Source organism: Triturus cristatus, chromosome 9 (assembly GCF_964204655.1).
Source record: "Triturus cristatus chromosome 9, aTriCri1.1, whole genome shotgun sequence".
Lineage (NCBI taxonomy): Eukaryota > Metazoa > Chordata > Amphibia > Caudata > Salamandridae > Triturus > Triturus cristatus.
The window spans coordinates 1,142,460,584-1,142,604,762 of record NC_140592.1 but is presented as its reverse complement, the minus strand read 5'-3'; positions in this window follow the sequence as shown (position 1 = coordinate 1,142,604,762).

Below are 144,179 nucleotides of genomic sequence, written 5' to 3'. Positions count from 1 at the left end.
GCAAAATCCTCCTTATCCCATTAAGCCAAAGTGGTTCCGACAAGTAAACGTTATTCTAGCCCGCTTTCTTTGGGGGGGGCCGTGTGTCATGAGCAGCCCTGAGGATCTGCTTCCAATCTACATATTCCTGCGGAGTGGCCACCCCAGACATCCAGGCGTACTACATGGTCGCACACCTTCTCGTCCTCAACGACTGGTGGTACTGCGACCGCAGAGACCCGGCGTATGCCGTGGAGCCTTGGCTGCTGGGATACAATGACCTGCACACTGTTCTCTATTCGGTGGCGCTGCTTAGAGGGCTGCCGCCCACTACCGCTACGATCTTCAAGATCTGGAAGTCTGCGCTTCGTCTGATGGGTTGGTGGGGGGGGGGCTTACCAGGGAAACTCCGCTGTGGAATAACGGGCAGCCACCACAACTGGCGCGATTGTCCGGCTTTCGGGGCTGGGAAGCTATTGGGATAGACACAGTGGGGGCAGTTGTACTTGGCTGCACCCACAACTTCTTTGTCGAAATTCAAACGGAGTACGATATTTCCCGCACACAATTCTACCGATATCTTCAATTTAGACATGCCTTCACTCCATACCTATCACACCTAAGAGAGATACCTGAATTTAACCCCGTTGAGGCAAAGGTCTTTATGGGCAAGTTGGGAGACCATAAAATACCCAAAATTTACTGTACACTTATTAACAACATGCCTACCACATTACATAAAACTAGAGAGGCATGGCAGCAGGACCTGGGTCCCTTAGAGGAAGATGACTGGCAGAGGCTCTGGAATCCCCACGTAGTGCAGAGATAGGGCCCGTCTGCGCCCTATCCAGTTTAAATATCTACATAGAGCCTACTACACCAGGCACAGACTGTGGCGTGCTGGCTTAATTGCATCCCCGCATTGTTTACGATGTGGGTCAATGGAGGGTACCTTCCTGCATACTGTGTGGTCCTGCCCTACACTGTTGAGGTTCTGGAGGGGGGTGTTTACATGTTTATCTGAGGTCCTGGGATGGGACATACTATCCTCTCCGAAATTAGCCATGCTACATATTACGGAGGGTCTGGGTGGCAACAGGTACAAGCGTCACCTGTTGTTTCTTGGCCTCACGTTGGCAAAGAGACATTGCCCAGGCCTGAAAGGATGAATTCCCACCTCTGATTGGGGTATGGAATAAGGGCTTAGACTTTTTTATGGGCCTAGAAATCCGGGTCTTTGAAGCAAGAGGATGCCCTCAGAAACATTTCAAAATTTAGAAAAGGTGGGCAGATTATAGGAGGCTATATCTGGAGCCTCCTTCCCCCCCCCCATCTACTACTGAAGAACAATTGATATGAATATACTAGACTGGAACATACATAGTACACATGCTGGATGTGGTTATGGGTAGCTAAAACTCTCCCTATATATGAGACGCTTTTACTTTAAAAACAGATGTAATGTGGCACCGTTGCTTGTTTTATCTTTAAAGTTTTCCCTCGCAACTTATTCTTTGTATGAATGACATCATATTATTGTTGAAAATGTTGATATTAGTATATGTCACCTTCTATGCTTATTGCTGATGCCCAGTGAGGCATCACCTTTGTCTTGGCTGTCAACAATAAAATTATGTTGAGTGAAAAAAAAAAGAAGGCAGTCTGGGCCTACTTGCCTTGCACCCAGTACCCCAGACGTGACTCCAGGGGTCAGTTGGTTGATCACATGTTTGAGCTGCAGGGACACAACAAGCTACCAGCTGACCACTACCAATTGGACCTGGCTAGGTCCTCTCTGATGGCCTCTGTGGAAGTGAGCTGTCCTCAAGGTTCTAGACCCTTGGCTGGAGTCAAAGTGTACTTCTTCCTGCTTCACTCAAGGTTTCACCAGATCAGACGCAGGGCGGCACAGAGAGAGGAATGACCTCCCATAGAGGCACTGTGCATCTCCTGATCAGTGGCTTCACCAGATCATACATTGAGCGATGCAGAGACTCTCTTCCTCTTACAACCTTTTTTATTCATTTGTCAAACTCTCCATTCCTGTGCCTTTTATTCTCCACCCTATTTTCCTCTCCTCCTTGTTTTTACAATATTATCTGATTTCCACTGACCCAGCCTTTTCTCTTCTCCTCCTTTCTTACTATTGTTCTCTTCTTTGCTTTTGTTCCTCTATAATCCCTTTTCACTCTCACCAACTACGCTTTCTTCCTCCAAGATTTTTTTTCTCATTGCCTGTTTTGTACAGTCTTCTCTTAATTTACCTTCTCTTACTCACCATTGTTTCTCATTTTTCCATTTTCCCTCTTTTATGAACTACCTTCTCTTGTCTCTGCCCTCCTCATGTCCTCCCCCCTATTCTCCCTTTCTTACTTCACATACTGTTTCTCTCATTGCTTTGTCATCCCACAAACAAATAACAATCGAACTCCAATACTTAAGAAAGTATGCATGAAGCTGGAGACCATGAACCATCTGAAAGTAATGAGAAGCTTCGAAATGGACACTTTGGATAGTCCGAAGCCAGCAGGAATAAATAATTCTGAAATATAGGCAAGGGCAAACCTTGCGACCACATGGGGTCAGTGAATACAAATTCAGTAGTAAATGGCTAGACTGGATAGGGACAGTGGTCATCACCTGCTTTCGTGTTCCTGCGGGACACATTAAGATCCCCCTCCTTGGGTGATGTCCTCTGTATCAAAGTCTTTTCTTGTGATCTGATGCAGGTCACATGTATTGTGAGGTAATTTCCTGTGGTGCCGTGGTCAGGTTAAATGTCATGTGATGTTCTTTCCTATTAGATCATCATTATGCAAATTAGCATATTTGAAACCCGAGAAATCCTATCTGTTTTTTATCAGAGATTGTTGGCAGTATACTGAGCAGGGTAAATTGATATGGAATAGGTTGAGGTAAGGGACACTTCAGAGCATGGCGTAGAGTGTGGCAGGAATAGGGAAGATGATGGTGGCAGGTAAGACATCACAAATTTCCGGGAAGTGGGCATGGAAATACAAGGATAATTCGGGGAGCAAAGCAAAGGCAGTGATGACACAGGTTCATCTTGACTGGGGCAGGGATAGGACAGGCATATCGACTAGCCATAAGGTATGGTGCAAACAGAAAATGGGTTTGATAAGGTGTGGGACATGGAAGATGTGCCATAAAAAACATTAAAAATGTAGGGGAGCCCCAGGTGATGCTAGCTGAGTTGTAGCATTTTTACTGTAGGGATTGTTCAAGTGTCATTCAGGCGATTCCAAGACAGATTGATCCCCCTTATATATCTATAAATATGTATATATATATAGCGGGCACTGTAGAAAGCCGCAAGGCTGAAACGCGTCTGCCCATGCGTTTCGCTTTTCCAGCATTATGGGAGCCCCCATTGCAATAAATTCACCTTTGGCCACCGAGCATGTGTCGGACCCGTTCCTTTGGAGTGGGGCTGGTTCTTATATATATATATATATATATATATATATATATATATATATATATATATATATATATATATATATATATATATATTCAATGAAAAAAACAACGGTTAAAGCTTAATTATAGTTAGGAAAGCTTATTTTTCCTATTCAAACCAAGTTTAAACTACATAAACTTTAAACATTCAAAAGTTATAGTTATAACTTTCATTTACAATTCATCCACTACGTTCAAATTATTATAAGTAGTGGACCTCGATACACACTCTTTTCAGCTCGTTAACCAGACAACATGAACTATAACTCGCCACTCTACCATGCACTATGTTGTGACAATTAATGTAATTTGAGAAGTTATAAGTGTTGTTATAAATGCTATTATTTCACATGCTATAAGTGATGTAGTATGCGAGGGTATAAACAGTGCATGTAAAAGGCATGAGTTATAGTTAATGTAGTGAGGCGTGTGAGGTGACAAGACTGTGTTCGGACTTGTGCGACATAGGTATATGAAGGCGGTGCCTAAATTATAAATGTAAGTTATAATTATGACATTACATTTTTTAATGTTTGTGTATTTTAAGTTGGGTTTGTATAGAAGGAATACATAAAGTATTTCTAACTATAAGGTAACCTTAACCTTTTTTTCATTGTATGTAAATGGTTTTAATTTTTTAATAAAAATGTGATTCAGATTGCAGTGTGGAGTGTCACTGATTGGAGTGTTGTAAAGTGAGTGCAGTACAGTGCAATGAAGAAGAGTGTTGTAGTGTCTAGTGTCATAGAGTGAGTTTTCATAGAGTATAACAGAGTGGAGCCGAGTGGAGTGACGTAGCGTACAATGGAGTAAAGTGTTATACAGTGGAGTGGCGCAGTTTGTCATAGCGTGGAGTATCGCAGAGTGGAGCGGTGTGTTGTACAGTGCAGTGGTATGTCAAACAGTAGAGCTGAGTATTATACAGTGGAGTGTCATCAACTGGAGTATCATGAAATGAGTATGGTGGAGTAAATGTCATCAAGTAGAGTATCATAGAGTGGCACAACGTGTAGCAGAGTGTGATAGAGTGTAGTGGCATAGAGTGGAGTTTAGTGGAGTAGATTGTTGTTTAGTTCAGTGTTGTTGAGTGTAGTGTTGTGCAATACAGTAGCAGAAAGTCTTGTACACTGTAGTGTTGTACAGTGGAGTATCATTATTTCTGAGAACATAGTGCTTGGTAGATTGGCAAGTTATAGTTAGTTTGTTCTGGTTAGTAAACTGAAAGGAGTGTGTAACAAAGTCCCCTACTTATAATAATTTGAAGGTGGAAGATAAATTGTAAATACAAATTAGGACTATAACTTAAGAATTTAGTTTAAACTTGGTTTGTGTAGGGAAAATAAGTGTAGTTTTTCTAACTATAACTTTGTTTTTTCCATTGAATTTCAATGTTTTTTCAAAACTTTTAATAAAATGTGCTTAAAATAGTAGACTTCAGTGTCGCAAGTGGAGAGTTGTTATGTGGAGTGTTGTACAGTACAGTGGAAGAGAGTGTTGTAAAGTCTATTGTCATACGGTGGAGTATTGTAGATTGGAATAAAGTGGAGTAGAGTAGATTGTAGTAGCGTTTTGTACAATGTAGTAAAGTGTTATATACTGTAGTGGCATGGAGTCAAGTATCGTAGACTGGAGAAGCGAGCTGTACAGTGGAATGGCATATCGAACAGTAGAGCAGGGTGTCGTAGACTGTCATAGAGTGGAGTAGAGTGTTTTAGAGTGGAGTCGGGTGAAGTACAGTATCATAGAGTGGAGTATCGTCAAGTGGAGTGTTATAGAGTACAGTGGAGGAGAGTGTCATAGAGTGGAGTGCCGTGTCATATAGTGGAGTGGCGTATCATAGAGAGAAGGTGAGTGGTGTGTCCTCAAGTGTCTTAATGCAGCACACATCGAAAAAGAGGAAAAAATGTGGAGAGATAAAGATATTTCTCCTAATTACGTCTCACCTGGGGGGGGGAGGCATAACATTTTGACGCATTCTCAGGTTTACCAGTGTTAGTAAATCGTAAATATGGGAATGCGCCAAAATCCATGGGTGGATGTGTGGGAACACCCAAGCTCCACCCATGGAATGCTTTCCTGGGAGTAACGCTATGCAGTGATTTGCGCTACTTAGCATTACTCCAGATTTATCAAGCCTTGCAGGGCCACGTAAGGTGGCCTTGCGTGGCTTGTTAAATCATACTGAGTAGTTGTTATGCCCTTGCGCCCCATTGTGTGGACAATACCACATTGTATCAAGACCTCCAGAACGTGCTTTTCAAGACAAGAGACTTGTGGAATTTCTGATTGTTGATGTTGTGTTTACAGTAGTGATTTAAGCTGGCACAGGTAGTGTGCATAATCCCTATTAAGTCATGTTTAGTGTGGGTGTTTCTAATGTTTTTGAATTGCAGAATCTGTATAGCACTTTGATTCCCCTAAAGAGGCCAGAAAACTCTGTTCTGATGGTTGAGTAAGTAGCTGCTCTGTTTGTTGTGGTAGAGTGTGGGTTTGCAGTGTGTGGTCTATGTTTTGGATGATTAGTGTTGCACATTAAGTTCCCATTCATGTTTCAACTGGCTTGTTACTGCTTGTTTTCATTCTCTAGTTAGAGGCGCTGCAATATGCATTGATGAGAGTTTTTATTTGAGGATCATTTCTCATATCTTTTTATAGAAAATACAAAACTTTTATTTGCAATGGCAATACCCTTTGGGTCAGATTTATCAAGGTTTTGCCTTGCCCTTGAGATCACAAAGTGAGATTTATCAAGCCACCTTGTGTGGCCCTGCATGGCTTGATGAATCTGGAATAACGCAAGGTAGCACAAATCGCTGAGTAGCGTTACTCTGCCCCAGGGAGGCGTTCCATGGGTGAAGCGTGAGTGTTCCCAGGCATCCATCCATGGTTTCTGGTGCATTCCGAGGTTTACCCGTAGTGGTATCCCTTCCTGCACAAAAACAACCCTGCCTACAACGCAGGCACTCATGCACCAGAAAACAAGGGTGCCTGCATTGGCGCTAGGCAGCCAAAAGTGTACCAGCACTAGGAAAGGACAGGAATGTGCCATATAATGTTAAATACGGCTCATTCGTACCCTTTCCTTTTTACGCAGCGCAGCAGGGTGGCTTGCTGCGTTGCACTGCATGAAAACATGATACATATGTGCCTCTGTTTTTCATAGAAATGTTAAATATGCTAAAAGTTTCCTGGGCAATGCTAATTTTGATTCACAGGATGAAGCTATCTCCACTGTGGCTCTATTACTCCCAGGCGATAGACTCTCTTCTGTTGACCTCCTGTGTGTGAGTATCTTGCCACTTATTGACGGGGACAGCAAGTGCCTCTTAAAGTTATTTATGAAAGGCTTGCACCGCTGGTACAATGTATGAATGGTTACAGCGTACGAGCCATACTTTGCCCATGGGGGTACGCATCCTCACCCATTTCCTCCTTAAAATGAAGCTTATATGTATGATGAGTTTAAGCAAGAAAGGGAAGGGGCGGGTGTAGATAAATCCTACAGACTAAAAGTAGAGGAGTGACAAGGGTGGCTTGGGTAGTTCATTCTTTTTGCTGTGAAGATCTCTGTGGCTGTTTCCTTCCCACAGACTGATTGTGTTAGGTGAGTGGGAAAGATGCAGCAGGTAAAGACCCAGACATGAAGACAGTCAGAAGAGTATGAGGATGTGTGTAAGAGTGAAGCAAAACTATTTGTAAAACAACTAGCTTACTTGCTCTGTAAACGATTTTGCTGACTCTCGTGCACTGGAAATAAAAGAACACCATTTTGGTATAGGAATTGGAGGTCCAGGATATAGCCATCTTTGTGAGAAGATGCTAGTTACTAGGCCACAGCATAAATAGCTTATCCAATTAAGGTTTTTCCCTTCGTTTTCTGAAGTTCTGAAGTTGTAATGGTATGAGCAAGGACTATGTAGTCAATGGAGTCGGTGCAAGTATAGACTAAACCACAGCGGTCTCCCGAAGTTGCAGTAATGCAGCAAAGCCAGACTGGCTGTACCGGGCACCGGGTATTTCCTCAGGAGACTGGAAAGGTGGAGAGGAGGGGCGGTTTTGTTACAGGGGGCCGTTTATGTAGCAGTGCAGCAGTTTTGAAAACACCCGCTACAGAGTTCCTTGTATATCCACTAGTTTTCTGGCAACAATCTAAGTGTCAAGACAGCTCTGGTGATTAATGTACCTGCTGGAGAGAGATCGGAGTTTTGTCTAGTGGCAGTTTTGACTCATCTAAGGCAGCTGCCTGCTGCAAAGGATGTGTACCATGCAGATCACAGAACAGTATTTTATGTGCATAGCTTAGTGGGTCACTGATTTTGTCATAGAGATTGTGCCGTTCATAAGTTACAATTATAATCTAGAACAGTGAGCTCCAAGCGTCATCAAAGAGCTGCACGCAAAATGCATGCATGGCACAGGCTAGACGGTTATGTTTTCTTTTCTGAGTCTTTCATTATTCTAATGTAGCTAAAAAGGGATTGTTGGTGTAGAAATATATTCTGAATCCTGGGTTTGTGCTTCTCCAGACCAAGCACTCTTGAAAAATTGCCTACCTGTATGGATGACATGAATCCTTCAACTTAGAGTACCCTTTGTCTTATGTAACATTTTGTATACACTGATTTACACAGGCATGATTCATTGGTACTGTATTTGTTTGCGATGTAAAGTGCTTTGACACCCTACACTGGTATGAAGCGCTATAAAACAAATGAAATACATGTGAAAGAGGGGCTATGCAGAGAGGAGAGGCACTGTTGGAGGGTGATAGTGAGGGAATCATTGAGCCCACACAAAGATTGTCGTATCCCGGTGCACTCTAAGGTCATCATGTACTGTGCTTTAAAAGATAATACAGTTGAATTTATAATGAAAAATGTGTTGTAGAATGCGTCATTTTTCCCCACCTTTTCTTGGGGGGTCCCTCCCAAACCCTCCTTGTAGTTGTAAGGCTCACTATGCACCTCCCTAGGCTGGTCTGACAAAATCCGTCGGAGCTGCTTTGGGTTCCCAGTCCGATCATGAACGCAGCCCTGCCTAGGCTGAGAATAGATGCAGCCCAGGCTGGGCCAAGAGTGGTCACGGCAGTGGTGATTCTAATTAGATCAGAGGTAGGTGCCGGCTTGATTGGGTGTACTTCAATCAAAGCAGTTGTAGCCCCATCCAAGCTTGCACCAATCTTGATTGACAGTTGTAACGCCTATCTGGGCCCAGGGGGATCACAGCAGTCGTAGCCCTTATCCGGGCCTACGGTCATATGGAACTCAAGCAATTGCAGCCACTGTTCCTGCCATGAGCAAGCACTCAGCGGGAGTGGCCTCCTATGATCCCACAGCTGGAGTTCCTACCAGGAATAGGGATGACAGAACAGGGGGTCCTACAGGAGACACGGGTCCACCCTAGCTCACCCTCATGAAATCACCTCTCTCTGCAGGGAAGGACCCACAAACTGGCATCGCCAGCTCTACAGAAACATGTCTTGTTCTGATGACTGAAATCAAAGTCCCTGCTAGCCGTTGATATCTCGGCTTGCAATGCATGCAGATTGACCTGTTTTATGCCTGCATTCTAAGGGGCTCATTATGATAGCGGGCGGACATCAGTCCGCCTGCCATCATAGCGGTGCTGGGACCACTCGCCAGACGTTCAGCGGTCCCCCCAGCCCAATTAGGATGCGCCCGCCAGCATAGCGGGCGCATCCTAGCCTTTTAACATTGCTGACGGTGCTGCTGGCTGCAGCACCGTTCGCAATGTTAAAATGCCCTGATGTGCATTTCCAGGCAAAAAGTGGCAGGCACCACGCGGTGCCTGCCACCTTGTGCATGGAAATGTAGGGGGGTATCATGGGTACACCTACACCCTCCCTTCACACAGAGAGGGCCCGCAACGAGCCTCCAAACCCAAACCCCGCCAGCCTTTCCATGGCGGCATCGCCGCCATGGAAAGGCCTCTACCAGGGCACATCCTAATATGGAGGACGGTGCCCACTGGGCACCGCCACCATATTAGTGGCCCTTTTCCACCCGCAAGGCAATCTGTGCGATTGCCACCAGCGGAAAAACGTCGGACGTAAGTTGCGTCCGCCGCGATACCCACCGCCATCATAATTTGGCAGTGGGTAAATCTCACTGTGATGGCGGGAGGATCGTCACCGCCGGCCCGGCGTCCTCCCACCATCATAATTCCTCAAGCGCTCTGGAGCTAATTTCAGTGATAAACAGTGCTTTACAACAGAAATGGAATAAAACATAGATTTTCTTACCAATATTATAGGTGATATAACTATTCAAGGTAAGATAATTTGGAGCAGAAGGCCGAGGAAGACGACTGGAAGTGTAGAGACCAGAGAGGGATACTAAAATCTGGGGGGAAAGTGCATTTATATACAATAATGATACTTTTAAGTCAATATGTTATAACGATTGTGGTAAATTAATGTGAAACCAGATTTAATCATTATATCACAAATTCTCACTGTACCTACTTTTATTCGTTGAAAATACTAAATGAGTAAGATATGCTTCTTGCTTTTAAAAATGAATGAAAACAATTCTAACAAACATTTCAGGAGATATTTCTTTTACCTTCTCTACTATTTTTACCCCGGCCTGGAGAAGCACCTAGCCATGAATCCTGCTTTGCATAAACAGACTGATTCCCATGCCTTCTTTTCGCCAGAGCTTCCTTGACACCACTTCCAAATGATGGAACATTCCTCACAAGCAGGGCCATGATGTCTTCTCCCTTCAGAGGGGGATGGGGCTGTTTTTCGAAGGATGTCATGTTATGCCTTTTCATGCCAGGCTTACATTTTCATGTGTCGCTGGAAAATCTCTACTTAGTCAGATATCACTTGTCAATGATGCATAGCAAGGCAAAAAAAAACCCTTCATCTTAATGCTGATAATGGGCGGGGTGTAGAGCCCACCTCTGCTTGAAGTAGGGGAAGGAATGTTCACCACACAATCTCTCACCCACAGCCGCCTGCTTCTGAGACTTCCACAGGGCATCAGAAGGGGCGTGTCCAGTAGCCTTGGGGCAGCCAAAATGTGCTGGTTTCGCTGCAGCTATGACAATGAAATCACTGTTCTGCAGATTGTTATCACTGGGGGAAATGTGATAACTCTCCATAGTTCTGCCTGTGCCTTGACAGTCTTGCTGGATTATATGAAGTGTGAACGGAAAGGCAGTAGGATTTCATTTTTTCATGAACAGAACAACATGTAAATACCTATAAGCGAACTGTACACATTCAGCAGCCAGGAAAGCAAAAACGAGCACTTTGTTTTGTAAAAAAAAGTGTGATGGAAACAAAGAATTTACTAGGATCATAACAAATCCAGACACTTTACTTGGTGATGCACAAATAATAAATACTTTACTTGGTGATGCACAAATAATAAATACTTTACTTGGTGATGCACAAATAATAAATATTGAATGAAACTCAATTTCCACACGTTATCTTTTGCGTGCAATATAGTTTTATCTTTAAAACTGTTTGTCTGTGCAAATATAGTGACCATTTCAATGGAAAATGTACTGCCTGTAAATGGCAATGCGCTACCACACCATACTTTAGTGGCATTGAAGAATCACCCGCCTCGTGTCCATTAAAGCTGGGTGGGTCATGATATGTCATACTAAAAAGGCAGTTGTGGTTCTAAAATGTTTAGGAAGCATTAGGGGTGATGTAGAGCGACAGGCAAAACCAGAAAACGATAAGAAAGGCAGTTCATTTCAATAAAGTAATAAGACAGAGAAAAAGGTAATGAGGGGCATGAGGGGTAGAGCAAAAGATGACATTTAGAAAAAAAAAGAGGTGAAGTTGAGAGACAGAGGTGAGGTAGAGAAAGAGTGAATCTGAGGTTAGTACACACGTAGAGCAAACTTGAAGTAGGGAGAGGTGATGTGAGGTTGGTACAGAAGTTGAGGAAAGGTGAGGTAGAGAGGAGATGTGAGGTTGGTACACAAGTAGAGCAAAGGTGAGGTAGAGAGGAGATGTGAGGTTGGTACACAAGTAGAGGAAAGGTGAGGTAGAGAGGAGATGTAAGGTTGGTACACAAGTAGAGCAAAGGTGAGGTAGAGAGGAGATGTGAGGTTGGTACACAAGTAGAGCAAAGGTGAGGTAGAGAGGAGATGTGAGGTTGGTACACAAGTAGAGGAAAGGTGAGGTAGAGAGGAGATGTAAGGTTGGTACACAAGTAGAGCAAAGGTGAGGTAGAGAGGAGATGTGAGGTTGGTACACAAGTAGAGGAAAGGTGAGGTAGAGAGGAGATGTAAGGTTGGTACACAAGTAGAGCAAAGGTGAGGTAGAGAGGAGATGTGAGGTTGGTACACAAGTAGAGCAAACTTGAGGTAGGGAGAGGTGATGTGAGGTTGGTACACAAGTAGAGGAAAGGTGAGGTAGAGAGGAGATGTGAGGTTGGTACACAAGTAGAGCAAAGGTGAGGTAGAGAGAGGAAATGTGAGGTTGGTACACAAGTAGAGCAAACTTGAGGTAGACAGAGGTGATGTGTGGTTGGTACACATGCAGAGCAAAGGCGAGGTAGAGTGAGGTGATGTGAGGTTGGTACAGAAAAAGAGCAAGGGGAGGTAGAGAGATGTACAGATACAGGTGAGGCAGAGAGATGGAGAGAATTTAGTAAAGAGAGAAGTTGAGGTAGAGAAAGAGCTAGACCCGCAGAGGACAGGTACAGATGTGTATGATGAAAGACAAATAGAAAGGGTGAGTTAAAGTAGAAAGGGTGAGTTAAAGTAGTGAGACAGGAAGTAAAGATATGTTGAAAAAGGTAGAAGTACAGAAAGAGAGGCAACAAGAAAGTATGGTATTAAGAGAGGGGATGTAGAGGGAACAGAGGCAGGAAGAGACAGGTGAGCTAAAGAGGCGAGGTAGTCAACGAACAGTACACTAAATTAAGAAGTGAGGCAGTGAGAGAGAGACAAGATAGATGTGAGGAAGGAAAACGAGGCAGCGAGAGTGGTGAATCGAGAGAGAGAGATAAAGAGTTCAGGGAAAGAAGCAGATAAGGTTGAGAAAGAGGTGAAGAAGATAGAGGAGAGATACAGAGACGTGAGATGGAAATAGAACCGTGTGGCACAGGGATAAGGGTGTGTTAGAGACAGATGAAGAAGATGGAGTGGGTAGAGATGTAGAGGTGGGCAGAGGAAGAGAGTTAGAGAGGAAGGTGGTTTAAGGCGAGGTATATCGGTAGAGAGGTGAGGTACAGCGCTGAGATAAAGAGAAAAGAGCTACGGTAATATATGGAGAGAGACAGGAGACAGAAATATTTTTGTTTTATGTTGGACAGGCCACATGAAGGGCTCGCTCCCTCCCCGCATGACACGGCCCAAGCCCCGGACTCCTAGGTGTTACCCACAAGAGCAACCCGCACCCCGTCTCCCGACGGAACTCCTGCCCCCGGACATCCATGTATCATGGGGCCGAACCACTACCGGCTCCCCCGGCCGGATCAGCCGCCATCTTGGACACTGCGCCACGAGGCCGCGTGGCCTCAGCTCGACCCTAACCCTGGTCCTGGCCCGGCCCGGCCCCGACAGCCCGGCACCACCATCCACCCAGGAGGTGAACGGACCACTTGGCAGGTCAATGGGAGAAAGAAGTGTCGATGGCTCTCCCCCGCCAGGTGCCGATCGCCCTCCAGCTCCCCCGGGCGCTGGCTCCACCCCCTGCTGGGTGTCTGGACTCCCTCATCCCGGACCCCCCGACCTCCAAGTGCGAGGGTCCGGACATCAAAGGGCGCCAGACCTATAACTAGGGCAGCTCCAGAGCAGGAAGGCAGTTGTATCCTGGAGTCGAGAGACACCGAGAAGAACTCAGCCTTGACGGACTACCGGCGCTGCCGTAGCCCTGCCTTGTGAATCATCGTCCTGCCTGCTGGCGCTGCCGCGGCCTTCTGCATCCTCCATCCTCGTCGGGACCTGCTGGCGCTGCCGCGGACCGTTGTAACGACCACCTTCGTCGGGACCTGCTGGCGCTGCCGCGGACCGTGTAACGACCACCTTCATCGGGACCTGCTGGCGCTGCCGCGGACCGTGTAACGACCACCTTCACCGGGACCTGCTGGCGCTGCCGCGGCCCGTCCAAGCTAGAACACCGAGCTCGAGGATTGTGAGCTATCCACCATACCATCTCAGCTACCAGATTGGTAACCAGACTGTCCCGCTACCCCCTTTCCCAAACCAAGAGACTAGAATCGAGGGGACCCCTGAGTCCAGACCTCCTTGTACCATTTCATCGTACCTTAAGAAATCGCCTATAAAGAACGTTAAATCCTATCCTTGTGTGGTGTGTATCTGTGGGGGGGAAGTTACTCATCTGTACGATCACTGGAGACGGCTCTCCCCGGAGACCTCTCCCCTTGTCCTCGGCCGACCCTCCCGGTCCGTCTAACATTGGTGGCCAGCGGTGCGATCCGAATCAACGCGTAATCGTACAGAGAGTAGCTCACCCCACGACAAAACCACGATGTCAACCAAAGAGAGCGGATCCACCGAGAAATTCCAGATGGATAAATTGGAAGAGTATAGCCATCGTGAACTGAAACAATTCTGCATGGAACTAGGCATTGCTACCACCGGCCTGAGTACCAAAGACGATTTTAAGCACGCCATTGAGTCATGGGCAGAAACCGGGGTCGCCGGATCCCCAGACCAAAACAGTGCAGCATCGGAGAGGAACGCCACGGCTCCCGAGGAGCGAGGAACGGGCCTCTCGCAGGAAGAGATCCAAGAAAGAGAAAAAAACAGATTACATGAGTTAGAAATGGCACGACTCAAAATGGACGGTGAACTAAAATTAGCCGAGCAAAAACTGAACCTAGAACATCTGCGGCTCCGAGAAGAACGGGAGGAAAAACAGAGGCAGAGAGAGCTCGAAGAAAAAAGACTAACATTCGAACACGAGCGCAAACTGGCAGAAATAGAACTACGGAAGCAGAACAAAGAACCGGAGGTGCCCGAGCGACCGCGCACCCCGGGAGCGACAGAAAAGAAAGTCCACATCCCCAAGGATGTTGTCCGAGAGTATGTCCGAGAGGACGACATACAACAGTGGTTCAAGGCCTACGAGATCGCCATGACCTCCCACCGGATCGATCGAAGTGACTGGGGAGCCGGCCTATGGGGGAGGTTCGTCAACGAAGGCCGCGATGCCCTACTGCAGCTCCCAGACCATCAGATGTCATCCAATGACCACATGAAGGCTGCCCTCCTCACCCGATATGGGCTCACACCCGAAATGTACCGCCAGAGGTTTCGGGACTGCACCCGGATCCCGGGTACAACGTGGGTGGAATATGTCAACTATTTCAGCCGAGCCTTCGAGGGTTGGATCAAGGGAAGCCACGTAACGACCTACGAGCAACTTTTTAATCTCATGGTGTGGGAGCACCTGTTTAACAACTGCTTCGTCGAGCTCAGGCAGCACCTCCTCGACAGTAAATTGACTGACCCACGGCAACTCCCCGCCGAAGCTGACCGGTGGGAAAGCACCCGAGTGGGCCGGAGAGGGCCACACGAGCAGAACCGGAACAACCAAGGTCAGCACCGTCCCCGAGGAGGAGGAGGAGGCCAGGGGCGAGGGAGAGACACCGTCCCGGCCGCTCCCGCTGCCAGCACCCCGCCCCCGGCCAGCCGGGGCAACCCCCCGATGCGCCCGGGGTTCCGAGCCAACGTCACGTGTCACCGATGCCAGCGAGTCGGCCACTACGCCAATGACCCGAACTGTCCACAGAACCAAACTCCAAAACCCCGCCAGGTAGCTGCCGCCGCCCTGGGGGGAGAACAAATCTCCGAAGAACAAGAAGAATACGAGCAGGCACAACAAGAGTGGGAACCGGCCGCCATGGTTCTAGCGTGCCTAGGGGGAAAAGACATGGTCCCGCGGGCCCCCCTGCCCGCCAACACCAGAAAATATAGCCAGTGGGTAAACATTAATGGGCGCCGGGCCGAAGCCCTACGTGACACAGGGGCCAGTGTGACGGCCGTCCGCTGTCACCTGGTAAAACCAGAGCAGATCCTGCCGAACATTCTCTGCCCCGTCCGCTCAGCCGACAATTCCGAGAGTCTATGTCGGATGGCCTGCGTCCCCTTCGAATGGGGAGGGGTCTCCGGCATGTTGAAGGTGACGGTCCGGGATGATGCCCCCGTGGACTGTCTCCTGGGGAATGATCTTGAGAGTTCCCCGTGGGCCGCCGTCGAAAGAAGAGAGCACCTGGGGATGCTGGGCCTCCCGGACTGGGCGTGCGTAACCACCCGGTCCATGGCCGCCCGTGCCATCCCCCGACCAGAAGAACCAGAATGGCCTGCACCTCCTCCCCCGATCGCTCCAGTAGAGGACACCGACCATACCGACCCCCCAGAGCAAACCCCCGAAGGGGTCGCCCAGCCCCAGGACCTTCCCGGCCTGGCTCAGTGGCGTCAAGAAGGGGGGCCCACCCAGGAACAGTTCCGCCAGGAGCAGAAGACCTGTCCCTCCCTCGAGGGACTCCGCCAGCAAGCCATCGCCCAGAGCGCAGGGGACTCCACCGGAGCCCATTGGGTCTATTGGGATAACGACCTGTTATACAGTGAACAGAGAATCGCGGAATTAGGGGCCAGTCGAGTGCTGGTGGTGCCCCTCCGTTTCAGAGACTTCCTGCTAAATTTGGCCCACGATGTCCCTCTGGCGGGACACCTGGGCCAGGACAAAACCTACAGTCGCCTGGTGACCCACTTTTTCTGGCCGAGGATGCGAAACGACGTCCTCAACCACTGCCGGTCCTGCCCCACGTGCCAGGCCAGCGGGAAGAGCGGCCGCAAGCTCAAAGCACCTCTGCAACCCTTCCCAGTTGTCACCACCCCGTTCGAGAGGGTGGGAATAGACATTGTGGGGCCCCTGGACCCCCGCACAGCACAAGGACATCGGTTCATCCTGGTACTAGTGGACCACGCCACCCGCTACCCCGAGGCTGTACCCCTGCGAACTGTAACAGCTCCGGTGGTCGGCCGGGCCTTAATGGGGATCTTCTCCCGGGTGGGCTTCCCCCGAGAAGTCGTCAGCGACCGAGGCACAAACTTTATCTCGAAATATATGAAGTCCCTGTGGCAACAGTGCGGGGTCACCTACCGATTCACGACCCCCTATCATCCTCAAGGAAACGGACTAGTTGAGCGATTCAACCGCACGCTCAAGGGAATGATTGGGGGATTGGAAGAGCCCCTCCGTCGCCAGTGGGATGTACTACTTCCGTGCCTCCTCTTCGCCTATCGAGAAGTTCCCCAGAAGTCCCTCGGTTTTAGCCCCTTCGAACTGTTGTACGGGCACCCTGTGCGAGGGCCCCTCAGCCTAGTCAAAGAAGGTTGGGAGATGGCCCCCCTAAAGACCCCTCCAGACGTCTTCAAGTACCTCCTGGCACTACACAATCAGACCCGGCGATTCAGGGAAATGGCAAAAGCGAATCTTGAGGCCAGTCAGGAGGACATGAAAAAATGGTACGATCAAAATGCCTCCTCCGTCGAATTCGAACCTGGTCAACAAGTGTGGGTGATGTCCCCCACCGAACCATGTGCCTTGCAGGACAAGTGGACGGGGCCCTTCAAAGTGGTCGAACGCAAGAGCCCCGTCACCTATCTCATCGATATGGAGTCTCCCCGGAACCCCCTCCGGGTCCTCCACACCAACAGACTCAAACCCCACTTTGTGCGCTCGGAACTCAGCCTCCTGATGGCTACAGACAGTGGGGCGGAAGAAGACTCCGAGCCTCTCCCTGATCTCCTGAAGACTCAGGAGAAAGACGGTTCCGTGGACGGGGTCCGGCTCTCCGATGCCCTCACCCCAGAGCAACGCCAAGGCTGCCGGGACCTCCTGCTGCAGTTTGCTACCCTGTTTTCCCTCACCCCAGGGGTCACCCCCTGGTGCTTGCACGACGTGGACACAGGGGACAGTCCCCCTATCAGACACCGGGCATACCGCGTACCAGATCGGGTGCGGGCCTGCATCCAAGAGGAAGTGTCCAAGATGCTCACGCTCGGGGTCATCGAGCCCTCGGACAGCCCCTGGGCCAGCCCGGTCGTGCTGGTCCCCAAAGCCGCTGCCCCCGGCACCACTCCTGAACTCCGATTCTGCGTCGACTATCGGGGCTTGAATGCTGTCACCAGGACCGACGCTCATCCCATCCCCCGAGCGGATGAATTGATCGACCGCATGGGGGCTGCCCGCTACCTCAGCATCTTCGACCTGACAGCGGGCTACTGGCAGATCGGTCTCACACCCCGAGCCCAAGAACGGTCCGCCTTTTCTACCCCCGATGGCCACTACCACTTCAAGGTCATGCCCTTCGGCATGAAGAATGCCCCAGCTACTTTTCAGCGCCTAGTGAACCAGGTCTTGGCGGGGCTCGAAGAGTTCAGCGCCGCCTACCTGGACGATATCGCTGTGTACAGCCGCCACTGGTCCGACCACCTCCACCACCTCCGAGAGGTCCTGCAGGCCCTCCAGCGGGCCGGCCTCACAATCAAGGCCGGCAAGTGCCAAATTGGTCAGGGGTCCGTGACCTACCTCGGACACCAGGTGGGAAGCGGTCTGGTGGCCCCTCTGCAACTCAAAATCGCTGCCATCCAGTCCTGGCAACCCCCAGTCACGCAGACCGAGGTCCGAGCCTTCTTGGGACTCACCGGCTACTACCGGCGGTTCGTGAGGGACTATGGCAGCATTGTGGGGCCCCTCACGGGTCTCACGTCCAAAAACCAACCGAAGAAGATTAACTGGACCCCCGACTGTCAAGCGGCCTTCGAGAAGCTGAAAGCCGCCCTGTGCACCGCCCCTGTGCTCCAGGCCCCCGATTACAGTCGGGAATTCATTGTGCAAACGGACGCCTCCGACCACGGCATCGGGGCGGTTCTCTCCCAGCTGAACCCCGAGGGTCTTGACCAGCCGGTGGCCTTCATCAGCAGACGTCTCCTGGCCCGAGAACAGCGCTGGAGCACAATCGAGAGGGAGGCCTTCGCAGTGGTGTGGGCCCTCAAAAAGCTCCGGCCCTATCTCTTCGGTACCCACTTCCGGGTGCAAACCGATCATCGACCCCTGCAGTGGCTAATGCAGATGCGGGGGGAAAACCCAAAACTATTGCGCTGGTCCATCTCCCTGCAGGGGATGGACTTCACTGTGGAACATCGACCGGGCCAAGACCACGCCAACGCAGATGGCCTGTCACGCTTTTTCCGCCTCGACGAGGAGAGTCCCCAAGAGGATGGGTGACTCTCCCCGCCTTCAGCTGGGGGGGACGCATGTTGGACAGGCCACATGAAGGGCTCGCTCCCTCCCCGCATGACACGGCCCAAGCCCCGGACTCCTAGGTGTTACCCACAAGAGCAACCTGCACCCCGTCTCCCGACGGAACTCCTGCCCCCGGACATCCATGTATCATGGGGCCGAACCACTACCGGCTCCCCCGGCCGGATCAGCCGCCATCTTGGACACTGCGCCACGAGGCCGCGTGGCCTCAGCTCGACCCTAACCCTGGGCCTGGCCCGGCCCCGACAGCCCGGCACCACCATCCACCCAGGAGGTGAACGGACCACTTGGCAGGTCAATGGGAGAAAGAAGTGTCGATGGCTCTCCCCCGCCAGGTGCCGATCGCCCTCCAACTCCCCCGGGCGCTGGCTCCACCCCCTGCTGGGTGTCTGGACTCCCTCATCCCGGACCCCCCGACCTCCAAGTGCGAGGGTCCGGACATCAAAGGGCGCCAGACCTATAACTAGGGCAGCTCCAGAGCAGGAAGGCAGTTGTATCCTGGAGTCGAGAGACACCGAGAAGAACTCAGCCTTGACGCACTACCGGCGCTGCCGTAGCCCTGCCTTGTGAATCATCGTCCTGCCTGCTGGCGCTGCCGCGGCCTTCTGCATCCTCCATCCTCGTCGGGACCTGCTGGCGCTGCCGCGGACCGTTGTAACGACCACCTTCGTCGGGACCTGCTGGCGCTGCCGCGGACCGTGTAACGACCACCTTCATCGGGACCTGCTGGCGCTGCCGCGGACCGTGTAACGACCACCTTCACCGGGACCTGCTGGCGCTGCCGCGGCCCGTCCAAGCTAGAACACCGAGCTCGAGGATTGTGAGCTATCCACCATACCATCTCAGCTACCAGATTGGTAACCAGACTGTCCCGCTACCCCCTTTCCCAAACCAAGAGACTAGAATCGAGGGGACCCCTGAGTCCAGACCTCCTTGTACCATTTCATCGTACCTTAAGAAATCGCCTATAAAGAACGTTAAATCTTATCCTTGTGTGGTGTGTATCTGTGGGGGGGAAGTTACTCATCTGTACGATCACTGGAGACGGCTCTCCCCGGAGACCTCTCCCCTTGTCCTCGGCCGACCCTCCCGGTCCGTCTAACATTTTACATTTAGCTGCTTTTTTGTTTTTCTGTGTATTTGCACCCGTCAGACACAATTCAAACCCCTAAGGAAGTGGCCAGAAGTTTGAGGCAAATTTTGTGATTTTTTTTTAACGAATTACTTTAGCTATTTACAGACACATGCATCAATGTAAAAACCGGTCGCAAACGGGGAGATTCTCAGAATCTGCCCCTTTGCGACCGGTATTTTTGCATTTGGGATGCATCATCCCAAATGCAAAAATCGCAATTTAAGGAATCTCTAAATTGCGATTCCTTAAATTGCGATTGCATTTAAGGAATCCCAAATTGAGATTCCTTAAATGCAATGCATGAAAGTGAAAAAATTAGCGATTTCGCTAATAGGGGGAGCAAATTACCATGAAGTTGAACTTCATGGTAATTTGCAAAAACTTTGAAAAATGCACTTTTGTGCATTTTTCAAAGTTTCATGTTGCGCACACACATGCCCTTAGAGCATGTGTGTGTGCAACATATGTTCACAGATCAATTTCAGGGGTGCAATAGGGTGTCATTTTGACACCCTTGAAATTGCATGAGCAATTTGCGAGTACCTACTGGTACTCGCAAATTGCTCATGCAATCTCCAATTCATTCCTATGGGCCTGGAGGCCCATAGGAATGAATGGGACGGCATTCCTTAATTGCGACTCGCAATTAAGGAATTTGTAGGAATCGCTATTTTTATAGCGATTCCTACATGCATAGGCTTTTGCAATTCCTTAATTGCGATTCCTTAAAAATCGCTATTAAGGAATCGCAAAAGTCTTTGTTGATGCATGTGCCAGATAGCGCCTTGGTGTTTATGCCTGTTGTATTTCACTGTTTAGTAATATACTGCAGCCTTACGGTTTTACAATGCAACGAGGGAGCGGTTGCACAATAGAGAACCAAGTGTTGGGTAAACAGCAGGTGTCAAGAGGGTGCATTGCGCAAGTCCAGGTATCTTTGGAACACCACGGGGCAAGCACCTGATACACCATGGGTTACACCAGGTGTGTGTCTACACACCCGCCTTGCGGCAGTCCTGAAATATATTCAGGCTTCACTCCAAGAACTCCCGCAGATTACCATATGAGGAACTTATTAACTACTGTGGTAAGACGGGACCTGTGAGCCAAGGGTGAGGTCAACTCTAAGCATCATTCATTGCACTGATGAGCCCTCAGCCGCCACCTCAGAGTTACAGATGCTGATGACCAGTCCATAGGCCTACTGGTGTGCCCGGGATTTAAATGCACCCCAACCCTACACATCTTCCATTCACCCTTCTGCTGTTATTGATAAATATCATGGCCACGCCCAGGGCTGAATGCTAAATCCAGGGGTCATACCCCCATGCAGTAATAATGGTAACAATCCTTCCATAATGAAGGGGAGGGGTCTTATTGCTGTAGGTGGAGTCCAGGGATAATCAAATGCACTTAAATATGCAGGACAGCTGGTTCTGCAAGCTGTGCCCAGGGGAAATACCGTGAAGCGGTAATAGCGGTAGAAGTCTTATCATAACGAAGAGGTGTGGTATTATTAACCCTAGATCTGGAGTCTGGGGGTGGCAAATGCACTAAAATATGCAGGACAGCTGGTTCCGCATGCTGTGCCCAGGGGTAATACCGTGAAGCGGTAATAGCGGTAGAAGTCTTATCATAACGAAGCGGAGTGGTATTAACCCTAGATCTGGAGTCTGGGGGTGACAAATGCACTAAAATATGCAGGACAGCTGGTCCCGCATGCTGTGCCCAGGGGTAATACCGTGAAGCGGTAATAGCGGTAGAAGTCTTATCATAACGAAGCGGAGTGGTATTAACCCTAGATCTGGAGTCTGGGGGTGACAAATGCACTAAAATATGCAGGACAGTTGGTTCTGCATGCTGTGTCCAGGGGTAATACCGTGAAGCGGTAATAGCGGTAGAAGTCTTATCATAATGAAGCGGAGAGGTATTAACCCTAGATCTGGAGTCTGGGGGTGACAAATGCACTAAAATATGCAGGACAGTTGGTTCTGCATGCTGTGTCCAGGGGTAATACCGTGAAGCGGTAATAGCGGTAGAAGTCTTATCATAATGAAGCGGAGAGGTATTAACCCTAGATCTGGGTTCTGGGGGTGACAAATGCACTTAAATATGCAGGACAGCTGGTTCCGCATGCTGTGCCCAGGGGTAATACCGTGAAGCGGTAATAGTGGTAGAAGTCTTATCATAATGAAGCGGAGAGGTATTAACCCTTGATCTGGAGTCTGGGGGTGACAAATGCACTAAAATATGCAGGACAGTTGGTTCTGCATGCTGTGTCCAGGGGTAATACCGTGAAGCGGTAATAGCGGTAGAAGTTTTATCATAATGAAGCGGAGAGGTATTAACCCTAGATCTGGAGTCTGGGGGTGACAAATGCACTTAAATATGCAGGACAGCTGGTTCCGCATGCTGTGCCCAGGGGTAATACCGTGAAGCGGTAATAGCGGTAGAAGTCTTATCATAACGAAGCGGAGTGGTATTAACCCTAGATCTGGAGTCTGGGGGTGACAAATGAACTAAAATATGCAGGGCAGTTGGTTCTGCATGCTGTGTCCAGGGGTAATACCGTGAAGCGGTAATAGCGGTAGAAGTTTTATCATAATGAAGCGGAGAGGAATTAACCCTAGATCTGGAGTATGGGGGTGACAAATGCACTAAAATATGCAGGACAGCTGGTTCCGCATGCTGTGCCCAGGGGTAATACCGTGAAGCGGTAATAGCAGTAGAAGTCTTATCATAACGAAGCGGAGTGGTATTAACCCTAGATCTGGAGTCTGGGGGTGATAAATGCACTAAAATATGCAGGACAGCTGGTTCTGCAGGTTTTATTGTATTTTTTTTTCTTTTGGTTTCAAGCCTTCTCCAGCATAACCAATCACTGTATTTCTTATATTTAATCTGGTATTCACACATTTCTCAAAAGCCTGTGGAGGTGGTTGAAATGCGGGATGAAAGTTTACGACCTCTTTCCCCCATTACTCTGAGACTCTAAATGAGCCCGCCCACTGTGCGCTCGCTATAATTGTATTGAATTAAGCTTATTGCGTGATTATTTAAAATCATTGTACATACATTTCACACTGATCAACAATACCTAACAAGTGTACAGAATCTATAACAAAATGAATCTTTCAAAGCTTCAATACAGAAAATGTATAAAATGAAGTAAAATACATAAAACAGAGAAAACAGTGCCATAATTGTGTCATTTTATTGAAAGCCACAAAGTGGCTAATTACCCTTGACAAGACTATTGCATTTTCATAATTCAGGCAAAGGCTGATTTTTTTTCTTGGCATATGTATATCCCATATTGAGCAAAAGAGATGTTAAACAAACCTTTTTTTGTTTTTTGTTCTTCCAGCGACTTACACGTGCATACAATCTGTATCCGAGTTTTGTGCCCACCAGAACTTTATCTACACTGCATTTGTTACCTGACATAGACAGGTCTATAACTCTTAAACTGAGTAACGGAAATACTAAGAAGGTAAAACATAACATTCCAAAGCGTGAGTTCAGTTAATTGACTGATATCCTTGCTGCAGCCTAACCTCATAAGAGGATATGATGTAGGCAGCGGGTTTCCTTCTGCTGAATTCTATGTAGCCCAATAGTCTAGAACATTGTGCTACGTTAGTTAAGGTTGACCAACTCTCCTTAAAATTTAGGCGATCAGCGCGGATTCCAGCTAGCCCAGGGTTTCTATATAAAGTGGGTATCGAGTATATTTCCAGAAAAGGTCTCTTAGGGGCCCTACTGTGGCCCACTACTGGTTAAGACTGGATTTTAGATATGCAGCCATGTTTATATGGTCCTGTTTTAAAGGACCAAAATCCACTTTCACCTCTGCTTGACACCAGAACATGGGCTTTTATTGGAATTCTCAAGGGCATATTATCAAGCCCATTATCGCCGCTTTACTGCCGCTAAACCGGCGATAATTTTAACGCCGTTTCTTGATAATATGCCCCCAAGTGTCTAATTGCACAGGAAAGACCTCAAGCCCTTAGGTGAGCGAGAGTATACATTTAGCATTGAAAGCCTTCCTTATTGGAATCACTATGGGGCTCTCCCGCTTTAGATATAATTGGCGTTAGGAGTAAGTTAGTGAAGAACTTTTTGTCATTAGCTTGGCTAGATGATATTGTGAAGATGTAAAGTCTTGGAGCTAAACACCTAAGTAATTTTAAGCAACGTCTGTAGGTCCCATCGCCATGACAATACTCTAACTACCGCAACTGTTACATTTATTTTAAAGGACATGAGCCTTCGATTGACTGCTTTCAGGACAACATGTTAGCCTGTTATAAAAATCTAGAGCATCCAGTGATCTTCTCAGACCAATCCACATCCAATGAAGAGATGGGGTACCATCTGTGTACTGCAGCAACTGAAGATAGTGGCCCGATATCTTTGGTGGGAACATAGAAGCGTTAGCTAGAGATGCACCCATATATGCAGTATAAAGGCTAAAAAGCAAAGCTTTAGGCCATTGTTGGTTAAAATGTGGTCAGACAATCAGGTGCCTTTTCTCACATTTTATTTGTACCCAAGTACCACTGTAAAGGGCCTGAAGGACTCTAAGGTGCATTTCTTAATTCTAAAAGGCCGAATGTGTGGTCCAAAGAAGTCCTATGTCCACGCGACTGAAAGCCAACCAGTAGACATACAGCTTGGATGTGATGGCGTGGACATAGTGGTAAGTAAGTATAGAAATGGCCAATAGATTATCTGTGGTGCTACATTGTTTTGCGAAACAATGTCCAGTAAAATGGCAAAGGTTTTGTGTCAGTGAACCACTTTTTAAAATCTTTCAATAGCAGGTTTAGATAAACCGTAGCCTCTGCATCTAAAAGAACAATGAGATGATAATTGATAGGATCTTTATTGTTGCCTTCCTTAACAGGCATTGGCAAAGCCAATAGGTTGGACATTAGCCGTCAGCCTTTTGGTTCTGTCAAAGCATGTTTTGTTTTGTCATGGCTTTTGCAAAACTTTGTTGGTGGAATTGCTGGGTCCGCACCAATATAAAAAAACCACTGGCAAAGCCAATAGGTCTTGCTTTTGGTAGAACTATTGGCTTTGGCAATGTGCTTTAGCCATGTTGTACACCAGTATGGCTGCTGCTCAGCATGGCTAAAATGTAGTGGGGTGGTTAGGGTGGGATAGATTGGGGTAGATTATAGTGGGCTAGATTGGGGTAGATTGGATTGGGGTATAGTGGGGTAAAATGGGGTAGATTGTGGCAGATTGTAGGGGATAGATTGGGGTAGACTGGAGTGGGCTAGATTGGGGTAGATTGTAGTGGAGTAGAGTGTGGTAGATTGGAGTGGAGTAGAGCGGGGTAGATTGGAGTTGAGTGGAGTGGAGTGGGGTGAGGTGAGGTGGAGTGGGGTAGATAGGAGTGAGGTAGATTAGAGTGGGGTAGATTGGAGTGGGGTGGAGTAGATTTGAGTGGGGTAGATTGGGGAAGAGTAGAGTGGGATGGATTGGGGTAGAATGGAGTGAAGTGGGGCAACTTGGGGTAGAGTGGAGTGGGCTAGATTGGGGTAGATTAGAGTGGAGTAGAGCGGGGTAGATTGGAGTTAAGTTGGGGTAGAGTGGGGTGAGGTGAGGTGGAGTGGGGTAGATTGAAGTGGGGTGGGGTGGGTGGGGTAGATTGGAGTGGGGTATATTGGGGTAGAGTGGAGAAGAGTAGAGTGGGATGGATTGGGGTAGATTCCAGTGAAGTGGGGTAGCTTGGGGTAGAGTGGAGTGAGCTAGATTGAGGTAGATTGAAGTGGAGTGGGTTAAATTGGGGAAGGGAGTAGTTGGATCGATTGGGGTTGAGTGGAGTGGTGATGATCGGAGAGCGGTATATTGTCCATCCCACCCTAGTGGGATGGGGTGGGGAATATTGGAGTGGAGTGGGGTAGATTGTGATAGATTGGAGAGGATTGAGGTAGATTGGAGTGGGATAGGTTGGGGTAGATTGGGGTAGAGTGGAGTGGGGTAGACTAGGGAAGAGTGGAATGAGATGCATTGGTGGTAGATTGGAGTGGAGTGGTGTAGAGTGGACTGGAGTAGAATAGATTGGAGTGGAGTGGGGTAGATTGGAGTTGAGTAGATTAAGGTGGAGTAGAGTAGGGTAGATTGTATTGGAGTGGGATAGCTTCTGTAGATTGGAGTTGGGGTGGATTGGGGCAGTTTGGAGTGGGGGGAATTGGAATATATTAGAGTGAAGTGGGGTAGATTGAGTATAGTGGATTGGTGTAGACTGGAGTGGGATAGATTGGGGTAGATTGAGTGGAGTGAGTTAGATTGGAGTGGAGTGGGGTAGATTGGAATGGAGTTGATTGGAGGGGAATGCAGTAGATTGGAGTGGAGTGTGGTAGATTGGGTAGAGTAGAATTGGGTATATTGGAGTGGAGTAGATTGGGATAGATTGTAGAGAGGTGGGGTAGATTGGAGTTGGGTAGATTGTAGTGGAGTGGGGTAGATTGGGATAAATAGGAGAAGAGTGGGGTAGATTGGAGTGGAGTGGGGTGGATTGAAGTGGGGTGGGATAGATTGGAGTGGAGTGAGGTAAGTGGTGTGAAGTGAAGGGGCATAGAGTAGAGTGGCGTGGAGTGGAATCGAATGGAGTGACGTAGAGTAGAGTAGAGTGGAGTGGCGTAGAGTAGAGTCGAGTGGGGTGGTGTTTCGTAGAGTGTCTTAGAGTGGATGAGCGTAGAGTGGAGTGGCACGACATAGAGTGGAGTGTCATAGACTGGAGCAACGTGGCATACCGTGGAGTAGAGTGCTGTAGAGTGGAGTGGTATGAAGTGGAGTGCCGTAATGTGGAGAATGCATGGTGTGGTATGGCACTGCCATTACAGACAACACATTTTCAATTGAAATGACTATTACATTTGCATAGGCATACAGTTTTACTGTGCACAAAAGATAATGTGTGGAAATGTCATCACCTAGTGATCTCTGATGTGTTTTGATCATATTCAAATATTTGTTTCCACCATACTTCAGAATTGGAAGCAAAAATGTGCTTCATTTGTACATTCCTAATTCTGATATATTCTGAAATATCAGCACAGTTCTTTTTTGTTGCGTGCTAGAATAACTAACATCCTACAGCCTATCCTCTTTGAAGTCAGGGAAAAAAGGAAAAACAAAACTCTCTTGAAGACAGAACCTCACATTTGTCTTTGAATGCACAGAAAATGTGACAAGATAAGAACAAGATTTAAAGCCTGTTTACAGAAAGCGAGTACTCTGAAGGATACAGTAAACATGGATTGCTCCACGGGAGAGACGAATTCAAGCAGGACAGCTTAAAGCAAATAAAGCCAGCAAATAGAAACCAAGCAACTGTGAGTTACAAACTACAAAGCCAAAAGTAAGCAATGGGCAAAATGCAGTCCCATGGAAGCTTTCAGAATGACCACAAGAAGTCATTAGCAAACCCGACAGCTGCGCTGTCTGGTAGCTTTCGACCTAAAAAGGCACATATTGCCATAGTAGAACCTGAACTGGTGGGAACTCCTTGTGAAGAAGCAGAATGCAGTCTCTCACAGTGGTATTACCCAATGGCTGAAGTGGGCTGACCCATTGCCTCATGCTGTATGCTGCAGTGGGCGGAAGAAAAATGTGAACAACAGATCAATGGACGAAAAGGGCTGTTCGAAAGTCCCTATAAGTGAGTATATAATAGCTATATAATTTTGGTAAAAGCAAAAGGCCTTATAACCCCAGGTCTAAAAAAAGCAGAAACAAAAATAGCGCTCATAGTGGCAGTTGGGTGCGATACGCATAACAATGTTGCCTTTGATAAATAGGGAGTTTGTGGAATGTTTGCAAGTGCCACACTCATGGGAGACACAGAGAGCACTGGACTGCCTGATGACATCTCTGTCCGTCCTCTGACATTACTGTGTGAATGAGGCCATCAAATAAGAGACCACCTCTTACTGACCCTGGCAGGCTTCACGGATGCTACTTTGCATTTCAGAGGCTCAGGTCTGTGCTGAACTCTCCTGAGTTCTCTATTTACAATCCTTTGCTGTGTCTGTGCACAATGTTTGGAAGTGGATGGACAACCGAATACTCTGCATTATTAGGAAACACCTTGAACTATCTGGGCGTATCTTCACAGCATCTGCAGCTCATTGGCAATCTTTTCTCCATTGCTAATTTCTGTTTTCTGCGTCCGGTTCGCATTGTGCCAACCCTGCAGGTAATGCATAAGATAACCCTCAGCCAGATCACCTTGATGTCAGCTGTTTTTCCATTAAATCTTGCACTCTCTCCTACTTCTGATCTGGTGCTCTGAAACCACTTTTACAGGTTCCATATACACAATCCGCTGTGGGCTGCCTGGGACACAGTCTATCATCGTGTTTGTCCTTTTATGTCCCTTTTCTCTTTGCAGTTGCTGTGAATTCCTATTTTTGCTGAATATACATACATACAATACCTGCTACTCGTTTGTTGCAGTAAGTTTTAACTTAATCTATCCAAGTCACTGTGTTGGAATGGCAGGATGCTTCAAATGCCCTTTTTAGAGACATTAGATAGTCAAAAGCTGGTACTTCAATTTCATTTTGATTCTTGTTCAAGGAAAAACAGCAAATGTAGTTTAAATGTTTATTTGTTTGCGGGACGCAAACTTATATAACAAAAAATCCACAAAATAAGAGAACCCCACTTCTGAGAACCTAAATATTCAAAAACCCACTTCACGGAAATACAAATTAATAGTTTTGTTTAGTCGACAAGAATAATATTAATTTGCTTAATGAAACAAAAATTACAAAATTGTTCTTGAAATAAAACAATTTGGATCACTTACAAAATACCAGTCGTTTTAATATGAAAAAAAGATGTAAGGAGGCAAAGGTAGAGGGCTACAGGACAGGGAAAGTATCTAAAGGGGGAATTAGTGTACAGAAGGGAGTCTGCTAAAAAACAGGTACAAAAATTGAGGACAATGGGGATAATAAACTAATTATATGGATGAATGCTGGCGACGGGGGTTGTCCCACAAAAAAACACAAGGGGTCTAAGGAGGAAGGGAGCAGCAGCTGGAGAGGGAAAACAACAGAGGAAAGAACAGCAATTCTAAAAGTGAAATGTCATCCAATGTCAGGATATGGGAAGGTGGTGAACTGAAATAGAATATATTTGGCATTAACCCCTTAAAATACAGATGAAATTTGCATAAAACATTCTCGGGCTGGGTTTCTACTAAATTGTAAATGTCATTCATGTTGGAAATTTTAAAATCTTGCGTAAATAGTTTAGGGGGGATGGTTTCTCAGAATTAATATTCTCTGACTTTGTTTTTCTGTGCTATCGCATACAACCATAGTTTAGTGGTTGACTCATTTCATCCAAAGAAGGTGCATTATGCTGTAATTACAGAAAATCCCACTGAATACATGTAGCACTTCGATTGGGTACCCAGCAGTGCCCGAGTTTTACTATGGACCACAGGAACTGAAAACTGTTTTGGTTTCTGCTGGTTGGAAAACAATATTCGCTGCAGGTCTGTTCCTGTTATGGTGTTTGTTTTCCTATACTGTTTGCTTTGGCGTTGGTTGGGTGTTGTGTATCTTTGCAAGTGCAAATACTCAACTAATTACGTAAAGAAATCAGTCAACCAAGTATAGCAAATGATCATATTTATTTATTTTATAGCATGCACCCTGCCATTCCCACAGCTGTTTGGTAAAAACAAAGAAGCAGTTTCAGTCCCACCTCTTGCAGACTTTGGGCAGATGGGGTTCCAAGAAGTCAAAGAAGGACAACGTAGAACTTGTACAGTTTCATATTTCACAAGAGAAAATAATAGAGTTAAACCTTTATAAAACGAGTTCCCCTGGCCCGCACCACATTGGTTGATTTGAGGTTTAGTGCTGTGAAGCGCCTTGGGACCATCGGCGGTAAGGTGGTTTGTACATGTAGTAGTAAAAGTTGTGCTAGCAGTAGAAGTTGTTTTAGTAGTAGTAGAAAGGGCACATGAAAGACATCCTGTTGCATGTTAATAAAAAAGTAAAATAACATGAAAACACACTGGGAACAGGAATCTAAATTAGTCAATTTGGAAATCTGAATGAAGCAAACACTAAAAGTCAAAAACATTAAATGAGAAGTACAAAAAAGTGGGAAATCCAGAGCAGAGACAGACAGCATCCTTGGTGTTGACCAATGGTGATCTTGCACTGGAAGGATGAGCCACTGGAGTGGGTTGTAGTGGAAAGCGTGCCGGGCATCATCACATGAGGCCGTGTGGATGTGGTGTTGCAGTAGCCATCTCTTGAGTATGCCACCTCACATGCAGATCACCCACCCACCATCAGAGAGTCCCAGCTGAGTCACCCTGTTGGGCCCACTTTTAAACATTACATACATATGGACACTGGCAAGGGAACGTATGCAGGACAAACAGGGCTAATGGGAGTGACTGAGCAACAGGCCTGGTGTCTCTGTCTAGGTATTTCTGGAAAGATAGCACTTTGCATGCATGGCTGCCAGGTGTTGTCAACATTAGAGTGCTGGACTAAATCCAGCGTTATAACCCCGGAGTAATAATAGCATTACTGCGGTCTGTGGTGTGCCATTACCATTAGAAGTGTAAGTACAAAAGATGCACTGAACTGTGTGGTACAGTGGGCTCAAAAAACACAACTTCTGCAGTCTAGAATATTTTTGTGCTTTCTTACTAATGGTGACTTCTATGGAGGGATGTGGCAATATCTTACGAGTCTGTCTGCGATAATTGAGGCCACCCAACTACCACACATGTATCCTGCTTCAGCACCACTCTGAACGAAACCAAAGTCCTTGAAATTGATTCTGCTTCTTTTAAAGCCCATATCAATGTGTTGTTTACGCCAAGTCCTTGGTGCTTGTTTATTGCATATACTTCAGACCTGCCAACGTCACCAAAAATATCACTATGTGATGAGGGGGAAGGGACTGTGAGGCGCAAAGCTTCATGCGGGGAACTGCCTGTGAGGCACTTCTGCATCTTCTCCCCACCAACCTCCCCTTCCTCACACAACAAATGTTTGCTGATGCTGCTGCCGATGCCTTGGGTTGTTGTCACAATGTTTAATGGGTATCAGCTGCGTACAGTCTCCAGAGATGAGCTGGAAACCCACTCACTGCAGGGGTTTCCAGCTTCCCTTCCCTGCCACAGTGTGATATCTGCACCTCACCGGGTGACTGTGTGTAGGGAGCCTATATTGTGAGACACGTTGGCACTGTGTGAGCTGGCAGGACTGATACTTAGTGATAGCATTATCCTGCAGCCTGTCCGAGCCAGCGGCAAGTCACAATGTACACAAGTTGTGTTATGACACTTCATACCCTGATAAAAAGTAAAACAAGCATTGGCATAGCCAATAGGTGTCGCCTTTGGGATCTTACAAGAGAGCAATCGCAGGAGACACCCCCGTGAGGATTGTGAGACAGCCTGTGGATTTGGGGTGAGTCAAACCTAGGGTATCAGAAAATGGATGTGGAGTGTAGCTGAAAGCACAAAGACCAAGCGCTACATGCTGGAAAGTGAAAGAGACAGCCTGTTTAAGTGTGGCAGGAGGCTTGTTTTTTTATTATTAAATACGCCGGATAACAGGGCACAGGTGAAAGAGATTAGTTGAGGCGAGCACCCGACATCTGTTCTTTCAAAGTCAATCTGGGTGATAAAGAGCAACTGCCACATCGGTGTAGTTTGATATCGTGTGTTGCGGTGGAGGCACGGCGCAAGGTGTTTGAAGACAAAAGTTACTGTGAATGCGCGAAGCTTGGCAGAGTATGAGAAAAAGGATCTGAGACTTTTTCGGTGCTGATAGATCTTGATGCAATCAGATGCTGGTGAACGCTCATGACTCACGGACGAGTGTAGTCTAGGAGTAACTGTCACTGTGGCGCAGTTAGAAATTTAAGGAACTGCAGCCGCGCAGTGAACGAAGTGTGGAAGTGAAGAGAAAGCTGAAAGCGTTTTGAATTAGTGAAACAATCAGCACTGCGAGGCGCAGGGTAAACGTTTTGGTCACATTTTACGCTGCAGCTTCACAGCAAATGGCAATGTGAGGTTTGCAACGAAGCGTGAACATCTTCGGCAGTTTAACACACAGCGCTAATTGCCCCCAGATTGCAAGCGAAAGCACAGCGCGTTGTGTGTATATAGTAACCTGATCCACGAGGAATGCAGCTGCCACCCTGTGCGCCGCTGCTCGCTCCCGAGAGCAAAACGCTGTGGGAGTGAACATTGCAAAATAGGTGGGACATGCACCTGCCTTTAGCAATTTGCGTGCGTTCATTATTGAAAGACACATGCAAAAGCCAATCCAATGTGTGGGAGGAGTCAGATCCACACGGAGCAGACACAAGAAGCCTCGCAGAGCAGCGCATGCACGCTGCTAGGCTCGACCTAAACAATCTGTTGATGTATTGAACAAAGGCAGTAATGAGGAGGAGCATTCTTTGTTGATTCGTGACCTAGAGGAGTGTGACCCGGAGGTCAAAGTGAGCTTATAAAAATTTACTAGTTTTCTTTCAGAACTAGTGACTCCTAGGAGTGGGGACTCAAGGACAGGGGTGGTGTGTGTTGCTGCTTGTCCTCCAATCAACAAATCTCGAATCTTGGCATGTGCCTTCTAAGGCAAAAACACTTCTTGTTAGAACAAATCTGTCTCTCAGGCTCAAAACATTTTTTTGTGGGGCCTGTCTGTCTGGTTTAGAGTTGAAGAAATCAATGCTTACAATGCCAATGTAAGACTTAAAAGTAACCGGAGACCCAGAAATTCAAGAACTGAAGCCGTGCCGCGTTCTTGTTATGAGTTTCCATCCTCATAGTAAAGACAAGTTGAATTCCTGAAAGATGAAACTGCTTCAGCGGGGAAGTATTACATAGTTCCTCCATTCATCATGCTTTTTTTTGCTACCACTGTGTGGTTAATACCTCGCAGTTTTTGTAAATTGAGTTTCCAGTGATTATGCGAGAGCCTGAAAGAAACCCATGGGATCACAAACTCTTCCGCCATCTTGTTTAATTTATATTTTTGCACGTGCATTTGATGTTCATATGCCAGGGGCCACCCAGAAGGGGCACTCCTTACACTATCACCACAGGTCTCTGCTCTTGAGAGGCCAGAAAAGAGGGAGGGCATTTCAGATCAGTCAGCCAACACACACCCATCAAAAACCTCTTGTGCTCATTTAATAATGCCTCACCTGTGCCACCTGACATCTCACTGAATTAAAAACCCCTGCCATACACACATCTCAGCTCCACACCAAGCTACAGACTCTCAGCCACGCACAACTCTAACGCAGACGAGCGTGCCCTATAAAACTGAGAAACTTTAGTAAGCCAATAGGTTTAACACTGGCAAGTTTGCAATATTTTTAACATTTATTGTGCAAAAGCATGCAATATACAAATTAATAGGCAAATATGTAAAACTACAAAAAGATGTTGCCCAGAGGTCCAGTCACACCAGGCCTAGCATGAAGTGCTCCCTTTTTCAGGCTTCTATGCACACGTGATCATGTAAGATATCATAATTCACACTGCCAGACAGCTAATCAATTAATGGAGTAGGCTGACCCACTGCCCTGTGCTGTACGCTACGGTGAATGACATTTGAACAGGCCAATGGATGAAGAGGGCTGACTGAAAACCCTTGCCTTGTATGTATGTGTATGTATTTTTGTTTTTATTTTTTGGAAAACATGAATCTAGCAAGACAGCTAAAGCTGTCTTTAGTCCAGACCTAAAAACTCAAACCCTCAGCACCCTCGTATAACATGGAAGTGATTGAAAACCAGAGACAGCTGCAGGCAGAGGGGTGGTAGCAAAGAATGGAGGCTTGCACAGGCATCCTACAGCAGAAACGTCTCCTCACTACTCGAAAGGCAGACGTCATCATGGTCAGATCTACCTGCAATTAAAGCATCATTGTACAGGTTACACCCAGGATAGCTCTCTTCAAAGTGGCCAGGTAGTCAAGCAGTGCAATGAATGACTAACTGACCCTCCAATAGCCGACTACGGAGAGAAGTCACCAGTCACCAAACAATGTATGAATCATTACTTGATAAAATCTGCAAAATTCAACCTCACCTCAAACCCAGCAACAACATCCGTGTAGTCATCTCCTAGAGGGTGATGATACCCTATTCATCGACACTGGATTCATCTCTGACTCCCATCAAAGCAATCCTGCATGCATCTGCATGACTTAGAAGAGGTCACTCTAAGTTCAATCACATCCCCCAGCCTTGAATGAATTGCATTGCTACATCACATAAAAGGCTTCTTGGTATAAAGACCAAACTTCTTAGCTGCATAACAGTCCCTGCCAGGCTAGAGGCACAACAAAGTGCACCTGAGATCAGGAAACCTAAGAGACAGAGATGCTGAATCTATGCTACAAAACTGTGGGAAAGCATCCTGCTCCTATTCAGACTTGCCCCTGCTGACTTCCAACCTAGAGGTCAAAAGCCTCTGTTTGAAAGCACCTCTTTTATGACCAGTGCCTGTACATGTGCTGTTTGTGTAACTCATGGGTGGGGACTATGGAGGCTGGTGGTATCCATTTTAGATGCTGTTGCCTTCAGAGGGTCAAATGAAACGCTAGCCCCCCCCTCCCCCCATGCAAGGTACATTGAAGGGGACCCCCACCAACAATCACAATTGCACTTGATATGTTCAAGTACCTCACTCACACACACCAGGATATCACAAGGAGTTTTAGTGTCACATGTGTATATGTGCTGGAGGCACTCTCCCTGTGGAAATATAGGGATCTCAGGGCACGCATTCTTAAGTACAGAAGCATCTTGGAATTCATTGCAGCCATTCAGACAACAACCTCCTGCAGCCTCTCAACTCACTCTCTCCCTTTCCTGCCCTGCCTCTTGCACAGTGTAAATAGGACCAATCATCGAATCCCAAGGGGCACAAGTACTCCTGAAGCCACATCATTCAGACTGACAGTCTCCACTAGCCAATCATCTAGCTCCCTCCTTTTCCTGCCTTCCTACTCAGTGCAATTTGTATCAATTAGTAATTGCTGAGGCCAGAACTTCCCTAGTAGTCACAATGGCTAGTTCTGCACCAATGCAAGTCCCACCCACCTATCAGATCACTGCATCCCTTACCCACCCTCTAAAATGGCCTTTCCCATGGCTTGTCTTTCCTGCACACCATCAGCACTGGGTGTTTGAGGTCAAGGGTGCCACTTGTTGGCCACGTTTGGACCAGGAATAATCTAGGTCCTCACAATGTAAGGGTACTTTTTCTGGATGTAGTATCCCTTGCCTCCAGGTAAAGTACATTCACAATGTACTACAAAAACCATGTCTTTATCCCCACACTCAAAACCAAACCACGCATCCACTCAGATAACACTCCCATGGCTATGTTCCACAGTGATATATGCATCCCTCTCAACAGCATACGTACCCAATCAGCCCAACATAACCACCTTCCATACTCATCAGTGCACATTTAGCAGCTCTCCGCTCCACTACATCATAGACATCACACAACACAACCAACCTAAAGACACTCTTATCACAAAACAATGTGGCTCACACGCCACATCCAAATACACCTTAAACATCCTCATCCACACAGGATGCAACATCCAAAGCACTAATCACTCACATAAGGCAAGTAAGAATGTTACCATCATTCGCAAGTCCACCTACTCCTGCAACTTTAGCAAACAGGAACACTTACACAATTTGAATTCCTCACCTTCCATTTGCCCATCTCTGCATCCAAGAACACAATATTCTTTGTGATCTGCAGATCCACCCGGCACTAATAGGGACTTCACCAAAGACCTCTCAGACCTCATCACCTCTGCCTCTATTCAACACACCCACCACACTTTCCTTAGAGACTTCCCCCTCCACAAAGAATCAAGCACCAAAACAATAAAAAGATCCTTTTAAAAATTGCCTCAACATCCTGAACATTAAGCAGCACATCACTGAATTGACCCCAGCCCAAGGCAGCACCCTCTGCCTCATAAGTACCTCACCATCACACCAATGCAAGCCTTTAACAACCCTGGACTGGACTGACCAGCACGCCATCCCATACTCTATTAATCAAGGTATCCAACTCCCACAAGCCTTCACTAGATGTCAACTTGATCTTTGATCTATAACACACCACCATGAAAAATCACAAAGACTCCAACGCACAAACAGAAACAAGATCTTTCAAACCCAAACCTTCAGCACCATTGTACTGAAGGTCTCAGTGAACAAGCGCTCCATACCCCAACAATAAAGGGAGACAGACCAGTGTTGCCATCAACCTCGCCTAACTCACTTGCCTCCACTGTGTATGCAAATCCATCATCAGTGGAACCAAGGCAACCAACAGAAGCAAAGTACTCTTTAAAGCAATCAAGCACTGTTACAGTCCCCTACTGGACCCATGAATCAGGTTATGTTATGTGTAAAGCACACTATCACATGTGACGATATCTTTACGATGAGCAGGTGTGTGTGTCTAGCCCTGGACATGGTAGGTTAGTTAATTGGCGGGCCTGATCAGCAGACAGGTTTACAGGCTTCCATGCGAGGGAGAGATGCTTTTTCCTCCCGGCAGCCTGACCACCCGCCGGCGCGGTCCCCCTTCAAACTAGGGAGGGTATTGAGAATACGAATAAAACGTTTCTCGGACGCCTAGACGTTTCCCTGACCTAACAATAGGTTTTTGGGGGAAGTATAGGGTGTCTTTCCCTGACTCCTTCTTTTAGCATTTTGCATCCTCTAGGTCCTGATGAAGCGCACAGGGATCCATTAGGGACCCACTGGTTGCGTGAAAAATGTCGATCATCAATCACTCCTGAATATCACAAACTTTTTCACGGGTTGAGAGCAGCGGGAATACACTGGTTTCTCCCTTCATTTGCTTAAGGAAAATCTCCAAACCCAATCAAATTTTAATTTACCTAAAGGACCCCTAATTAAATTCGCTTGGGTACCGAAAGGTAATTTTAACTCACTCCCTCTTTTCCACTTGGCCCACATACCCACATGCACAAGTGCGGCAACTCCTAAAAAGATCTCCACCATAGAGCTCTCTTGTGGGGCCCGTGAGGGACTGCAGCGCCACGCCAACGAGGAGCACAGCCCAATGATGATGCTTAACACTCGCAAGGGTGTATTAGGGCACAAGAACAGATAGGCGATTTACCTCCACAGCAAGCACACTCAACCAGTTTTGGAGACTAACATACTAAGTCACAATCAGAACAGGTTGTAGTACTCTTCTTTTTCTCTTAGGAGCTGATACCACACTGTTATAGTTAATTGAAAAGCCAGGTTTACAGCTTCTTGAGTAATTCAAGAAGAGCGGAGGAGGCTCTGATGTGGAGTGAGAAGTTGTTCCATGCTTTAGGAGTGATATAAGAGAACATGATCTGGTTCTGTGTATGCGTGGGACGTGTGTGAGTAGAAGTCCTGTGGAGCGGAGGTGTCTGAGTGGTTGGTAGAAGGAGATGCCTTGCATGTTTGTGTGAGGAGTCTGAATTGAGCACGTTTGTGTGTCGGGAGCCAGTCTAGTTTCTTGATGTGTGACGTGATGTTAGTTCTGTGTGGGAGGTTGAGGATGAGTCTGGTTGCCGAGTTCCGGATGGTTTGTAGTCTTCTAGCATGTTGCTTGATGATCCTGTCAACAGTCAACAAGTGCAATACCATCAATCACTTTCTCACTGAGAAGATAGCCTCTGAATCCACATAGACCACACCAACCAGACATTCACCTGCTTCCATTCCCCTAATGATCGTCCACAAGGTGGACAGCCTTCAGTCGCCTCTTATACGCTGGATTCAAGGACATCCTTAACACCCTGAAAGCCAATGCCCACAAACATGACATTTTACCAAATATTTTGAACGAGATACCCTCATCCATATCATCAACATCTCCTTCAGGACAGTTCCACCCCTGCTGAAAAAGCTCACCTTGGGTCCGGGTGATCGTGCCAACCACCACCCCATCACCTACCTGCGCCGGCTGACAGCCAATGCAAAATTACTTGCATTCACCCTCCAAACAGACCTCTCCCCTAAAGAACACATGACAATGAAAACAAAGACATCATGGCACCACCCACCCTCCTGAAAGAAATGAGGCATTTCTTGTCTGATACCCGATTCAGAAAAACATTTTAAGCACTACCCCTAGGAAATCATAAAGGAACTTAAGACTTATTTTTTCAGAGAACAATATGAAACAACCACAAACTAAATGTTGTGCCACGTTATAAATGATCATGAATCGATTGTAGAACACTGCTCAGAGCTCTGTTGCTTTGCAGTAGGCCAGCCCTCTACAGATAACCTCATCAACAAAAATAGATGCCTACATACATACAAAGTGGGTAAACGTATGGCTAAGATGGGGGTGAGCAAAAGTCCTTCACTTTTGTTGTTTAACAGTACATTTGTAATGTGTCACAGACCCTTTGTATCTCACCTAATTCTTGCTTTCATCTTTTCAAGTCTAACTCTCAACTCCCTACAAGAAAGGTATGAAGACATTCCTGCTAAACAGGCCGCTCGACTTGGCAAGGAATAATTTCCTAGCAGTAGCTCACTCTAGTTCAATCAAGTAAAAAATGGCATAAACTAGGGCGTGCAGCACTCTTCTCGTAATATAATTGTGAAGTTAACAAAATCTCAGAAGAAGCCTGGTTTTGAAATAATACTATCATATATGGGACCATGTCATCTGTGGCATCTTCAGCCAGTTGTAGGTTTTTACTGTTATTATGCATAGCACAGAAACTATATAAAAGCACTACGATAAACAATGAAAATAAAATGACAAGTAACAATGCAACAGTGATATTTGCTATAAAATATCTCTGATTAGTTTAAGTGCTTCATAAAATGGGTAAACCGGATGCATACCATAACTCCTTAATCCTCAAATGAAATAATTAAGCTTCAATACAGTTAATCACAGAGAGGCATCAGGTGCACTTGGATTACGAACTTTAAAATGAATGTCTGAGTCAGAGAGTGGCACTCTGAGAGCTGCAGATAGTTTTCTGGCCTATCATTAGGGTGTAATAAATGCTTACCTAATTGTTATTTACTTTTATACCTATGAATAAGGTGGTTGTGATACGTTTTTATAGTGTGTTTCAAATGATAGAGAGAAAAAGGGAGAAAGATGGAGATAGAGATAGAGATAGAGAGAGAGAGAGAGAGAGAGAGAGAGAGAGAGAAAGAGAAAGTACAATTTGTATGAAAGTCAGGGGCCTCAGCTTTTGGGGGACTCTGCTACAGCCAGGACCTTAGATGGTCACTGGACTGCCAATGCCTCTCCATGGGTTATGAGAAGGCCGTACAGAGATCATCTGTGGGCCTCAGGTTACCCGTTCCTCTGTAGTCCTCTTGTCAGTGGACCTACACTTTGAAATTAAAGGGGCAGAAGGGTAAAGTACACAGCACACCCTCAGTTCATGGTGGCTACTGGACTCCATGGTCCACCACACCTCAGAAAGGACCTCAGCGTTTCCCCGTAGCCAGGAGTAATTGGGTGCCAAAGACCCCTTCCTCTGTCACCAGCTTCAGCTGCAATGTCAGCAACATTAAAGAAACGTTTGTGTTCTTTTAGTTCCGTGAAAAGCAAAGAGACTTCCACGAGCTGTTATCCATACCAATGCACATGCAGAGGTGGTCGAGGGGCGCCAGTGGTGGTGAAGCCTGAGGGCTCCTGCACCGCGGGGCTTGTGAGGCCCTCTATCATGCCCCTGGCTGCCCTGGCATAGCACAAGAAGGAGCTTGAGGACTGTAGAAGTAGAAGTCTATCCAAACATTGAGATGGTGAGGATGGAGACAGGGCTACCTTTATAATCCCATGAGTCCTTTCGTTAGCAAGGAACTGCCTACTAGTCTTGCTGAGCACTGCCATTGGCAGATGGTAGGTGTGGCACTGGGACTGCAGCCTCTGTTGTCAGAGGTGAGGAAGTTTACAGGTGACCCTTTCGTCTGTCCCTGATGGCTCCTTCATCTGGGCTGATGACAGCAAGCTGCAGAGACCTCACACCTCTTTGTGCCTCTGTTGTGGGTGCTTCAGGTTAGAGACAGTCACAGCCAATGCTTAATTTGGAGTGCCGGTGCCCAAAGCTCTGCTCAGAAGTCCACAGAGAGTGTTGTTAAATGTCAGGGCATTGAATACCAAGGCTGTGCAGTCTTCCATTCACCTCATACCTCTTTAATCCATAATCAGACACCCCTTCCCCTTTATCTCACTTGTGCCGGTTCTTCCTTTCCCCTGTGACTTTTTTCTGACTTTCTCTTTCTCCTTCTTTCCCCTTTGTATATTCTCTCTTTTGCCCCTTGAAATGTCTGATTAGATCAAATAAGCGCCAATCCCCAAAAACGAGTGCTGGTTGCCCCTACCGGCAATCACAGGCTCAAATTAGGCACTGGTCCCAGCACTATCTGCTGTGTGAAGTATCACTCTGCACAAAGGACGTGTTGTGGGACCAGCCTAAAGAGGACACCTCAAAGAGAACCACCTCAAACCAGTTCTACAGTTTGAGACAGCAGATTCTCATCACTGTCTAGAAGGTATGCATAAAAGTGGAGCTCGAGCCAGCAAACTTTGTTTTAGTTCCAAGTCCAATATGTCCAGGGAAGGGAGTCCTCAGCAGAGTACTGAAATGACTCATGTGCAACCATGGATGGTGTCTGCCTAACAGGCAGTCTCCCTGCAGGAGGAAAGACTGTCCGGGAGGACAGCGTGTCTCTAGTGAGTCAGGGACATATTGAGAGCGGTGACTGCATGAGGGTGAGCTAGGGAGGAACCGCAACTGTGTGATTATAGAAGGCCCAGTGGGGCCTGCAATTGAGGGATTGCTAAAGGCAGGAACGGGAATTGCTTGATTTCCGTGTGACCAGACTGGCACTACAAATACTATGATCACCATAGGCCCGGAGAAGGGCTACAACTGCTGTGATCCCAATAGGCCCAGATGGGGGTTACTACTGTCAATATTGGTGTATGCTTGGATGAGGCTAAAACTGTTGTGATCGAAGTAAACCCAATCAAGACAGCACTGATCTCGGGTCCAACTAAGATCACAGCTGCCATGATCACTCTTGGCCCAGGCCAGGCTGCATCTATCCGTAGCCCAGGCAGGCTTGCATTACTGCAACCTCGGGAGACCGCAGTGGTTGGATCTACCTACACCTGACTGAAGCTGGGCTGGTGCGGAGAGAGACGTAGCTTGAAGCTGGCTTCCAACGTAGCCCAGAGGACTTTTACTCATTATGACCTCTTCAGAAGACACAAGGAAGGGCCACCAATTTAATGAAAAGTGAACAGGGACTCAAAGGTTCCACTGACACCCATATCAAGAGGGGGTAAGACTAAAAGACAGTAGCCTGATTCACAAAGGTAACTTACACTTTTGAATACGTTTTTTACTATTTGGTATTCACAAACAGCACTACACAAGGCCAACCACTGCTACAACAACGCCCTCTCATAGAAAAAAATGGAGGTACGGACTTAAACTAAAACACCAAAGTAAATAGTGTTGGATTAAATATTAAATAGTTTAAAATATCAATTAATATTAAAAATAGTACATATTTATTTAATTCTTTAATATTTATAATTAAATAATACATATGCACCATTTTTATATATTGTTTAAAATTAATTTATATTTTTAACTATTTTAAATTACGAAATTTAATTTTACATTATTTCCTATGGGGTTTTATTTTCTACAGGGGGGTGTTGCAATATCAGCCAGGTTGGCCATGTGTAGTGCTCAACTTACTACAGATGTGTAAGTTACTACAAAAGTGCAGTTTGTGAATACTGAAAAGTAGTCAACTTTCCCAAAAGTCTAAACTTACTCAAAAGTGCAATTTGTGAATCAAGCCCGAAATGTGCATTTGACTGCATTTGACATGGCCTGAAAATTGTAACAGTGTTTAATTCACACTATCTCCATACTTCCATACTTCCAAAGGGTGGAAACCCGACCTCGGGGTCCACCTGGGAAAGAGTACTAGAGGGAGCAGGAAGGCTGTAGCATCTTGAAGAAAAGCCGCTCTCAAGGACACTTACTTTTATGACTACTGGATTGTGTAGTAGTCAGTAATATGAGTGATTAAAGTACGTTCTTACTTGAGAAGACAAGCACTGGGTTGCCCTTGAAATTATTGTGTCTGTTGGTTGCTTGTTGAGTGCTATGCTCAGGCCCCTCATACTACATTTCTGAGCAGCCTCTGATTACTTGCCTTCGCTTCCCTGAGAGTTAAGTACAGAAGGAGTTATACTTGATCCAGTTTGCAGAGCCATAGCAGGAAGGGCCAAAGGACATCAGTGGAAAAAACATCTCAACCACCTCATTTGAGACCCAGTAGCCCCTTCCTGCTTCACATGCCCCCGATCGAGGTCTGACAGTCTGCCAGTAAAATATACATTAATTATAACAACTCAGTCCCAAAGTAAACTGACACCAATATAAAATGTGATAGCAAGCCTTACTTAGGGGCATATTATCAAGGACGGCGTTAAAAATTATCGCCGGTTTAGCGGCAGAAAACTGCCGCTAAAGCGGCGATAATGGGCTTGATAATATGCTCTATGGAATTCCCATAGAAGCCCATGTTCTGGTGTGAACATGGGCTTCTATGGGAATTCTCCAGAGCATATTATCAAGCCCATTATCGCCGGTTCTGCCGCTAAACCAGCAATAATGTTAACGCCGTCCTTGATAATATGCCCCTTAATTTGTCGCTAACAGACTACAGCTTGAAAGAGCTTACTGAGTTAAGGACCCTGTTGCAGAGACCTATGTGTACCAGCAAGGCTCAATGTAAAGCACTCTTGAGACAATTCAGGTGTTAGTACACTTGCTGAGGAGATCATTGTCTAACCTTTGTCACTGGTTTGAATCATAAAGACTGCAGTGTGTTAATGTGGTAGAGCAGGGCATTGTGTATAATGTGTATGTCCCCAAAAAGTGGTTCTCAACCTGTGGTTCAGGGACTCCGGGGGAGGAGTGGTCTGTGAAGCCCACACAGGGGGTCCATGAATTCTTAGAACATTTTATAATATTAACAGTTTAATAAAGTGTATATAAATAAAGAAGCTACATTTACTATTGGAAAATTAAAAACATTCTGTACATGTGAAGGAATTTGAAATCGGAGGTTAAAGATTAAGTTAGTATCCTCAGATTGATTCGTGGGAGCAGGGCAAGTGCATCAAACAAAATATGTTATGGATGATGAGCGACCTCAGTTGAATTTAGAGAAGCTCCAACCTTCCCATTGAATTAAGATTTAGATTTTTTTATTTGCTTGTTAATTAAACAAAATATTTTATCATTTGTATATTTTTTTGATGAATGGTTGTTTCTGTTTTTTTATGTATCGATTTACAGTTCAAATTATCAAAAATGCTTGGGCCTTGGCCCTCGACTTCCAGTAAATACTCAGTGGGGGTCCCAGGATTCCATTAATGATTCAGTGAGGTTCCCCAGATTCCAGTAAGGGCCCTCAAAAGTCTAAAGGTTAAGAACCTATGTGCTATATTAAAGATTATGCATAGGTTAAAACAGCTGTTGCAAAGATACTCATATAATACACACATCTAAAGTTACAAACCTGGTTAGGTAGTTCAGTGGGTTATGTTCCTGATGCAAACAACTGCACATAGCCTGTAAGTCAACTCAACTTTTTGTTATTCTGAGATTGGTAAAATGGAATCTGTTGAATATTATTAACACTTATTATTAAGTGCCAAAAGACAGTTCAGTTTGAAAGCCAACAGTCAGATCAAAGCTTACTAGTGAAACATGCAGTGATCTAAAACAAAAAGCAAACTCTGGTAAGCAAAATGTACATGCTGAAATAGCTTTATGAATTGGTCCAAGGAGCAGACATATAGCTACCTGCCTAGCATCAATGGTAAAGTCCTAAAAAATGTAAGCATTCAGGCCCAAATTTACTAACACTTTGCACTGGGTTTGTGTTACTTTTGTACCGTAAACCCGACTCAAAGTATTATGCTGGGATTTACTATCCTCCAAAAATCAGGATTTGTGTTAGATAGTTTTATAAAAGTAGGGCAAAGTTGTGCTATGTGCTGCTTTGCGTCAAGGGGGTGTTGCATGGGTGACACATAGGCGATCCTCTGCAACCTCCCATGGGTTTTGTGCAAACCATATCTACAAACATTTGTCTACAGGAATCTGTGCCTACATCTTATGTCTCCTAGAGGCAGACGTAACATGGAAATATGTTTTAATTTTTTACTTGTTTTTCCTACTTTGACTGCATACTGCATTGTTCAGCACATATATAAAGCAAGAAATGTGTTAAAGGATAGTTTTGTTTATAAGGGAGGTCCATTTACACTGTGTCGCGGCAGATTGTGTTGGCCCATGGAAGTCTAAAATGCTCCAACTCAGGAAGAGAGGAAAACAGTGTCATATATTGGCATATATGGCGCTGTGCTGCTCTCTCCCCTTCACGCAACACAGTGCTGTAACGATGGCAGCGGCACTGAGTTGCATGAATGTTTTGTAAAGTCTGGGCTTCACTCCTCAGCCCCTACTTACCAAGGCAGCCTGCTACAAGGATAGGGTGACTAGACGGCCCGGATTTCCCCGGACAGTCCCGGTTTTCATAGGACTGTCTCAATTTTCAGAGGACTGTCCCAGTGTCCCAACACTTTTGTTAATTTTGAATATATGTCTAGGTTTTTGGGACATAGGTCAGGTCATCCTGTGAAACATAAGTGAAAAGTATGCTCTCCTTTTACAGGCGCCTACAAAGTCTGAAATAATTGAAGCCATGTATCTGTATCTGGCAGGCGGCACAGTCTGCTGCCCGCTCCCAGCAGAGAGACAGATTGAGGAGGAGGGCGGGGACGCAGATTGGAGGTCAATTGGAAACCAATGTTATGTATATGTAGCCTTGTAAATGTGTGTGTGTATATATATATATATATATAAACTTCCCTTCAATAAGAAAAAACTGGGACATCGGAGGTGTGGACAAGTATCCGTTTATGCTGCCAAAAACGTCCGTCTGTCTGTCTGCCTGCCTGCCTGCCTGTCTGTCTGTCTGTCCGTCTATCTATCTTTCTATATGTATATTGATATCTATAGATATATAGACATACACGTATAGGCATCCATTTACAAGGCCACACAAAAAAACCGGGACAGGCCAGATATAAAAGTGAGGCCAAAGGCTTTAGTCTTAGATTTATGTCTGACCTCCTTCTCAAAATATGGTCACCCTTTACTCGGAGTGTTAGCCAAACAGAAGGGATGGTTGTTTACCTCCGGTCTTCGCAATCTCAAGCCTCCTATCTAGGAGAGAAAGGCTCTCTAGCTCTGGTAACCATCCAGCCCTCATTCAAACTCGTTTTCAAGGTACAAATCAAAAGCGTAAGCAGTGCAGCACTTTAAAAGCCTAAAACAGGTGTTCACTCTTTGTACAATTATTAGAGGCGACGATCACTAAGACTTCCGGAATTTAAGCTGCTTCTTGAAAAGCACCCTTGGGCCATACATCACGATACCTGCATCTCTCTAAGGTGACTTTCTTTCAGAGACATACGCCATACGATGTGTACATCAAATTCCCAGACGGCCTACACATTCTCCTGACAAGGGGAGATGAGTCAAGTGATTAAATGGCTCCCTTTGAAATCTGGAAGGCGAGACTCGGCTGTAATCCTGGCATGGAGATGTGTCAAGGCCGGCTTTGGAGCTGTTGGCGCCCTGTGCGACAATCATTTTTGCCCCCTCACACCTCCACCCCGTGACCACCTCCTCGGATTCCCTCACAACCACCAGGCAAGAGTGCCCCTCATCTCTCCATAGCCCCTCTCTCACATACATTGCATTTGTTTTCAAGCGCTGGTCAAGGCTGACTTTGCTAATAAGAATGTATATCTACCCAAACAAACACTTTTCAGCAACATTAGGAACAGATAATGAAAGACTAGGGGGGCATGGGGGGGGGGAACGGAACGTCCTAACCTATTTTATGCAGTTTGCATGCAGCTCCATGAAGACAGTTTGTAACAGTCACTGCTCTATATTAGGGTTGTATCTAATGAACTGTGGTAACAAAAGGATCTCTGTGTCAAAAGCACTAATCCACTCAGTTAGCCACAAAAAATATAGATCTGTGATCTGCACGTTATGCGTTCTTTGCAGCAGGCATATTAACCCTCTGCGCTACTTTATGGCGAGTCAAAACTGCCCCTAGACAAAACTTTGATCTCTCTAGCCGAAACATCAATCCCAAGAGTTATCTTGACATTTTTGATGAGGCCTGAAAAATGGACACACAAGGCACTCTGCTGAAGTTGTTTTTCAATTGTATGAAAAACCGCGCCCCCCACTGAGGTCAGAGGGAGTCCCCTCCCCAGGTCAGACATCGCCCGGTGTGGACGCACTAGTCGTACTGCCATAAAACCGGCTCTGGGTTTTGACTCTAGACAAATCACTTCAACTCCCTGGGGCATATTTACAAGGAAGTGGCAGAGTGAGGCGTTAGCAGTCATGGCTTAACGCCTCACTCTGCCACTTCAGAAATGCAAGGCTGCACCATATTTACGAAGACATGGTGCAGCCTTGCGTTTCCCCCTGCGCTGGCGCTGCACTTAGGAGTGTAGCGTCTGTGTGCAGGAGAGGATTGGTTATGTGTAGGAAGGTGCCCCTTCCTACACATAAACAATCCTGAAATGCCATGTTGTCACCTCTATGTGTGCTGCTTAATGCTGCACACATGGAAGTTACAAAATGTAATTTTTCCAAAGGATTGTTTATGTGCAGGAAAGGTCACCTTTCTGCACATAAACAAGCCAAGGTGTTTTGCTTTTTCCATGAGTGTTGCATAAGGCAGCACACATGGAAAAAGCAAAATCGAGGAGAAATAAAGCATTTCTCCTTGTTTCGCCAAGTTAAGACCAGGTTTTCCCTGGTCTTAATTTTGGCACTGCCTCCTATTTACGCTATGTAAATAGGGGGCAGCGTCAAAATCAATGGGTGTTGCAGTGGAACGCCCAAGCAACAGCTACTGCCCACCCCTCTTACGCTAAGCATAGCGTGAAAGGGGGGCTTATTTACAAGGCAGCGTTAAGCCACATTAAGTGGCTTAAAGCTGCCTTGTAAATAAGTCAAACCCCCTAACGCCACAGAAACATCACAAAGTGACGGTCCCGTGGCGATAGGGGCTTGTGCATATGCCCCCGTGCTTCAATCTGAAAACATCTGCAATGTAATGCATAAAAAAATGTGTGTGTGCTACACTGTACTACCCTGATGACTTATTTCCACCTCCTTCCACCGTAGCATTCTGGTTTTGCAAATTGGGCACCAGCTCAACCCCACACATCAGGCAATAAAAAAAAGTGTTGCCCTGGTGCATTGATCCAAGTCTGCACAGCACTGAATACCACATGATTTTGGTCCCTTCCGCATTGATTCCTAGAGCTCCTTTCCATGTACAGTCATTTCAACAACTTTTTTTATCTTACCACGAAAACACAACGCTTCCCATTGCTTGCAAGCTGGTTGAGGTGCACTGGCTTGCAAGGGTGTCGCGGGTCCCAGTGCAAGGACGGCGAATGGGCTTGGTACTCCTGGCTGGGCTGGCTGGGTAGTAAGACACAGCTATAACTGTGAGGCGGGGGACCTCCAGCACAGATTTTTGCTTTCATGTCAGCTCATGCAGATGTGCATGTTAAACACCTAAACTTCAATCAATCATTTTTATTTTGATTTCATTTTCAAAGTTTCTCTTTAATGCATTATTCCAGATTCATCTTATTCTTTTTTCAAGGTGGTACATTTTTATTGTATACTTTCCGAGAATAAATCGATTAAACCATCTACTTGGTGTGCTACTGTGCCACCTTTATTCCTTGGCCCACCCTTTGCTACTGAAATGGTTCGAATCTGCCAAAGTCTTTATTTTGTTTTGTTCATTTTAAAACAGCTTACTACCTGTCTTAAATAATAAAAAGAACCTTCAAACCTCAGGGATTCGTGTGGCTTTCAATTTTCTGTTAAAGTAGCTAATGCACCTATTACTTACGAGTAAAATTCATTACCTTGAGTAGAGTGATCCTCGCCCCAGTCCTCACACAGAGAGGTGCCCCCCCCAGACAGCCTCTTCACAGGATTAGCCTTTCATCTAGACCTGCTGTGTCTCAATCACCTGTTGGTGGTGTCCTGGGGGTGGGGGTGGGGGGGGGGTAGGCAGGGAGGATAATGGACTGTACTTAAGGTAATTCTTTGTTTTCAAAATTAACTGAATAATCTTTATTTGACTCTAATCTATAAAGGGAAACTAATATAACTGGAGTAGAGCAAGTGGCTAGCCTGCAGATTTCATGCAACAATGCTCCTGCAGATTCTGCCCAAGAAGTTGAACCTGCTCTTGTTGAGCGACCCTGCAAATGTTTTGGAACTTGACACCTGCTGACAGGTATGCCTGTGAAACTGCTTATTTCATCCATCTACTCTGTTTAAATGTAGTTACCTTTTAACCCTTGCTCCCAGAAACATGTTAGACAAATCAAGCATTTGATAACTTGAAATCCTTACTTCTTTCCAAATACCTCGGGTTTCCCCAGTATCCAGCACAAGAGGTGTAGAACTGTCAGACCCATGCTGTACCACTGGAACAGTTCTCTGCTGCACAGAATGGAATTGTGTCTGTATTTTTGGTCTAAATGTAGGATCCCATCTCAATGCCTGGTAATCTGGTAGAATTTTTAAATATGGATAATTTATTAACAAGGATCCTAATTCCACTAGCCTTCTGCCAGAGGTTACTGCCACCACAAATGCCACTTTAGAAGAAACCCTGGCGAAATCCTCTGTATCTAAAGTTTCAAAAGTTGCCAGCTACAACCCGATTAGAACTACTGATAAATCCCAGTTAGATAATGGTGAAGGAATCACTGGTTTTCTTTTAGTCTGTCTTTCTTTTAGTAATGTTGCCACATGATTGTCTAAAAGCCCTAAATGCAGCCCATTGAGCACACAGTGTTGATGGTGCTAAAACCAAGGAAAAACATCCCACAGGAAGTCTAGAGTTTTAAACTGATCAGAAGTTTTAGCCTGAGTCCCCTTTTTGTTTATTCAACTTATCAAAGTGAGTCCAATGTTTTGAATATGTGACAAGTGTAGAAGACTTCCTGTAAGTCTGAGTGTCCATTGCAACCTCCTTACAGCCTATATCTTTCAAGGCCGTGCTCTCAGTCTCCATGCCGTTAGGAGTAGATTCAGTAAATTACTTCTCAGACAAGACTGGCGATTGCAAAAGAAGGGGGGAGGGGTTCAATGGAAGGTGATAACATATTTCCACTGCTAGTTGATTGAGAAGTGTAAGTTATGGCCGTCAAGGCCAAAATAGAGCTGTTTGAATGACTTAATTACTCTCTCTGCCCTGATCTTCTGGGGTACCCTTGGTAAGAGCAGGACTGGAGGAAAGGTATACAATATCTTGTTTGGCAATGGGACCGCTAGTGCATCGACCACCCATGCCTTCTGACACCAAAGTTCCAAGCAAAACCGAAGGAACAGCCCTTTATTTGTACAGGTGAACAGATCCAACCAAGGACCGCCAAATCTCTTCACAATGTCTTGAATTGCTTCATGATTTAGGCGATATGATACAACTTAGAAATCCAAAATCTTGGAAGCTCATGTGAACTCGTCCTTAACTCATTTCCTGGAAGCTAATTCTATACTAGATATCTCTCAGAATGGGTTCCAACCACGATATAGTACCGAATCTGCCCTGCTGACGGTCGTGGAACAACTGCGGACTGCCTTGGATGCCGGCAGAACCTCAGCTCTGGTTCTGTTGGATCTGAGTGCGGCATTCAACACGGTCTCCCATGAAATCCTGCTTCTCCGTCTGGAGGAGATAGGGGTCAGCAACAAAGCCTTATCATGGTTCTAGTCCTTTTTGGTCGATCGGACTTTCCAAGTAATAGCTCCCCCTTTTGCCTCCCGTGTTCACCCACTCCATTGTGGGGTACCACAGGGATCAGCACTGAGCCCCACACTTTTTAATGTCTATATGAGCCCATTGGCGTGGATGGCCAAAGCGCAGGGAATCTCCTTGGTGTCATATGCAGATGACACCCAATTGGTGATCACCCTGTCAAATAATCCTAGCCAGGATAGAGCGAAATTCAAAGAAGATATATCGGCCATTGCAGAGTGGATGACAGCCAACTTTCTGCAGTTGAACTCAGCCAAATCTGAGATTTTTCTGGTTGGCAAAGATTCCCACATCTGGGACAATGAATGGTGGCTGGGAATTATGCTCGATAAAGATCTTGACTTTGAGACGCATGCCAAATCAGTGGCCGGGAAATGTTTCAGGCTACTTTGTGGCCTTAAGCCGATACTTGGCCTGTTTGATGCCCAAACGCGTCAGCTGATCATCCAAGCCTCCATACTGGCCCGATTAGACTATTGCAATGTGCTTCTTCTGGGCTCCAATAAGTCTGTGATGAACCAAACTCCTCCGAGCCCCGATCAGCCACCCACACTCAACCATAGTGTTCTTCTTTTTACATACGTGTCCGTAAGTACGTAGACACGCAGTCCACACACCTTAGCTCGTGTGTAGGTACTAGTTTTACTGTTTTCACTTTTCAAGTGGCACCACATCTTTTGCCACTCACTTATTTCCACGGTCCTGAAGAAAGATAACTATTTCTTTTTTAGTTGCATCACACACAATTTATTAACCATATCCTGAGCCGCCAGTAATAAACATAAAGAGGCAAGGATTCTCGGAGATATTTTTAATTCACACCACATCACATCTCTGCACCACACCAGCTCCGCTGTAATCAGGCGTCGTAGCACAACCGGGGGCATTCGGCCACCCGGTTGGGACCCCATTGATGAAGCATGACACCAACTAGGTTGGTGTGTCAGGGGTCTTTTAACAAACCCAGTGGGTTCCAAACACTGCCTACCAGTGAAAGTGCCACACATAGATAGGGTTCGTCCATCATTGTTTGACATATATTACACAAGGGATACGGACGCACCCCCTCCTTCCCTTGCTCTTCCATTGTTTTCGACATGCAAGTTCTAAACACCTGGCACATACATCGCTCTCAAAGATATAAGATGATTCTCTGCCCAAACAAACTTCTGCATCGTGATTTCCAAAAGGCTTTTATCTGAGTGGCGTAACATAGGCCCTCACAGTCCCAGCAGTGCAGGGGGGCCCGAGCTCCAGGGGGCCCCCACAGCACAGTACTCTTGCCTGAGAGCTCCTGCCTGACTCTGGATGGGAGCCCCTCCATGTGCTTTGCAGGGGGGGCCACTCATGTTTCGTTATGCCACTGCTTGACCCTCGTACCCCTTCGCCAGTTTATCTTGGATTATGTTGTTTGATGGTCTATTTTGATTTAAACTGTTTCCCCTTCTACGTGAGGTGCAAATATTTGTAGACGATATCAGATAGCTTTAAGGGTGTTTAGATAGAATATCAGAAACAAAAATATTGTGGGAAAAAATATTGTGTCAAGAATATCAAAGTCAAAAATATTATGAATATTAGTTTCTATAGGTAGGCATATATAACAATAGCTATATCTTCAAGGTACATCAATGTTGAGTTAAGAATAGTAAATCTATACTTACCTATTTGCACTTACCGTCTCAATATTTTGTTCCTCAATATTTTTACGTGATCTTCTGTCCACACAATATTTTTGTTTCTGATATTCTGTCAGTGATCCACTTTTGGCTCCTACAATTCAATGACTGGACCTTCTCCTTTTCTGGCTACTTTTTTATTTCCATCCTCTCTAATGTGGTCTCCCTCTCATGGGCACTCACATCTATGGTTATCACCATTGAGTTTGAGTATCAGAAATGGAAACCTTTCTGCGTGTTGCTTGGAAGCAGCCAGCACTGTAATTCCTGTCTCACTTTCTCTCTTACAGGAATAAACCTCTCATACTCCTGCTTTGCAGGACACCAGTGGTATAATAGATAGTATATTAGAGGTTTTAGATGATGACAAGCTCAGATTATTATCATAATCATAGCTGACATCACCCCTTGGATGCGTAATCAATGTCTGGTCCGTGCTTGATCCTGGCTCAAAAGCTGTGATAATTGAGTCTGTAAGCTTTGCCTTCTTGTTTTCAGGTGAAACACCTGCCCCTGCTGTGTGTCTAACAGTCCTTCAATGAAAATCCTTTTCTGAGTTGGCTGAAGACTAGATTTCTGATAGTTGATCACAAATCCTAGTGACTCTTGGCCAGAGCAGACTCTGCTCACACTGGAGTCTCCCTTAAAAAGAGAAGAATCAGGAGGGAGCCAATCATCCAGTTATGGGATTATTGGAATTCCTTGTAATGGTAAATGTGCAAGTACTGAGGAGACCACCAGTGGAGCAGGACAACCTCAACACTCCAGGGCAAAGGCAGGAGTAACGAATCCTAGCGCTAGCACCACCTTCATGGGCCAGGAAGCACAGGCCGAGGTGCATTGCACACCGTCAGTTCAGATAAACCCTCAAATGATAATTAAGATCCTTAGGAAGATGAAGAACAACGGGACCCCGGGCCCAATGAGCTACCAGCACCGATCTTCAAAAAGGCCCCCGACTTTTGGGCAACAACATTAACCCCTCTCTACAATTACATTTTCGCGACCACCAAAACCCCTGATTCTTGGAGGGGCTCCATACAGGTCCCTATTTTTAAAAACAGAGTCCACTTGAAGCCATCAAATTATAGGCTCATCGCCCTGTTTGATCTGGAAGCCAAGGCCTATGCCCGCCTCCTATTGAAGGATCTTGAGACTTGGGTGGAGGGAAAAAACATCATCCCCTTCCACCAGACCGGCTGCAGGTCACAACCATTGACCATGGATAATGTACTGGTGCTAGCGCACCTATCAGCCCAGGCAGCAAGGAAGGAACAGCCTCCACTTTTCTGCTGCTTCATCGACTATAGCACAGCCTTCGACAAAGTTGAATGCAGAAGATTAAGGTGGAAACTAGAAAAATGGGGCATCCCACCAAACCTCTTGAAGGCAATTAGTTCGCTATACGAGGACACTTGGGTACGGGTCAAAACAAGTGCCAGCACAGTGTCCCCCAAAATAACAACGACCAAAAAGGACCTCAAGCTGCTCCTTCTCAACAAATATTGGGGCCCTTAATCCTTTTATCTGGACGCTAATCCCCTCCCTCCTCCCTACTGTATAGGTCTCCCCCCTTTTGATGTCCTGACTCCCTTTCCCTCCCCCAATAAACATAGTGATCCACCCACAGGTATATGTGTATGTCAGAATTTCCCCGACCAAGGTGTAGATCCCCACAATGGTGGAGAGTACACACTAGTTGTTAAAATACCCCTCACACACCAAAAGGGCCCTTGGTGTCATGCTTCATCATAGGGGTCTTCCCGCCCCTCTACGGGACGGGGCGTGCTACAACCTACGTATACGTGGGAGCACTGTTGTTATGTGACAACTATGTGTATTGTAGGGGTGTGAGAGGAAGGGTCTGGAGTGAATGGAAAAAGTGAGATATGAAATACCTGGCTCGTCGGTCTAGAAGATTTTAATATACCTATGAGCTGGTGTTAATAAAAGGTGGGGGGAGGAGGTGTCTATGCCTCAATGAGCTGTGCCTCCTATGTCTGTCGACATGTTTCAAAGCTCCCCAGGCTTCTTCTTCAGGACCATAAAGATCCCTCCCTAAACTCACAGTGACGTGTGATAACGTGAAAAATTAATAGTGACAAAAAATTTACGTGCGAAAGGAAAACTGTTCCTGAAAATGTTTAAGTATATGGTGCCTCAATGGGTCTTTCTGGCCAAAATACTTGATTCCTGTAATTTACAAAGCGTCATGAGCCTGATGCACGGGTGGTCGGAGTGCCTGATAGGCTATGACTCCCGGGATCACTGCCCTCCTGAATACAACCTCCCCTCCTTACCTACCTTCCAATACTACTGCCTTTCTCCCTTCAATTCCCCTCGCTCTCTATGTCCATGCACTCGTACATTTTCCTTACCCATCACCTTCCACTGTTTCCCCCCAATTTTAATCCCCTCCTCTTCTCCATCTCTTACCACAGCGCTCTCTATATCCACTTAGGATTGATTGTTTACCTAATGTAATCCTTATTATATCTCCCCTTGTTTTAACGGTCCTGTTTTTCATGTTCTCATGGCTCGTATAGCTCCTCATTGTCCTAATGTTTCATGCGCTCTGATACCCTCGGGCCAGCTAGCGCTATATAAAACCTTTTAAATAAATAAATGGGTTAAAACAAAGTTGTGTGCAGGACCCCATCCTTTTTAACCTGTATACGGCGGACTTGGGGGACGCCCTGAAAGGAGCCAGCCTGGTAGCACCAAGACTAGGAAGCGTGAGGTTGCCGGTACTACAATATGCCGATGATACCGCCATAATGGATCACACGAAGGTGGGCCTCCAAAGAGCACTAAACGCACTGAACAGTTATAACAACGACAACAATCTGACAGTTAACCAGGGAAAGACCAAGGTTGTCATCTTCAGGAGATACCATCTGAAAAAGAAAGTACAGTGGCAAATGGGAAATCAGCTAATCAACATAGCGGTGTCATATAATTACCTAGGGGTTTTGCTTACGGAGCAAGCCAAGTCGAACGCCTACCTGAAACAACAGCTATCTAAGGCCAAAAAGATCACACATCCGCTAAAGGAACTAAGCCTATATCTGGTAAGACCTTTGGCCGGACCAGTATTGTCCGTTTTAAATGCAAAATTGCTGCCAGCTATTAGCTATGGTCACCTGGCCTTCCACGGCTCACTGAACGCCCTCCTCAAATTAGGCCTAGGCATATAAATCTGTGCTCCTCATTCCTAGGTCAGCGAGGATCTCAAGACTAAGACTGGAGCTAGGCTTGGCAAGGCCAGACCTGACGTGCCAGTGGGAGATCAAAAAGATATATCTAAGGATTTTAAAGGCCCCAGCAAATTCTCTAAGACAACAATTGAGATTCATCTTCGAGGGGCCTCTCTCGGCCTGGCACACCAGCCTTGGCAAAGCTCTCACCACACTGAAGATCGAGGAAGAGAGCATCCCGCGGCCCGAAATTCCTTTGAACACTTGGAAAAAAGCCATAAATAGACAAGTGCGCAACATATCTTTTGATTTCAACTACAAATCTCTCTGCTCAAGCACCCTTTTAGACCCACTGAACAATTCCTATATGGTGGGTGAAGCACAACCCTACCTAAGTGAGGCCCTCACACCACAAGCCCGAAGTAAGATTATTTTTATGAGACTAAGCTCACTAGGAATTGCTGAGTTTAACCCCGCATGGGACCGCAGGGGGGATACTCCAAATTGCAGACTGTGCTCCTACAGGAGAGAATCTTGGTTGCACCTCCTATGCTGCTGTCCCAAACTCAACAACGAACGTCGGCGACTCCTGCGCCCAGTTTGTATCACCAACAACATAAAGTCCTGCAGTGAAGTGTCAGCCTTGTGCTTTTCCGCAGCAACCACGATGACACTAGCAAGAGTGGGAAAATTTACGCACCAGATTAGGATCTCCCTAAAGGCTGCCAATTAACACAATCAAACCCTGGAATCAATCACATAAAATCCAGGGGAAGAAGGCAGTCAGGCCCCCAAAAAGCAATGAGGCGCTTACCCCTGTTCATCTGCCTAATCAAGACTGCACGGGGAGGAGCCTAGCGCGCAACCAAGATGGCCGCGTAGGTGCGAGGCTCCCGAGGACCTCCGCAACCTCCTACGTTTATCCTGCCTTCATCCTGAATCGGTTGAGGGGACTGTGTCGGTGAGCCTGAGCCGAGGTGGTACCCGTTTTCCGTTTTTGAATCGGACCCCGGGTGCCGGGGTGAGCACCGACCGAAGTTTGCGGCCTACTTCCCTCCTGACCCCGGATTCGAGTTTGGGGGTAACCCAGTGGCGAAGTGAACAACAACGGCGCGCTGGGCCTGGCGAGTCGCGTACCCTGCACTTTCACTTTCGCTTTTGACTCCCCCTGCCCTCATCGCAAGTGGGATTACGGCGCTTCTTTGTGTTGGGGTGGCCTCGCTGGGAGACCCTGCCTGCCTGCCTGCGGTGGCCCGCTCTGCCGTCCTGGGGTGACCCCCGGGGCCCTGGGCCTTGATTGCTTGCTCTCCACTGCGTAGCTGGTGAGGGCGCGAGCCACACGACGATGGCCACGAAGCAGGGTGGGGATCGGTTGAAGGCCAAGTCTACCCGGCGTGGCACCGCGCATCAGGCCAACATTATGGACCGCTACACCCTCCCGACGGGGTCTCCCGGCGGATCGCACAAGTCCTCCGAGTGCCCCTCGGATGCCCCGGATTTGCCTGCGGATCTGACTTTGCAGGATGTTATGGGCGCCATTGCTGAGATGAAGACCTCAGTGGGCCAGCAATTCGACACCTTGGCACATAAACTCGACGCGGTCCTCATCGATGTCAACCTTGTTAGAGCCGATCTCTCTAAGACCAATGACCGGGTTGACTCTTTGGCCCACACCGCGTCGGGCCTCACAACTGAGGTAGTGGCCCTTCAGACGGAGGTGCATCGGCTCCGTCAGGCAAGTGCGCTCCTGGATCGGCGCCTGGAGGACTCCGAGAGCAGGGCCCGGAGGAATAATATCCGCATTATTGGAGTGCCCGAGGGACGGGAGGAGTCGGCGGCGGATCTCTTTGTGGAGGACCTGGTCTCTACCCATCTCCAGCCTAAGGGGCTGAGCAAATTCTTTGCGGTGGAGAGGGCCCATAGAGTTCCCGGAGGCAGGCCGAAGGTCGGAGCCCCTCCGCGGCCTCTTATTGCCCGTATTTTTAACTTTCGGGACAGGGATGCGATTCTGCAAGCTTCCAGACTGCAAGGGCCGATTAAGCTGGAAAACATGGAGGTGAACTTTTATCCTGACTTCACGCAGGCGGTTCAGAAGCAGAGACTGAGTTTCCTGGGTGTCAAGCGGCGGCTTCGGGACATGAACCTAAAATATGCCATGCTCTTCCCAGCCAGGCTGCGGGTGGAGGCGGATGGTCGCACTCACTTTTTTGACCGTCCTGACATGGCCGGGGACTGGTTGGACACTTTGACTGGGGGACATGGTCGGGATGGAGGGGGGGCGACGGGAGGTGAGCGCTCACCGGACCGGGTCTGAGGTACTGACACTGTGGCTCACCCCGGATGATGCCACTTTTGGCCATGCTTAGGGTCTTTTGCCTATTGTGCCTTGTTTCCCCTCCATGGGAGGTTGTGCTGGGTCTCGAGGGGGTTCTCCCTCCTCCTCTAGGGGGTCTTAGTAGTTTCATTTACATAGGGGCGACAGGCACACTGCAAGTTGGGGGGGCTGTTTGGGCTCATGCAGGGGTGCAGGGAGGGGGGAGTTTTGTTGGGGCTGTTGGGTTGGGGTTGGGTATTGTTTATTTGTACCACAAGGCAGATGTATTGTTGTGCTACTTCTACAGTGCTCCCTGGGGGGAGATGGCTCGACTTCGGCTATGATGGGGGGTAGGGGACTGAGTCTTTTGTCCTGGAATGTTAATGGACTGGGGGACAGGATAAAACGGGGTGTGGTCCTGCAGTTTTTAAAACGTATTTCTCCCGATATAGTATTTCTGCAGGAAACGCACCTCATTGGAAACTCCTTTCGTGCTATGAATAGACGGGGCTATCGCCTTATAGCCCACTCGGGCTTCACCTCTGGTTCGAGGGGCGTGGGAATCATGGTTAAAACTTCGCTCCCGTTGGAAATGGATGAGGTGTTCCACGATGACAGGGGACGATACACGGCTCTGGTGGGTAGATTGGATGGTAGAGTGATTGTTTTAGTTTCTGTTTATGTCCCGCCAGGGTTGCAAACAACTACTTTCGCTGATCTGGGACGCCTCCTCCTTGGCCTTCCGGAGGGGATTCTAGTGGTTGGGGGAGATTTTAAAGCTGTAGTCTCCGGTACTGAGGATCGTCACCCTCCTAGGGATCTCCCCCGTGCCCAAGCGTGGTTGTCCGGCCTCTTGGATACATTGGGGCTGGTGGATTGTTGGCGGCTGAAACACCCTACGCAGATACCGTACACCTTTCATTCCGGGGCTCATGGCAGTCTTTCAAGGCTTGATTATGTTCTGATGCCAGCGGCACAGGCGGGGAGGGTTGGGGAGGTACGACATTTGGCGCGGGGTATTTCGGACCACTCCCCGCTCCTGCTGCACTTCGACATTGTCCCGAGGGGGGAGGGGAGGGTGGTCCCGGTCAATCCCTGGTACCTGCGTGACCCCACAATTCGCGCAGATTTGGTTAAATCTCTTGAGCAGTATTTTGAAGATAATGTGGGGTCTGTCTCGTCTGCGGTCTCTCTGTGGGAGGCGTTTAAGACGGTAATCCGGGGGGAGGCCCTGTCCCTTATTTCCCATTCCCGGTGGCGCGGGCGGGAGGAGGTGACCCGTATTGAAACTGAGATAACTGAGTTGGAGGGTGATCTGGAATGTGGGGTGACGGACGACAAATGACATGCTCTCCGACTCAAGCAGGCGGACTATAAGGCCCTCGTCACGGAGGCAGCCAGGGGCCTCAGTAGAGAGCAGCATGGGAGACTGTATGATGTGGGTGATAAGGCTGGTAAATTGATTGCGTGGCTGGATAAAAAGGAGAGAGCGAGTCGAGTTGTCCCGTCGATTGAGAAATTGGATGGTGTGTGTGTCACTGATCCGGGTGAAATTGTTGATTGCTTCGCAGAATATTTCCGTGGGGTGTATTCCCCGATATCTTCCCGCTCGGAAGAGGATTCCCATGCTCTGCTCAGGGACATTGCGCTGCCTTCCCTTTCGGAAGAGGATAAAGTGTCGTTGGACGCCGCCCCTACATCTGAGGAGATTGCCCTCGCCATACGTTCGGTCGCTTCCGGCAAGGCCATGGGTCCTAATGGCCTTCCCATCGAATTGTACAAGCTGCGACCGGATACGCTGGCACCACATCTCCGTGCTATGTTCCTCGCGGCCCGTTCGGCGGGTTCCCTCCCGCTGGACCAGCGTCTGGCCACTATCGTGGTTATTCATAAGGAGGGGAGGCCGCGGGATCGGGTCACTCTTACAGGCCCATTTCTCTGTTGAATGCGGAGCCCAAAATTCTCGCCAAGGTGCTGGCTAATCGGCTGGTTAGCGTGGTGTGCGATCTGATTCACCAGGACCAGTCCGGCTTTATCCCTCATCGCAACACCGCGCTTAATCTGCGGCGTTTGCATGGGGTGCTCGCGCGGGTCCCGTTCATACGAGAGCCGGCCATTTTGGCGTCCTTGGACGCCACTATGGCGTTCGACACGCTTGAGTGGCCATATATTTGGGCGATGCTGGCGAAGTTTGGTTTTGGCCCGGGATTCATTGGTTGGGTGAAACTGTTATACTCCGGACCTCTGGCGCAGGTGGTGGTGAACGGTAGAGTGTCGGCTCCGTTTGAGCTGGGCAGGGGTACGCAGCAGCTCTGCCCGCTGTCGCCGCTCCTCTTCGCGCTTGCCTTGGAGCCCCTGGCGGAGTGGCTGCGGTGGGATCCTTCCATTCGTGGTCTCCGTTGGACCCCTGAGTATGAGGATTGCGTATCCCTTTACGCAGATGATATCGTTTTATACCTTGCTTCCCCGCGTAAATCGCTAATTGTATTAGTGGATGTTTTGCATTCCTTTGGCCGCAATTCTGGCCTAGTCATCAACTGGGCTAAATCCTGTGTGTATGTCCTCTCCGGGGAGACTCCTATTCTACCGCGGGGCTGCCCTATCCAGGTCGCTCCGCAGGGATTTAAGTACCTGGGTATTTTTATCACCCTGGACGCTGAGGCAGCTCATCAACGATCGCTCGGGATTGTTGACTAGCCTTTGTGAGGCGTGGGTCGCCGATGGATTGGAGCTGGACGACGAGGACTGGGTGTCTGCGGTGGCCTCCCCGAAAGAGGTGGCCATACCGGCCCGCCTTCGCTTCGTCCAGCTCAAAATACTCCATAGGGTCTATGTTACGTGGATGGGTTGTGTAAGCGTGGGTGTGGTTCCTTAGGGACCTTCGTCCATATTTTGTGGGAATGTCCGGAGGTGGCGCGATTCTGGCGTGGTGTGCATGCGGTGTTGCAGGCGGTCACACATGTGCCGCTGCTTCCTGAGGCGAGGAGGTGTCTGCTAAATGTGTGGGAGCCGACTGATTACTCAGTGCCGCAGACGTGGTGGGTGACTCTGGGCTATATGGTGGCCAAGCGTGACATAGCGCAATTGTGGGGCTCCCAGAGGTCGCCAACGATCTCGGCATGGAAGGACAACATGGATTGGTGTATGTTTCGGGAAAAAGTGGTGTATGTCGCGAGAGGTAAGCCTGGGAAATGGGTGAAAGTATGGGGCCCCTGGAACTCCTACCGTGGCGGAATTTGTACCCCGCCGCTGACGCCTGATCTGGCACTGGCCCCGTCTCCCTAGTCTCCTTGTCTCCTTGGTTCTGGGTACTGAGTCCACTTTGTCTCCGCTCCGGCCTGTCCCCCCCCCGCTTTTCCTGTGGATCGGTAGGGTCCTCCCCAGGGGAGCTCATACTGCTGCTTCGACTTCTTGCTGCCTTGTGGATTTGTTTGTTATTTCTTGCATAAAAATGGAACCGCCATCTGGGGGGTCCGGACGGTGTGGCCGCCAACGTTTTTCTTTCCAACTCCTGTGATCTCTCTCACGCTGCAGCGTGTGTTTCCCACTTGTATTCTATGCTCTTATTGTTTGCTAGCGGCCGGCCCGAAGGTTGTAGGCCCATTTTTGTATCTCTTTTGACTTCTGTAATAAAGGTTTCAAAAAAAAAAAAAAAAAAAAAAAGACTGCACCATTTTATGTACTTTAATTGTAGTGCCTTTTAGACTAGATAAGCAAACAGTTTTTAGCGACTACTGAGTGACGCCGGTTGATCGAGTGGGCCTCGGGAGGGGTGGGGAGAGGGCATCACATCTCCCAAACACAACCTGAAGTGTTTTACTAATTTTAGTCTTGTTGACGGTTTTTACTTTTACTGTAAAGATTTTAATTAATTGTACAGTTAATAAATAAATACAAAATACAAATACTGATGCTAGTACCTTTGTGAATACCCTGAGTGATGCTGACAGGCCACAGTAAGGCTGTGAAATGGTAGTGATGACTCTGAACTGCAAAGCTCAGGTTCTGTTGACTCTCCTGGTGGTTCAGCACATGGATATACGCAGCCTGAAGATCCAGAGTTGCAAGAAAAAAATCCCTTATCCAGTAATGGGATTATTGATTGCAATGTCACCAATCAAAAGTCCGTGTGAGGTTCAAATGTGTTTAATCTCTTTAATTCCAGTACCAGTCTGAATTTTCCTCCTTGTTTTGGCACTACATAAATTATTGAGTACATCCCATATCCTTTTTGTAAATGAGAGACCAAACATCTTAAAAAACAATTATAATCTTTATTGACATTTCAAGAAGTACTACCCAAATACCACAGATATAGAACATCACTACCGCCCCCCCTCCCGACCCACCCATGCTATCCCTTTACTGTACCAATCTTAGTTAACAGGGTTGTAAATTGGCTTTTGGGAACATTATAGAATTCAAGCACACACTGTCATGGACACAAGCATTTTCCTTCATATACAGTCTAGGGTCTTAGGCACCTAACTTAGCTGAGGCTGGACATCTTAGTGCCCCATCACACTACACAGTTCACCATCAAACCCCGGATATGAGGGACCAAAGGTATTGCTCTTTTTTCCAGTAGCTCGTGTATTTTTTTCACCATAACTTCTTTCTGCGTATGCTCCGTAAGATCTTCCGTTGGATCCCCACCAAAACCAGGAAGACGGTCACCCAGGCCCTCATCACCAGCCGCCTGGACTACGGGAACACCCTCTACGCCGGAACCACTGCCAAACTCCAGAAAAGACTCCAGCGCATTCAGAACGCCTCAGCACGACTCATCCTAGACATCCCGCGCCGAAGCCACATCTCCGGCCACCTGAAAGACCTGCACTGGCTCCCCGTCAACAAAAGGATCACGTTCAGACTCCTCACCCACGCACACAAGGCTCTCCACGATACGGGCCCGAAGTACCTCAACAGCCGCCTCACATTCTACACACCCACCCGCCAGCTCCGTTCCGCCAGCCTCGCCCTCGCCTCCGTCCCACGATTTCGGAAATCCACCATCGGAGGAAGATCCTTCTCCTACCTGGCAGCCAAGACATGGAACTCCCTTCCCACCCACCTTCGGCAGACCCAGGACCATCTCTCCTTCAGGAAACAACTCAAGACCTGGCTATTCGAGCAGTAGCTTCCCCCCCCTCAGCGCCTTGAGACCCTTACGGGTGAGTAGCGCGCTGTGAGAAGTTGGCCTGATGTATGATGTCACTAGTTATAGTGTACACCTTATATCAGTCCAAATACCCTTATGGTGATTGGTTGTAAAGTCAACCTTATAGACCAGCTATCCTAGTGGTAGCATGGACAAGAGCAGTCTTAGGCTAAACTCTGAATGGCATGTGAAGCCAGCTGTGATACCATATATAATCCCTTGAATACCAAATGAAAGGACACCACAACAGATATATATAAAATAAAGTGTATTTATTCTAAGCAAACCCTCAGCACTCTTTATGAGATTAGAGGTAAGTACAACACAGTCTTATTTAAGCATACATTAAGTCACACAGGTAAGTAATACAGTTAGGCCCTAGGGGCCACGCAAACCATATACTAAGTAAGTGGTATAAGAACCACTGTCACGGAAATAGAATAGGCCTAGGCCTAGGGAATCGCTGGGGCTACACTACACTAGCGTTAGTTAGGAAGTGGGAGGCCCACGGGATTCGTGTGCAGAGTGGAAACACTCACGCGTAATGCGTAAAAGTCAATAGCAATAGTACAGTTTAGAAAACGGTAGATTTAGGACACTTCCGGAGTAGCTAGGAAGTTGAGACTTGAAAACTAGACACTAGGATAGTCACTATCCTGATGAGCACCGGAGTACCCAAGTTACCTAGCCCACAGGCTGCGGGTGCATAGGGGTGAAGATGCGTCGTTTTCGTCGTCGACTCCTATGGATGCCTGAAGAAAGATGCTGACAGGCAGTCAGTGAAGAGTGTCCGGTGGATCCCAAGGCTGGGATCAAGAAGAGAAGAAACCTGCAAGCAGAAGGGACAGAGTCAAGGTCACTAGCCAGTGACCACGTGGAACCAGGAAGGAACCAGGCGATGTCGTGAAGATTGCAGGTGAAGGTGAAGCTTGTCGCTGCAGCCAGGAGGACCAGGAAGCGTCGAGGACGACCAGGACCAGGAGGCGAGCTGTCCCACGAAGGCTCTTGCTGTCGGCGGCGTCGAAGTTGGACTAGGACTCACCAAGCCTTGGCAAGCGGAACCCACGAAGAACGAAGGACTTGCTTCTGGTGCAGACCAGGAAGGTCTGGGGTGCTTCTTCTTTGCAGAGAAGCGGGAGCCAGTCTGGAGGAGCCAAACCAGCGCAGAAGATTTCAGGGTGCGTCGTCACAGAGGCCACTAGCCAGCGGGCAAGCAACCGGACAGACGCGGCAAGCAGGAAAATGCTGAAGGGCCCCACGCAGGACTCGTGGAGTGTGGGGGGCTGATCTTCGGTGCAAATGGTGCTTGGGGTTGGGGCTTCTCAATCCCCGGTGCACAACTTCGAGGGTACCTCAGAAGCTGCGCTGTAAGTTACTAGCCACTTTTTCCAGGTAGCCGGTCCCACGTCGCTCGTCGCCTCCACGGATCTCAGCTCTGCTGCAGATGTGGATGAGGGTCGGAGAAGTCTGGAAGTCAAGGCTCTGGTCGGGCTCTGCAGTCGGTTCCTCGTAGAACGGTCGCAAAGCAAAGGGTAGTCTCTTGATGGTGCCTGTTTGCACAGGGTAGCCACTCCTTGGCTACAAGGGAGATTCTTCAGTCTTCTTCTTTCGTCGAATGTCGAAGGTCCAGAGTTTCTGTTCAGTTTTGCAGGTTCAGGATAATCTAAAGTCTTGAGGCCCAACTCCCACTCTTATACTAATCTGGGGGGCTGGGATACCTGCTAGGTCACGCCTTATGGGTGGGACCTGGGAGGGGGTGGTTACACCCACTTCCCTTTGTCCAGTTTCGCGCCAGAGCTGGGGCTGGAGTGCCCCAGCGCCGGTTTGAACTGGACTATGCAAGGAACACCTTGTGTGCCCCAGGCATGTCTCATTCCTTTCAGCCCACCCTGCCCCAATACACTAAAGGCTGTCTGGGGAGGTGCTAGCACCTCCCCAAGCAGGAAACCTATTGTCCAGGCCTCCCTGGCTGGGATCACTCCCAGCTGCAGGAGGTCAGACTTGTGTCGTGGCAGCAGCATCCATTTTGTGATGCTGAGGCTTTGGTCAGAGGCTAACAGTTGAAGTATGATTTTAACATGTCTTTCCCTCTAGAAGGGGGGAATAATATTCTCATGTCCAGAAATGGCATGGGGGTATTATTCCACATTGTTAGACACCTTACACGACATGTTTCGATAAAGCCAAACCATAGTTACCATAACCGTCTAAGATTATAAGGCACTTTAAGAGTATATGGTAGGCTATATCATAGAACAGCTATAAGGACAAGGTTCCGAAAGCTGCAGACAGGCTCAGCTCATGCTAGAGCACCATGTTACCAAGCACTCTGCCTCCAGGATTGTCAAGGCCTGCCATAGGAGTGACTGATAGGTACACATGTGTCTATATGTAAGTTAGGTATAGGAATACTACACCTAAGCAAGGGGTGATTACACGACCTTGCCCCAGCTGAGTCATCAGCCAGTTGTGTCAAAATGGAAGGCCAGGCCAGGGGTGGCATAATACATGCTGCAGCCCCTGGTAGGCCTAGGGTACACCTATGCCCTGGGTACCTAGGGTACACTGTACAGGGGCCAATAAGGTGATCCTATCCAAATGGGTTATGCACCTAAAGTACATAGTATTAATTTAGAGAGAGAACAGCAGGGCTGTGGGTCTGATTAGCAGGCCCACAGCCACATCTAAGTCGAAAACCAGTAAAGCAAAAGCAAAAAGTGGGGGTGAACATAGAAAGCAGACCCTACTCTCCTACACGCGCTATACAAATGCCGATGATTGATTGATTGATTTCTTCAATTCTAACTCAGGTATAAGAGTTACTACAAACCAGTCTTCCTGCGGTTGAATTTTGAAGCCTATTGTATATCTAATCTTTACTATGTTCAACACCCATTCGTCCATTATCAGCTCCTGCCATTGTGGACAACATTGCTGTATCCTTCCACCCACTGCTTTGTCCATACAGTTAGGATTTTGAACCTTGCTGAGAGTTACCTGTTTGGGGCCAGGATTTGAGAGACAGCCCAGCCCAAAGGGCCACAGGCCCTACTACGAAAGGGATGTTTAGCATCCTCTTGAAATGCTATTGCTTCCTTTTATAAAAACGATTTTCTTCCTCCAGCAACTTTAAGGGGATGGAGCATCTTCGTGTCTTCGGACGATGTTTGCACCAGATCATTTAAGTGCATGCCAAAGGGCTTTGGTACCCAAAACAGCAATCTGCGACTAGCTACGACTGCTCCTGTTGCTGTTGAAGATGCCTGCAAGGAATCGAAAGTGATGTCCAACAGGAAGTGGGCCAAGGTTTTCATTCTCCCCAGAACCCCTGCATACTTGTTACCCCCTTGGATGCAGGTGTACAAGGCTTGAAAATCTTTAAGCAAGGATTATGATGTATAAGCCGCATATGTAACGGTCCTTAAGGAAAAATGCACTGCAGAATAAGCTCTTATAAAGGTTCCTTTTACTTTTCTTTCAACTGCGTCTAGAAGGGATGCTTCCTCCCAGGCTAGTGAGGAAGAAGAAACCATGCTAGCTAATACTGAGTGTAAGGATGGTCGAGGGCAGACTAGTGATATGGAAGAAACCAGTCAGTTTATTCATGAATACGGGGTACTGTTTATTCGCCACAGTAACAGGCAAGAAGTCTATGTTACCAAAATTGCTTCCAAAGGTAAATAATAACAGCCTCCAAGAAATCAGGCTTCTGAGTTCTGGTTGTTGCGAAGAGTAACTGTCCCGCTACCACTCTCTACTCCTGGTTGTCCTGGTCCTCCCTCTTCTGGGGTCTTGTTATTCTCTCCAGGGGTTCCTCACCAGGGCAGCAAAAGAAAATAAAGAACAGAAATACTCCGGTTAGGATTTGTCCTTTTCTAGTCTTGGTTGTGCCACCTCCACCATAACAACGTGAGGGAAGGGTAGGGGGTTATCAGGATGGGAACCTTTAAAGGGTTGTGAGGGAGTAAAGGGTTCCGGTAGTGTGTGATTCCTAATGGATGTCCCAGCTACCCCACCAAAAGGCCCCTCTGAGTGGCACTTGCCTGAGGCCACGACCCGTGTACCGGGCCGTGGCAGTCGGACCCGGCGCGTCCTCTCCTTCTCGTGAGCCGCCGGGCTTGAACGCAGTGTATTCCTCCTCTGGGGTTGCTGCGGCCTCTGGGATTCCTGCGCATGGGTCTCCGACCTCCTCCTGTTCTCAGCCAGCGCCTCCGGTCCTCCTCTCCGGTGTCTCGATGGCCTCCGCTCCTGATACTCGTTCTTACGCTGTCCGTTCTCCTCCGCTCCACCTGCTCTCCGTCCGGCTCCTCTCGCTCTCGTTCCGGGTTCCGCCCCTCTTGTCCTCTACAGGCGTCCTGACGTCACACGTTCCCAGTGTGACTAGAACGCGTCCTGTTTCTGGCGTTTCCCGCACGGCTCCGTCCGGGTCTTCAGACTTCCGCTGCGCCGAGTCATCCTCCCTCCTACACTGAGTATTTTGGAAATTGAGGGGGGGGTTCATCCTTAAACCCCTCTAGAATGTACCTCTTGGTTAGAAGCCTTGGGAAGGCCGCCTTATCCACATCCTTCCATTCTTTTAGTATTACTGCGTTTACTATTTTCATGCGGCCGCAGGCTCTCTGCTTGTGGAGTGGTATAGTGAACAAATTGTATTTCCTCATCTTGCTGTTGTTTTTCTTGGAACTTCAGAACTTTTCTTATATGGGCTAGAATATCTTGGCATTGCTTTCCATGAACATATTTGCCCTTTGAACCCTCCTATAGTTCCTCATTCAAATCTCCCTCCAATGTTGTGTTTTTTAATGTGTTTCTGACATACCAGCAGTAACTGCTTCCTTTATTAAGGCCTCCAATTGCACCTTCGATACAGAGATCCCCTCTTCTATTGCAGGCTCAGTCTCTGGTTCAGTCCTATGCTGCTTTGCTGGTTGAAGGGCTCTTCCTGTGCTCCGTATTCACAGGTATTCTGCGTCAGCTACAAGCCATACTTAGCAAGGCTTTTTCATTTAGTGTACCTTAGCAACCAACTGTCATCTTGCGGGATGAGATCTGGGGCTAAAAGACACTCTGTGTCAGCCTAGACCCAATACCTGTGAATACATGTTCAGTACGAGGACCGGGAATGTCATCCTACTCATGGCTTCCACAGAGCGTAGACCCAGACGCCGAGAGCGCTCACCACAGCCACGGCCCATCCTGAAGGGCAGAGGGGTCCCGCCCCACCTTTTATAAGCACAGGTCAACCTTACAGACTATCTTTATGTTCAGGTCAGGCACTCAGGCGCTATACATGTGTTAAATGCGCAAACACCTGCTCAGCTGAACTTTGCTGCTAAGAGGATTTCACAGCCCCTTCGGCGTGACCTCCTCAGCCCTGCCAAGCACATCAAGGTCCTTCCCATCACGACAAGGGGGTGCATCACTGAAAGCCTCAGACCTGGGCCCTTCACCTTTTTTAAGCCCTGAAGAGCCAGGGCTCACTGCCAATCAGATTAGCACCCCTAATGGGTTGAGGAGTGGCGTAGCTAGGCCTTTTCCTGCCCGTGGCGGCCCCTGCGTCTGCCGCCCGTGGTGGGCAAATTTAAGAGTGGGAGTGCTGCTGATCCCCCCGCGACAGCCGCAGATAAGAGCGGGGGGGAGAGGCCACCACCCCCAAACTTGTGCCTCCCGGCAGGAATACCCCCCAACCCCTTTGCTACCCTACTAGGGTTGAGACAAGGGTGTATTCTGGCTCCGCTGTTGTTCTCGATCTACATAGCAGATGCCTTGGGAGTCCTAAATCAGGTCAGGTCCTTTCCCCCTGTTGGGGATGGTGCCTATATCTGTGTTGTTTTACGCGGAAGACATGGTGTTATTAGATCTAACACGGTTGGTCTGCAGAGGCAACTGATGCTTTCTCACATTATTGCATGGGACATGACTTAAAGATCAACACGGCCAAAACTAAGATGCATGGTTTTCTCAAAAAGCAAGAGGCGGCCCCTGGGGTTTAGGTGGTGGCTGAGTGGTGCTCAAGTGAGATGGTTAATGACACAGATATTTAGGCCTGATATTTAGCCAAAATTAAAATTCCGGGGCTCATGTCTCGCTGCAAGAATCTAGTGCCAAGTCGATTGCTGGTGCGCTTGAGAGATTGGATTCTGCTTTTGGTCATAAGGCTGCAATAGGCATATAATGCAAAAATAGTTGCTCTGTTGCTCTATGGTTGCAAGGTTCTGTCAGAAAAACATGTTAAGCGCCTGCAAGTTATAGAAACAACTATTTGGAAAAAAGGCGTGGCATTGCCCCCGGGCTCTGTGAGTAGTGCCTTGAGGCTAGAGTTGGGCCTTACTAACATTATTTTTAAATATAGACAGAGGGGGCTCTTTTTTTGGGCTGGGCTCTAAAAAGCGGAAGAAGGCTCCTTGAGGCATCTCATAAAACTCCACTTGTAAGCGAGGCACTTAGGTCAATGGGTAAATTACAAACAGGTCATTGAGGCGGCCCTGAATTTTCCTGCAGCATATTCCCCATTAATCATGTCTGCACTCCGACAGAAACAAGCACTAAAACACTTAATACAAGAGTGTTCACAAAATAGTGAAGAATACAGGGGTCTGATCCAGTCCTACTTTTCTTTTTTAAACAAACTTTATTGACATTTATTATCAATCTGTTCAATCACACATCGTGATACAAATATATCCTGGCCGTAGTTATTGGCAGTATATCCCTGGGCCCATTCCGTGTTCCCTTCCAACTGGGGTCCAATATGTCCACGTCTGCTCTTGTTGCCCAGGTGGATAATGTTGCGTTAGCCTCGTGTCTCCCCCCTCCCACCCTCAACAAAATGAAACAATTAACTAGGTCCCCCCGACCCCCTCCCGCACTGCTGTCTTCATTGTCCCTCTATAGCTAGGAAAGGTACCTCCCCGTGCCAGATCGTGTGTGAAAGCCCGCCACAGGTGTCCCCTGGTCGGCAGCTACCCTCCCCTGAGAGAATGTTATATGTCCATCCACGACCGGGTTCCCCTGTGCCCCCTCGCCCTGCCTCTGCCGCTAGGGAAGCTCCTGTTGTGGTGGCCTTTCAGGAGTAGAAGCATCAGACGCCCGCCCATCTCGCTGAATGTCGTTCATCAGCGCTTCCCAAGCCCTAGCTCTCTCTTCCTTGCCTATCCCTCGCTTCGCATTCCTCAAAAGGACCCGGCTCTCACATCCCGCCCATTTTCTTAGCTCCTGCTTCCACCCCTGTACACTGGGGCCCCTCGAGTTTTTCCAGTTACAAGTAATTTCCCACTTTGCTAGGACAAAGGCGAGGTCCTGGAACCTGTCCGTGGTTCTGGTTTTGGCAGTGTGTGGAAACAAACCCAGCAGTACATGTGTCGGTGTGCATGGGATTACCCTCTCCGTGATCCTAGCCGTCTCCTGCGCCACTTCTTGCCAGTAATGTGTTAATGAAGTACAGCTCCACATCATGTGGATGTATGTCTCTCCCACCGTAGTACATCTCGGGCATTGGGCATCCTCCCTTGCAAAATATCTATTAATACGCTCTGGGGTCAGATAAGCCCAGTGGAACATATAAAAGCAATCAGGTTAAAGCGGACATTTCTTGAGACCTTAGCTGCCCATTCGAGTATATTCTCCCAATCCTTGTCCGCTAGGGGACTGGCGATGTCTCCCTCCCATTGGTTTTTCAACTGGTCTAGCGGTAATATGGCATCTCGTCCTAATGCCCTATAAAGACATGCAACCGCCGTGATGGTTCCCCCGGCAAGGCTTATATATTCACAGGTGGCCTGTCGCTCCGGTTCAGTCGTAGCCATCCCCCAGTGTCGCCTCATGGCCCCCGTAACTGCTCCATAGAGTAAGAAGTGCCCCTGAGGAATACCCCAGTCAGTACTAAAGTCCTCAAAGGAGAGTAGCTCCCCATCCCGGAAAAGATTTCCCACCTTTGTGGCCCCCGCCTACACCCAATAATCTATACCCCGGCAATGTCCCACATGGGGTAGGGCACCTAGTATCGTCATCGCCATATCTGGCGAATAGGGACGCTTCGTCCTGGTTTTCTGTCGGCACCGACTCCAACACCGTCTGATCTCACTATGCTCGTAACTACTAGCCTGTCGGGGTCGAGCAGTTCCTAATAGTGTGCAAAACACCTCTATTTTGTCCGGAGTGAAGGGTGGTACCCCTCTGCCCTGGTCAATGCTTCCGGCCATCCACTGCGTGAATCTCTGCAGTTGTCCTGCCATATAGTACGTCTCTATATCTGGCAGTACTAGGCCCCCCTTTGATCGGGGTTGTGTTAGCGTGCTAATGGCTACTCGCCTCCGGCCCGCCCCCCATATGAATGCTGACAGGCAGGAGTCCATTTCCCGGAACCAGGCCGCCGAGATCCATAATGGTAGTGTGGTAAAGAAGTACAGCTGCTGAGGGAGAGCCACCCTTTTAAGGAGGGAGACACGGCCCATCGGGGAAAGAGGAAGCTTTCCCCAAAAGGTCATGCTATCCCTAAGGGAACTGTTCTATATTCCCCTCTTTTACATCTGCTATGTCGTGGAATATGCGCACTCCCAGATAGCGGAACTAGCGGGGCTCCCATCTCAAGTTACCAAGACTCCCAGGTGGCGGCATGTCCGCCATTAGGGGGAACAAACTAGACTCCTGCCAGTTCACTCTAAGGCCCGAGAGGGCCCTGAACTCGTCCATCATCCTCCGCGCCCCTGGCAGATCCTCCCCTGCCCGCTGTAGGAACAGGAGGAGGTCGTCTGCGTACAATGCTATATTATGCCTCTGTTCCCCCAACTGCAGTCCACAGTAATCCCTGTTCGATCGCGCCACACATGCTAATGTCTCCATAGCTAAGGCAAACAGCAGGGGGGAGAGAGGAAACCCCTGGTGCGTACCCCTCTCCACCCGGGTGATCCAGCCCTACTTAAGGAATATTAAGAGCAGATCTGTTAGGCGGTGGGCCCTGAAGGGCAGACTGAGTCAGGTCTCCCCTTTTTTTAGGTCTCGCCTGAGCCAGCGCATGCGCTGCTCTGCGAGACATTTAGTAAGTGGGGTTTTCAAAGTGCTACCCCATGCTTTTACTGGCCTAGCGCTTGCGGTTACGCGCGCAGCCGCCAGCTTTCACCGTCCAAGGCGCCATCTGGACCGCGATCAGTATCAGTTCTGATCACTTTCGCACGCGCACACAACTCCCGTTCCCGGCCACACGTCTTGTTAATGGAGACAACAGGAGCAACACACCGCGCGCACACAACTCCCGTTCCCGGCCGCACGTCTTGTTAATGGAGACAACAGGAGCAACACACCAAATAGCAAAGCAGGGTGCAAAACTTGCTGTGACTAAATTTTTGCACATTTAATGGGTGCGTTTTTTGTGCGTTAGTGCTTGCTGTATAACTAGTGTGGGTGGCGAGAGGCGTTGCTTCCTTCGAAGGAGCCTGTGCAGCCGGATGTCATTTACATGTAAGTGAGAGTTTCCTTCAGTTTGAGACTTCTGCAGTCATGTGTTCTCTGCTTGTTGAAGGAGCCGCGGTGCCTGTTTGTCTCATGACTCGGGCTGTGTGCAACCCTTGGCCTCACAGAGCAGTCTGCCCCGCCCCTTCTCACCCTCCTGCCCCAGGATTGGCTCCTGCTGTCTCTGGGCGTCGGAGCTCAGCCTCCATTGGCCACGGTACAGAGATGACTTAACTTTGAGCGTTAGATCCTGTAAACAACTCAAATTACAGTCTCCGCAGTATCTGGTTTGCTGTTTTACTTTATTTTCCCATATGTAACAATATGGACATGAGAAGCATTGCGCAAGATTCATCTTTGCCTTTCCAAGCTGTTTATTGTGACGAGTTTTTTAGGGCTCTGCCTTTCCTCCTACAGTGACACGGAGATGCTGCGTCTCACTCCTCTGTGCTTTGAATTTTATCAGCAATGCATAGATTTGCCTCTTTTTGTGTTCCTCAGGCAGCCTTAATTTTCCTTGTTGAATATGTCGAACTAAATTTCAGGAAATAACTTCCCAGGACCTAATTTTGGTTCCTAAAATGCCTCTTCCTGTACTCTGAGCTCTCCAGTTTCCGAGGTCCACGTGAGGCATGGAGATGGTAAAAGTGACAGCTCTGCGTATGTTGACTGACAAACTGGGTGCTGCCAGCAAGTGTGGCGTTGTGACATAGGATTCTGGTGAATACCTAATGGATTTGTGTAGCTGGTCTTGTAGTGCCTGGCACCTCCGGGCAGGCAGAGCGTACGGTAGGTGACACGCTCATCACCACGCCGAGCTTTAGTTTCCACCGTAGTTTTACGCAGTCCTCTGGCTTGACCCAAGGCGCTTCAGCTCCCTGACATTGGGGTTGGAATGGGATACCCGAAAAGGTTATATATATTTTTTAACACTTTTTATTGGTTGCACGATCCCACATACAGTTATATACATTTGTATGGAAATTAAGGTTCCCACAAATTAAGGTTCCCATGACCCGAAGAGATTAATTGATTGTAGGTAGTATTGACTTACTTCCCTTCAAGTATTTGAAGAATTAACTGACATTCTTAGATCTGTGCACAGGACAGGGACGCCTGATTTATTTTCGGTCCTGGAGAAACGCCATGGATGCCTCCTGGACCGCAAAGGCATGTCGACCTTCCAGAGCACCCATTAAGAGATTCATGAATCATAGGCTTCATGTTGAAGATCCTAACAGTGCATATTTCCAAGGGAGTGGGTAGCACTACAAAGGCGTCCCAGATGCATGTTCACAATGCTGGCACAACTGTTTTATAACAACGTGCACCTCCTTCGGCAGATGGTGCCCTCTCATGGTGCAATGAATCCCAGTGGCATAGACCACACACAACTTGTTGCTGCGTCAGATTCCAGGGGCATCCCCCATGCACATTAATTTTACAGGGTGAGCGATGCCAGGGCGCGGACAGACCCCGAATGCCTCTCCAGTGCTATTTCAGAGGTTCCCGGTTGTGCCCTGGCACTTGGTGCCAAGGCGCGGACCTCCAGTTCTGGCGTACGCTGCTTACCCGACATCTCTTTATCCCGCCTGTCTTTCATATTCTGACATATTTTTCCTTTTTTACATTACCTTCCCATGCTCCCATCATTCTCCCTTCATAAATTCCTTATTGTCTTGCACACTCTCCAGCCCCCTCTGCCCTTACCAATCCCAACTCTCTTTCATCTCTCTTCGCACCTCGCCATGACACTTCTCTCCCACCTACTCCATCTTCAATGACGTCACTTCATTTCAAGAACCTTTGATGTTCCTAAACACACCTTGCCCTCAGCCCACTCCCTCACCCAACCCCCCTCGCTCTCTCTCTACACACTCTTACTTCACTTCCTGTCACTCTCTCCCTCCTGCTCCTTCTCGCCTTCCTCTGACTCTCCATCTGTCTTGTTCTCGGCCTGCCCCGCCCTCTCTAGCCTCTCTTCAACAGTCAAAGCCTTCTCTTTCTCCCCCTCTCTCGCTCTTGAACCCCCAGCCCTTCTCACTCACACAGATATCTAAGCCTCAGAAATCCATTTCCGGGGAACCTTGGTAAATTGTAATTGTAATTGCATTTATATAACACTTACTACCCCCGACGAGGTGCTGAAGCGCTTTACCCTGGGCAGCATGCTGCTACCGAACCCAAGGTTAGTGGCTAGTCATGTTATTTGTTATTGGGGTTAGTTTAGTGACTCAAGCAACTATTCCATTCATTCACTAGAATTTCCTTGGGGTATATGAAATAAAAAGCAGTGGGGTGTTAACATTAGTGGGGTGGGGGAATGGTTGGGGTATGTGAGTTGAGGCAGATGTTTATTGGGATTCTTCATGCTGATGTTTGGTGGGATTAATAAAATACAGATTAATGCAGATATTCTGAACCCTTTCCAGTTCTCGGGCACAGCCCCCTTGTCCTAGCCTCATCACAGCCCTGGGCCCTTTGTGCAGCAAACCACTCACTCGTGTTGTTTGAAGACCTAAACCTTTCCATCAAATAGAAAACAAGCATTGGCATAGCCAATAGGTTTCACCTTTGGGACCTTATAAGTGTTTAGCCACGCAACAGTTGATGTGGTTGCACCAAGGATATTGTGCTGCATAACTAAATACTTATAAGGTCCCAAAAGCGAGACCTATTGGCTATGCCAATGCTTGTTTTTTTTAGGTGGAAGGGGATTAGTCAAGCGGGATTGGACAAAGATCCCTGCCCTTTTTGTACGCTTGATGCAGTCAATTTCGCACATTATTCTCTTTTGAGCTTCCTTTGCTACAATAAGACGCAGACTGCTATTTCTGGTTTTCAGAAAGCTGCAGGCTCGTCACATCAGAGATCTGGTGGGAATAATTCTGCAATGTAATAATTTGTTGGCTTGCTGGACTTTGGCAAATTTATTGTCCATTTTATCAGAAAAGCTAGCTATTATAACCATGCTTAAAAAAAGAAAGTTATTTGCTCGGTGCATAATACTGTTGACTGTGGGTATGCAAGCATTTTATTTTTTAAATCCACGACCACGAGCATGAATTTTTATGCAGATGCGCACACTTTGCCTCTTGTGCGCAATTTGTTTTCATAAGTCAACGCTTTACTATTGCCAAATGTGTCTATATAGTAACTCGGTCATTTTTTTGTGGGTCGTGTTGCTTATATAGCCATGTGACTGATACCGGGGATGGGGGTCAGTATTGCTACTACCTTTTTAAGCTTTATGTGTGCCCTCTTTTTTTATCTTGAGCACTAGTCCGCAGTTCCTTCTTCGGAGATATTGATTTGCATGTGAACATTAGTTGTTTTAGTGGTGTTTATGAATTTTCTAGACTATTGTCTTTTTATTGATATGTTAGGAGAAATGTGGTTTGTATTGCCTAATTGACATGATATTAAACGAATAACAATAGACGATAGGCTACTACAAAGTGGCTTCCAGTGACAAGCTAGAGCTGTGAAACACTTCAATAAATAATACGAGCACGCGACTGCCATAAATCAGCAGGATGACGTAGTGTTTCAAACACTCCGCGCGAGCTCCTCCACATGCAGCAGCGGGAGAAGCGCATCTGGAAAAAGGAAATGTTTATTTTCCGAGCTCTGAACGAGTTCCAAGCACGTTTCCAGGTGCCAGGGAAGTTTAGCATGAGGTAACGTGTGAGAGATTCCACGTGAAGAAGCGGCAGAGTTTTGTTTGAACGTGTGCGCATTGTAAACTCTGATTGGCGGGAACACGCTCGCAGCCCCAGTGCTGGGACAGGCAGACACTGTGCAGGCTTCGGAGCACAGACGTCCCAACCCCAGAGTGCACGGTGCCCAAGGATCTAAGAACACAGCCCGCCTCGGTGTCCCACTGACACAACCCAGCTCTTTGACTTCTGTCTGCACCTAGTGTCATCTCCTCTCTCACAGATGAGCATCCTGCCTGCCAACTAGCTTCCTGGAAATTTTGGTTACCCCCAAAATTTAATTTATTTCGATGGAACAACAGTGTCAGTATTCTCCTTAAAGGGGCAGTGGGACAAATAGAAAAAATGAACAAAGGGGCCCGGGCCAAAGGAAAATGCAACATGATCTGTAAGCAGTGGCGGCTGCCTGGGAAAAGGGGTGGTAGGGCGGGGGGGGGGGGGGGGTTTGGGTGGGAAGAGAGTGGATGGATTAAAACATTTAAAAAAAAATTTAACTTACTTTCTGCGCCGCGCCGCCTCATGTCTCTCCTCCATCCTTGAAGGAAGGTTGGCTGGAAGCAGCGTTGTGATTGGTGTGACCATCCTGTTTGCACGCTCAGGGACTAGGCACGTTCTCCACACAGCTGAGCAACGCAGCCCAATGGAGAACATGTGAAGTGCGCATGACAGTTTGGGCGGCCCTAGAGGGCCGGTCAAACCGTCTGTGCATTTAGAGAAGTGCAAACAACTCCTCCCCTGCTCTGGCGTCAGAGCCCAGCCCCACCCGACTCCCGCATAGAAAAATAAAATTATAACCGCGTCCTGTTATTATCATTTTATTTTTATTTTTTGCACTGCTGTAATAGCAGTGAGTCAACGCTCCTGCGCCTTAGCCGAGGAGCCGCCACTGTCTGTAAGGGAGGCCAATGGAGACAGAATTGCCACAGGAGAGTAGACAGAGAGACTTGTTTTCATCTGCCCCTTCCACTTGATACCAGACTCTGACCTGTGGCCACAGAAGATACCCAGCTAAAATCATCAGAACAAAGGCTGGTGCATGCCACAAAAGGGAACATCATCCACCATGAGTAGCAATGGGCCAAACTACTCGACTTGTAAGAGCAGGGTGAGTGACCTTCTGCAGTCTGACATCACTATCCCAACTATCCTCTCCTTGAATGAACTTTCCCTGATTAAATATACGATTGGTATAAATGACGAGGCCCCCTACCTCTTACCAGATGTAGGCTATAATGTGTAATGCAGGGAATTCATTGGCTGCACCATACTATGGTACTGTCTAGGTTGGGGTACTGATTTCTGATGCTTGCGGAAACTCCTGCTAGTGCAAGGATTCGAATTGTGACCCATGTGGAGTTTTTTGCGTGGTATAATTACGGCTTGTGATAAACATTGCACTTTCACAGTCTTCCCAGGTCAATCTCAGCAGGTCAATCATGCAAAAATGTACTAGGGGGAGGGGATGCTCAGTAAATACTGAGTAATACAGAATATGGTTCAGTAGGCACTGAACTCCCAGGCTTATGCTCTATTGCTGACTTAAATCTCGAACTAGGAGGTATTTACATATCCTGGTGAATACTTTACCCCATGGTATCTCTAGTTACCGGGCCTGGAAAATACTGCACCCCCTGCACTGATAATCAGGTCCCAAGTATAGTGTGGGATCTATTACAGAATTGTTGGTACTCAATTTGTGCCCGTGTTGCCAAATGGTGAGTCACGTCATTAATATTTGGAGACCGGAGCAGATTTTTCATCATAAGACTTTGAACCGAAGTATGTCTGCATGGAGTACTTTTCCATTTACGTGCAATGAATCTATTAGGAAATAATTTACATGCTCAGTTGTGAACTGATACTCTGGCATACATCTATCCAATTTGGAAAAACAATTCCTTCCATTGTAAGTGGATGTTATCAGTTTATTAAGTTGATGTGCCTTTTGCTTGTTCCAAAATGATCCAGTGACATTGCCCAGGTTTTCCCACTCACCGTTTTTCATGCCAACAGAAGCCCTGTCCACCCCAGGAACTACTTAATTGAGGCTGCAGCGTGCCAAAGGAAAGCCCGTTTTTGCCTGGACTGTGCCCAGAGTCAATACCCCTGGCCCTCCCGCTCACCAAAGATACACCATGGCCGAGCTCTACACACTCGACCCCGGATGCTGCAACAAACACTGTCACCGTCCTGACCCACCGTCGACAGTAGGACCACCTGAACAAAAACACTACCTCGCATGCAACCTCCTCAACAAGCGCTTACTATGCAAGCATTTCACCGAATTATGGGATCTTATCTCCACCCTCGCACCCAACATCATCTTCCTCACCGAGACCTGGCTCACCCCACATCCGCAACAGTGATCCCAGACAGATATAAAATCACTTACCAGGACTACACCAACAAGCCGGGAAGAGGAACAGCCATCATCCACAAAGAGACCATACAGTGCACCACAACCACTGACAACACCACCACCCACATGAAACATCTCAACTTCAAGTTCCACACGGATGACAAGACAACCATCAGAGGCACCATTGCATACTGACCCCCAGGCCCACGCTCTAACTTCTGCAACACCATTTCAGACTTCATTGTGTCCCTAGCCTTAGACTTTAAGGACTACATCTTCCTTGGTGACCTAAATTTCTACATCGATGACCCCAACAACAATAGCACCGCACACCTACTCGACAGTATGAGCAGCTTTGGATTGACCCAGATCGTCCATGACTCTACACACACCACAGGAAACATGCTGGACCCCATTTTCACAACCAGCAACGCATCAAATACAGCCACGTCACAGAACTCACATGGTCCGATCACTCAATAGTCCACCTCAGCATTTCCAGCCCCCGCACTGCCACCCCCAAGATGATAAGCGCCTGTAGGAGAGTAGGGTCTGCTTTCTATGGTGACCCCCACTTTTTGCTTTTGCTTCACTGGTTTTCGACTTAGATGTGGCTGTGGGCCTGCTAATCAGACCCACAGCCCAGCTGTTCTCTCTCTAAATTCATACTATGTACTTTAGGTACATAACCCAATTGGTAAGGATCACCCTCTAGGGCCCTGTACAGTGTACCTTAGGTACCCAGGGCATGGGTGTACCCTAGGTCTACCAGGGGCTACAGCATGTATTATGCCACCCCTGGCTGGCCTTCCATCATGAAACAACTGGCTGATCACTCAGCTGGGGCAAGGTCGTGTAATCACCCCTTGCTTAGGTATAGTATCCCTATACCTGCCTTATATATAGACACATGGGTACCTTTCAGTCACTCCTATGGCAGGCATTAACAATCCTGAAGGCAGAGTGCTTGGAAACATGTGAGATGGTGCTCTAGCATGAGCCATGTCCTTATAGCTGTTCTATCATATCGCCTACCATATACTCTTAAAGTGCCTTATAATCCTCGCGGTTATGGTAACTATGGTTTGGCTTTATCAAAACATGTCGTGTAAGGTGTCTTACACTTTGAAATACTACCCCCACACAATTTCTGACGATGAGGATAGTATTCCCCCCTTCTAGAGGGAGAAGACATGTTGAAGACCTACTACCCGGTTAAAGTTAACCAGAGCCCCAGCATCACAAAATGGATGCTGCTGCCACAGACGCAAGTCTGACCTCCTGCTGCTGGGAGTCCTTCCAGTGAGGGAGGCTTGGACAATAGGTTTCCTGCCTTGGGAGGTGCTAGCACCACCCTAGACAGGGCTTAGTGTATTGGGTCAGGGAGGGATAAAAGAAACGAGACACTGCCTGGGGCACACAAGGTGTCCCATGCATAGTCAGGTTCAAACCTGTGCTGGGGCACTCCAGCCCCAGTCCTGGCGCGAAACTGGACAAAGGGAAGGGGGTGTAACCACCCCCCTCCCTGTTCCCACCCATAGGAGGGACCTAGCAGGTAACCCAGCCCCCCAGATTAGTATAAGAGTGGGAGCTGAGTCCCTAGGACTTTGGATTATCCTGAAAAACTGCAACTTGAACAGAAACTCTGGACCTTCGACATTAGACTACGGAAGAAGACTGAAGAATCTCCTTTGTGGCCAAGGAGTGGCCACCCAGTGCAAACAGGCACCATCAAGCGACCTGCCATTTGCTTTGCCTAAGTTTTACGAGGAACCGACTGCAGAGCCCGACCAGCGCCTTGACTTCCAGACTTCTCCGACCCTGATCCACATCCACAGCAAAGCTGAGATCCGTGGAGGCGACGAGAGACGTGGGACCGGCTACCTGGGAAAATTGACTACTTGCTTCCAGCGCAGCTTCTGAGGCATCCTCGAAGTTGTGCTCTGGGGATTGAGAAGCCCCAACCCCCAGCACCATCTACACCGAAGATCAGCCCTCCACACTCCACGAGTTCTGCGTGGGGCCCTTCTGCATTTTCCTGCTAGACGCGCCTGTCCGGTTGCTTGCCCGTTGGCTAGTAGCCTTTGTGACGATGAACCCTTAACTTTTCACCACTGGTTTGGCTCCTCCAGACTGGCCCCTGCTTCCCTGTGAAAGAGAAGCACCTCAGGCCTTCCTGGTCTGCAACAGAAGCGAATCCTTTATCCTGCGTGGGTTGCGCTTGCCAAGGCTAGTTGGGTCCGAACTCGACATCGACGCCGCCAACAGCAAGAGCCCTCGTGGGACAGCTCGCCTCCTGGTTCTGGTCATCCTCGACGCCTCCTGGTACCCGTGGCTGCTGCGACAAGCTTCACCTCTTCACCTGCATCTTCACGACATCGCCTGGTTCCTTCCTGGTTCCTTCCCGGCTCCTGGCTGGTGACCTAGACTCTGTCCCCTCTGCTTGCAGGTACCCTCCTTCTTGATTCCAATCTTAGGATCCACCGGACACTCTTCACTGACTGCCTGTCAGCATCTTTTCTTCAGGCATCCATAGGAGTCGACGACGAAACCCGACGCAAGTTCACACCTATGCACCCGCAGCCCGTGGGCTAGGTAAACCGAGTACTCCGGTGCTCACAATGGTATTGACTATCCTATCCTAGGGTCTAGTGTCCAAGTCTCCAACTCCTAGCTCTTTCCGAAGTGTCCTAAAACTCTTTATTTCTAAACATTACTATTTCTATCGACTTTAACGCATTACGCGTGAGTGTTTCCACTCTGCACCTGAATCCCGTGGGCCTCCCACTGCCTGGTAACTGGTAGTATAGTGTAGCCCCAGTGATTCCCTAGGCCTAACCTGTGTTCGTGACAGTGGTCCTTATACCACTTACTTAGTATTTGGTTTGCGTGGCCCCTAGGGCCTAACTGTATTACTTACCTGTGTGTTTAAAAAAGCACTTAAAACGTGGTATTTTACTAAAGCCTACCAGTAAGTAAGTCTATTTGACTCAACTAGCATTTTTTGGTTAGGCGCCTTGACGCCCATTGGGCTTAGTAGCGCGTTATAAGTCGGATTTCATTTCATTCATTTATAATCCCTATCCAGCCGACGTGAACTACCTTCCTGGGCACCGTGTCTTTTTGCTGTTACCAAGGCTTTTTGGCTCTCTTCATGAAAGATCTTCAAGCTCCAAGAAGCCCCAGCCTACAGCATTGCACAGCTCCAAGACTTACAACCTGCAGGGATCCTCTGCATTGTGGGCCTTCATTTTCTGTGTGCTGAGAAGGCTTGCCTGCGACTCCCTGTGCGTGCTGCCAGAGGGTCCTCGAGGGGGCTCCAATGATTCTTGCTGGCTCTCCTGCGCGCTGAGGGCGGGCCCCGACCTACCTTTGCTGAGTTAGTCCCACAGACCTTGCTGGTCTGCAACACAGCATCTTCTTCTACAAACCGTTGTTTGCATTTGCCAAGGCTTATTGATGGTCCTGCCGGACACTGACCTTCCTGCACTCGTCGACCGGCGTTGGACAGCTCATGGATGGCTCCTGTGCTCCTGCATCATCGCTTGGGCTCCCCAGCTTCTGCTTCAACCTCACCATTCTACAGCAAGAACCTCCTCTAAAGTATTTATTTAGAAAGTTTTATATAGCGAGATTATGACCACCGAGGGTAGCAGAGCGCTTTACAGTTTATGCATCAAGAAGGGTACAAGCAAACAAAACAGAATCAACAAAGCGAAAAATTCACAATCATATAACGTCCGAAATTCTAATGAGCCAGGCAGCTGGGCCCAAAATCAACGTCTATTGCCCCAGTGACCAATGGAGAGGCCTGACTGAGGCAGAAATTTCTTCATCAAGAGCCCTTTGACTTCTTTTTTGAAAAAGGCAGTGGAAGGGTTCACCCTGACGTCGGGGGGAAGGGAGTTTCAGATCCTCGGAGCCATACCTGAAAAGGCACAACTGTAGGTCTTTTTTTTCTTGAATTTTTGTGGTGTGAGCAATAGGGTGGTGGTGCTTCTGGAGGCTCTCGAACCATATGAGAGCTCCAGCTTCTGAGCGAGGTAAAGCAGAGTCTTGAAGTGGATGGCTTTGTGTGCCATGCATGCAATTTTTTTTTTTTAAGTTTAAAAGAAAAATGTTATTGAAACAATTAAAGGTATCCATATTATAGGCAATAACAATAAATACATATCAAGGTAATCCATTGACAAAGAGCAAAAAGAAAATGATAATTTCATGCCATCACATTACAATCGACTTATACTGCATAAAAATAAAAGACAAACTCATGGGTAGAAGATATGCTAGCAATGCATAGAAAATGACTCAAAACAGTGTTAAAAATTTGGAAGTAAATCTGGGAACGTATAAGGGGTTCATGGGGGCTTCAAGACCTCAGGTTGGGACGGCTTTATCTGAGAGGATTTTTTAGCACACATATCGAGGAACAATATAACAGGGGACCACAGGTCCAGACGTTTCGTTGCCAACTGCACGGGATATACAAAGGAGGTGTCCAGTCTGTGATTATGGCAGATTACATACCACCACGCCTTATAAGAGATTTTAGTAGAGTCCTTCCAATTAACCGTGATCTGCTGAAACGCAGCCGCTAACAACAGATCAACAATTTTAGTATTACCTGGGACATTCTCCCAGCATGGTGAGAGACTTCCCAAGAAAATATGAGGGGTAGAAAAAGGAAATGCAGTGTCAAAAATTAAATTTATTTGGGACCAAACTCGCTCCCAAAAGCTCTGCACAAGTGGGCATAAAAACAGCGCATGAAATATGTCAGCGTTTGGGGACGAACATGACCAGCACGTGTCTGGAGTGGATGCGAATCTTCTGCTCAAAGCAATTGGCGTAAGTAGAATACGATTGTACACAAAAAATAACGTTTGTGTGAGGTTTGCTGCCCTGGAGGATTTACGCAGCTTGAGCCAGATATTATTCCAAAGAGAAAGTGGCCATGAAAGTTGAAAATCGCGCTCCCAAGCTTCCTCCACCTTAGATTTCTGTCTAGGAGCACCTGCTCCTTGCAAGTGTTTATATATGCTAGAAGCCGAGGGTTTAGACTTAAGTAGGGAGGAGAGTTGTGAGGGAGAAGTCTGAGGAGCGGGGACCTGAGGCGAAGCAGATAGGTGATCAAACCTATCCATCACAGCCGACTTGAGCAAAGGATATTTATGCGCGAATGAGGCAGGCAAGTCAAAACGTTGTTTGAGCAGGTGAAAGGACATAAACTTTGAGTCTGAGAAAAGCTGGTGTACCCATGTTAAACCCTTTCGACGGCAGGTTTTCCAAAAGAATGGTTTGCCACGAATAGTCAAGTCTTTATTATGCCAGATTGTTAAATTTAGGAAGTGGTCAATCGAATCTGGAGGAGAAGAAGGAGAGGACAACAGGAGCTTGGAAGTCAGTTTAATTATAGGAGAGGACACCGCCTGCGGTTTACGTGAAAATGAAAGGTATTCAGGGAAGGAGAAAGGAGAGAGGTAAAGACGCTCTATCCTAAGCCATAGAGGGCAATTTTCCGAGGGGTCAAGCAACCAAAGTGAGGCTTGTCGTAGAAGGAAAGCTTTTTGATAAACCTGAAAATCAGGAAAATTAACTCCTCCCTCAGCTTTTGGGCGAATCAACTTAGCTAATGACATACGAGGTCGCTTTGAATTCCACAAGAAGGAAGAGAGGGCGGAATTAATTTTTTTAAAGAATTTGGCCGGAATGGGGACTGGAATGTTGGATATGGTGTATAGTACAATGGGTGCAAGCATCATCTTTATGGTGTCCAGCCGGCCCCACCACGATAAGTACAGTGGATGCCATCTGGCCGTTAAATCAGTGATTTTTTGTAGACATTTGTTTAAACATAGCGCTACTGTGTCAGATATTGAGGGAGTAATATACATGCCTAAATATCTAATATGAGAGGGGCTCCACGTAAAATTTGAGGCGTTGAAATCTGCTTTAAAAGTGTACTTGGTCAGGGGGAGAATCTCACACTTATCACTATTCAATTTGTAGCCAGAGATGTTAGAATATGCCTGTACATCTGTCAAAAAGGCAGGAACAGAAACACTAGGATTGGACATGAAAAGCAAAATGTCGTCTGCATAGGCAGCTAATTTAAGGTGAATGTTCGCTGATTGAAAGCCGAATAAATTTGGGTTCTGGCGAAGCTTAGAGAGAAAGGGCTCCAGAGCTAGATTAAAAAGGAAAGGGGAGAGAGGACACCCCTGACGGACTCCTCTGCCCAAATCAAAATATGAGGATATCAGGCCGTTGGCGCAAATAGCCGCACGCGGGTTGGAATAAAGGAGAGAGATCAAGGACACAAACTTGGGACCGAAGCCAAACCAACGAAGAGTATGAAACAAGTACTTCCATTCGACCCTATCAAACGCCTTCTCGGCGTCGAGCGCTATTGCCGCTAGGGGGTGCTTCAAGGACGAGGATTTGGTCAGGACGTCAAAAAGAAGTCTCGTATTGTCCGTGATAAATCTGCCTTTAACAAAGCCCGACTGTTCCGCTTCTAGTAAGTCAGGCAAGTAGGAGTCAAGACGTATGGCTAGGGCTTTTGAGAAGATCTTATAATCTATATTAACCAAAGAAATAGGCCTATAATTTTTGCAGTGTCTATGGTCTTTCCCTTCCTTCGGTATCAAACATATGTGTGCTTCCGAAAAGGTGCCTGAAGAGCACCCCAGTGTGTTAAAGGAGGCTATGAGGGAGTGCAGCTTGGGTAATAAGAGCTTAGAAAAGTGTTGGAAGAACTCTACTGTAAAGCCATCAGGCCCCGGCGCCTTATCTTTCTTGAGCAGCTGGAGTGCCGCTGACAATTCTTGGTGCGTTAGATCGGATTCCAGGAGAGTGAGATCCGACTGATGACAGGGAGGAGTCTGAAGTGTTGAAAAAAACTGGGAAAGAGAGTCATCAGAGGGCTGCGATTCCGAGGTATATAGGGATTTATAAAATAGGGAGAATTCGTTCAGAATATCCGAATCTTTAAATTTTAAATCCAGGCATTCATCATAGATAGACTCAATATTGAGTCTGTTCTGTTTAACTTTCAGGTAGTTAGCCAGAATCTTTCCTGCCTTGGTTTTGCCCCCATAAAATTTAGCACTGGACTTTAATAAGTACAAAGAAGCATCCTCCGTAGACTTTTTGTTAAATGCTAATTTGGCGTTAATGAGGGCCGTAAGGGATTGGCTCGAGTGCGAGGTGTAAAAGGAGTGTTCCAGTGTTTTGATGTCCCGTAAAAGGTCAGCAGTAAATTTGCGGGAAAGTTTCCGCCTCTTTGCAACAAAGCCAATTACGAAATCTCTCGCTGAGGCCTTGAAAGCATCCCAGATGGTGGAAAAGGGCATGGACTGGTCAGTATTAAACACAAAAAACTCTTCAAAAAAAGTAGTAAAAGCAGCGATAAATTCCGGGTCCAGAAGGAGGGTATTGTTAAAGCGCCATCTCTTAGGACCTGTGGCTCGAGGGAGAATTTCGAATACAATTGACACAGGGGCATGATCTGATAGCAAGATAGGGCCAATTTCTGCTTGCGTAAGGGTTTGTGAGATAGAATGAGAAACAAAAATGTAGTCAATTCTCGATTGGGTATGATGTGAGGGGGAATAGAAGGTGTACTCCCTGGTGGTTGGATTACAGAGACGCCAGGCGTCAAAAAGTTGGTGTTGGGAGATAACTCGCACAAATGATTTCTGGGGTTTGTTGGGGATATAAGGGACTTTGGAGTTTCTATCTATAAAGGGGTCAAAAACCTGATTACAATCACCAGCAAAAATAAAATTATCTTCCAAACCAAGGGCAATCTGAGCTGCTAAGGTGGACCAAAAGGATGGTTCTCCGCATGTTGGGGCATATACATTGAACAAAGATACAGGAACCCCTTTAAAGGACAATTTGACATTTAACCATCGTCCATTAACATCTGAATTCTGAGACAATAATGTAAACGAGAGAGATTTACGGCAAAGAATCATCACACCATTCCGTTTGCCATCCCCAGGAGAGAAAAAGACCTCCCCCACCCAGCCCCTTTTCAGCTTTAACGATTCATCAGCGGAAAGATGAGTCTCTTGCAAAAAGACAATGTCCGCATTTAATTTGGCCAGATGGGTTAAGATCCTTTGCCGTTTAATGGGAGAATGTAAACCCCTAACGTTCCAAGTAATTAGTTTCAAAGACATGAGCAATCATAAGTAAACCAAAATGCAATTAGAAAGCAGAAAGTCAATGCAGTACAAAATCCGTAGAAAATGGAAAAAATGCATGGCACAAAAGAGATCTTCTGATTAAAGAAAGGGACAGAGGAAAGAGACAGAGCAAGGATTGAGAAGAGAATAAAGATAAGTAAGAGAGAGGGAGTCGGAGCAGTAGGGATACCATAAAGGCAATGAGATACGAATGAAAGAACACAACACCAAAACAAAAACATTACAACAGCGAGGACGCAAAACAAAATGTAAAACATACCTACAAAAGGAGAGAATGAGTGGGAGGGTGGGTGAAACCACATGGAGCAGACACACGTCCAGGGAGGATCCGATGGGGAACGGGGAAGACCGTATGAGGAGACATCATAACTGTGAAACAAGAACATGTGACAAGAATTAATCTCAGGAAGCAACTGTGAGGGAAAAAAAAACATGAACTAGGAAAGTACGAGCCTAAAAAAGAAAAAATATTGAAGAACATTACTGTAACAATGCAAAACCATTAATGCAGTGGAAATCAGCACAGAAAGCTGGCACTATTATATAAAATAGAATGAAAACAACTTCGCCTAGCGGGTGGAGAGACTGTGGAGCAGGAAGAATGAGAAAAAAACACAACTATTGAGTAGCAATTAAGCAACATGTGAGGAGGATGTTTCCGCAGAGGTGGTGGCATCCATCCTGTGTGAATCAATAAAGCTCTGCAGGCGCCCAGGATCTTCATAAGTCGTGGTCCTATTATTGTACGTGACCTTGAAAAGACAAGGGTGAAAGAGGCCAAATCTGGCCCCCATAGAACGAAGATCAGGTCGAAGATTCAGGAAAGCTTTGCGTCTGTCAGCAGTGGCCTTAGAGTAATCCTGCGCAAAAAATAGCGTGGAGCCTGACCATGTGACACGCTGAAGAGCTTTGGCTGCCGCCAACACCTTTAGCAAATCCGTGTACTCTAAGAAATAGATAATGACCCCCCTCGGTCGCTGGGGAGAGGAACCAGCCGAAGGAGCGCGCCCTAGCCTGTGGGCCCGCTGGATGTTGAGCATAGTTCCGTCTGACAAGTGAAGGACTTTAGGGAGGAAAGTCTTAAAGAACGCAATGGGGTCACTCCCTTCAAGTCCCTCCCCCAGGCCAAAAATGCGGAGGTTGTTCCTCCGGTTGCGGTTTTCGAGGTCTTCAACCTGTTTCTGGAGGGTGGCAAATTGCGAGTGCATGACAGGAACCGTTTTAGTAGTGTCGATAAAAGTGGCAACATCATGTTCAACCGCTGTAAGCCTTGTATCGAGTTGCCCCCATTTGTCAGAGAGAGCTTGTAGTGTGGAATTTGTTTCCTCCATAAAGGGTCTGAGAGCCCTTATCTCATGTAGCAAAAGTTCCATGGAGATGTCCGAGGATGCTTTGGGAGGCGAGGGAGGGTCTTTTTTTGGCCTCTTCACGTTCGACTTGGCAGTTGTAGCGGGTGCAGAATCCATCTTCGAATGCTTGTCTTCTTCCTCAGATAACTGCGAATCTTCCAACTTGGAGAGTTGTGAGAATAAAGTAGAGTTTTTGATAAAAGAACGTGGCGGCAGGGACGAACTGGTATGAGCGCCCCGTGTCCTACCCATCAACTAGCAGGGCCAGTAGCAAGGCACGCCACGCAAAAAAGAAAAAGGGAAAAAAAAGAAGCCACCGACTATGGTACACATTAGCTGGTCGTGAGGCAACAAGCAGGGTGGAGGCGAGGATCAGAAATCATTTGCCAATACGGTTACCAGAAACCCCAATCCGCCAAAGAAGTGGTCATGAAGAGTAACAGCAGGAAATCTTCGTGGGCTACAGGCAAAAACTGTGCAGATCCAGCCAGCAATGGGACGAATCATTACCTAAGATGGCGGCCACTGCTAGCATCCATGCAGGCTGAGGTAGAAACAGAGACAGCGACAGAAAAAAAACCCAGGAAAAACGATCATTCGGACATCATGAGTAGAGGAGATATCGATTGCCGCTGGAATTCTGTCCTTAGGTCGCCTTGTGGTGAAAGCTCGTGAAAGGAGAAGCCATTCCGCCGAAAAACAAAATGGCGGTCGCGCTGCTGCTGAGACGAGCAGACACTAATTACCTGACAAAGGCAAAGTAATCGTCTCAAATCTGTTCGAAAAACATGGTGCGCGATGCAGGAGCAATTCCTATGCTAACTGCTGCCAGCTGCTTCCCTAGAAATCATCGCGAAATTGCACTTCTCCGCTCCGGGACCGGGAGCCTCACGGAGACGCGTCCATACTCCTTGGGCGTCAAGCCACGCCCCCCCATGCATGCAATTTTTAACTGTATCCGAGCTTCATATGGAAGGCAATTCAGGGCCAGCAAGTCCGGAGAAATATGGTTCAATTTTTTAGTGCCAGTTATGAGCCTAGCAGCCGAAATGAGGGCCACCCTAAGAGGAGCCGTCTTCACTCTGGGCAAGCCGCACAGCGTTACGCTCCCATAGTCCAGCTTTGAGATCACTAATGCTTGCACTGCAACCTTTAGGTCATGAGCAGGGAGATAGGGATTGAGATTTCTAAGGATGCTGAGTTGGAAGTTCGCTCCTTTGATGAGGGAAATAATGTGCTTCTGCATGTTCAGACTTTAGTCTAATATAATACCCAGAGAGGATGCCGACTCAACGAGGTGAGGTCTAGAATTAAGAGCAGTAAGCTGATTCAACCGTTGTTCTATGACCTGGGATTGTTTGTGGGAGGAGATGTGGAGGAATTCCGTTTTTAGAGCATTAAGCTTCAGATGGTTGCTTGTCAGCCAGCTTTGAGTTTCCCGCAGAACTGAGTTAAGGGACTGAGTGTCATCGGGGAAGGCGATCTTCAGGTATAGTTGGGTATTATCCGCAAACATGTGATAGTGAATGCTGGATGATTTCAGAATTTCTGTCAAAGGCTCCATGAACAGGTTAAAGAGCGTGGGGGAGAGCGCTGAACCTTGGGGAACCCCCAGAGTGACCGGAGCAGGATGGGACATAGATTGGTTCACCTTGAAGCTTTGGGATCTGTTCTGAATGAATGAAGAGACCCAGTTAAGAACAGGCCCAGATAGCCCCACCCTGTGCTCCAGGAGGTCAATTAGATTATCGTGTTTGACAGTATCAAATGCTGAGGAAAGGTCAAGAAGGATCAATAGGCATGACTCATTATGGGCCAACATTCTTAGCGCATCATCGACAATGTGCGTTAGCACAGACTCTGTACTATGGCCCGGGCAGAATCCAGATTGGCATTGGTCCAGGAGTTGGAAATGGTCGATGTGGTTACAGAGTTGGGCGAGCACACATTTCTCCAGGAGCTTTGCCAAGGTGGGGATGTTAGTGATTGGGCAAAAGTTATGAAGGTCCGTGGGATCTGCAGAAGGTTTCTTCAGAATCTGGGTAACTTGGCCCGATTTCAGGCAGTTCGGAATAGCACCTTGTTGAAGTGATGCATTGACGATCGTAGTCCAAAGTGTTAGTAAGGAGGATCTCACTTCCAGGAAAAGGTTCGATGGCAGAGGGCCGTTGTAGTGATTGGAAGGTTTCAAAGTCAACAGCATTTTGCATATAGTGCATTCATACAAGGTTTGGAACAGACTCCAGGATGCATTGTTTTTGGGGAGGTAGGGCAGTGCAGGGTGAGCGATGTCCTAGCCTTGGGGGCAGAGGGTGATCAGAGGACTGATCGACAGATGATCAAGGGCAGAGCCTAATTCAGTTTCAATCTTAATAGTCTTATCCGTGAAGAAATCTGCAAATTCTTCACAGTTCGGCAATGTCCCTTGACCCAGTGAAGAGAGATTAGGATGACTGTTAGCTTGGGACTTGATGAGTTCGAACTGTTTTTTTGGACGGTTTTTTTGCTAGCCCAAGTTGAGTTCTGAAAAAGGTGGCCTTCGTGCATCTAATGCGTTTATTATATATGCTTCTCAGGGATCTCAAATGGTAGAGACGTTCAAGGGAGGGATGAGATCTCCACAACCTTTCCGTAAGTCTTACATTTCTTCTTTCAGAATTAAGACTATCATTGAACCACAGTTTAGAGGACATTCTTTTAAGCTGTAATGGTGCAGCCGAGTCTAGTACATTAAGCATTGAGTGGTTATAGTGAGCCGTAAGGTTGTGGACATTCGACATGTAAAGGGAGGAGACAGGGTGTTATCGCAGAGAGCAGTCAGAGCTTGCGAGTTGATGTTCTGTAGACATCTTTTCAACTGTTTTGGATTCTTAGGCTGGGCTCTACTTGCTCTAATCGATTCCAGGATGAGGAAGGTGATGCAATAATGATCTGTCCAATCATACGGGAGGATCGAATCCAGGAGGATGGAGTTGGGCATACCAATGACAAGATATAAGGTAGCACCTTTGATATGAGAAGGGCTGTCACAGATTTGTATTAGGTTGAGGTCTAGTAGGAAGGATTTGAGGCTACTGACCACCACATCATTTACATTGTTCCAGTGGAGGTTGAAATCACCCAGGAAAGGCTACAAGGGCTGGTATTGTGCTCCTGTCCCTCCTGCTCACCTCTGGGTGGTTTGGACTCTGCCCCCTCTGCTTTCAGGTTCTTCTCGTCTGGATTCCACATCCTGATTCCACCGGCTTGGTTCTCAAGACTCTGTATCTGCTAATCTTCAACTAACCTCCATTGGCATCTACAGTCGGTTCCGGCACCACTTCATCCGTATGTACCTGGTGTAAGTATCCTGGTTCCTGGGTTATCCACAGGTGGGGTGGCTCTACAGCCTTCCTTGATCCAAGTGGTTCCTTAGGGGTCCTTTGGGAAGGGTCATAGAACTTTAAAATTCCGACCACAATTTACGCTGTGTTATCCTATGGACGTTTCACCCAGTGTAACCACACTGCACCTGGGCGCCTTGGGGGTCTCTGGCTTCTCACCTTGGGTGGTTCCATGTTTCCCCTGGGGTCCTCCATCCTTGGGTACGAGTCCCTTTTTGGTACTTACCTCATATTCTGCTATTTTGTATATAGTTTGGCCCCCCCCGGTTGGGCCCTTTGTGTTTTTCTATGCCACTTACCTATTTCTGAAGTACTTCTTGTGTGTAATTGATATCTTCAGGTTGGAGACATACCAAGTTAGTGTCTAGTGTGTGCTAATAAATACAAAGTATTTTAATACTCACCTGGTGTGGTTCTTTTTTGTGTGAAAAGCTTACTGACTGACTATAATGGTAAATGCACTTGTTTTACACCCCTCCTGAATAAGCCTTAGCTCCACAGCAACCCTTTGAGAGCTCTGGTTTTCAGGGACCAAAACATGATCACTAAGGGTTGCCTGGACTCAGTGTACAGTGCCACACCATAGGTGGACAGTATATACTGAGACAGCCTCCTACAGACGTGACAAAAGGCTGGGACCTGGAAGACAAGCCATTGAGAATGCCAGAGCCTAGTGCAAACCCTAGTCATGCCAGGCCTGGAGAAGGGACAGATGACCATACGATGATGACAACAGAAGCGAGAATGGACATATCGATGACCTATCAAGGAGTCAGGAGTACAATTTAAGGCCCAACCCGGCTCCAATTCAAGACGTTAGGGACTATGTGTGTGCAACTGGGCCCTGGTCCGAATTAAGGTCCAGAATTCAGCATATTAACCATCTAGCAAGGCATGTAGAGTTAAATATGGAGGGTAATATCTCACAGCTTCAGGAGCAATTCAGGGGCTGCATGATTAAGGTGGCCAGTTGGATGAATTACAACTCTCCCGATTTTAATTCAGATACGATGGAAGTCCTGATCTTTGTGAACTCATCTATATGGTCTCCTGTGTGGTTGGCCCCACTCTTTGAATGAATGCCCAGTACCAGCAACCTCGGCTCGGAATTTAGAAGTACTTTTTGATAGCAGACTTTCCTTTTATTTTTAAAAAGTTTTATATAGCGCTAGCTTGACCCGTAGGTATCAGAGTGCTTTACATACATACTGTAAAGAAAAACAGACAGAAATTGCATTACATAGTAGGCAGGCAGTAAGGAAGCAAAACCAGGGATAAAAAAAAAGACAGCATGGAAGATAAGGTGGTTAACACAGTCCGGTCACCAACAATCCGGTCACAGTCCGAGCCGCATATTAAAAAGTTGCTTCCTGCTTTTGAGACAACTCAGAAAGATTATTCACTTTATTACTCAACATTCAAAGCAGATACTGGTGCAAACCTTGGCATTAAGTAGAATGGACTACTGCAATACCCTATATGTTGGGCTTCCCCATACCTATTGGTCACAACTCATACACAATGCAGGCTGATCTTTGGGAGGAGAAACTTTTACAATATATCCCCCCTTCTTACACAACTTTACTGGCTGCCTGTTAAGATGAGACGCCAGTTCAAGTGCCTCTGTATGGCCCACAAAGCTCTCTATCTTCCAACCCGAGCTTTATATATTTCTGATATGTTTAAAAGATACTGTCATTCCAGACTGCCCCTTTGGTCTCCTGCTGGCTTGATCATAATACTGAAGTTTCGCAGAGCACGTCTTGGGGGTAAGGCCTTCTCTGTGGTGACCGCTCAGGCCTGGAACAGGTTGCCTTTAGACTTATGCCTAGAGCCTGATCTTTTAAAATTTTGCAGAGCACCGAACACCCTTCTATTCACCTAACCACGCTATTTACTCGCTTCTTGTTGGGAGGTAGTAGTTATTTTTTGGCTGGCGCCAGGACACCCCTTAGGGGTAATCCCCAGCTTAACAAACTAATAAAATTAATAAAGTGCCACCCGGCCTCTACCATCATGGACATGACGCACCCGGCTGCATCTTCGTCCCTTTGCTTTTTCAAGTTCTGCAACTCCGTGGCCATGGATCCCCCGAGTCACCAAGGGCTCAGCCTGCAACCCAGCTGGAAGGATTCTCCCTAGGAGTGAAGGAGTCACTTCCCTGCATCCACAGGCACCTCTACAACGACAAACGGTTTGCTGATCCTGTTGTCCCATGGACATCACCTGGCTCTTCAACACAGGTGAGGATTTGTTGGTTCTCCAGAGGCCTAACTAGTCTTCCCTGCAACTTGAGCAACTATAATCCCTATCCAGCCGACGTGAACTACCTTCCTGGGCACCGAGTCTTTTTGCTGCTACCAAGGCTTGTTGGTTCTCTTCATGAAAGATCTTCAAGCTCCAAGAAGCCCCAGCCTCCAGCATTTCACAGCTCCAAGACTTACAACCTGCAGGGATCCTCTGCATTGTGTGCCTTTATTTTCTGTGTGCTGAGGAGGCTTCCCTGCGACTCCCTGTGCTTGCTGCCAGAGGGTCCTCGAGGGGGCTCCAATGATTCTTGCTGGCTCTCCTGCGTGCTGAGGGCGGGCCCCGACCTACCTTTGCTGGGTTAGTCCCACAGACCTTGCTGGTCTGCAACACAGCATCTTCTTCTACAAACCGTTGTTTGCATTTGCCGAGGCTTATTGATGGTCCTGCCGGACACTGACCTTCCTGCACTCGTCGACCGGCGTTGGACAGCTCATGGATGGCTCCTGTGCTCCTGCATCATCGCTTGGGCTCCACAGCTTCTGCTTCAACCTCACAATTCTACAGCAAGATCCTCCTCTAATGTATTTATTTAGAAAGTTTTATATAGCGCGAACATGCCCACCGAGGGTAGCAGAGCGCTTTACAGTTTATGTATCAAGAAGGGTACAAGCAAACAAAACAGAATCAACAAAGCGAAAAATTCACAATCATATAACGTCCGAAATTCTAATGAGCCAGGCAGCTGGGCCCAAAATCAACGTCTATTGCCCCAGTGACCAATGGAGAGGCCTGACTGAGGCAGAACTTTCTTCATCAAGAGCCCTTTGACTTCTTTTTTGAAAAAGGCAGTGGAAGGGTTCACCCTGACGTCGGGGGGAAGGGAGTTTCAGATCCTCGGAGCCATACCTGAAAAGGCACAACTGTAGGTCTTTTTTTTCTTGAATTTTTGTGGTGTGAGCAATAGGGTGCTGGCGCTTCTGTAGGCTCTCGAACCACATGAGAGCTCCAGCTTCTGAGCGAGGTAAAGCAGGGTCTTGAAGTGGATGGCTTTGTGTGCCATGCATGCAATTTTTAACTGTATCCGAGCTTTATATGGAAGGCAATTCAGGGCCAGCAAGTCCGGAGAAATATGGTTGTATTTTTTAGTGCCAGTTATGAGCCTAGCAGCCGAAATGAGGGCCACCCTAAGAGGAGCCGTCTTCACTCTGGGCAAGCCGCATAGCGTTACGTTCCCATAGTCCAGCTTTGACATCACTAATGCTTGCACTGCAAACTTTAGGTCATGAGCAGGGAGATAGGGATTGAGATTTCTAAGGATGCTGAGTTGGAAGTTCGCTCCTTTGGTGAGGGAACTAATGTGCTTCTGCATGTTCAGACTTTAGTCTAATATAATACCCAGAGAGGATGCCGACTCAACGAGGTGAGTTCTAGAATTAAGAGCAGTAAGCTGATTCAACCGTTGTTCTATGACCTGGGATTGTTTGTGGGAGGAGATGAGGAGGAATTCCGTTTTTAGAGCATTAAGCTTCAGATGGTTGCTTGTCAGCCAGCTTTGAGTTTCCCGCAGGACTGAGTTAAGGGACTGAGTGTCATCGGGGGAGGCGATCTTCAGGTATAGTTGGGTATTATACGCATACATGTGATAGTGAATGCTGGATGATTTCAGAATTTCTGTCAAAGGCTCCATGAACAGGTTAAAGAGCGTGGGGGAAAGCGCTGAACCTTGGGGAACCCCCAGAGTGACCGGAGCAGGATGGGACAGGGATTGGTTCACCTTGAAGCTTTGGGATCTGTTCTGAAGGAATGAAGAGACCCAGTTAAGAACAGGCCCAGATAGCCCCACCCTGTGTTCCAGGAGGTCAATTAGATTATCGTGTTTGACAGTATCAAATGCTGAGGAAAGGTCAAGAAGGATCAATAGGCATGACTCATTATGGGCCAACATTCTTAGCGCATCATCGGCCATGTGCGTTAGCACAGACTCTGTACTATGGCCCGGGCAGAATCCAGATTGGCATTGGTCCAGGAGTTGGAAATGGTCGATGTGCTTACAGAGTTGGGCGAGCACACATTTCTCCAGGAGCTTTGCCAAGGTGGGGATGTTAGTGATTGGGCAAAAGTTATGAAGGTCCGTGGGATCTGCAGAAGGTTTCTTCAGCATCTGGGTAACTTGGCCCGATTTCAGGCAGTTCGGAATAGCACCTTGTCGAAGTGATGCATTGACGATCGTAGTCCAAAGTGTTAGTAAGGAGGATCTCACTTCCAGGAAAAGGTTCGACGGCAGAGGGCCGTTGTAGTGATTGGAAGGTTTCAAAGTCAACAGCATTTTGCATATAGTGCATTCATCCAAGGTTTGGAACAGACTCCAGGATGCATTGTTTTTGGGGAGGTAGGGCAGTGCAGGGAGAGCGATGTCCTAGCCTTGGGGGCAGAGAGTGATCAGAGGACTGATCGACAGATGATCAAGGGCAGAGCCTAATTCAGTTTCAATCTTAATAGTCTTATCCGTGAAGAAATCTGCAAATTCTTCACAGTTCGGCAATGTCCCTTGACCCAGTGAAGAGAGATTAGGATGACTGTTAGCTTGGGACTTGATGAGTTCAAACTGTTTTTTTGGACGGTTTTTTGCTAGCCCAAGTTGAGTTCTGAAAAAGGTGGCCTTCGTGCATCTAATGCGTTTATTATATATGCTTCTCGGGGATCTCAAATGGTAGAGATGTTCAAGGGAGGGATGAGATCTCCACAACCTTTCCGCAAGTCTTACATTTCTTCTTTCAGAATTAAGACTATCATTGAACCACAGTTTAGAGGACATTCTTTTAAGCTGTAATGGTGCAGCCGAGTCTAGTACATTAAGCATTGAGTGGTTATAGTGAGCCGTAAGGTTGTGGACATTCGACATGTAAAGGGAGGAGACAGGGTGTTATCGCAGAGAGCAGTCAGAGCTTGCGAGTTGATGTTCTGTAGACATCTTTTCAACTGTTTTGGATTCTTAGGCTGGGCTCTACTTGCTCTAATCGATTCCAGGATGAGGAAGGTGATGCAATAATGATCTGTCCAATCATACGGGAGGATCGAATCCAGGAGGATGGAGTTGGGCATACCAATGACAAGATATAAGGTAGCACCTTTGATATGAGAAGGGCTGTCACAGATTTGTATTAGGTTGAGGTCTAGTAGGAAGGATTTGAGGCTACTGACCACCACATCATTTACATTGTTCCAGTGAAGGTTGAAATCACCCAGGAAAGGCTACAAGGGCTGGTATTGTGCTCCTGTCCCTCCTGCTCACCTCTGGGTGGTTTGGACTCTGCCCCCTCTGCTTTCAGGTTCTTCTCGTCTGGATTCCACATCCTGATTCCACCGGCTTGGTTCTCAAGACTCTGTATCTGCTAATCTTCAACTAACCTCCATTGGCATCTACAGTCGGTTCCGGCACCACTTCATCCGTATGTACCTGGTGTAAGTATCCTGGTTCCTGGGTTATCCACAGGTGGGGTGGCTCTACAGCCTTCCTTGATCCAAGTGGTTCCTTAGGGGTCCTTTGGGAAGGGTCATAGAACTTTAAAATTCCGACCACAATTTACGCTGTGTTATCCTATGGACGTTTCACCCAGTGTAACCACACTGCACCTGGGCGCCTTGGGGGTCTCTGGCTTCTCACCTTGGGTGGTTCCATGTTTCCCCTGGGGTCCTCCATCCTTGGGTACGAGTCCCTTTTTGGTACTTACCTCATATTCTGCTATTTTGTATATAGTTTGGCCCCCCCCCCCGGTTGGGCCCTTTGTGTTTTTCTGTGCCACTTACCTATTTCTGAAGTACTTCTTGTGTGTAATTGATATCTTCAGGTTGGAGACATACCAAGTTAGTGTCTAGTGTGTGCTAATAAATACAAAGTATTTTAATACTCACCTGGTGTGGTTCTTTTTTGTGTGAAAAGCTTACTGACTGACTATAATGGTAAATGCACTTGTTTTACACCCCTCCTGAATAAGCCTTAGCTCCACAGCAACCCTTTGAGAGCTCTGGTTTTCAGGGACCAAAACATGATCACTAAGGGTTGCCTGGACTCAGTGTACAGTGCCACACCATAGGTGGACAGTATATACTGAGACAGCCTCCTACAGACGTGACAAAAGGCTGGGACCTGGAAGACAAGCCATTGAGAATCCCAGAGCCTAGTGCAAACCCTAGTCATGCCAGGCCTGGAGAAGGGACAGATGACCATACGATGATGACAACAGAAGCGAGAATGGACATATCGATGACCTATCAAGGAGTCAGGAGTACAATTTAAGGCCCAACCCGGCTCCAATTCAAGACGTTAGGGACTATGTGTGTGCAACTGGGCCCTGGTCCGAATTAAGGTCCAGAATTCAGCATATTAACCATCTAGCAAGGCATGTAGAGTTAAATATGGAGGGTAATATCTCACAGCTTCAGGAGCAATTCAGGGGCTGCATGATTAAGGTGGCCAGTTGGATGAATTACAACTCTCCCGATTTTAATTCAGATACGATGGAAGTCCTGATCTTTGTGAACTCATCTATATGGTCTCCTGTGTGGTTGGCCCCACTCTTTGAATGAATGCCCAGTACCAGCAACCTCGGCTCGGAATTTAGAAGTACTTTTTGATAGCAGACTTTCCTTTTATTTTTAAAAAGTTTTATATAGCGCTAGCTTGACCCGTAGGTATCAGAGTGCTTTACATACATACTGTAAAGAAAAACAGACAGAAATTGCATTACATAGTAGGCAGGCAGTAAGGAAGCAAAACCAGGGATAAAAAAAAGACAGCATGGAAGATAAGGTGGTTAACACAGTCCGGTCACCAACAATCCGGTCACAGTCCGAGCCGCATATTAAAAAGTTGCTTCCTGCTTTTGAGACAACTCAGAAAGATTATTCACTTTATCACTCAACATTCAAAGCAGATACTGGTGCAAACCTTGGCATTAAGTAGAATGGACTACTGCAATACCCTATATGTTGGGCTTCCCCATACCTATTGGTCACAACTCATACACAATGCAGGCTGATCTTTGGGAGGAGAAACTTTTACAATATATCCCCCCTTCTTACACAACTTTACTGGCTGCCTGTTAAGATGAGACGCCAGTTCAAGGGCCTCTGTATGGCCCACAAAGCTCTCTATCTTCCAACCCGAGCTTTATATATTTCTGATATGTTTAAAAGATACTGTCATTCCAGACTGCCCCTTTCGTCTCCTGCTGGCTTGATCATAGTACTGAAGTTTCGCAGAGCACGTCTTGGGGGTAAGGCCTTCTCTGTGGTGACCGCCCAGGCCTGGAACAGGTTGCCTTTAGACTTATGCCTAGAGCCTGATCTTTTAAAATTTTGCAGAGCACCGAGCACCCTTCTATTCACCTAACCACGCTATTTACTCGCTTCTTGTTGGGAGGTAGTAGTTATTTTTTGGCTGGCGCCAGGACACCCCTTAGGGGTAATCCCCAGCTTAACAAACTAATAAAATTAATAAAGTGCCACCCGGCCTCTACCATCATGGACATGACGCACCCTGCTGCATCTTCGTCCCTTTGCTTTTTCAAGTTCTGCAACTCCGTGGCCATGGATCCCCCGAGTCACCAAGGGCTCAGCCTGCAACCCAGCTGGAAGGATTCTCCCTAGGAGTGAAGGAGTCACTTCCCTGCATCCACAGGCACCTCTACAACGACAAACGGTTTGCTGATCCTGTTGTCCCATGGACATCACCTGGCTCTTCAACACAGGTGAGGATTTGTTGGTTCTCCAGAGGCCTAACTAGTCTTCCCTGCAACTTGAGCAACTATAATCCCTATCCAGCCGACGTGAACTACCTTCCTGGGCACCGAGTCTTTTTGCTGTTACCAAGGCTTGTTGGTTCTCTTCATGAAAGATCTTCAAGCTCCAAGAAGCCCCAGCCTCCAGCATTTCACAGCTCCAAGACTTACAACCTGCAGGGATCCTCTGCATTGTGTGCCTTTATTTTCTGTGTGCTGAGGAGGCTTCCCTGCGACTCCCTGTGCTTGCTGCCAGAGGGTCCTCGAGGGGGCTCCAATGATTCTTGCTGGCTCTCCTGCGTGCTGAGGGCGGGCCCCGACCTACCTTTGCTGGGTTAGTCCCACAGACCTTGCTGGTCTGCAACACAGCATCTTCTTCTACAAACCGTTGTTTGCATTTGCCGAGGCTTATTGATGGTCCTGCCGGACACTGACCTTCCTGCACTCGTCGACCGGCGTTGGACAGCTCATGGATGGCTCCTGTGCTCCTGCATCATCGCTTGGGCTCCACAGCTTCTGCTTCAACCTCACAATTCTACAGCAAGATCCTCCTCTAATGTATTTATTTAGAAAGTTTTATATAGCGCGAACATGCCCACCGAGGGTAGCAGAGCGCTTTACAGTTTATGTATCAAGAAGGGTACAAGCAAACAAAACAGAATCAACAAAGCGAAAAATTCACAATCATATAACGTCCGAAATTCTAATGAGCCAGGCAGCTGGGCCCAAAATCAACGTCTATTGCCCCAGTGACCAATGGAGAGGCCTGACTGAGGCAGAACTTTCTTCATCAAGAGCCCTTTGACTTCTTTTTTGAAAAAGGCAGTGGAAGGGTTCACCCTGACGTCGGGGGGAAGGGAGTTTCAGATCCTCGGAGCCATACCTGAAAAGGCACAACTGTAGGTCTTTTTTTTCTTGAATTTTTGTGGTGTGAGCAATAGGGTGCTGGCGCTTCTGTAGGCTCTCGAACCACATGAGAGCTCCAGCTTCTGAGCGAGGTAAAGCAGGGTCTTGAAGTGGATGGCTTTGTGTGCCATGCATGCAATTTTTAACTGTATCCGAGCTTTATATGGAAGGCAATTCAGGGCCAGCAAGTCCGGAGAAATATGGTTGTATTTTTTAGTGCCAGTTATGAGCCTAGCAGCCGAAATGAGGGCCACCCTAAGAGGAGCCGTCTTCACTCTGGGCAAGCCGCATAGCGTTACGTTCCCATAGTCCAGCTTTGAGATCACTAATGCTTGCACTGCAAACTTTAGGTCATGAGCAGGGAGATAGGGATTGAGATTTCTAAGGATGCTGAGTTGGAAGTTCGCTCCTTTGGTGAGGGAACTAATGTGCTTCTGCATGTTCAGACTTTAGTCTAATATAATACCCAGAGAGGATGCCGACTCAACGAGGTGAGGTCTAGAATTAAGAGCAGTAAGCTGATTCAACCGTTGTTCTATGACCTGGGATTGTTTGTGGGAGGAGATGAGGAGGAATTCCGTTTTTAGAGCTTTAAGCTTCAGATGGTTGCTAGTCAGCCAGCTTTGAGTTTCCCGCAGGACTGAGTTAAGGGACTGAGTGTCATCGGGGGAGGCGATCTTCAGGTATAGTTGGGTATTATACGCATACATGTGATAGTGAATGCTGGATGATTTCAGAATTTCTGTCAAAGGCTCCATGAACAGGTTAAAGAGTGTGGGGGAAAGCGCTGAACCTTGGGGAACCCCCAGAGTGACCGGAGCAGGATGGGACAGGGATTGGTTCACCTTGAAGCTTTGGGATCTGTTCTGAAGGAATGAAGAGACCCAGTTAAGAACAGGCCCAGATAGCCCCACCCTGTGCTCCAGGAGGTCAATTAGATTATCGTGTTTGACAGTATCAAATGCTGAGGAAAGGTCAAGAAGGATCAATAGGCATGACTCATTATGGGCCAACATTCTTAGCGCATCATCGGCCATGTGCGTTAGCACAGACTCTGTACTATGGCCCGGGCAGAATCCAGATTGGCATTGGTCCAGGAGTTGGAAATGGTCGATGTGCTTACAGAGTTGGGCGAGCACACATTTCTCCAGGAGCTTTGCCAAGGTGGGGATGTTAGTGATTGGGCAAAAGTTATGAAGGTCCGTGGGATCTGCAGAAGGTTTCTTCAGCATCTGGGTAACTTGGCCCGATTTCAGGCAGTTCGGAATAGCACCTTGTCGAAGTGATGCATTGACGATCGTAGTCCAAAGTGTTAGTAAGGAGGATCTCACTTCCAGGAAAAGGTTCGACGGCAGAGGGCCGTTGTAGTGATTGGAAGGTTTCAAAGTCAACAGCATTTTGCATATAGTGCATTCATCCAAGGTTTGGAACAGACTCCAGGATGCATTGTTTTTGGGGAGGTAGGGCAGTGCAGGGAGAGCGATGTCCTAGCCTTGGGGGCAGAGAGTGATCAGAGGACTGATCGACAGATGATCAAGGGCAGAGCCTAATTCAGTTTCAATCTTAATAGTCTTATCCGTGAAGAAATCTGCAAATTCTTCAATGTTCGGCAATGTCCCTTGACCCAGTGAAGAGAGATTAGGATGACTGTTAGCTTGGGACTTGATGAGTTCAAACTGTTTTTTTGGACGGTTTTTTGCTAGCCCAAGTTGAGTTCTGAAAAAGGTGGCCTTCGTGCATCTAATGCGTTTATTATATATGCTTCTCGGGGATCTCAAATGGTAGAGATGTTCAAGGGAGGGATGAGATCTCCACAACCTTTCCGCAAGTCTTACATTTCTTCTTTCAGAATTAAGACTATCATTGAACCACAGTTTAGAGGACATTCTTTTAAGCTGTAATGGTGCAGCCGAGTCTAGTACATTAAGCATTGAGTGGTTATAGTGAGCCGTAAGGTTGTGGACATTCGACATGTAAAGGGAGGAGACAGGGTGTTATCGCAGAGAGCAGTCAGAGCTTCCGAGTTGATGTTCTGTAGACATCTTTTCAACTGTTTTGGATTCTTAGGCTGGGCTCTACTTGCTCTAATCGATTCCAGGATGAGGAAGGTGATGCAATAATGATCTGTCCAATCATACGGGAGGATCGAATCCAGGAGGATGGAGTTGGGCATACCAATGACAAGATATAAGGTAGCACCTTTGATATGAGAAGGGCTGTCACAGATTTGTATTGGGTTAGGTCTAGTAGGAAGGATTTGAGGCTACTGACCACCACATCATTTACATTGTTGCATTGGAGGTTGAAATCACCCAGGAAAGGCTACAAGGGCTGGTATTGTGCTCCTGTCCCTCCTGCTCACCTCTGGGTGGTTTGGACTCTGTCCCCTCTGCTTTCAGGTTCTTCTCGTCTGGATTCCACATCCTTATTCCACCGGCTTGGTTCTCAAGACTCTGTATCTGCTAATCTTCAACTAACCTCCATTGGCATCTACAGTCGGTTCCGGCACCACTTCATCCGTATGCACCTGGTGTAAGTATCCTGGTTCCTGGGTTATCCACAGGTGGGGTGGCTCTACAGCCTTCCTTGATCCAAGTGGTTCCTTAGGGGTCCTTTGGGAAGGGTCATAGAACTTTAAATTTCCAATCACAATTTACGCTGTGTTATCCTATGGACGTTTCACCCAGTGTAACCACACTGCACCTGGGCGCCTTGGGGTCTCTGGCTTCTCACCTTGGGTGGTTCCATTTTTCCCCTGGGGTCCTCCATCCTTGGGTACGAGTCCCTTTTTGGTACTTACCTCATATTCTGCTATTTTGTATATAGTTTGGCCCCCCCGGTTGGGCCATTTGTGTTTTTCTATGCCACTTACCTATTTCTGAAGTACTTCTTGTGTGTAATTGATATCTTCAGGTTGGAGACATACCAAGTTAGTGTCTAGTGTGTGCTAATAAATACAAAGTATTTTAATACTCACCTGGTATGGTTCTTTTTTGTGTGAAAAGCTTACTGACTGACTATAATGGTAAATGCACTTGTTTTACACCCCTCCTGAATAAGCCCTAGCTCCACAGCAACCCTTTGAGAGCTCTGGTTTTCAGGGACCAAAACATGATCACTAAGGGTTGCCTGGACTCAGTGTACAGTGCCACACCATAGGTGGATAGTATATACTGAGACAGCCTCCTACAGACGTGACAAAAGGCTGGGACCTGGAAGACAAGCCATTGAGAATGCCAGAGCCTAGTGCAAACCCTAGTCATGCCAGGCCTGGAGAAGGGACAGATGGCCATACGATGATGACAACAGAAGCGAGAATGGACATATCGATGACCTATCAAGGAGTCAGGAGTACAATTTAAGGCCCAACCCGGCTCCAATTCAAGACGTTAGGGACTATGTGTGTGCAACTGGGCCCTTGTCCGAATTAAGGTCCAGAATTCAGCATATTAACCATCTAGCAAGGCATGTAGAGTTAAATATGGAGGGTGATATCTCACAGCTTCAGGAGCAATTCAGGGGCTGAATGACTAAGGTGGCCAGTTGGATGAATTACAACTCTCCCGATTTTAATTCAGATACGATGGAAGTCCTGATCTTTGGTAACTCATCCATATGGTCTCCTGTGTGGTTGGCCCCACTCTTTGAATGAATGCCCAGTACCAGCAACCTCGGCTCGGAATTTAGGAGTACTATTCGATAGCAGACTTTCCTTTTATTTTTAAAAAGTTTTATATAGCGCTAGCTTGACCCGTAGGTATCAGAGTGCTTTACATACATACTGTAAAGAAAAACAGACGGAAACTGCATTACATAGTAGGCAGCCAGTAAGGAAGCAAAACCAGGGATAAAAAAAAAGACAGCATGGAAGATAAGGTGGTTAACACAGTCCGGTCACCAACAATCCGGTCACAGTCCGAGCCGCATATTAAAAAGTTGCTTCCTGCTTTTGAAACAACTCAGAAAGATTATTCACTTTATGACTCAACATTCAAAGCAGATACTGGTGCAAACCTTGGCATTAAGTAGAATGGACTACTGCAATACCCTATATGTTGGGCTTCCCCATACCTATTGGTCACAACTCATACACACTGCAGGCTGATCTTTGGGAGGAGAAACTTTTACAATATATCCCCCTTTCTTACACAACTTTACTGGCTGCCTGTTAAGATGAGACGCCAGTTCAAGGGCCTCTGTATGGCCCACAAAGCTCTCTATCTTCCAACCCGAGCTTTATATATTTCTGATATGTTTAAAAGATACTGTCCTTCCAGGCTGCCCCTTTCGTCTCCTGCTGGCTTGATCATAATACTGAAGTTTCGCAGAGCACGTCTTGGGGGTAAGGCCTTCTCTGTGGTGACCGCTCAGGCCTGGAACAGGTTGCCTTTAGACTTATGCCTAGAGCCTGATCTTTTAAAATTTTGCAGAGCACCGAACACCCTTCTATTCACCTAACCACACTATTTACTCGCTTCTTGTTGGGAGGTAGTAGTTATTTTTTGGCTGGCGCCAGGACACCCCTTAGGGGTTATCCCCAGCTTAACAAACTAATAAAATTAATAAAGTGCCACCCGGCCTCTACCATCATGGACATGACGCACCCTGCTGCATCTTCGTCCCTGTGCTTTTTCAAGTTCTGCAACTCCGTGGCCATGGATCCCCGAGTCACCAAGGGCTCAGCCTGCAACCCAGCTGGAAGGATTCTCCCTTGGAGTGAAGGAGTCACTTCCCTGCATCCACAGGCACCTCTACAACGACAATCGGTTTGCTGATCCTGTTCTCCCATGGACATCACCTGGCTCTTCAACACAGGTGAGGATTTGTTGGTTCTCCAGAGGCCTAACTCGTCTTCCCTGCAACTTGGCGGCGCCATCTTTGAGCTCGGACGTTCTAGTCGTCACAAGGATGCTAGACGTACACATAAGGGGGCCATGTTGACGCGCAGCGGTATCGCGCAGCGGGGTCGCCGGATTCCCGCCGGAGTTACGCCTGAGTTCAGCCCGTCTGCGCCCGTCCACGCTGAGGACGGGCTGCGGGACGGGCTGGTTAGAGATGACCGGGACCCGATGTGTCAGGTGAGGTGTTCGTATTCCTTGCAGGATATGCTCGCCTTAAAGCCTTCATTACTAGCCTGTCATCATAGTTTTTCGCCCAATGGCTTCTTATGTTCTACGCTATGCCATACTTGTAAGGGGAGCTTATTGCCCTCCGGTCCTAATAAAGATAGCATACACACTCTCACTGCCCCAACGAACGGGTCACAGCTAATAAATGGTTTCCTAGTTAACGCTAGATCACTCATCAAAAACAATGTCGCCTTTAACGACTTTGTGACTGTTAGGAATCCTTCTTGGGTGTTTGTAACAGAAACGTGGGCTTCGGATTCTTCTGGCCACGATTTACTGATGGCTATTCCAGAAGGCTATGCACTCCATAGACTCGATAGAACTAGATGTAGAGGGGGTGGGTTGGCAATTGTTTATAAGACTTCCTTTATATGTAGTATCAAAGCCTTGTCTGACCACTCGGATTCCTTTGAGGCCTTGTATTTTAGTATCTCCTGTTCCCTTTCTGTGTCTTTTACAGGCATTCTTATCTATAGACCCCCTGGACCCAGATCTAACTTCAGTGGTGAACGTTTTAGAATCTTGGAGCCCTATTTTGGTAAGCCTTTTCTTACCATACTTGGGGATCTAAATTTTCATTTAGATGACCTGGGATCTAATGATACGCTTTCCTTGGTGGACTCACTGGGCGCGTGTGGCCTCACCCAATTGGTTACCAATCCAACTCATCGAGCCGGCCATATCTTAGATGGGGTATTTTCCAACGACCCGAGATTGTCGGTTGGCCCCCCTCTACGTTTGGTCTGGTCTGACCATTTGGCAGTGCCCTTAAAATTTGCATCTTCCCCTGTAAGCGGGCCTAAGCTCAATGTTTACAATAGAGAACCCAAAAGGAGTTATAGGAACATTACCAACGAATCCCTTGCTCCACTCATGGGGGGTACTTTTTATTCTCCCTCTATGGAAGTTGAGGAGGCTGCACAAGAGCTTGTTAACTCCATTACTAGAGCTGTAGATGTGCTAGCCCCCGCCTCTTTTCGGTATTCAGCAAGGCGTAATCCCTCAGCCCCTTGGTTCTCTGAGCCGTTAAGGCTCCTGAGGCAGAGCTGTAGGAGACAGGAGAGAAGATGGCGAAAGTTATGGGACCCTATCGAAGGTGAGGCTCACAAACGCCTGTTGCGAGAATACAAGGCTAGGATAATAAAGGAAAAGCAGGAGTTCTTTTCCAATCTTACCACATCCCTTACTTCATCTAGGGAACTTTTTAAGATTGTCGACTCCCTTTGTTCCCTTCAAGTGCCTGATCCAGTTGTAGGGTCACAGGAGCTCTGTAACAAAATCTCAGATTTCTTCCATAATAAAATCAAGGACATTTATCTTGCTTTGGAAGCTCAGAGGAGTACTTTGGGTTCTCATTCTTCCCTGGCCCTGGTAAATCTGGAATCTTGGACTAGTGATCCCTCTAAGACCCTTTCTTCTTTTCCGCTGCTTTCTCTTGAGGAGCTGGATCTTTTGCTGAACAGAACAAAATCTGCTTCCCCTCTTGACCCCTGTCCTTTGAAAGTGTTGAAAGCATGTCGGGATACCCTATTACCCCCCTTGTTGGAGGTGATGAATGGCGCCTTGATTCAGGGTGTCTTTCCGACAGCCTGGAAGAAGGCTATAGTGAAGCCCCTGCTTAAAAAGCCCTCTCTGGACCCAGAAATGCTCAAAAACTTTCGCCCTATATCTTTGCTCCCTGCTCCTGCTAAAATGCTAGAATCCCACCTGAATTTCTATCTGTTGGCTTTCCTGGATTCCTCTGGATACTTGGATGATTCCCAGCATGGATTCAGGAAGTGCCATAGTACGGAATCTGCACTTACTATGGTGGTGAACAACATCCGAACGAAGGTGGACCAAGGTCAGACTACTCTTTTGGTCCTTCTTGATCTTACGGCAGCATTTGATACCCTATCTCCCTCGACTTTAACATCACGTCTGAGAGAGTTAGGAGTAACGGGCACAGCCCTGAGCCTCTTGTCCTCTTTTTTAGATTTAAGAGAGCAGAGGGATAAGCTTGGTGAGTTTCTCTCCCCTGCTAAATCCATGCAATGCGGGGTTCCACAGGGGTCGGCCTTGAGTCCGACCCTGTTTAACATCTATGTGGCCCCCCTTGCTAGGCTTGTGAAATCGCAGGGGATGGAGGTTGTGTCATACGCCGATGACACCCAAATTATTGTCCATGACTCTCCAGGTTAACAGAACGGTGGCCACGTGCTGGGGGGTTATCAAGATTCTTAGGAGAATCGTTCATTATCTTTCCCCCCAGGCTCGTAAGCAGACGGTAGTTGCGTTAGTTGGTTCAAGATTGGACTACTGCAACACTTTGTATGCAGACATCAACAGGTGTCTTATCTATCGCCTCCAGGTTGTTCAAAATGCTGCGGCCCGATTTGTCTTAGCAGCACCTGTCTCTTCCTCGGCCTCTTTAGCCAGGAAAAGTTTGCATTGGCTTCCAATCCAGTACAGGATTTCGTTCAAACTTTTGATCCTGGTATATGGAGCTTTAAGGGCTGTACCCTCTAATGCTCTGGGCTCTCTTTTAACCTGCTATATTCCACGCAGATGTCTTCGCTCCTCTGAGATGAATCTCTTAGTGGTTCCCCGTTTTAAGAAAGTCAGATGGGGCAGTAGGGCCTTTTCCAATGTGGCCCCTCGGTTATGGAATTCCCTCCCCTTAGAGATTAAGACACAACCTTCACTAATCCTCTTTAAAAAAGCACTTAAAACGTGGTATTTTACTAAAGCCTACCAGTAAGTAAGTCTATTTGACTCAACTAGCATTTTTTGGTTAGGCGCCTTGACGCCCATTGGGCTTAGTAGCGCGTTATAAGTCGGATTTCATTTCATTTCATTCATTTATAATCCCTATCCAGCCGACGTGAACTACCTTCCTGGGCACCGTGTCTTTTTGCTGTTACCAAGGCTTGTTGGCTCTCTTCATGAAAGATCTTAAAGCTCCAAGAAGCCCCAGCCTCCAGCATTGCACAGCTCCAAGACTTACAACCTGCAGGGATCCTCTGCATTGTGGGCCTTTATTTTCTGTGTGCTGAGAAGGCTTCCCTGCGACTCCCTGTGCCTGCTGCCAGAGGGTCCTCGAGGGGGCTCCAATGATTCTTGCTGGCTCTCCTGCGCGCTGAGGGCGGGCCCCGACCTACCTTTGCTGGGTTAGTCCCACAGACCTTGCTGGTCTGCAACACAGCATCTTCTTCTACAAACCGTTGTTTGCATTTGCCAAGGCTTATTGATGGTCCTGCCGGACACTGACCTTCCTACACTCGTCGACCTGCGTTGGACAGTTCATGGATGGCTCCTGTGCTCCTGCATCATTGCTTGGGCTCCACAGCTTCTGCTTCAACCTCACCATTCTACAGCAAGATCCTCCTCTAATGTATTTATTTAGAAAGTTTTATATAGCGCGAACATGACCACCGAGGGTAGCAGAGCGCTTTACAGTTTATGCATCAAGAAGGGTACAAGCAAACAAAACAGAATCAACAAAGCGAAAAATTCACAATCATATAACGTCCGAAATTCTAATGAGCCAGGCAGCTGGTCCCAAAATCAACGTCTATTGCCCCAGTGACCAATGGAGAGGCCTGACTGAGGCAGAACTTTCTTCATCAAGAGCCCTTTGACTTCTTTTTTGAAAAAGGCAGTGGAAGGGTTCACCCTGACGTCGGGGGGAGGGGAGTTTCAGATCCTCAGAGCCATACCTGAAAAGGCACAACTGTAGGTCTCTTTTTTCTTGAATTTTTGTGGTGTGAGCAATAGGGTGCTGGCGCTTCTGTAGGCTCTCGAACCACATGAGAGCTCCAGCTTCTGAGCGAGGTAAAGCAGGGTCTTGAAGTGGATGGCTTTGTGTGCCATGCATGCAATTTTTAACTGTATCCGAGCTTTATATGGAAGGCAATTCAGGGCCAGCAAGTCCGGAGAAATATGGTTGTATTTTTTAGTGCCAGTTATGAGCCTAGCAGCCGAAATGAGGGCCACCCTAAGAGGAGCCGTCTTCAATCTGGGCAAGCCGCACAGCGTTACGTTCCCATAGTCCAGCTTTGAGATCACTAATGCTTGCACTGCAACCTTTAGGTCATGAGCAGGGAGATAGGGATTGAGATTCCTAAGGATGCTGAGTTGGAAGTTCGCTCCTTTGGTGAGGGAACTAATGTGCTTCTGCATGTTCAGACTTTAGTCTAACATAATACCCAGAGAGGATGCCGACTCAACGAGGTGAGGTCTAGAATTAAGAGCAGTAAGCTGATTCAACCGTTGTTCTATGACCTGGGATTGTTTGTGGGAGGAGATGAGGAGGAATTCCGTTTTTAGAGCATTAAGCTTCAGATGGTTGCTTGTCAGCCAGCTTTGAGTTTCCTGCAGGACTGAGTTAAGGGACTGAGTGTCATCGGGGGAGGCGATCTTCAGGTATAGTTGGGTATTATCCGCATACATGTGATAGTGAATGCTGGATGATTTCAGAATTTCTGTCAAAGGCTCCATGAACAGGTTAAAGAGCGTGGGGGAAAGCGCTGAACCTTGGGGAACCCCCAGAGTGACCGGAGCAGGATGGGACAGGGATTGGTTCACCTTGAAGCTTTGGGATCTGTTCTGAAGGAATAAAGAGTTCCAGTTAAGAACAGGCCCAGATAGCCCCACCCTGTGCTCCAGGAGGTCAATTAGATTATCGTGTTTGACTGTGTCAAATGCTGAGAAAAGGTCAAGAAGGATCAATAGGCATGACTCATTATGGGCCAACATTCTTAGCACATCATCGACAATGTGCGTTAGCGCAGACTCTGTACTATGGCCCGGGCAGAATCCAGATTGGCATTGGTCCAGGAGTTGGAAATGGTCGATGTGGTTACAGAGTTGGGCGAGCACACATTTCTCCAGGAGCTTTGCCAAGGTGGGGATGTTAGTGATTGGACAAAAGTTATGAAGGTCCGTGGGATCTGCAGAAGGTTTCTTCAGAATCTGGGTAACTTGGCCCGATTTCAGGCAGTTCGGAATAGCACCTAGTCGAAGTGATGCATTGACGATCGTAGTCCAAAGTGTTAGTAAGGAGGGTCTCACTTCCAGGAAAAGGTTCGATGGTAGAGGGCCGTTGTAGTGATTGGAAGGTTTCAAAGTCAACAGCATTTTGCATATAGTGCATTCATCCAAGGTCTGGAACAGACTCCAGGATGCATTGTTTTTGGGGAGGTAGGGCAGTGCAGGGTGAGGGATGTCCTAGCCTTGGGGGCAGAGGGTGATCAGAGGACTGATCGACAGATGATCAAGGGCAGAGCCTAATTCAGTTTCAATCTTAATAGTCTTATCCGTGAAGAAATCTGCAAATTCTTCACAGTTCGGCAATGTCCCTTGACCCAGTGAAGAGAGATTAGGATGACTGTTAGCTTGGGACTTGATGAGTTCGAACTGTTTTTTTGGACGGTTTTTGCTAGCCCAAGTTGAGTTCTGAAAAAGGTGGCCTTCGTGCATCTAATGCGTTTATTATATATGCTTCTCAGGGATCTCAAATGGTAGAGACGTTCAAGGGAGGGATGAGATCTCCACAACCTTTCCGCAAGTCTTACATTTCTTCTTTCAGAATTAAGACTATCATTGAACCACGGTTTGGAGAGTTTAGAGGACATTCTCTTAAGCTGTAATGGTGCAGCCGAGTCTAGTACATTAAGCATTGAGTGGTTATAGTGAGCCGTAAGGTTGTGGACATTCGACATGTAAAGGGAGGAGACAGGGTGTTATCGCAGAGAGCAGTCAGAGCTTGCGAGTTGATGTTCTGTAGACATCTTTTCAACTGTTTTGGATTCTTAGGCTGGGCTCTACTTGCTCTAATCGATTCCAGGATGAGGAAGGTGATGCAATAATGATCTGTCCAATCATACGGGAGGATCGAATCCAGGAGGATGGAGTTGGGCATACCAATGACAAGAGATAAGGTAGCACCTTTGATATGAGAAGGGCTGTCACAGATTTGTATTAGGTTGAGGTCTAGTAGGAAGGATTTGAGGCTACTGACCACCACATCATTTACATTGTTCCAGTGGAGGTTGAAATCACCCAGGAAAGGCTACAAGGGCTGGAATTGTGCTCCTGTTCCTCCTGCTCACCTCTGGGTGGTTTGGACTCTGTCCCCTCTGCTTTCAGGTTCTTCTCGTCTGGATTCCACATCCTGATTCCACCGGCTTGGTTCTCAAGACTCTGTATCTGCTAATCTTCAACTAACCTCCATTGGCATCTACAGGCTGTTCCGGCACCACTTCATCCGTATGCACCTGGTGTAAGTATCCAGGTTCCTGGGTTATCCACAGGTGGGGTGGCTCTACAGCCTTCCTTGATCCAAGTGGTTCCTTAGGGGTCCTTTGGGAAGGGTCATAGAACTGTAAAATTCCAACCACAATTTACACTGTGTTATCCTATGGACGTTTCACCCGGTGTAACCACACTGCACCTGGGCGCCTTGGGGTCTCTGGCTTCTCACCTTGGATGGTTCCATGTTTCCCCTGGGGTCCTCCATCCTTGGGTACGAGTCCCTTTTTTGTACTTACCTCATATTCTACTATTTTGTATATAGTTTGGCCCCCCCGGTTGGGCCATTTTAATACTCACCTGGTGTGGTTCTTTTTTGTGTGAAAAGCTTACTGATGACTATAATGGTAAATGCACTTGTTTTACACCCCTCCTGAATAAGCCTTAGCTCCACAGCAACCCCTTGAGAGCTCTGGTTTTCAGGGACCAAAACATGATCACTAAGGGTTGCCTGGACTCAGCGTACAGTGCCACACCATAGGTGGACAGTATATACTGAGACAGCCTCCTACAGACGTGACAAAAGGCTGGGACCTGGAAGACAAGCCATTGAGAATGCCAGAGCCTAGTGCAAACCCCAGTCATGCCAGGCCTGGAGAAGGGACAGTTGACTATACGATGATGACAACAGAAGCGAGAATGGACATAATGATGACCTATCAAGGAGTCAGGAGTACAATTTAAGGCCCAACCCTGCTCCAATTCAACACGTTAGGGACTATGTGTGTGCAACTGGGCCCTTGTCCAAATTAAGGTCCAGAATTCAGCATATTAACCATCTAGCAAGGCATGTAGAGTTAAATATGGAGGGTGATATCTCACAGCTTCAGGAGCAATTCAGGGGCTGCATGATTAAGGTGGCCAGCTGGATGAATTACAACTCTCCCGATTTAAATTCAGATACAATGGAAGTCCTGATCTTTGGGAACTCATCCATATGGTCTCCTGCGTGGTTGGCCCCACTCTTTGAATGAATGCCCAGTACCAGCAACCTCGGCTCGGAATTTAGGAGTACTATTCAATAGCAGACTTTCCTTTTATTTTATTTTTTTTAAAGTTTTATATAGCGCTAGCTTGACCCGTAGGTATCAGAGTGCTTTACATACATACTGTAAAGAAAAACAGACGAAAATTGCATTACATAGTAGGCAGGCAGTAAGGAAGCAAAACCAGGGATAAAAAAAAAGACAGCATGGAAGATAAGGTGGTTAACACAGTCCGGTCACCAACAGTCCGGTCACAGTCCGAGCCGCATATTAAAAAGTTGCTTCCTGCTTTTGAGACAACTCAGAAAGATTATTCACTTTATGACTCAACATTCAAAGCAGATACTGGTGCAAACCTTGGCATTAAGTAGAATGGACTACTGCAATACCCTATATGTTGGGCTTCCCCATACCTATTGGTCACAACTCATACACAATGCAGCAGCCAGGCTGATCTTTGGGAGGAGAAACTTTTACAATATATCCCCTCTTCTTACTCAACTTTACTGGCTGCCTGTTAAGATGAGACGCCAGTTCAAGGGCCTCTGTATGGCCCACAAAGCTCTCTATCTTCCAACCCGAGCTTTATATATTTCTGATATGTTTAAAAGATACTGTCCTTCCAGGCTGCCCCTTTCGTCTCCTGCTGGCTTGATCATAATACTGAAGTTTCGCAGAGCACGTCTTGGGGGTAAGGCCTTCTCTGTGGTGACCGCTCAGGCCTTGAACAGGTTGCCTTTAGACCTATGCCTAGAGCCTGATCTTTTAAAATTTTGCAGAGCACCGAACACCCTTCTATTCACCTAACCACGGTATTTACTCGCTTCTTGTTGGGAGGTAGTAGTTATTTTTTGGCTAGCGCCAGGACACCCCTTAGGGGTAATACCCAGCTTAACAAACTAATAAAATTGTAAAGTGCCACCCGGCCTCTACCATCAGGGACATGACGCACCATGCATGCCGAGGGTGGGGCCATCCGAGGTTATATAATAATAGGATGTGGACTGCTCGAAGTCAAATGCATGTGACGAGAGATAGAGAATGTATATGTGTATATATATAAATATATATATATATGTGTGTGTGTGTGTGTCTCTCTCTCATGGTATTGCAGCCACGTTACCATGAAGGGCCTTCGTCCAGTGGCTTGAGGTAGCCCCCCTGCAAAGTACATGAAGGAGGCCTCCAAAGCTCCAGACCCAGTCAGGAGCTCTGTTGTAATGTGGCACTTGCTTTTAGCAGTGCTTCTTAGTTTCATGTTCATTACATCCTCAGTGTTCCTTCTTATTGTTCACCACGTGCGTAGGTTCCACCAATGGCAGTTTGTACTGTGGCTGGTGTTGGAGGGACCACGCTCTCTGTGCTGTGTCCTTGATTGAATAAAGCTGTTTTACCAGTGAACCTGAGTGCGAGTCATCACCACATTTTTGGTGACAAGGATGGGATGACTCCACAAGCTCCATGGCCAGCGGCCTGCAGCCCATGCGCAGTGCCAAATGGGCCTCCTGGGGCTATCCTTAGCCTCTGCCTCCAGGCTAGGAGGTACCTTGACCCGCTCTACAGACATGGGCCCCCTGACTACTGTTTGAATGATAAACTATATAAATAATCAGGGTTCAATGGGCGTCTCAGGCCTCCTGGCCCCGGTGCCACTGCACCTGCTGTAGCAATAAAAGCTATGCTCCTGGACAGCATGAGTGGTTGTAAAGCACTGATACGTTTTTCTCTGTGATTCTGACAGCAGATCGCTTCTCTGCCGTCCACTGTTAATTGTGAGTCGGAAGGAACAGCAATGTTGACATTCTGAGTTATAAAGACACGGAGGGCTCACACTGATCAGGGACCCCCCTCTGACTTTTTTAGGTCTCGCCTGACCCAGCGCATGCGTTGGTCTGGCGAGACTTTTTGAGAGGGCTCCAAAAAGTGCTACCAGGCCAGCCTAGAGCTACAGTGCATGTGCGCGGCGCTTGCCTGGGATTACTTTCACTTTCACGGCCGCTTTGATGTTTGATCGCGATCACTTTCGCGGCCGCACAGCCGCTTGGCATAACCAAAGGTCTCGCTTTTGGGACCTTATAAGTATTTAGTTATGCAACTGTTGCATGGCTAAACACTTATAAGGTCCCAAAGGCGAGATCTATTAGCTATGCCAATGCTTGTTTATTGTAGGTCTGGGAGAAAAGGGGGACAACAAACAACCTAAACCAATATCAAAACCTCCCACTTGACCTATATTTCTTCTATCAATGCTGATACCAGCTCTATTGGGCTGCCCACATGAGAGACACGATGCACAGACGATTTACTACTTTATCAAAAGATTTATTTTATTCAAAGATAATTTTTTCATTATTTGTATAAAAAAAGAGATAAAAAACATTCAGTATATCCATCATTTTTTCCCCATTTCTTTTACATAAATAGTTCACGTCATTTTTTTTATAGAGAAACAATCGACGTGAATCTTGTCATAAATAAAAATTAAAATGACCCCCTACAGATTGCCCTCATTAGCATACTAGCCTCTCACATACCCATACATACTCACTCGTGAGTGATGGATACAATGAATGTTTTTTTTATCTTTTTTGATACAAATAGTGAAAAAAATGATCATGTCTCTAATGTGGGCAGCCCAATAGAGCTGGTATCAGCATTGAGGGGAGAGGATGTGGTCCGTCGGCTAGACTGTCGACTTTGGTGCTGGAAACCAGGGTTCGAGCCTCGGGGTCGCGTCCACATCATGCGATTCTGGGCAAATTTTTATTTATTTATTTAGTGCATTTATATAAAGCGCGGACATTACCCAAAGGTGTCAGAGCGCTGTACAATAGAGCTAGTTACGTTACAAGAGAAAAGTGGTACAGAATATAACATTACACAGACAAAAAATGAAGGGTACACAAATGCAAAGTTCAACACAGCACACAGGGGTGAGGAATGTACAGGAAAAAATACAAATTTACAACGAAGAGCGAACTTCCAAGAGGGGCCTGAGAATAAAGGGTGCACAAACACAAAATCCAACACAGCACGCAGGGGTGAGAGATGCACAGGAGAAAATACAAATTTACAATGAAGAGCGACCTTCCAAGAGGGGCCGGAGTATGAAAGTATTTGTTCTGAAGGTGTCTTTGGAAGAGAAGAGTTTTGAGTTCAGCTTTGAAAATCCGGGACGAGGAGATGGCACGGAGAAATGGGGGAAGTGAGTTCCATATTCTCACTGCATTGCCTGAGAAGGATTGCGCCATTGATCTTTCCCTTTTGAAGACGGGGGGCTCAAGCAGAAGCTTTTACGCATTCCGAGAGGGTCGAGAGCCTCCAGACAGTTTCAATTTATTTGCCAGGTAACGAGGGGAGGACGTGTGCAAGGCTTTGTGTGTGATGCAGGCAGTTTTGTAAATAGATCTTGCCTCAATCGGTAGCCATCGAAGAGAGGACAGGATAGGAGTGATGTGGTCGCTTCGTTTAGACCCTGAAATGAAGCGAGCTGCTGAATGGAGGATGGATTTGAGAGGGGAGAGGTGGGATTTGGATAGGCTCGTCAGAAGAGAATTGCAATAATCCAGTCTTGAGAGAACCAGCGATTGTACCAAGGTTTTTAAGTCATTCTCCGGGAAGAACCGACGGATCCCCCATAGAAGGCGCAACTGGTACCGTGCGTTCTTGGCAATAGAGTTGATGTGGGAGATTAAGTTGAGTCTTTTGTCAAGAATGACACCTAGAGATTTAGCGCTGTTGACAATGATGGGTTTGCTGTTGAGCAGGTTCAGCTGATCCTTCCACGATTGAACAGGAGGAGGTGAGAGAGAGGTCGAAAGGAGGAGGAATTCAGTTTTGGCAGGATTAAGAATGAGTTGGTGAGCTAACATCCAGTTGTGGATGGAGTTGAGAGTAGAGTCGAGTAAAGAGAGATCGTGTGCGGAAGACACCTTGAGGTAGATTTGAGTGTCATCCGCATAAAGATGGTAATGGATCCCAGATTTGCTTAGGAGGTTACCTAATGGTTCCAGGTAGAGATTAAACAGAGTGGGTGCCAGGATAGAGCCTTGAGGGACACATTGACCTACAGCCAATGGAGATGAAAGACTGTTCGATATCTTAATCATTTGGGATCTGTCTGAGAGGAGAGAAGCAAACCATTTAAGCACTGTGCCATCCAATCCCATTCTGTGTTGAGGAGGGTGTTGTGATTAACAGTGTCAAAGGCTGCAGAGAGGTCAAGAAGAATCAGAAGACAGGATTCCCCGGAGTCGAGTATATGCAACGCATCATCAATCACTTGCAGCAGGGCTGTTTCGGTGCTGCAATTTTGGATGAAGCCAGATTGGAAAACATCGAGGAGATTATTGTCCATAATATGTAGGGAAAGTTGTTTCGCAACACATTTTTCTGTGATTTTCGAAAGAAAAGGGAGGTTGGTGATAGGGCGGAAGTTGTTGAGGTCGGTTGCATCAGTGGAGGGTTTTTTTAGAAGAGGGGTAACCTGTTGTGATTTAAGGGCAACAGGGAGGGAGCCTTGACTGAGGAAGAGATTAATTAGCCCGGTCCAGTAAGAGATAGTATGGGTGTAGAAATCGATGGCGATGATGCTAGGGATGGGGTCAGAGGAGTGGTTGGATGGTTTGGTTTTAAGGATGCATTTGAGGAGGTCATCTTCCGAGATGACGTTAAAGTATTGCCAGGTGACTAAGGATTTCCGCTCCTCAAAGGGGGTGGGATGGGCGTCTTGATCCACCAGTGCTTTGACCTTTTCATCAAAGAAAATGGCGAAGTTGGCTGCTTTCTTTGTGGAGTCCTCGGGCTTAGTAGTTAGGGGAGAACAGTTTGGGATTTTGATGAGGTCAAAGAGTTTTTTGGGTCTGTTTTTGGCTGAGTCAAGGAGGGATCTGAAATGGGATGCTTTTTCATGGAAGATGTGGTTGTGGTATTTGGATCTTTCTGAACGTAGCAGAGAGAGATTGAAGGTAGAAGGAGATTTTCTCCAATGTTTCTCCAGGATTCTAAGGTTTTTCCTTTCATTGTAGAGAGCTTTATTGAACCAAGGTGCTGAGGGGGTGTGTCTTTACCTTTTGCTTTGGAGTGGAGCAACATTGTCCATTTCAATTGCTAGGACTGAGAGGCACTGAGTGGTGAGAGCGTTGACATCCACGTTAGGGTCAAGTCTAGGAAGTGACCGCATAGCAGAGTCACAAAAAGTGTCAAAGTCAATGTTTTTAGTGTTGCGGAACCAGGTAGTAGCTCTTTTAGGTTGGCCGAGAGTTATAACGTGCGAAAGATGAAAACGGAAGTGAACGAGGAAGTGGTCAGACCAGTCTACATGGATGGGGGGAGCAGTAGTCAGCAGGTCTGCTTTGGATATAACAAGATCCAGAATTGAGCCCTTGGAATGAGTGGTTTCCGAGCAATGTTGGAAGAGATCGTTGGCTGAGAGAAAGGTGGCAAGCTTGTTGGCAGCCGAGTCTTCCAAAGAGCCCCAATGGAGATTAAAGTCACCCAGGAAGATCTGTTTGTCACTTTGAGAAAATTGGTCACTGATGAAATCAGTGAGTTCCTCCACAAAGGAAGAGCAGTTACCGGGCGGGTGGTAGATGGCATGGAATCTAAACGGTGAGCCAAGATGAATTTGAAGTTCTAGGGATAGGCATTCGAATGTACGGAAAAGGGTGGTAGGGAAGGCTTTCATTTGAAGAGAATTCCTGAAGATGATAGCGACACCGCCCCCAATTTTGTCTGATCTGTCATTTCTGAGGATAGAGTAGTCAGTGGGTACCAGAAGATCAAACTGAGTATGAGAGGAGTCATTAAACCAGGTCTCAGTGAGGAAGAACATGTCAAGATTCTGGAGGGTGATAATGTCAGAAATTTCAAATTTGTGTTTGATTGCAGATCTGCAGTTGTGTAGCAAGCAGTGCAGCTCTGACACAACTGTTTTTGTGATGGGGGTGTTAGGGCTGTTAAGGGAGATAGGGATAAGATTCTTGAATGAGGGTGCCCGGTAAGGGGGAGGCTGGTAGGTTCTGACAGAGGAGATAGTCTGAATAGTGCACTGCGTAGAGTTAATGGGAGATGAAGGTAGAGGGGGAATGAAGCTGGTGTTCTTGTAGCTGGCTAATAAGTTGGAGATGTCTGTAGAGGACAGACTGTGGTTTGCTTTATTGGGGCGCGGGAGCACAGAACTCCTCGGGAGGGTATTAGGGAAGGGGGACATCTTAGCGCTTAACAGTGAGATTGACGCTACGAGCTGGGAAATGGAAGAGATGAGAGAATCAAGTTTATTTTCTAGAGAGAGAAGAGCTGAGCACGGAGTGTTGGGTGGTTTGATGGAAAAGGGTGGGAGTGTGGAGGGAGAGGAGGGACGGGTGGGGGAACGGGATAAGGGAGGTGGAGCAGAGGGTGATTGAGGACAGGTAGATATGGATGAGCGGGAAATGGGAGGGAGTGAAGGAGGACGGGGCAAAGTCGGGGAGGGGGAAAAGGGAGGAAGTACAGTGGAAGAAGGAGGGAGGGGAGGGGTGGTGGAATGGGTGGGGAGTTGGGGAGCAAGGGTAGAAGGTGGGGAAAAATGGTGGGCGATAGGAGAGGATGATAAAACAGAGGTGGGAAGAGAAATATTTTTACTGGTGTTGAACAGAGGGGAAGAGTAGAGATCATAAATAGGAGGAGAAGGTTGAGGAGTCGGAAGGGAGTCAAATGAAGGCCAAAGGTAAGGGGAGAAGAGAGGAGAAGAAGCTGAACAGGGAGGGGAGGACAGGGGGTTAGATGAATGCCAAAGGTATGTGGAGAAGAGAGGAGAGGGTGCTGTACAAGGGGGGGAGGGAGGGGGATCCAAGGAAGGCCAGAAGTATGGGGAGAAAAGAGAGGAAGGAGCTGGACAAGTACTGTAAGTTATGAACGGTGATTGAAGGGGGACAGGCAACAGGTGGAGTGAGGGGGAGACGAGGAAGGAATTGACGAGGAAGGAGACATGGTTAGAAAGCACGGGAAGAGGGAGGGGAGATTGAAGAGAGAAGGGAGGTGGAAGAGAAGAATTGAGGGGAAGAGGGACGGGGAAGAGCGGGAAGGGATGAGGTGACAGGGGGAAGGAAGGGGGAAGGTAAGGAAAGTTGATTGGTAGACCAGGTTGTAAGACTGGTGGAATAATAAGGGGGGAGGTTGGTTGGATTAGGGGGGAGGAGAAAGCGTTAGAGAATCGGGCAGGTGCAGGGTGGGGAGGGGGAATGGATGCCGGAGGCAAGGTAGAAGAGCTAGGGGGAGGAACCAATTGGGAAGGGGGAGGGGTGGGAGGGGAGGGGGCAAAGGTAGGGGGGAACAAAGGGTAGGCCTGTGACTCCCGGGAACGTGGCCTGAGTGAGTATCGGGGAGTCAGGGGGGGAGAAAGGGAGAAAGGAGATGAGCTCAAAGGAGAATCCGGGGAAATCATAGTTGTAAGGGTTGGACGTAGGGAGTGGAAGAGATGATCAAAGAGGGAAAGACAGGAGTCTGTAGCTTGTATCAAGACAGTACCATTATTGTAAAGTGTAATGGTGAGAGAGCCATTAAAGCTAGTGGAGGGGGACATTTTTAGTCGCTGTCCATGCGGGATAGATGACGAAGAAGAGACGTTGAAGGAATTGAAGAAGCTGGTGGACCAGGAAGGGATATCGGGAGTGAAAAAAATTAAGTCATTTTTGAGTTTCCCTAGGCACCCATTATGGAATTGATCAACAAAGAGGGAATCAGGGAATTGTTCAATGGTGTTGTGCTTGAACCGTTTTGCTGCTGCTTTGGTCAGATTGGGTGGGTAAATGACTTTGAAGCAGTTAACGCCCGACTTAATTCGAATGGAAGCCATGATAGGGAGAGGAAGGGCCACCAGGGTAGCGATAGCGCAAAGAAGAAGAAGAAGAGGAGGGCGCATATTCCGGAAGTCAAGTGAGGATTATCCAATGAGATTGTGGACAGGAGGAGACTAGAAATGCACGGTCAGGGACTCTGGTCTAACTCCCCTCTAAACCATCATACCGGTGGAATAGAAGGCTAGGTAGTGTCCAGTGGCGGAGAGGGAGTGGGATCATAACGGGGCCAAAACCTACCACCCAGGGAATAGGACCTCCAAGTATGGAGGTCAGCATGGAAGTGGGAGTCCCCTAGAGGATCAAAGTGCTAGGTAGAGACATTGATCATGACCTGGATTGAAACTCCAGGCAAAGGCAGCTCTCCTGGCAGGTATATGGCCGCCGTAGTAGCAGGACCAGAGGGGAGGTCATCCTGGTTAAGCAGAGACACAGGCGGTTGGAGGGCAATTAGAGTAGGACCGATAAGGAGGAACTCTTGGCCACCCAAGGTGGGCCAGCTGGCCAGAATGAAAGATGTCCAGGACCATCTATCAGCTCCTCCCAAAGTGTGGCGTAGAAGAGTATTCTCAGGCCCCACAGCGATCGCGGAGCTCGTCCACACATGGGTGCCTCACTAGCGCGTTGGTATGACAAGCATCGCTTGTTTATCCTGTGTTAGGGCTTTGGGTTCGCAGTCTTGCGCTCTGCGGTGTCGTTTCCCGCCTGCCCTTCTCCGCTGTTTATTCTCTGTTTGGTGCTGGAGGTCCGCAATACGAATCTCCTCCCCCAAGATGGCGGCCGCTGAGGTACGCTTACCGGCTTCAGTTTCGTTTTGAGTGGCCCGGTGTTATCTTGCTATTGGTTCTTTGTTCCGTTTTTTTTTACTCGCTTTTCATCCTTTATTCGCTGCCTCCCCCACCGTGTTTCCGCGGGTCTCGTATGTGTTCCCGCTGGCCCGTTAGTATGGCAAGCGTCCCTTGCGTTTATCTGCAAGCCCGGTTTCCGTTTCGTTTTCGGGCGCAAGCACCGGTTGTGGCGTCTATGTGGATCCTCCCGTGGCGGTACCCTTCTTCTATTCGCAGCCCACGCCTATGATCCTGCTGTTACCTTGGCCTCTCGGCAGTAGGACACCTCTGGCCGAATACGGTTCCGTTTTCGGGTATCGGTTATAGCGCCCTTGTGACACTCCAGTGACGGCTCTGACCAGCTCTGTTTTAGACGGCGGTGCTCTCTGCTTCTGAGTGAGTGGCTCTGATTGTGTATTGAAATTGAAATGGCGGCCCTTTTCCTGAAAAAGGTTTCAGTTTCGTTTCTTTCCTTTCCCCGATGCTCGCGTGCGCATTTGGGGGTGCTGAGTCCTCTCATCTGGTACTGTGGTGGATAAGTCATGTGCCGGCTGCTTGTGGCAGGATGCACTGGCCGTTTGTGGTTTACCACCGAGCGCGGCACTTTCCCGCTGATCGCCTCAGCCCCGCTCAGTTAAGATGGCGGCGCTTCTTTGTTTTTATCTGCGAGCCCGGTTTCAGTTTGGGTGAACAACGTCTTAAACAAGCACAGACGAGTTTATGTATGCTGTTCCTTACAGTTAATACATTTGTACCATCACGTTATCTCCCCGTGCCTGAATGTGTAAGGTAAATACGGTGCTCGTGTAAAGCGCTCCAATACCTTCGGGTCGAGTTCGCGCTATATAAATATGCAACAACAACAACAAAAATAGAAGAAATATAGCTCGAGTGGGAGGTTTTGATATTGAAAGACACTGAGGGCTCTCCATGCCTTTTTGACACACGTGGCGTGTGGCGTTTCACCATTGCCGGGCCTGTCAGTTTGCGCAGCGCAAGGCTTTGCGACGCTGAAAAGTCATTGAAACATTAGGCCCTTAAGAGTTGAAAAAGCGCTTAAAGCAGAAGTGAAACGTGAAGCTTGTTTTGCACGGCTGTCAGCTTTGAGTAGATGGGCATGAAAATGAGGAATAACAGCACTTTAGACTCAGTCGGTCGCAGCTCAACTTCGCTTACAACGTTATTACAGCAAACTTGATATCACAATTCCTACTTACAGAGATCGGCTGCCGAACTCTGCTTTTAAAACCGGAGCAGATAAATGAAGGTAGCAGCAGAGAGGCCGGCCTGAGCCCCGTCCCTGCAGAGACACCCGGCACTGCATCTCGAACTGCACGCCTTTTTTGGTCTCGGCCTCCCGTCCGCTCCTTCGTGTCTTTTGATTGGTCGGCCTGCCCTGTTGTGAAATCTCGCTGGCTTGTGGCGCCGCTGTGTGGCAGTGTGATGCTGAAGTTAAACTTTCAGAACCTGGGACACGGAAAAACAGCCCAAAAAAACTCAAGTGGTGTTCGCCAGTCAAAGGGCAACAAAAGAAAACGTGAGCAAGCATCGTTAACGCTATTTCCTTTTTTTATTTAGGAGCTGTATAGTTTGTCTTGCAACAACAATATTTTATGTGGAATTTAGGGCTTGTAGTGTCCAAGCATGGACACGTTCTAGTGCTCCGACCTGCTGTATTACACTGTACACCCACCCACCACAGACGTCACTGTGTCAGGTGACGCTGTCAATAAAAGGGGCCGAGCGCACGTGCTCGGGGCCATTCCCACTATCCCCAACTATGTGTCCTGTGTCCTCCTTCACCTAGCATGTGGGCCTAGGGCCCATCATTACACTGGCGACGAGGCGGGTAATCTACCCCGCGTGTGCAAGCCCCGATCGGCGCAGCTTCGATGGTTGAGGGGGAAAGAGGACTGCCCGGTGAGCACACCCCCCCCGGGTGAAGGCGCCACGCGCCGAGAAGCCAGCCAGGCGAGCGGAGCCCGCAGCAGGCCCTGCGGTGACCGGGTGCCCACCCCGCACCGCCACGAAGACTGGTAGGCGACGCTGTGCCCCAGGGAGGAAGCGTGGCAGTCGGGTGCCCACCCCGACCTGCCGCGGTGCCGAGTAGCGCCCAGGAGAAGTGCCGACCGTGCGGAGCCCACCCGCATCGGCCGCGACGCCGTCGTTCTGCAGGCGGAGGCCGGGTGCCCACCCCGACCCTGCCGCTGTGCCGAGAGGTGCCCGGAAGCAATGGCGAGCCGAGCGGTGCCCACCCGCATCGGCTGCGACCCGGCAAGTGGCGAGTAACACGCGGTGCCCACCCGCGGAAAGAAGGAGGCCCGCCAACTGCAAGTAAAAGCGGAGCCCACCCGCGTGAAAAGCCCTGCCGGGCATAAGGTGAGCCCTGGAGCGCCGGACCAATTGAAGCGGACGGGAGCCTACCCCGCCGCGATAGCAAAGCGCCACCAGCGCCCCCCCCCCCCGCGCGGTCCGTGACGATATGAGACCTGCTGCGGGGGCGGGACGAGCAGAAGTATCAAGCGGAGCCCACCCGCGACGGACAACAAGAAGCGGCACCAGCAGCCCCCCCGCGCGGTCGGGGAAGCGACGCGACCTGCTGCGGGGGAGGAACGAACTGAGGGTAAAGCGGAGCCCACCCGCGAAGGAGCGCGAGACCTGTCTGGCCCGCGACGCACACAACAAAAGGATATAAAGGCACTACCAGCGGGTGCCTACCCCGCATGACCACAAGTGTGCCGACACACCCCACCCCCCCCCTGCCGCAAGAAACTGCCGCGAGCAGGGAGGGCGATGTCAAGAAGTAAAGAATGGCCGCCGCCGGCCATAGCAGTATGCGGGACCCCCAGCAGTGCTCCCACAAGTAGCATGCGGCCAGCGCCGCCGAAAGTTAACCTCAAACTGAGTGCGCGATGGCACTACCTGTCACCATGCCCCTAGGAGTTCCGAAGAGGAAGGAAAACCCAGCGTGACAGCGGAGCAGTGCTGTGTTGCCCTCTGTGCAGCTTACTGGCCATGCCTGAGCCCCCCATGCCTCTCAATAAACTTAAGCATACAAATAAATAAAAGTAGACAAAGAGACTCACCTGCTGCCACGTCCTGGACTCCACAGCTCCAGCCCCATCTGGACTCCACTGGTCTGCCTGGCTCCAGCTCCCCTCCAGCTCTCCTAAGCACGAGTGAAGCCTGGAGGAGTGGAAAGGAAAACAAGGCATAGAGTTCTGGCAGTACAGAATGGTTGCTGCTGAAGCCAAGGAAAAGCAACACTGCCACCCAGTGGCCACCGGCAGTACTGCAGCAAGAGGAAAGTCAACAAGCCTACAGCAAGCCAAGGAAGTCCAGCAGCCACAGGAGACCGACGGCTCGCAGCGCAAGGCAGAAGAGGCAGCAAGGCACGTACCGCAAGGTCTGACGGATGCGCGAAGGTGAGCGCACGGGAATGCGACGGAGGCGCACAGGAATGTGCCAGAAGCGCAGGAACGCGACAGAAGCACAGGAAGAAGAGACGGTGTGCCACAGGGATGCAGCGTCATCCCGCAGCAACAAGGAGGAAGAAAGAAGAACGGTGTCGAGCCACATCCACCCCAGCGAGGACTGCGCTGTCGCCGCATCAAGTGGAGCGAACCCTCAAGAGAACAAACGGACTCAGCGCAGTTGTACCCCGGACGCGGACAGTACACTGCAGCGCCTACACAGGAGAGGAACCCACTGAAGAGGATGGGCGCAGCAAGTATCCGACACTGGCGGCCATGGATGCAGAGCAACACCCAGTGGCGCCAAGAAGCCACCACATCAAGTGATCCTGATACTAGGAGCAACGCTACACTGAAGAGGTACCACGACGGTACGAAGAGTAGCACGCACCAGCGCCTGACAAGGCAGCGGACACAGGTAGTCACACGACGTGACACACCTCGTGAAGCCGACCAGCCAAAAATGGTCGCACCACAAAGGCCCAGCCGACCTGCCAAACGGTCGCACCACAAAGGTCAAGCCGACCAGCAGAAAATGGTCGCACCACAAAGGCCCAGCCGACCTGCCAAACGGTCGCACCACAAAGGTCAAGCCGACCAGCCAAAATGGTCGCACCACAAAGGTCAAGCCGACCAGCCAAATGGTCGCACCACAAAGGCCAAGCCGACCTGCCAAACGGTCGCAACGCAAAGGTCAAGCCGACCAGCCAAATGGTCGCACCACAAAGGCCAAGCCGACCTGCCAAACGGTCGCCCCACAAAGGTCAAGCCGACCAGCCGAACGGTCGCACCACAAAGGCCCAGCCGACCTGCCACATGGTCGCACCAAAGAAGCCGACTCGCCAGGAGTCGCACAAAGAGGTCTGACGCAAGACCGAAGATATCCTGCCAGTGATCGGCAGCGCGGACCGTCAAGTGGTCCAAAGAAGCTCAAGAAGAACCAAAGCAACTGGTGAAAGGGAGAAGACCGAAGCGGACCATGAGCATGGCCCCACGAACTTCAACCGACGTAACTGGTGACAAGGTGAAGATGAAGAGAAGGTCACGACCCTAACTCGGAATGCTGAGGAAGATGAAGAGAGTGTTCTCGGACGAGGACAAGACCAGGGGGAACACGTGCAGAGTGCGCGCGCTGCATGGAGAAGCCTGGCCAGATAAGAGAACAGGAACGGTCCAGAGTAGGTCGTGAAGCGAAGAGATGAAGAGACCAGAGTGGCACGTCCGCCACTACGAAGAAAGAAGAAATCTGAGTGGCACGGTTGCCACTGCAACAAAAGAAGAAGTCAGAGTGACATGACATCCGCACGGAGAAAGAAATAGAGGAAAGAGAGAAGAGTGTGGCAAGTCTACTCGCACCTCAAAGACAAGGAAGGTGACAAGCGTCAGAACACGGTGCGCAAGTCCTGAAGAACACCCGTGGCACGGAGAAAGACCATCTGTTTGATGATGCTTTCAGCGCACCTGGGATCTGCAGAGGTGAGCAGGCCGGACCATTCGAAACACCCACCTTTGGGGTCACACGGACACTGGACAACGCCAGCCGTGGTGACCCAGGGGCAGAGGCCTCAGGGATGCCAGTGAGAGAGCGTCCCCGCGACGAGAGATGGTCATCAGCCGCCCTCCAGCAAAGGTCCCAGGAGGATGAAGACATTGTGTGCGAAGACAGGAGCCAACAGCTACCCTCCAGGCACGACTGCAGAACCCGAGGTGAGACTTGTCGTCTCCTCTGCACCCACACGGATCGGCGTGCGAGTAACACGACACAGTACACCCAGCTCAGGACGAGTCGGAGGGCCTCAGGGATATCCCGTGGCAGGGGAACACCTGCGAGAGAGGCATCCTGGTGAGAGGGGTGTCTTGCAACCAATCCGTTTTGCAAAACAGAACACACGCCACAGATAAAGAAAAGGACTGGACGAAAAGACGAACGGCAACATCTAGCGGTAAAAACCACAAGAACTCAACTGCGTTTGTCGCCAAGAAAGTAAAAGCGAAGGAAAGACTGTGAGAACAACTTCAAGGCAGAGCCGTCAAACAGACTAGATCCATCGAGCACCCATGACTGGTGCCACAGTGAACTGGTGATCGTCTGCGACAGGAAGAGCATCGTCCGCGACAGGAAGAACATCTTCTGCGACTCCAAGCAGCTGAAGCGTGAGCGATTCTGCAGAAGTTTGGTCACTGAATTACAACTGTGTATATCTTTCTTTCTCCCCCAGGTTGAACGTTGACGTTGGGTTTTGTTATTAAAAATTGGGAGGGATGTAGTGTCCAAGCATGGACACGTTCTAGTGCTCCGACCTGCTGTATTACACTGTACACCCACCCACCACAGACGTCACTGTGTCAGGTGACGCTGTCAATAAAAGGGGCCGAGCGCACGTGCTCGGGGCCATTCCCACTATCCCCAACTATGTGTCCTGTGTCCTCCTTCACCTAGCATGTGGGCCTAGGGCCCATCATTACAGGGCTGATTGACAAAGGTAAACGAACCCGTTTGTGTAAGTTACTCTTTTTCATTATTCACAAAAGTGCACTTTAATAGGAAGTGTAGAGACTCCGCAGTCCACGTGGAGAACTCCGCACATAAAAACATAGGGGCAGATTTATGACGACTGGCGCATCCCTGCATATCAGCAGGGATGCGCCAGTTATTATGCGCCACTGCTGCGGCACCATGGATGCGCCGCATTTATAATGCGGCGCACCATGGGGCAAAAACGGCACAGATGCGTGACGCATCTGTGCCGAAAAGTGGCGCATTGCTGGAGTTGCGTCGCAAGCGCGACGCAGCTCCAGCAATGATCTGGGGGGCCCTATCTTTACAATGCTGCGTCAATCCTTACGCCTGCTTCAAGCAGGCGCAGGGTTTTGACGCAGCATGGGCCTAAAAGTGACTGAGTGAAATCTTGTAGATTTCACTCAGCCACTTTTAGGAGGCGTTCCTGCGCCGGAACGCCCCCACCTGCCCTGGAACGCCTACATGTGGCGCAGGGCTTTACAACGTGACGCATCTCCCAGATGCGTCACGTTGTAAATACCCCGCACCATGGCGCAGGATTTGCGCCGCTGCTGCGTCACAAAAGTGACGCAACGGCGGCGCAAAAGTGACGCAAGTGCAACATAAATCTGCCCCATAGGCTTACATATCTTTTTATGTGTGCAGTCGGCCGGAGAAATCAGAAATAAACCCCACATCACAGCTGGCATTCTTGACGCTACAGTGAAACTCTTGGCATCACTCTGAACATTTTTACCGTGGAGCCCCTCGGAAGGCGCAGATTTTGGGCAATTGCCCACTTTGCCTGTGCTATGGTGTTTGCATACTTTTTATTTTTGCTGATGTGAAAATAGTCCAAACCTTTCTAAGAGCCTGATTCGATAACTGATGGACAGTGAATTTTTCCCCTCAGAGTTTTATATAGCGCCAACTCGACCCGAAGGTATCAGAGCGTTTTCAGTGGTCGAAGTGGGGGAAAAAAAGTAGGGGAACTGTGGGTGGAGAATCAGAGGGCGGCAATAACCCATGGACTGGGTCAGTGGGCGGAGTCAGAGGTGTGGACAGAAAGAGCAAAACATCCCAGTTTTTAGTATTTGTTTGGTATTTCACTGACCATTTACAACTTATTACATTATTTAATTCAACCAAGGGATGCACATGTTTATTAAAAGTTGAGTATGAGTTATTGAGTATGAGGTATTGACATTAAAATGTATTCACAAAGTGGGTAAAGGGGAATCGCAAGCCATTTGTCTCCGAGCCATGCAGTTTCTGTCATCAGCACTTTTCCTCCCTTTTTCCACAAGAGCAGTTCAAACATGAATGACAAAATATCCCAGTTTGCAAATGTTTTCCACCTAATTATGGCTCTGCCATATTTGCCACATATTACACCATCTGCTGCATAATCTGATGATTTTAACTAATAAATTGTTTGTACCTCAAATGGATCAAAAGTTACAAAAAAATGTGACTTGTGTTGCTGCGATGTGGAGGGCCCTTTGCAAAGGTTGACTGGTAACCTTTCTCGCTGCTGAATTTGACTGTTACACCGGTACTAATGAGGCAAAATATTTGCAGAGACTTTTAGTATGTATAAAAATGTCAAAATAATATAGCAACAGAAAATATACCGCATTATGCTGCAGAATTTTTGTTTGCTGCAGAATTTAGTCAACACTGTGGCATCATTTTGTTCTCTCTTGCTGCATAATTCTACTGGCCCCAAAGCAGGCAGCACATGTTTAAAAGTGCTTGTGCATGGAGCAGAGATGCCGTGAAGTTTGCAAACTTAGTTTGGTGTGAATGCAAATCCTGCATTGCAGGTCCCTGGTGAGTTGCACTACTATTGCTGAAACAAGGCCAATTGAGGTACCAGTGGGTGAGGCTGACTGACTTCAAGGGTCCTGTGATCTCAGTGACCAAGTCACTGTCACTCTGGGGTGTGTTGCTTCATAAGCCTGCCCGCAAGACTGGAGGTGATCTTCAGCATGGATTGTGGTGGACAGGCCTTCATGGGTAACCCACACTTGCCACTGCTAGGGCCCACCTTCTGGTGTTAAGACACCCGGGCTTCTACAGTCTAGCTGGGCCTTCTAATGTCTAGCATGGGAATGTGCTCCCTCTGGAGAGTGGTTTGGTGGAGTGGTCATGAAGGCTGAAATGGGTTCCCCCAGACCCAAATTCGGCAGCTCTGGCCATAGTGCCACATCCTCTCCCACACTGAACACCATACCGCCCCACTGAGAGAAATTCGCACTGCCTTCAGCTATAATCAAGTTGTGCTGCGCTATAAACACCTGGATGTGACTCAATTCAAATTATGCACTAGACAAGTAATATGCTGCCTGAAAAAAAGTAATAACATCTTGGAAAAATCAATTACTCATAGGGAATGCAAGATTAAGTAAAACATGTGAAATGTAAGCAGGAACAACGTGGTGTTAACAGGGCACAACAAGGATAAATGCTTTATTTCTCTTTGTTTTTGTTGTTTTCATGTGTGCTGCATTGTGCAGCACACACAAAAACAGCAAAATCCCATGCATGATTGTTTATGTACAGTAAGGTGTCCCTTCCTGCACATAAACAGTCATTTAAAAAATGACGAGTTGCAACTTCTATTTGTGCTGCACAAAGCAGCACAAATACAAGTTACAAATCGCCATTTAAGATTGTTTATGTGCAGGAAGGGACACCTTCCTGCACATAAACAATCATTCCACTGCAACGCAGGCACCCTTTCACTATGGTGCAAGGGTGACTGCGTTGGACGTTGGTGATAGGCAGCTGAAATTATCACTAGCGCAGGGAGAAACGCAGGGCTGCACTGTATTGTTGTAAATACGGTGCAGCCCTGCATTTCAGAAGTGGCAGAGCGCGGCTTTAAGCCAAGAAGGCTAACGCTGCGCTCTGCCACTTCTTTATAAATATGCCCGTTGTTTAAAGAAAGATGACAAAACAAAAGTGGCGCTTCACTGGCAAACTCTGTAAAGGGGCCCTACTGTGTTTTGGTGTGAATAAAACCAATCTGGCCACTATGCGACCACTCTGACTTGCTTTATTAGTTATTTTTAGTATTTTGAACCATTTTTCTCTCCGCCCTGAGGCTGCCCTTTGGAATAGAAAAATGTCAGAAAAAGACATTGAGGCATGCTATGTCAATATTTCCTCTCTGTTAGGTCTATTTTTATGTACATTGGAATTAGTAAGGCTATTGGATCCCTTCATGTTCTAGTTCGGAACTCTGTTGTGCCTGTTTGAACTCTATCGGTCTTCGTGCTCCAGGGTCCCTGATACCCACAGCTTATCTTCAGCCTACAAATAAAGAGCTACTAAATTCTTTTAGAGCAGCATCTTGAATTCATTACAGACATTTGCAGCAAAAGGGTTTCTTTCTTTTTTTGTATCCATATCACAGGGGAACAAATAAAGGGAATAGAGAGTAAGAGAGCTGTTTCTTAAAGTCACAGTTTCCTGCGACAGAGAAGGAGCCTCACAGAAAGAGAGGCAATAAGAGGAAGAAGTAAGAGAGATGGGGGCAGCGGCATAGTGGAAGCGGACACTGTCCTTGTCTTTCCTGGACAAGAAGGAAGAGAGACAGAGTCCTTTTCCTTCTATGCCCACCCGCCCGTCCCCGCACGGCCATGAATGGCCGAAACTTATCTATAAGCTTTCACTATTTCTGCCGTCCTGGGACACATTTCCAAAATCAGAAAAGTAGGGGAACGGATTGGTTAAATTTTAAGAAGTAGGGGCACGCCGTGCCCTTCCGATCCCGCCCACTTCGACCACTGAGTGCTTTACATGAGCACAAGTTGCATTACACATGGACACATATCTCTTTTTAGTCGAGCAATCGAGACCTCTTGTGTATACTTTGGCATATACTTATTATTAGGTCGAGCATTCGAGACCTCTTGTATATACTTTAGTATATACTTATTATATACTTATATGTGTATGTACTTTGTGGGCTCTGGAGATCAGCCCTAGGACTTGTCTGCTTCCGCTTAAGGACTTTTTTTTCTGTTCAACTGCCTCTATTTAACTGTTGTAATAGAAAACGACCAGCAGAGTTCAGTAAAATACCAGAATTGCTTTCTGCTGAGGGACTTTCTCTTTTTAATATTTCTGGTAACTGCCTCTATTTAACTTTCTTGATAGAAAACGACCAGCAGAGGTCAGTAAAATACCACAATCACTTTAGCATTCTCTAGATTCCAATCCATGGACACTGTCTTCCACGAGCACCCGTAGACAATAATATTTTTTTCAAATCTTGTATTTTCAGTCATATGACCACTGAAGACCCTGCTATATTAAAAACAGAGCTTTGGACTATACCATTTTTAAGCTGAAAGGCAATATTCCTCTCCATGTGTTCCCATACCTGGTGTGTCACGCAGTTTGGTGCTTACTTTCCCTCCATATTAAAGAACAGTAGATGTTTCAGCACCCAGGATAATGTGCCGCATAGCTGAATACATATAAGGTCCCAAACGCGAGACCGATTGCATTGCAAATGCTTGTTTTGTGAGGCACAGGGACATTAAATGATTTGCCCAGAATCGCAGGATGGTGAGCGTCCCAGCGTGTTACAGACATAGGAGGTTATCGCATAAGTCTAGCCCGTTTTCTACAAGAGAAGTTCCTATGGTCTAATCTTGATGGTTTAGACTTTAGCAGTTTGTCAGACTCCCTTAAATGCAGTAGAATTGCTAGTCCAGTCTCAGAGGCCAGCTGCAAGTCCACTGCTTCTAAGGTCTGCATTATAAATGGAGCCCCTGGCTGTGAAGGTGAAGCCCCTGAGCCCAGCAGCTCGAGCCAGATCAATCATTTACATGGCTGTTTCTCCACATTTCTGATCTGATGCTACTTACTAATATAGCGAGCTTCCGTGGCTAAGACTTGCTTTAATAAGTATAAGCCCAATCACACTTGATTAAATGGGGCCGGGCAGCCCAAATAAAATTCTGAAGAGGCACATTGCTCTCTGTCCAACCACTTTGATAGCTTCCTGGGGTAGATCCTTGCGACACAGCCAGCGATCAAAAAGCATTAAAAACACACCAGGACAACGGTGTGTGTCCCCCGTTGGGGCGGGGTCAGCAAGCGTGGGGGCGAGGTCAGAAAGCATGGGCCCGGGGTCAAAGCCACTGGCTAAAAAAGAAAATATTCTGTAACTATGTTGTTGGTCTTTCACCTTCAAGTAACTGCATGTACAATAACACACACCTTTAATAAAAAATAATTGCAAGTGAAACAAATTGGTGAGAAATGTACTATCATACCTGCCAACTTGAAGAACAATCTCACCAAATGAGGAGGGGCGGGGCCTGAGAAGTACCTACGAGGCACTTTTGAACCCCACCCTGCCCCCAAGCCCCTCCTCCCAAAAGAAAAAAAGCTGTCTGAGGCTAGGTGCTGATGACCTGGGGTGTTTTCGCACCCCTTAATGGACGTCAGCAGTTCAAAGCCTCGGAAAATGAGTGGTTTTCAGCTTGTTTTCCCTGCCACCGTGTGATATCGACTCCTCACCGGGAGACCGTGCGATAGGAGCTGATATCATGCGTCACACGATGGCACGGTGTGAGTCGGCAAGTATGCACTATTTTACATTGTGGAACTTCAGTTGGTTAATGCAATCACTACAGATATTTGTGTGTGTAAGCAGATAGCCACAGAATTGATTTCTGGTTGGTTCAGTAGGGAATAGTGACATGTTTTTAGTGTCAAAAGATCCCAGTGTGTGACTGAAAGCAGCTTAAATATGTATGTCATCATTTTAAACTTTCATTACTCAGAATATAAAATAGGCAGCCACAAAGTGCACAAAAAGATTAAGGATAAAAAAAAATACTTCCAAAACATAGATCTGAGTAATGTGCAGATGGTACATAGTGCAAACATTTCTTATAACTGTCCATTAATGGCACGCATTCCACAGCTCATCAGGTCACCTTACAATACCTATCAAAAAGAATGGTACTCGAATGACCATCAAATAAAGCCAATAAAGCTTCCAGCACTCTTAACATTTGCAGATTAACCAAATCCGCACATTTACATTTCTTTCAGGCATTAGACACCCTAGCAAGAAAGCCTGTTTCTTGCTCAGCTGTCTGTCCCTTCTTCGGCTTCACACAGCACAGGAGACTCTCTCTCTTCCACTTCAGCTGAGGCATCTCCAATATCGGGATTAAACACCCCAGAGCAGTTGCCTCTTTTAACATAAGGTACAGGTACTATTTTTGTCAAATTAAAAAACATATGGGCACGTCAGGCCACTCAGATCCCGTCCACTTCAACCGCCAGCACTTGAAGCACGTCTGTGAGCCTCCCTTGGCATGGGGCATCCTGCCCTCTGTAGTCTTACCATTTTTACGCAGTTCAGTATTGTGGAAACACTTCAAGCAAAGGGGTTCATTGCCACACAGTCATTGTGCAATAATTCAAGATTTTCAATTTTTCCAGTGTAAAATACTGCTCAGAAATGAATGCATACATTTTGTGTGCGGATTTCTTTCTTACTGGAAATTTTCAGGAAAAGTATAGTCCCTACCTTTTCAGGTTTGAGGGTGCTGGTAATGCTGCTGCTCCTATAGTCAGTTTCAGTGAAAATACCAGCAAGGAAGTGGGGGTGCTGACAATAAGCTCAGACATTTAAGCCAGATTTGCAGCGTGGCCAGAGAGAACATTTAATTTCTTGTGTAATTTTGTTGAGGCACGGCGGAAGACAGCTACGTTATAACATGAAAAATAAATAGCAATGTTAGGCTGTATTTTTAAAACAAGCATTGGCATAGCCAATAGGTCCCCCCTTGGGAACCTTTAAGTATTTAGTAATGCAGTACATTATACTTGGTGCAACAACATAAACTGTTGCATGTCTAAACACTTATCAGGTCCCACATGTGAGACCTATTGGCTATGCCAATGCTTGTTATTCTTCTGATCTGTTTTTCTAAAATAAACAATAATTAAAAATGGGACATTTATGGCAAGATGTTTACTTTCTGCAAGCTAGAAGGCACTACAGAAACGATCGATCTCTCTGCATGATTCTAGATATTCTGAGCGACAGCGTTTTAGTTTTTCAACCTGGCTAAAATAATATTGAACACAGAAAAGGTGAAGGGAAAAATGCTTGCATTAAGAGTAACCATTGGCAAGCTTGTGGAGGGCACCATTCAGAGACAGACAACCAAAGCATTGGTGCGATGTTAATTCAAAATGAAATCATTTAGTTCAAATAAAACATTTAAATTCTTTAATTAGCTGGAATTCATTAAGAAAATAATAGAACACAATTAATCTTTTCAATAAAAGAGAAAATTTAACCGATCTAAAAATATTTACCCCTTCTGTCTAATGATCTTACTATATGTTTTTTTTCACTCGCATTTAAAAAAACAAAAGCAAACCATTCAATGACTAATCTTACTTTTAGGGATAATCAATGCAAATATGTTGGTACAAATAAAATAGCAATATTTGCTAACTTCCTTTAATTTCCAGCAAATCTTTGGATTTTTTGCATTCAAAACGCGCCTGTCTTTTAATTTACGTGCAAATGATAAACTCACAGACTGGCTACCATGGACATGTGGTTTGAAAGGTTTCTGCTCCATTCATACATACAATGACTGCCTTCTAAACAAACATTTTCATAAATTACAGACGCGAAAGAAATAGAGGAAACAGAGGGATTGTGGTACAAAGTTTTCTTTTCTCTCCCTGGGAGGAATTGATACACCAGTGCTCTCCCCACCGCAAAAATAGAGCCATATACCAAGCTAGTATTGTAAACCTCACACTTGAAATCCTTAAGTTCAAACACACAACATATTGGGCAAGTTTACTCAACATCAGCTCCCAAAATATGGAACATGCCACCAGACTATCCGAAAATATCCAAAATCGCCCAACAAATTGACAAAGAATCTGGACGAAGAATCTGCTATTCAATACATGCTTTGTGACAATATCGATATTATTTCACGAGTAGACAATACATAAACCAGACTCTAATCACAAAATTATTGAAGGCATACGGAAATTACAGGTCCACAACCACACCTCTCCAAAAAAGAATTTCCTCCAACCTAAACCTACCTATTCCTAGAAACAAGACCAGCTACTAGAGGTAACGTACAGATTTGTAAAATATACGAAGCGTTTATTGAAAACAAGAAATGTATCTTTTATATTTCCACAAACTGAATAAAAATAATTCCTTCCCAAAAAGTAAAACATCTAATGTAAATGAAATTGTACCCCAATTCAACAAGGTCTTCAGGTACTGTATCTTTATGCAACCATACCGATCGACTACTCATAGAACATAAACAACTCCTATAAGCACTCACTACGGGCATTCTCCTATAAGTCTTTGCCGTTGCAAACGCTCATCTGGATTTCAGCCTACGGAGTTCCAGCTCATCTGGTTGGCGACAGAAGCTCTTTCTCCTTTCCAAAAGGCTGACCTTGTTGTCAAGACACGCTTAAAGTTAGAGCATTTAGTAGGCAAAATGCACTTTTAATTTCCGGAGAACGGTTAAATGAAAGTAAAAATAAGATAAAAAAAAGCAACACGTGATTAGTGCCCGTCAACCACTGGGAGCAAAACAGATGCGAAAAAAAATCTACATTCCACAAGCTTTCAAAATGAATAAAGTTGTTGAAACCGCACCACTGAACGTACAAATAAATATCCGAGTTTAAGGGGAAAGTTACACCAGTGCGATCCAGTGTACGAGAGACTATCATGGAGCTATTTCCTACGTGAAACCTGGTATGAAATTTCCCCGGGAGACCAATAACTAATATTGCAAACCAAAAAAACACCACAAACAAATGGTAAATTACAATTTAATTGCATTTTCTAATTACAGTTCACGCTGGGGCCTATGGCTTAATAGGTCTGCTACTCTGAAGGGCGTGTATGGGGTTTAAACTGGTGAGCGTGGCTGAGAGGGCACCTCCTGTGATCTCCACATGGGCTGAGTGCAGGCGGTATGCGTTGTGAGTGCGCTGCTAGCGGGGATGGTGCCACTAGAGGAGGGGGGAGGGGTGATTGCCCCCACAGCCTCTCGCTGTCAGCCCTGTCTCCTGGTGGGAGAGGAGCTGCTGCTGCACAAGGGCCCCCGCCACTGATGGTCATGTGACCCTTTAACGCAACGGGAGCGGAGCAGCAGCACCGGCAGTGGCCCCCACCCGCAGTTAGCCGCGAGCACTGGAGAACCGGCAGTACGGAGACCCGAGGAGTGATACTGAGAACACCCTACGCCCCCCAGGTAAGAAGCGCACGATCTCTGGGGGTGAGGCGGCGGCATGTGCCACGGCCCCGGTACCGAGACGCTCCACTCCCTAGACGCCCTGTCCTCCGGTGGTGGTATAGGGGCCTCGCTGCCTGGTGCGTGGAGCATCTGAGACCTGTGGTAAGGGGAAGTGGGGGCTTCGAGAGATTTTGGGACAAGATTGGGAAAGTAGCGGGTGAAAACAGACTACAAAACAAGATGCAAAGTAAAACAAGACGCGCGGCCGCGAGATGCGCTCTGTGGTTGGGGAGGGGGAGGAGCGTTGAAGCGCGAGCAAGACGGAGAGGTGGAGCGAGGCGCGCGCGCTTGGGAGAGCAATCTGCTCTCCCAAGCGAGAGGAAAGCCAGATGGCGCCTGTGCGTGTAACTGTGCGCGTAACCGCACGCTCTAGGCCACACAAAAAGCGTGTGGTCGGATTTTTAAAGCCCGCTTATTAAAAGTGTCGCTAGAGCAGCGCATGCGCTGGCTCAGGCGAGAACTAAAAACTGTTTTAAATAGCATGAGTGGAGGGGCTCAAATGGAGCGCCCATGAATCTTCTAAGTACAATGTTGAGATTCCATTTCAGGGCTCATGGAACCCCTTGGAGAAATGACCCTCCATAAAAGCTTTCAATACTGGAATTCGGAAGAGAGAGATGTGTTGTCTATTCTGAAGGTAAGCAGCCAAGTATAGAAGTATGCAGTGAAGGCTAGACCAGAAACCCGTAGATGTAATAGGTACAATATAATGTCCTGCACTGTGGCTTCAAAAGAATCAATGTGTTTTGAGTGACAGTAGCATACAAATCTTTTCCACTTTGCTGCATAGCAGGCCCGGGTGGTAGGTCTGCCAGCTTCCTTAGGGATACTCCTGCTTTACGGAGGAAGGTTGAGGTATCCAAATTCTATGACCTCAGGAGTTCGATCACAATGTTGAGCGTCCCGGGATCAGGGTGCCTGATTTCTCCATGGTTCTGCAAGTGAAGGTCCAGCCTGTTAGGGAGCCTCTCGTGTGAGAGTTTGAGCAGAGTTGGGAACCATGCCTAGTAAGCTCATGTGGGAGCCACCAGGATGAGTGTGAGGAACATCTGACGAAGCCTCCGTACCACAAACCGAAGGAGAGGGAGAAGTAGAAAACCGTAGGCGAATATTCCGGACCAGCTTATTCACAGTGCAATGCCCATGGATGGTGTTTGTGGAAACCTGCAGGTGAAGTTTGAAAATTTAGCGTTTTCTGCTGTTGCGAACAGGTCTGTTTCTGGAAAGCCCCACCTGTGGAAGTAGCGGAGGATGACTTGCAGGTGGAGGTTCCGCTCACGGACTCGTTGCCGCATCATGGTAAGAAGGTTGGCAAAGTCATTGTCCATCCCTGGGAGTACTTGCCTAACAAAATGAGTTTTGTGATGGAGAGCCCATCTCCAAATGCTCGGGGATAACTGTAGGAGTTGCGGTGAGCGTTTGCTCCCCCGTTTCTGAAGGAAATACATGCCTGTCATTTTGTCCGTACGGATGAGGACAACTTTGCCAAACAAGTGAGGTAGGAAAGCCTTCTATGCTAGATGGATGGCTAGGAGTTCCAAGTAATTGATCTGAAGACCCTCTAGAGCAGGCACCTATCGGCCAGTCATTAAATGCCCCCCCCATCCCCTATAGGAGCCATCCACTGTGACAGTTTTCTGCAGAACATGGTCATTGGTGTTCCACCACTGCAGAGACCGACAAGTAATCACACTAGACTGTCCCAGTGATCATCCACTTGAGACCACTGTTGCGCCAGGCATTCTTGCAACAAACGCATGTGTAACCTGTCATGGGGTACTATGGCAGTACAGGAGGCCATCATGCCTAGGAGCCGCATGACTGTCTGTGACTGGAAAAGAGGGAGCAGTGCTTGAAAAGACTGCACCTGAGCAGAGTTTGGATAGGCCAGGCCTATCTCCGTGTTGCGAATGGCCCCCAAATAGGGTTGGATATAGAGGGGCTGGAGGTGAGATTTTGCAACATTGATGGTAAACCCTAACCTGTGGAGCATATCTATTGTGACCTGTGTATGCTCGAGATATATCTGGCGGGTGGCATTCTTGATCAGCCAGTCATCCAGGTAAGGGAAGACATGAACGCCCTGTTTGCGCAGGTATGCGGCCACCACCGGAAGGCACTTGGTAAATACTGGCTGGGTAGCAGTAATTCCCAAGGGGAGTACAATGAATTGATATTGTTTTCTGCTGACCACAAACCTACTATATCAGCGATGTGAAGGATGTATTGGTATGTGGAATTAAGCGTCCTTCAGTTCAAGAGCAGTCATGAAGTACCCTGCTGGAGAAGCAGAATAACATTCCGGAGGGTGATCATATGAAAGTGTTCCGATAGGATGTATATATATATGTATGTGTGAGGTCCAGAACAGGGAGGGGCCTGTCCTTTTTGGGTATTCAGTAGTGTAGAAGCTATTTATGCAATGCACCTAAGCGGTACACTATGCAAATAGTCCAGACGACCCATATTAGTTTACAGGGGCTTTCTTTAAAAAATCCAAATGCTGTCTTTGTGGTAGTGTGGTCTAGCAGTTTAGGCTTATCAAAGGTGAGTGTTAGGCACTAGTTGCACACACAAAGTCAATAAATGACACAAACACTCAATAAGGAAATACAAGACCAACTACGAAAAGTAACACATTTTTATACTAATTTAGACACCAAGATCTTCGAGATCAGGTAAGTACTTTTAGAGTTAGCGATTTTTAGAAACACAGAAAATACAGCTGTCCGATTTGAGGCATGAGCCTCAAATGCGGTAATGTTATCCTATGGGAGAAACATACACTGCATAGATATACTTGCAATCGAGTTACAAGGTTCTTCTTCTGGACTTAAGGTGAATAGGAGCCAAGTTCATTAAAACCACCAGCGGTTTCGGTTTACCTTCCTTGGTGTGTCCGGGTACAGAGGTGCTGGTCGCAAGGGTAGCCTCAAACTCTACAGCTGAAGTCAATTGGGAAACCTGTAACACGAAAAAAGCTGCAAGTGGTGACCAGTTCAGCAGAACCCAAAGAGGGGCTTGGCTCTTGAGGGTCTCTGGTGGAAGGGTGCACTGTCGATAGGCTCGGACTGTGGAGCTCAGGTGCAAAGGTGTTTTGTCCAGTGGGTCGCTTGCATTGGAGGCTCTCACTTTTTAGGTCGAGCTAGAGATGTGGAAAAAACAGAACAGGGCCACTATCGAAGATGGCCTCTCTGATGCCGACATCCCACATAGGTAGGTCTGTCTTGGCGGTGTTGGTGTTCGGGCTGGTTACTGAACAGGCCTTGGCTGCTGCAAATGCTCCAGTACCCCGGGTATTGGTGATGGAGGGCTCCTGGTGGGTTTAGTGTCTTGAATCTTGCTGGAGAGACAGGGCAGACATTAGGGAGCTTTAGGAACCCTCTCCTGGGATGCTGCTGCATCAGTAGACCTGGTGGTCTGCAGATCGGTGAACTGGACTTTGCGTTCTGTAGCTGCAGGGAAGTGACCCCTACACTTCAAGGGAGATGCTTGCTGGTTGGCAAAGTGTTGGTAGCCCTCCAAAACTATGGGAGGATGCACAGCTGCAGGACAAGTCAGGTCTTTGCAGTTGTCGGGACAGGAGCAGGCAGGCAGGGTATGGTACCAAAGACCACAGTTTTTGTGTCTTCGGCTCTTTTTTGTCCTTATTCTTTCAGGCAGACAAATCTGAGTTGATGGTGCCAGGGCCACCTAAATACTGAATTCAAGGGCGTCGAGGGGAGAGAAGGGTAGTAGCCAATTGGGCTAATTAGCCCTGGGGTCACTAAACCCCCTATATGACCACTTTCAGTGGGGAGTGGGCATAACCCTGTCCCAGAGTTCCTAATTCCACCCAAAACAAGATGGTGGAACCTTTCTTTTGTGGAACACAAGTATCCCACCTTAAGGTTGTGACGCTGGTGGTGCTGCATAGCTAATTTCACGCTTGTCTTGGTGCCAAATGGGCCTCAGGACAGGGGGTGGCATCACCCAGGTCTAGGGGAAGCCGGGGTTGCATATCAAAGGCAGCAGGGGCTTTGAAGCCCCTGGCCTTGATATGGTAAATCACTAGCCATCCTGCTGGAGGAGGTGTGAACACCTTCCGCAGGAGCAGGCATTGTTTCTGGGCTCAGAGAGCATGGGCTCTCACCTGCAGGGGGTCAGAAACTTGTCTGTGGTGACAGGCTGGACGATACCAGTCAGCCAGCACACTAGATATTGGTAGGTGTTTCATGGGGCACCTCTTAGGTGCCCTCTGGGTGCATGTCATAATAAATCTAGTACTGGCAACAGTACAGATTTATTAAGACAAGGTGTTTGATACCAAACCCCATAGATTTCAGTATAGCCATCATATAGCTGGGAAACTCGTAATGTCAAGTGCCAAGTACATATATTTAAGAAGCTTCCCTATTCACTTGTACCATTTAGTAAGTCAACTTGACTGCGCTTGCAGATATGCCCTCACATGTGATATAATTCACCCTGCCTTAGGGCTACAAAGCCTGCTGTAGGTTTGACTTGCATATATTACATGCAGTGACTTTGGCATGGCACACAGTGAGTGTGCCATGTTGTATTTTCACTCATGGTTTGCATCATGACACACAGTCTGCAGTGGCAGCCTGCATGTAACTTGTATGGGGGTCCCTTAGGGTGGTATGATACATGCTGCAGCTCTTAGGGGACTTCTTTAGTACTCATGTCCTAGGTTCCAGGGGTACCATTTACTAGGGACTTACAGGGGTGCTGAAGTGTGTGCCAGTTGTACCACAATGAGACCAATTTACCTTGTTTTAGGAAAAGTGCACTGGAGCCTGGTAAGCAGGCTTCAGTGCACTGTCAGAGTCGAAAACCAGCACCTACTAGTTCTAACGGGAGCAAAAAGTGTGTGTGTGTGTGTGTGTGTGGAGCGGGGAGGGGTATGTGGGGGGGGGACGGACAACTGCAACAAAATTCCAGTTTCCTACAAATAGTATAGGGAGGACACTCCTGTACTCTGCTGGTGGTGGACGAGATCTATAGCCCCTTTAAGAAGGAGTGCTTGGTCCTCTACTTTGAGAAGTTGTAAATGTTCTGGAGAAAGTCTGTTTGCAAAGAGGAATGGTGGGAGGCGTGGAAGAGAGCTCCAGACAATAACCATGTTGGATAATATCCAGTAACCACTGGTTTGAGGTGATGGACTGCCATATGGGGAAAAAGCCTTTAGGGCACACCCTGACTGGTGTTGTGCCGTCAGGGGAAGTCAAGGTTTGGTGGCGGTTACAACTCCTTTGGGGGGAGCCATTTTCCCTCTATCGTTATTATTATTTCCCCTGTAGGACCCTCTAATCCCCTGGGAGAGGATTGTTGTCCCTGGGTGCGCTCTGGGGGGAGGTGCGCTCCGAGCCTCCACAATAGAAGTGCGGTGAAAACAGCCACGTGCAGCAGGTGTTGGAAGTGCTACCATCACCTTAGCGGTTTCTGTATTTATTTTTTTTTCTAACATTTGGTCAACTGGTGGACCAAAAAGGTGCTGGCCATCAAAGGGCATGTTAAGCAGATGCTGCTGAACTTCTGGTTTGAAGTTGGAGATTTGGAGCCAGACGTGCCTACATAACAAAATGCTAAAATCAACTCCCCTGATAGCAGTGTCTGCAGCATGTAGGACAAAGGGAAAGGCAGTGTTAGATTTCTGCTTGCCCTCGTGGCCCCTCTACCTGTGTTTCTCTGGGAGCTACAGGAGGAGATCCTCCACTTCGCTCCAGTGGGCACTGTCATAATTTGAGAGTATGCCCTTGGAGATGCCAATGAACCATCGGTTAGCGGATTGCGCGGCTACGCCTTTGCCTGCAGCATCTATGCACTTGCTCTCTTTCTCTGGGGGCAAAGCATACCCTATGTCCTGGGAGTTGGCCTGTTTACGAACCGTAGTGACTACTACGGAGTTAGGTGGGAGTTGGCCACAAATATACATAGGGTCTGTAGGGGAAGCTTTATATTTCTTATCTATCCTGGGTGTTATGACCCTGGCTGTGAATGGAGTCCTTAAGAATGTCAGGCATGTGGCGTAACATGCCCTTAAGCATAAGATGGCATTTAGTAAAGCGGTGAATCGAAGAGAGTGTTTCAAAGAGGCTGCCCTCCGCCTAGGGCTCTGTATGAAGGTCTACCTTGTGGAACAGGGCAGCCCTACCCACCATCTACTTATAGGAAGTTGAATCTTCAGGAGGAGAGAGACTGGCAGGGTCTGTGTGTCCAGGTGAACCTGCATCGTAGGAGTCTCATGGATCAGTCACCCTCTGGAGAAATGTAATATGTATCATCCCCTGCCATATGTCCACCCAGGTTAGAGTGAGGAAGCCCCTGGGCTGTAATATCAAGAGGATCTCCTATAGAAACAGGTTGGGAAGGTGAAATCTGAGGAAAAGGGTGAGGGGATGGGAAAAGGGCTGGTCGCCGCATCCATCTTTTTGCACTTTGCCGAAACTGGAACATTCAAAGTTTTCTCAAAGGACAGCTGGAGCAGCAGTAGACCCTGGGGGACAGACAAGGATCAGGCCCTGCATTTGGATGCATCTCCTCTTGCAGCTTGTGGGGGATCGGTTCGAAAGTGCCAGCACCAACCTCTGTTTTGCTGGTTAATGCCAAAGGTCTTGGCTCTGAGGGTGCCTTCGGTGCCAAGAGTCTGGTCGGGGTCCTGGCAAATGTAGTCGGCGCCGAAGGTCAGCTCAGTGCAGGCGTCAGAGTAGCCGGTGCCAAAGCAGTCGGGTTTGAGGGCTTCTTCGGCGCCGACCCGGAGCTGGGTGAAGTGCCCAAAGTAATAGGTTGGTGCTGACCGGAACCCAAAAGGGGCTCCGAAAGCCAGGATGGCTGTGTGCCTCTTGAAGGCAGGCTGCTCAACTTGAGAGCTGTGTCGGGGTGTAGTGCTATATGCATTTATGTACATTGAGAGATCACGTGGTGACAATTGACTCCATGTTGTTTTAAATGCATTTTGTGAAATCAGTTTCATCTTGTGTCTTTCTGATCCTACATCTTAGCTGCAAAGGCAGGCAGGCAGGCTGGCTGTTACTTGCGTACACACAGCACCGAGCAGGAGAGATAAGACTAGAACAGACAGTGGGGGCTGCGTAGCCCAAGGAAAAGAAAGTGAATAACTTACCCTCCGCTCTCATTGGAGCCTGGCAGCACTGGTGAGTGATCTCAACGCAGAGAGTGTAGCCAGCACCTACAGTACCGATGAAGGGAGGGGAAGCTTCTAGAAGCCTCTCTCTGTGTTAGTAAGAGTATAAAGATGGAGACCTCTTGGCGCTTTGACAGGAACTCTCTTTAGGGGTGGACACATCGCCTAGAGACCCTCCCAGTTGAGGAGCTTCTGCCAAGACTGCCAGCAGGTTTCCCAGTTGTGCGGGCAGGATGATGAGAATGATGCAAGACAGACAACCAGGGATGTATTCCATGTTCTAATTATTTATCCTTGTGTGCATAGTAATGCTATGCATTTATTCTTGTGTATATTTCATATGTTTTATGCTGTGCATACATGCTCTTTATATTTGGCTTCTTTCATTTGACATCTGGGAAGGTGCCTTATGAAAGATATATTTTGTCTTCCTTTTAATACACGTCTTTCATTTTAAAAGCACCTGGATAAGTTTACTTGCCTTATTTTGAGAGTGCTGAGTTCCTTTTCCACATGTGCCATTTAAAGGTGCAGTGAAACAAACTATATATATATTTATGCAATTAAAGACTATAAAAAACTATTCTGACCACAAAAGCTGCATATTTCTGCTTGAAAATCTTAACCTCTAACAATAGGTCAAAATAAATTTTCTCTATTGTTAATGAGCTGTGTAATCCCGATAGAGTGACAATAAAACGCAAGCCTTCTCACATTTTATGTGACTCATTGAACACTTTTTTTACTGATAAAATCACGGCAATTAAGGCTAACATTCCCACATGCCCAACTCCTGAAGCATGCTCCACTATGCCAATAAACTCCGGTTCTCTTGAACAGTTTCCGGAAATAGGAAACCAGGTATTCCTGGAATTGCTGTCCAAGGTAAAATCAGGCTCTCCTAGGGATTGCGGCCCATCGCGCATCTTGAGAGAAGTTTGCTCCGTGCTTCCTGG